The sequence below is a fragment of the Aquarana catesbeiana genome, linkage group LG04 (genome assembly GCF_042186555.1).
Source record: "Aquarana catesbeiana isolate 2022-GZ linkage group LG04, ASM4218655v1, whole genome shotgun sequence".
In the NCBI taxonomy this organism is placed as follows: Eukaryota; Metazoa; Chordata; class Amphibia; order Anura; family Ranidae; genus Aquarana; species Aquarana catesbeiana.
Genome location: NC_133327.1, coordinates 319,867,169 through 320,011,347, shown reverse-complemented (window position 1 = coordinate 320,011,347; position 144,179 = coordinate 319,867,169). Strand labels below are relative to the sequence as shown.

At 41.9% G+C, this 144,179-nt stretch overlaps 2 protein-coding genes across 3 annotated transcripts in view; one reads left to right on the top strand and one right to left on the bottom strand.

Moving 5' to 3' along the window:
• Positions 1-62,699: 62,699 nt before the first annotated feature.
• TTK (TTK protein kinase) lies at positions 62,700-133,747 on the bottom strand. 2 transcript variants are annotated; one of them, XM_073626851.1, is made up of 22 exons: positions 133,585-133,747; positions 131,636-131,810; positions 119,428-119,650; positions 113,207-113,313; positions 111,889-112,032; positions 111,687-111,801; positions 111,532-111,601; positions 111,345-111,439; positions 109,527-109,617; positions 108,297-108,423; positions 92,704-92,894; positions 89,593-89,726; positions 88,190-88,319; positions 87,169-87,261; positions 81,367-81,524; positions 81,130-81,281; positions 71,240-71,364; positions 70,963-71,043; positions 68,440-68,616; positions 64,950-65,046; positions 64,041-64,135; positions 62,700-63,614 (listed from the first exon to the last, which is right to left on the bottom strand). In XM_073626851.1, the coding sequence occupies exons 2-22, from the start codon at positions 131,790-131,792 to the stop codon at positions 63,522-63,524; spliced, it is 2,655 nt and encodes an 884-aa protein (XP_073482952.1). In that variant the 5' UTR covers positions 131,793-131,810; positions 133,585-133,747; the 3' UTR covers positions 62,700-63,521. The 2 variants fall into 2 exon arrangements, with proteins under 2 accessions (XP_073482952.1, XP_073482953.1); XM_073626852.1 differs by having other exon boundaries at positions 131,636-131,805.
• A 10,360-nt stretch (positions 133,748-144,107) lies between these two features.
• Positions 144,108-144,179, top strand: part of ELOVL4 (ELOVL fatty acid elongase 4) — a 46,460-nt gene continuing 46,388 nt past the window's right edge. The window contains exon 1 of the mRNA XM_073626850.1: positions 144,108-144,179. This exon is cut by the window's right edge and continues 209 nt beyond it. The gene's annotated coding sequence lies outside the window, so the exon portion shown is untranslated.

The following is a 144,179-nucleotide window of genomic DNA, read 5'->3' as shown; positions in this document are numbered from 1 at the left end:
TAGGGCGGGTGAGGGGCCGCAAACTGGGTGCATCACAACCCCGGGAATGAGACAAGGCCAGACCAGAGACCAACCTCTCATACCTATATAACAGTGAGTGGTAGAAAAACACATAATGGGGTAGTACAAGTAAAAGAGTGGAAAAGTATGCACTGAATTAAATCAGAATCAAAGTATGCATAAAATGGTCAGCAAATGTTTAGCTGATGAAAAAGGAAAAAACAAGAAAAAGATGCAGAAAGCTATGATAAAGCTATGATGGGTTCTGGAATATGGCTGGTCAGGTCACGGAAATGGGTGTTTTCCACCCTATATTTCATTATGCACATAAAGGGGGGTTGTGACCTGTCCATGCCAACATTATGAACGCTGACATGTCTCCATCCCAATCAGTAATACCAAAACCATCCATGAATAAACAGATGAGAATGGCTGGGGAGTGTAGCAGAAAATGTGGAGCAAAGGAGGGGAGTGGAGTGATGGTGAATGGTGAAGGGGATTGGGTGTTAATTACGCCCAGTGTCTCCTTGGTTATAGAATATTGATGTCCGGATTATACCTATATTGGATACAGGCCAACTTTATATGTGCCTGGCCAATTAATTAATATTTATGCGTTGACATGTCTCGTTAAAGTCCCGCTTTCTCTTTTCTCTTTTTGGTATTACTAATTGGGATGGAGACATGTCAGCGTTCATAATGTTGGCATGGACAGGTCACAACCCCCCTTTATGTGCATCTGAAAAAGGCACTTCGTGAGATCTAATAAGAACATTGTAATAAAGCCATCCGATAAGGGTGGCAATCTTGTCTTAATGGACATAAAACAATACGAACAAATGTGCTTTGACATTGTGCATAATACCAATTGGTATAGACCAGTTCCGAGATCTCATGTAAATTACTATATGAAGCTTTATAAAGACATTCTCGCCAAGGCACACTATAGAGATGTTATAGACTCAAATACACTTAAATTCTTGGATTCTACCAACCCGGTCACCCCAACGTTCTACGCACTACCCAAAGTGCACAAAAACTTACAGAACCCCCCAGGTCGACCAATAATTTGGGGCTGTGGGTCATTGACTGAGACAGCTAGTCAACTAGTGGACGAGTATCTATACCCCCATGTAAAGGGGCTGTTTTCATTTGTCAAGGACACTATTGAGTTATTGAAAACATTGGATGGGTTACAGCTGCCTCAAGGTTGTTGGTTAGTCGCGATCGACATAGAGGCCTTGTACAACTCCATACCTCACACTAGAGGTGTGGAAGTTGTGCGAGAGTTTTTGAACGAACGAGATCTTGATTCATGGAAGTACAACGAATTTGTCATTGAAATACTCAACTTTATACTTACACACAATATCTTCGTATTCAAAGGTTCCCACTACCTCCAGGTACAGGGCGTGGCTATGGGGGCGAAATGTGCCCCCTCCTACGCGAACCTGTATCTGGGGGGGTGGGAACGAGACCTCTTCTTTGATGAATCCAAATCAGACTTTATTGGCCAGATTGTATCATGGCATCGATACATAGATGACGTTTTTATGGTGTGGGCAGGATCAAGAGAACATCTATTAGAATTTACAAGTAAACACATACAATCTGAAGTTTACATATACATTCGATCAGTCAAGAATTACTTTCTTAGACGTAGAGATTTTCATCAATGAAATGGGAACACTCTGTTCCACACTATATAGGAAACCCTCAGCGGGAAACAGCTTACTGCATGCTAATAGCTCGCATCCCGAAAAGCTGATAAAAAGCATCCCTTTCAGTCAATTTTGAGACTGAAACGTAATTGTACACTAGATACAGACTTTCAAAAGGAGGCAAATTTGTTACGTGATCGCCTCCTAGCTAGGGGCTACAGTAGAACTTTAGAAAGTAGAAACCTTTAATAGAGTGAAAAACCAGAATAGACAACTACTACTGTATAAGCCCGGACGAGACAAAGCATCGACATTGACACGGGTGATTACAAAATTTAATAGACAACATGCCAAAGTGCGACATATCTATAATAAGCTCTGGTACTTATTGGCAGCTGACCAAAAGATCTCTAAGTTCGTCAAACCCCATCCAGAAATCACCTTCAAACGTTCTCATTCTTTGAGAGACACTCTAGTGAGCAGCCATCATAGTAATCAGACTATCTTTAAATCCAAGCCACCGGGTACCTACCCATGTGGTACGTGCAATTACTGCCCCTTTATTTTAGAGGGGAAAAATGTTACCCTCCCTAACAACAATATCTGGACTCCCAAACACAGAACCAATTGCCCATCGGTCGGTTCTGTATACCTAATGAAATGTCGTTGTGGGGCATTTTATGTGGGAAAAACAAAGCGCCCATTATTCTGCAGAATCAGGGACCATGTGTCCCTGATTTCCAAACATAAGATGGAAACACCAATAAGTCGTCATGTGGGGCTATACCACAATTTTGACCTCAAAGTTATTGGCTTTTTCAGTCTTGAACACCTTCCCGAACACGAACGGGGTGGGGATATTGATAACAAGCTCCTTCAATTGGAGACGAGATGGATCTATTCCCTACAGGCCACCCGGTCCACTGGCCTCAATGAGGGGATTAGTTACAAGCCTTTCTTGTGAACAACACCCCTCATCTGGACATGTTCACTTTTGTCTTGTTGAGATGATGTTCCCTAAATATGGATATCTATTTGGGTACACTGACCATAGGCTTGATTCCTTTTTACCATCTATCCTTTCATTTCTGAGTCACTCATCACCTTTGAACATCATGTGACTTTTAGGTGCATGTTATACAATGATCAGTTTCTGATGGGTTGTCCTGTCTAAGGTTGCCTTTTGTTACTTCGAATTTTGATTTAGAATAGGGAAAGTAATGCACACTGAGCTAGTTGTGATACTTTATACACTTTTATAATCATCTATATACAGATATAAACAATATGTGGAACATTGCAAATTAAATATTGTGATGCATAGTCATGACCACATCTAAGTTCGTTTTTTTTTTTTTCCCCCTCCTTTTGTCCCCTCATTTGCCACTTCCTTGGTCCAGTGCCATTAGATCCCCGTATGGACGCCCAAGGGTGTGGAGTGGTGCTGGTTAACTCCCCCTTTGAGGTGGTGCTACCCCGCTGCACGCCCGCCTTGAGGTATCTGTTTGTTCCATGGCGCTCCAGTTTAACTGTGACCATGTGCCATTATTTACCATCCGTCCAAGTTTTTCCATCCCTTTCGTCCAGCACTGTCCCCAATGTGGGTCATGGTGCTGCTTTAGGCCACCGGAAGCACTACATGCTTTCGGGTTCTGGCATCCGGTTTCCGGTCATTCAGTCCATGGATCTTGGACCTCCCTTTTGCGTCCGCTTGGCGCTGGTGCGGCGTGACGTCATGCGCTGCATTTTGGCGCCATGGGGAGGGATATTTAAATCCCACACATTTGATGTCTGCTTGGCAGCTTGGGAGCTCATGTTGAATACGGACGTCGGCACTAGGTAAACCCACAATGATAGATAGCTGGTTCAGTATTTTGCTGTGTATCCAACTCAGAATTAAGCACTGCTTTGGGTGCCTGTTTTTTCTTTTCCTTTTTTCTTAGATTACCACTAGCCATCTCCTTGCTCTGTTTGGAGCATAGGAGCGGACTATTTTTTGATGTTTTCCACCCTTGGGTTCCTTCCCAGCTGCAGCAGTAGGAATGTGATATAGCTCTTTACACAGCAGTGTGATATCTTTAAGGTGAGCAAACGCTCTTAAGGATTTAGAGACACACTATATATATATATTTCTTATATAGGATATTGATGCATGTGTATATACACATATATCGTTTCAGAAACCACAAATTAGCTGTGCTCTCTTTGGATTCTCTTATTGATGCATCTTTACATTTGGTATTGTGCCTTTTGTCCGCATGAGCTCCCAATATAAATATTTTGTTGTTTTTACTGGATAACGGTGAGTACGGTCCATTGTCTAGGTGGTGCTGTGGACTTATGCCCCTCTTATTCTTAATATATGTGTCTTTTTATTATCTATGATATATATTGCAGATATCGTTATCATTTTTCTTTCTTGGATGGCTTATTAACTACAAAAACATACATCCCTCCCTACGGGTGATCTGGCAACTTTTTTTGGACTGTAGAGGCAATGAATTTTGAGGGTTTCCCCTCCCTTCCTCCCCTATTCCCCGGACACCCCGGACCCTGCGGTCTCCCCAGAACTCATATTGAAGTATGGAGCTGACGTAGGGGTGGTGTCTGTGGTAGTTTGGGGACTTTGGAGGTGGTGGGCGAAAGGTTGGGGCAGGGTTGGGATTGGTGTGGGTTTGCTATGGGTTTTCTAAATGTTTTTTTTTTTTTTTCTTTGGCAGAGGAAATTAACAGGAGTTAAAAGGACTGCGCCCACAAACGGACAGTCTCTTAAGGATTTAAACATTTTAGTCACAACATCTTGAGGAAGATTTTGCAAAATAATGCAGCACAGACAATTAAATCAAAGGGAAACTAACAACCTACAAACAACACACACTGAGAACAACACACACACACCACACACGCAGAAGACACATGAAAAGTCTATGAAACACACAAAATGCAAGTTCACCCAGTGTAGAGACATTACTTCAAAGTGGGTACACCTGTTAAGGATGTTCTTAAATTACACATCATCCAGCATGCTACAAAATTACAGATGGGACAAACACCCCCCAGTCCAAGGGGGCAAACAAAGATCCTAACATGGGCAAAAGTTATACAGTATCTCACAAAAGTGAGTAGACCCCTCACATTTTTGTAAATATTTTATTATATCTATCTATGTGACAACACTGAAGAAATAAGACTTTGCTACAATGTAAAGTAGTGAGTGTACAGCTTGTATAACAGTAAATTTGCTGTCCCCTCAAAATAACTCAACACACAGCCATTAATGTATAACCGCTGGCAACAAAAGTGAGTACACCCCTAAGTGAAAATGTCCAAATTGGACCCAATTAGGCATTTTCTCTCCCCGATGTCATATGACTCGTTCATGTTACAAGGTCTCAGGTGTGAATGGGGTACAGGTGTGTTACATTTGGTGTTATCGCTCTCACTCTCTCATACTGGTCACTGGAAGTTCTACATGGCACCTCATGGCAAAGAACTCTCTGAGGATCTGAAAAAAAGAATTGTTGCTCTACATAAAGATGGCCTAGGCTATAAGAAGACTGCCAAGACCCTGAAACTGAGCTGCAGCACAGTGGCCAAGACCATACAGCGGTTTAACAGGACAGATTCCACTCAGAACAGGCCTCGCCATGGTCGACCAAGGAAGTTGCGTACACTTTGGGCCCAATTTGGACATTTTCACTTAGGGGTGTACTCAATTTTGTTGCCAGTGGTTTAGACATTATTGGCTGTGTGTTGAGTTATTTTGAGGGGACAGAAAATTTACACTAGTATACAAGCTGTACACTCTCTAATTTACATTGTAGCAAAGTGTCATTTCTTCAGTGGTGTCACATGAAAAGATATAATAAAATATTTACAAAAATGTGAGGGGTGTACTCACGTTTGTGAGATACTGTACAACAAATACCATTGCAGTCTATGGGAACTGACTTGTTAATTTTGCTAGTCCCCACTTGGCTGACATATTCTAGTTATTTGCCTTAAAATGGGTATGGGGGCCCAGGTCCCACCCTGAGGGACATATATCAATGTCACCAATTCGGACAACCCCAAAAACGTAAACAAGGAGAGGTGCCTTTAAAAATGCAAAATTGCTTAAATGCTAGTAACTTGGGGGGGGGGGGGGGCATACTCTGATTGTAAAGTTGTGCATCTGCAGCATGTATCTAAAACTCTGCTTCAAAGATGTACGGCTTTAGAGAAAACTTACAAATCTACATTGCAGCTGCAAGATTTTGATCCAAAACAAAAAATAGCCTGCCCCCCAATACATACAAGGTCATTTGAGTTTGTTAAGGTTTAAAATGAGAACCCCCATGTGAAAAATACCAACCCAAACTAAAAAAATATTGTGCCCCTCTCACACACTAACAAACCCCGAGCCAAACACACAGCAAGCCAGCCCATGAAAGGAGGGTGGATGCTTGGGGGCAGGAGGGGCTAGGGCACCCCAAAAGTCAACCACCTTGTTCCCATATTCAGGGGGACAAGGGCCTCTTCCACACAGACAGGGGGCTTTACGGAATGCGGAAAGCCCCTTTAAACTAGTGGGTACAAGGTGCTTTGTGGTTGGGCTGAGCCCAACATGCCCCAAAGGCAGCCAACTGTGTTGAGTGCATGTGGCCTTGTATGGTTCAGGAGGGGGTTGGGCGATCGCTCTTCTTGCCCCTTTCCTAGCTGACCCTGTTGTATGCTCTGAAAATGGATGTGGTTTGGATTGGTGAAGGCAGCTCACAGCCTTTTGAGAATGGAGTGGAGTGTGGAGTTCCCCTTTAAAAGCAAAAGTTAGCCCATGGAAATCCAAGGGGTTAGAGGGGACAGACGAGAGCATTGGAGAATGGAGTGTGGAGTTCCCCTTTTAAAAGTAAAAGTTGGCCCATGGAAATCCAAGGGATTAGAGGGGGGAGACAAGAGCATTGGAGAATGGAGTGTGGAGTTCCCCTTTAAACGCAAACGTTAGTCCATGGAAATCCAAGGGATTTGAGGGGGGAGACAAGAGCATTGGAGAATGGAGTGTGGAGTTACCCATTTAAAGCAAAAGCTAGCCCAAGGAAATCATATGCATTAGAGGGGGAAGGTTAAATGCCCTTTTAGGAGAATCTAGAGAAGCAAGAGTCTTTTTACATAATTTAACAAGGTGCATGTCACATGTTGGCAACGTAACATGCTAACATGACCTGTGTGCAAATCTCCTTAAAAAAATACAAACAGGTGAACCAGCGTAAAAAAAAAAAAAATTGTCAAGTTTAGAGGTGCAGTGAACAAACTCCATGTGAACGAGCGCAAAAACCGCTTGCGCATAAACACTGCTTACATTGATCTCACGCAGTTCTAAACATACTTGCAGGCACAGCAGGCTTTCTCTAAAAAAGTTACTTTCTCATTCTATTTTGGGCATATTTATTACTTGGGCAGTTGTTACTAAACTTCCTCACATCACCCCATAATATTGGCACCTTCATCTTCTGTCAATATTGAATTAGAGATGCCATGCACCATATCCATAGTGGCGCACAGATTACATTCTCCCGTGCGCTGAGATCACTATAGTAAATGGGGGATTTGCGCTCTGTTACAGGTGCACTATCTCGTAAATATGGAAATGTGCATTGCGCCTCGCCATGCGCCTCTACTGATGGTGCACAGCTTTCGCAAATCACCCCCATAGTTAAATAGCAAGCCAGTTTGAAAAAAGACACATGTCCACTGAGTTCAACAGACAAAATTAAAGATGGCAGCTACAGAACCTTAAAACCACAGCAGATCCGGAGGAAGGCAAAAATCCTTACAAAGAATGGTTCAGTTTGTTCCAGAAGGTAAAAAAAAAAAATCTTCCACATCCCCTAAGCCAATCAGATACTTCCAGGATCAACAATTTTCAGTGTTATTGTTTATGCCCTTTACCTACCACTCACTCATATGTGAAGAGATTAGAACAGGACCTATGTTCACAAAAAATCTGTGAGAAATGATCTGGTCAAGGGGCATGGTGTTCAGCATAGAATATTTTAATGGGGTCCAATTAAAGCTCGAATGAAATCGTATTGGGTAGCAGCAGGAATTTCAGCAGACAATTAAAGTGATTGTAAAGTCTTGCTTTTTTTTTCTCTAAAAATCACAAACATATTATACTTACCTGCCCTGTGCAGTGGATTTGCACAGAGCAGCCCCGATCCTCCTCTTCTTGGGTCCCTCTTCTGTGCTCTCGAGCAAAGTCACAGCTCCCTGAGTCCATTCAGACACGGAGCGCCCTCTCTCTTCTGATTGGCTAACTGACTTTGATTGACAGCAGCGGGAGCCAATGGTGCCGCTGCTGTGTCTCAGCCAATTAGGAGGGAGAGTCTCAGGAGGCCGAGACACTCGTGGGCATCGCTGGACATAGATGGGGCTCAGGTAAGCACTACGCTCATCTCCAACAGTATCCCACTAAGTTTTTCAACTTCATCAGGATGACTGTAGCCACATTCAACTACTTACTGGACCAGCTGCACCCACGGCTGCAGCGGAGACATACCAACATGAGAAGATGTGTACCTGCAGATGAACGTCTCCTAGTGACCTTGAGGTAAGAAGTCATTCATTTATCAAGTGTCAGGTTGCCTACCCCTGGTCTACTGTTTGTGTGTATACACAGTATGTATAGATAATAAATATTTGTATCCATTTATGTGCCAGTAGAATGTTGTTTTACTTAAAAAGCTAAAAAGTTGTTTCATTTTTTTCTAGGTTTCTTGCAACTGGCCAGTCCTATACCTCTTTAAACCATTATTTTTTACAGGGCATTTCAACTATTTCAGAGATAGTGCATGATACTTGCTTAGCCATATGGGAAGAGCTGTGTCCAGCAGTGATGCCATTACCAGATGGAAACGTGGTGAAGAATAGCAGAAGGGTTTTGGAATCAAGCAAACTTTTCAAATTGTATTGGAGCTCTTGATGGAAAGCATATCCGTATCCAAAAGCCTCCACGTTCCGGGTCTAGATTTCATAACTACAAGAAATATTTTTCATTGGTCCTCATGGCTATCTGTGATAGTAATTATAAATTTATTGCTGTGGACATTGGAGCATATGGCAGCAGTTTGGATTATAGAGTGTTCCGTGAGTCTGTAATGGGTCAAAGACTGTGAGAAGGGCGATTCAACATACCATTTGATCAGCCTCTGCCTGGAACTGAAGGACCAGACCTGCCTTTCATGCTTATTGCAGATGAGGCCTTCGCACTTTCGCAATATCTTCTTAGGCCGTATGCCAAACACCCTTGCAACTCAGTCTTGTGAATGCTGAGTTAGTAATTCAGGCCTGCTGCATTCTGCATAATATTGTCCGGGAGAAGGAAGGCATCCACGTTGAGGAAGAGGAACAGTTCCACCCGTACAGTACAGCAGAGTACGTGCAGGGAGATCCCACATTGCCATGCGTGAACAATTTGCCGACTACTTTCTATCTCCATCAGGAGAATATATATAAATAAAAAATAATATAATATAATAATAATATAATATATATAAATAATGCAGTGCAAATTTAAATGTATTAATTAATTAATTTGGTTATTAATTCGTTTTAGATTTTAGTTTTATTCTGCATAACCAGTTTAAAATAAATGTTTTTTCACTTAACTGTTTTTTTATTTGTCAAAGTATGAACAAAGCATAAAATATGCAACATTTTACAAAATTCGTAGTTTAACATAAAAACCAGGTTACAAATCCTGACAAAAAGAGGTGGGGGATGGGGAATAGGAAGTGGAATTTTGGGAAGAAGAACCAGAGCTGGTTTGGCTATTAGCTTGAGAAGCATCAGCAGAATTTGAGCTAGTGTTTAGGATATGTTCCCTGTGAGGAATGATCAGGAGAGGAAGCATAAGAGGCCTCTGGGTATTGTGCATTGAGCTGTATGCACGCACAGGCATCTGTGGATAGGATGGTAGATATGGCTGGGCAGGAAGACATAGGAACTCATAGGAATATTGAGGGTATGACCTCTGTGGGTGTTCATACTGGCTAATAGTGGGCAATGGCATTCCTGACTCGCCAGCTCTAATACATCCCCCCACATAATTAAATAGGATGCAGGAAGGACGCATTTGAGTTGTTTGGATCATAGAATGGATCTTTACTCTCCTGTCTTTTAAAGGAGGTCATCTCTCGTCCATGAAGGACTTCATGGCTTTGATTATCTTTGGATTTTTTCATTTTTTGCCACACCGCGAGGATCGTGATGCTGTTGGCCCGTAGAGAATAATATGCAGATTCAGAGATGCAATGATGCCTTGGTGTACATCAGATAAAGTATAGTAATCAATAGTATGCTTATATGTACGGATCTTTGCGAAGAGCTTGGACGTGCACTTGGACGTGCTGTGTCATCCACAGACTGGGACTGGCCTTCTCCCTCTTGTGTGGCTTGCTCACCTTCCTGCACTGCTTCTGTCTCATTATTGTCAGTGTTCTCCTCAAACTCTGAGACGTTTGGTGATGTACTACAATAAAAAGGAGGAACATTTGGTCACAAAACCTTACTATATGGAGACCTACTTTTTTCACTTTCTAGATGGAACATACAAATGTCATTTATGGTCTAACATCCATGACTTTCCTTAGGAAGGACATTTCAAAGTAGGCAGTTTTTTTATGCAAATCTCTGCGTAAAGGTCTCTCAGAGAACGCCACCTTGTGTTAATTTCGAATCCTGTAAACACACATTGAGAAAGAATTTGAGTAAAGATTTTGACATTTAGATTATGGAAACATGTGAGTAATGTACTGTTCTCTGTAGTCTCTCTGCAGCAGAGCCAAACCATGTGGCACTCTGCTTTGTATGTATTGTTATTTAACGTTTGTAGTAATGCATGTGAATCTTTGCATCAACCATGCCCAATGCTGAACATTTCATTTAAAAAAATGTTAGAGTGTTTGCAACATTTTTATAATAGAGGCAAAGAATACTGAAATAAAGTTTGCTAAGATGCTAAAAAAAACCCTGACGCCATTGAAAAATTTACAACCAACCCATAATCTAATGATTACATAAAAACACTGACAGGAGAGAAAGCTGCAGTTGGGCAACACTTACCACGTTGTTCACGCTGTTTGGGAGTCAGGGTGGAACAATTTGGTGTCACAAGCTTAAAGATTTCATCCCATAGTTGCTGTGTTCTTACTCTGTCACTGTGGTACCAACAGGCTTGAGTCCCACAAGCCTGGCCTTTCGTGCACCAGGTTTATAAGCTCCTCATTGGAGATATCTCTTGCCATGTTTCTCCTTGGGCATGTACTGGGGATGTACTTCCTGTTGTCCAACTACTGCCTGGATCATAGGTTGAGTTCACAGATAAACAAAAAAAAATATTTCTTTAAAACGGATCTTAACTGATCGGACATTGACGGACATTGTCCGTTAACGTCAGTTAATATCCGTTTTCACGGATCTGGACGTAGCCTTGTACGTAAAAAAAAAATCGGAAGTGGAGGTTAACCCATAGTAACGGATGGTCATCTGTATGCCCATAGGAATGCATTGTCGTCCGTTGACGGATGGAAAAAAAAACAGATTTTTGTTAAAAAGCATGCTAAAATTGCAACGCAGTAGTCAAATGCTTATGCTTTCCAGAACTTTTGTATTTGCGTGGCTCTAACTTGCATGTGCAATCACATTGACTGAAGCTATTAAAATGATGAAACACTTGCCATCCCTTAACACAGCTGTGTCATGCACAGTGCAGTTCATTGACACGGTGAATATGAGCTGCATTGTCCCATAACTACGTGTGTCCCACATGTGAGATGGATGATGGCTGCTTCTATTGAGCCTTTTCACAGAGGCATCTTCCTTGATGCCAATGTCTATTTAATATAAAACACCCTGAGCAAACATGGTGTGAGGAAGGCTGCAATAGTTGAAACAAGTTACCATTTCTGCACTGTATCTATGCTATATAACTAATAAAGATTAACAAGAGGAGTACCAAGTTGCCGTCTTTTTTCTAAAGTGAAACATGATAATTTCCCCTTGGCCTAGAAGTATGTATTCCAATTTGCCAATGCCTATAAATATTACGCTTTGCATTATTTAGGCCATTAAATTAATTTTATTGACACTTATTTCTTTTTCATTTTGCTGCTATGGAGAATGTATTTTTTATTTTTTTATTATTCATCATAGAAGTGCTTAGCTTACTTGTTGCAAAAGGTATTTTACTCAAAAAAATATGTATGTGTGCAGGTAATGGAATCTAGGAACTGGAGGATGATTGCAACAAAATGAAGAGCTTGAGGCCCCTTTCACACTGTCGGACCGTTCAGGTCCGCCTATCAGTTTTGTTGGCAGACCTGAACGGGCGCTCCATGCTAGTCTATTGAGTGACGGATGTCAGCGGTGACATCAATGGCATCCCTAGGGGGGGCCAGAGGGAGCCCTGACCCCCCCAACATTATGCTGTGCCCCACCATGTGCTCCCCAATTTAAATTTTTTTTTTTTTTTTTTTTACAAAAAGGCAATGTCTTTGTAGCGGATGCGCCGAATCTTACTTGGGCCACCGCTGGAGTAACACAGTCACTATTGAGAGGGAGAGCGTCCCCAGTCAGCTATTGCGGGTGATTCCTCCCCCCTCCCTCTGCTCGCTGACACTGCATAATGCGAGCGCTCACACAACCACGGCCGCCCGATCTGCTCCTTCCCCTGCATCCTCATTGGCAGGGAGAAGAGCGAGTTGCAGGAAGGACTCCACCAGGACTCTCAGTTACTGAAAAAACAGACTGATTTCTCCCGTCCTTAGGACAGGAGAACCAGCCTGTAAATTCCAAGAGATGCCAGACCAGCGCTGTCAATAGCAGGGGCAGGACAGCAAGTGGAGGCTGGGGAACTCCACAGTTGCAGAACACCAGGGCCCGGTGGCAAGACAACCTTTGCAACCCTGATAGTTCTCCCACTGCTTTGGACCCTTATATTTTCTTGGTATGCTGGTGACATATATCTCTTGTTTTCTGCCAACCTTGGGGGCCCCAATACAGTAGGAAGGGAGCTCACTGCAGAACATGTGAAAGGGCCCGTTGTGGGATCGTAGTAAAGGGCCCCAGGATATATATATATATATATATATATATATATATATATAATTGCATTTTATAGTTGCCCCCCTACTTTTGTCCCTGTCCCCCTATGTGCCCCCCTAAATATGAAAGCTGGAGACACCACTGGGTGACATGACCGCTGACATCTGACCCGGTCCGATCTGCTAAAATCAGACAGATGGAGATACGTTCGCATCCGTCCCTGGCGGATCGGATTGGGTGAGATCTGATGAAAACGGACATGCTGTCGTTTTCGTCCGATCTCTCCATAGCAACCAGCGGTGCTCGACAAGCCCCTCCCTGCTCAGTGAGCAGAGAGTGACCTGTCATCCACCGGCTCAACGGAGATCAACGGAGAGATCTCCCACTGAGCTGGCGGACAGAGGCTGACTCCGAGGCAGCGGATCCGCCTTGTGGGAATGAAGCCTTACAAAGAGTTGTTTGGATAGCTGCAACTTAATTGACAGCTTCTAGGAAAAAAAAGACCACAAAAGTGAGAGAGTTAGTGAAATGATTCAGTAAAGACTATGGGGTCATCACTTATCTTCTAGAATGCCAAGGAATTTCCTATATTCTAGGCACACTAATATGCAAATAGCAACTGTGAGATGTGTAAGAGGGCAGGATAAAGTGCCTTCAACTAGGAAGTTAATATCTGCATACTGTATAGCAAAGAAAACACAAGAATGCTGTACTAATTGTAATTGTATACTCTCCTTATCTACAAAGGCTCATTTTGTGACTATGGGTATGTTTAATACCCATGGAAAATATAGGGCAGATCCATAGCCTGACTGGGCTACTGTTTATGACAATAAAACACTGTCAAACTCTGCTGGGCAAGTTTCAGTGGGGAAGTAAAGGTAGTTTAAAAACTATTCATGTTTAGCGACCTGGCAACAAACACAGATGCTTGAGGGTGGTCAGTGCTTGAATATGCGACCAACCCCTTGGTCTATGGCTACCTTTAGTGATGGGATTGGGGAAGGCAGTATTCTAGTGGAGGTATACAGGAGCAAGTTATCCTGAGTGGCTAAATATGGTTACTATATGTATTCTCCATAATAACTGGCTTTGCATGATGACTGAAAGTCAGAAGACATTTGTTGCTGTTATATCTGTTTCCCATTGTCACACTACTTCATTATCTTCAGGCCATAAACAGCCAAATGACAGTGCATGATTAAGAGGTATTACGTTTCCTTTTAACTCAAGGTCTTGTGGTTTATTACCTTTAAGGTTAACACTAACCTTGTCATTTACTTATACTTTATCTTGGTAACACATGAAAGAAAGGCTAAGCATTTTTATAGCTGAGAAGGTTTGCAGGTTCAGTGCATGCATGCATTGTAGCAGTTTTTCTGAATAATATAGTGAACTGATATAATTATCCGCATCAGTCATGACTAAACTGGATAATTAAGCAGTGTTTCCACAATGCACAAAAGTAGGCTGTCACGGTCATGAGTCAAGCTTCGAGGCCAGCAGCTATAGCAGTGGAATAGCTTCCACAGAAACCAGCAGGATAAGTACACGAGCAAGTCCCTCGGTGGGTGATGCGGGCTCACCCAACACACAGGTACTAAGTACCTGTCTAAGTACTAGTCAGTCTTCCCCAGAGCTCCTGATGGTAGAGACTGGTTTTGCTGCATGCAAGTACCAGGTTGCTGTCCTCAGTATTATTGCCCCACAAGGAGCAGATGGGAGGAAGGGATCAAGCAGAAGCATAGCATAGTCTGAAAGTGCACCAAAAACACGGAACATAATAGAAATCTATGGGAAAGCCCAGCTAACCCACACAAAAATCATGGTGCAGCAGGGCAGTATAAAGCTACCCTGAGACAGAAATAATGGTAAGTATACTGTATGTATCTGTGGAGGGCTGCATCAAGTGGAACCTGTTGCTTTTCCCTGCATGGGTATGGTATAAAAAAAAAAACAGATTTGTTATACTATATGTTACCTAATGTAATGGGGACATGCTTAACTGACATTGGCAGCGGTAAACCATGCAAGAGACAGGGAAACCCAGGAACAGTCCAAACAGATTTACCCTGCACTTATACTTGGCAAAGCAGCAAAGTTTTCAGTGCAGGGGGGCTTTGTACAGCAAAGCCATAGCATGAAACAAACAAATCATCTGCTTGTATAAGCCAAGGAAGAGGGTTTTTTTTGGGACTTTAAATGAGGTTCCTCCTACATTGAGGCTGGGCATCTCCATCCCTATTCATTGAGAATAAAAAGAAAAAGGTTGGGACTTGCGTAGTCACCAGTGGGTATCGCATGAGTATCTCCAAATGATTCTAGTAGTGTTACTATTTTTTTTTAACAAATATAAGTTTATTCAAATAATGCACAAATGCAATGCAGATTTACAAAGGTATACAAATAAAAAATTAAACAGGTATGGACAACATTATAAAGCACAAAGTGCTCTTATACTAATATTAACAGGATTTCCCTCTGATTCAGCCTCAGGGGGTATCCTTGCCTGCAAAGACCCCAGTAGCATGAAGAGGAGGCAATAGGTGGGGGGAAGTAAGGATGGGGAAGAGGGGAGAAAATGAAGGGGGGAAGGAACGAACAGGATCAGGCAGCGGGGGAAACAAGACAAGGGAGATATGAGGGGGTGGGAAAGAGATGGGAGGGGGGAGGCGGGCCAACACTAAAACAAGGAGTAATATTCTTACATTACAACAGGACCATGAGCAATCCAAGTGGACGATACTTGGTCAAACTTCTTTGGACAGTTTATACTAACATAGGTTAATTTATACAGTGGCAAAACCGCATTACCACAGAGACCCAAGTAGCCCACGTGAGCAGAGAGGGCTGCTTCCATCATAGTAGGATCTCTCTCCGTGCATAATAAAGTGCATAAAACAGAAGTAGCTTCATGTGCCTAGGGGCCACAACTTCATCCATAATACCCAAAAGCAGCATGCTTGGATTAGGCTAGAGAAACCAGTCCTCCATGCCATTTAGGGTGTCCAGGACCAATTGCCAGTAAGGGCGGATAGCCAGACACTGCCAAACCATATGAAAAAAGGTTTCAGTAAAAGAGAGACATCAGGTACAGGTAGGACTAACCTGCGGGTAGATGGCTGCTAATCTTTGAGGGGTATAGTAAACTCTGTGGAGGAATTTCAACTGAATAAAGCGAATGAATATAGGAATTCAATATTCAACTGAATATAGCCGAAATAATGTCGGTAATATAAGAGCCTCTGCATTGCTCCAAGTCATCAGTAGAGAGCTTCTGGAAAGTCAGCTAACCATTTATTAAACTCCTTGTTAGAGGTACAACCATAGGATACCGATAACAGAAGGTAAAGAGAAGATAGAGGTATATCAATAAGTCTAGATGTCAACAGTTGCTCTACACTAAAAAAGGAGATAAAAATGGCACAAGGGCTCAACCTCTATTCATTAGTGATTGGGGCCAGGAGGAAAAGATTATAATGATAATATTAATTCCTCACAGCGGTCCCATAAGCCCTCACCACAGAAAATATCTTCATGAGAAGTCTGAGGTGTGTTCCTCTGAATTAACTGAGCATACAGAAAAAGAAGGGAAACCAAGAAGATTCCCAAAGCAATTCTTCAAAAAGGAACTGGCAAAATAATCAAAAAAATATTAAAATGTATTTATTACAAAAATTTGCTTAACTCTAATCAAAAATAGAAAATACCTCCACCAATTTCACTAAAATTAGACAACGTTGCCTAAAGACACAGATGGCCACCACACTCAGGCACTTGTTGGTTTGCCCGTTTGAGGGTGTCCTTGTGTACCCTGATTTGCCGCTCCCACTGGGAAAACATCATCCTCAACCACCTACTATTTGTGCTCTGGGAATCTACCAAAATCCTTTAAAAGTATAAAATGCCTTTATGCTTTCATCTGCTGAATATTGCCATGCAATTTTAGCCTTCCGCCTGAGGCGTGAGGGACTATCTATCCAAATATTGCTGTGCAACACTGTCTAGGAATATATGTTTTGATTACTTTGATCCATTTTTGCAAATATCTCCCCTGTCCCCATTTTTTCAGCCAGTGTTGAAATTAATCGCTATATTTATATACATCGATTTTTAACTATACTAAGATTTGCTACCTATGTACTCATTTATACACCCCCCTTTTTTTCAATAGAATGTTACCAGCATGCTTCCATCTAACCCCTGAAGAAGGAAATGAATACAGAGTCTTTTTAGCCTTTTGGCTTTTCTCTGTTTCCGAAACATGTTTGGACTTGTTGTGACCACCATATTCAATCGACTTCCAGTCTAGTAATGTGTGCTCTCAACATCCAAATAGCTGCTGATTTCTATTGTACATGTATTTCAATTTCATGATTTTAGATGTTTATTGTATATTCTATTCTATTTTGTATATATTTATCCAATAAAATTTGTATTTTTATATGCATCTTCTATGATTCTATTGCCAATATTCTGTCCACCCTTTTACCCACACCATCCCCTTGGGGCACCCCTTCCTTTTTTCTAACCATATTATAACAATGTTTATAGGCATGTTTTATCGGCATGTCTTGCGATTTTATTTGTGGCAATTTTCAAGCATAATCATTTACAATTGTTGTTTCTCTTATAGTATATTTTTACTTCATGCTACACTTCCAAAAAACTCCTGAGGAAGCTCGATGAGTGAAAGAATTGGTTGTACATGCTAAAAGAAATGATACGAGATTCTTGCAAATTTTTATTGCGATTTTAAAGAAATTGTTTAAATAAAATTTATATTTTTTTCTAAATTTTTTGTTTATTTCAATCCGTGGTACCTTAAAAGTCCTGCCTGCCCCTCTCTTTTCTTCTTTTATGTATAATTGGGATGTGGTACCAACTCCTGATCTCATGTCACCCAGCTCCTAAATATATATAATTCTAGATTAGTTAATTCACTGTTAATTCCTGTGTTGGTAAAGATAATAATGTTGTCAAGGCAATATGCTTATATTAAATGAATACCAAACACAGAATGGAGATCACATCCATAAGTCTATTAAACCAAAGCAGTATGCAATAATGGGAGCAGTTGGCTCCAGTAACGTTGAGTATACAGTTCCTGGTTTAATGATAAAAAAAAAGAGGAAGTCACTGGAGATGCAGCTTGGAGGGTAGCCTGGAGATGGTTATTAATAATTCCTTCACTGAGCTTATGTATCTAGTAGCTATTGAGGCTACAAGCAACATATGCAGGCGGGTTAGTAAATCTCTAGGGAGCAGGTGAGTATATGTGTGTATAGACTCCTCCTAGCCAGGAGGTGAAAAACGGTACAGCTCACCGCTCTCCCGATCACCACCTCAGCCAAGGCACTAGTGTAAAGCCAATGTTCTGCTTGCCGCTAGCTCAGGAAATGACCTCCGTCTGTCCCTCCAGATCACTTGGGTATGGCCGGTATCGGTGGAAGTCCTATTAGTTATTAGGAGCCTGCACTCGGCCCGGACACTCCAGCGGCTCTTTCAGATCTCCCGCAAATTACCGAGGGGAGTTAGTCAGCTGGTGGGTGGATCTGAGTCTTTGCTACAGGGAGCGTGATGGCGTCATGCTGTGTAACAAGTAATCGGCGCAAATAATGACAGCTGTATCCAAATTACAGTAATGTACAAGAATAAGTATCAAAAAATATATCATAGATAATACATGAGAAATGAGTCCGTGATGTAACACTGTAAGTGGGGTGGGGCAGGAGTAATGTGTAGAGTCCACATTCAAGGCAGCCTTCCAGTAAGGGTGAAAGCCATTATCCCAAGAATACTGCAAAACAAGGAGAAGGAGGCGCCTCTGGGTGCAGACGTTTAAAACAATTTATTAAAAAATAGCAACAGCTGATAATACACTCACATTTGTGTGGTCGATATTAAGCATAAAAATGTGTATGCTGGCGTTCACGGCGTGCCAGCTTAGGAAACGCGTCGCATATCGTGTGACGTCATCATCCCTCGACTGGATCGGCTGCCATCCAAGCCTCGCTCTGGTGCCTGTCTCCACTGCTCGGCCGAGTACATCCAGCGCCTTGAGACTGCCCAGACCCCTTACATCTACCAGCAGAGAAGAGATGACTCCACGGACCCCCTGGATTGACCTGGGACATTTTTATGCTTAATATCGACCACACAAATGTGAGTGTATTATCAGCTGTTGCTATTTTTTAATAAATTGTTTTAAACGTCTGCACCCAGAGGCGCCTCCTTCTCCTTTTTTTGTGATGGCGTCATGCGGACGTGTTTCACTCGTGACTCAAGTTTCTTCAGAGCATGCGCAGACTTCTGGTAAGTATCCTTATATAGCCTATGCACAGTGCAATAATTAACATCTTCGCTGGGACAAGCAGGTGTTCACTTCAGAATTAACAGCCATTCACGCGGGGAAACAACAACAATACTATAGCTGGCCGGTCAGGGAGTGCAGAGTGTTCTGACAATCACAGTAAAGGACACACAAGCAAAAAAGAAGACAAGCATAAAAATAAAAAACTGACACCGCTATAGAATTGTTGTTGTTTCCCCGTGTGAATGGCTGTTAATTCGGAAACGGACACCTGCTTGTCCCAGCGCAGATGTCAGTTATTGCACTACACATGGGCTATTTAAGGATACTGCGTATGCGCTGAAGAAATTCGGGTCATGAGTGAAACGCGTCATTTTGATGCCATCACGCTCCCTGTAGCGAGGACTCAGATCCACCCACCAGCTAACTAACTCTCCTCGGTAATTCGTGGGAGATCTGAAAGAGCCACTGGAGTGTCCGGGCCGAGTGCAGGCTCCTAATACCTAATAGGACTTCCATTGATACCGGCCATACCCAAGTGATCTGGAGGGACAGAGGGAGGTTATTTCCTGAGCTAGTGGCAAGTGGAGCATTGGCTTTACACTATTGCCTTGGCTGAGGTGGTGATCGGGAGAGGGGTGAGCTGTATTGTTTTTCACCTCCCGGCTGGGAGGAGTCTATACACACCTGCCTGCTTATAGCCTGAATAGCCACTAGATACATAAGCTCAGTGAAGGAATTGTTAATAACCATCTCCTGTCTACCTTACAAGCTGCATCTCCAGTGACTTCCTCTTTCTTTTTTGTCGTTAAACCAGGAACTGTATACTCAATGTTACTGGAGCCAACTGCTCCCATTATTGCATACTGCTTTGATTTAATAGACTTATGGATGTGATCTCTATTCTGTGTTTGGTATTCATTTAATATAAGCACATTGCCTTCACAACATTATTATCTTTACCAACACAGGAATTAACAGTGAATTAACTTATCTAGAATGAGATTAATGAGGGGTGTATGTCTGAGTGTGGTGGCCATCTGTGTCTTTAGGCAACATTGTCTAATTTTAGTGAAATTGGTGGAGGTATTTTCTATTTTTGATTAGTGTTAAGCGAATTTTTGTAATAAATACTTTATAATATTTTTCTGATTAATTTGCCGGTTCCTTTTTTAAGAATTGCTTTGGGAATCTTCTTGGTTTCCCTTCTTTTTCTAGTTGCTCTACACTGTCAGGTTCCAGATTAATTGACTCCTGGAGTTGGGCTTGGAGAGCATGTCTCAATTGATAATAACGAAAAGACATAGGCTGAGGCAAGGAAAACCTCTCCCATAATTCAGCAAAGGAAGAAATTTTCCCATCAGAGACAACATGCTTTAGGGCCACAACTCCCTTAGCCGTCCATAATTGGGGACCCTGAATCTGAGCTAGGTGTTGTAGTTGTGGGTTACCTCAGAGAGGTACATGAGAGGAGTAGGTAGCGTCTTTCCCATAAATACCCCTAGTTTGCACCCAAACCCTAATCGTTGTACGCATAGGACCAGTAACCAGTGGGCGGCCCTAGGACTGCGATAGACTAAATTTAGTCAACGCCGCCTATGAACCAAGAAGGGCAGCCTCCAACTGAACTACCAGATTTTGACTAGGCTGGCTGAACCACCAACGCATCGTAACAAGTACAGCCGCCTAATAGTACAACTGGAGGTTAAGCAAAGCCAGGCCTCCCTGAGTGAGAGGCAATTGAAGAGTGGACCTAGCCAGCCTAGGGATTTTACCCATAGTGTTACTATTTAATATACAGTTGTGCTCATAAGTTTACATACCCTGGCAGAATTTATGATTTCTTGGCCATTTTTCAGAGAATATGAATTAAAACACAAAAACTTTTCTTTCACTCATGGTTAGTGTTTGGCTGAAGCCATTTATTATCAATCAACTGTGTTTACTCTTTTTAAATCCATAATGGCAACAGAAACTACCCAAATGACCCTGATCAAAAGTTTACATTCCCCAGTTCTTAATACCCTTGTATTAATACCGTGTATTGCCCTCTTTAACATCAGTGGTTGTAGGCGGGTGTAAACGAGTACAAGTCCATTTGCACCCAACTGTCCATGAGAATGCAGACCTTCAGATCAGGTCTGCCTGAAAAACTGACAGGCGGACCTTATTGGGTCACCTATGTGAAAGGGGCCTAAGTGTCTGGATGCATTGGCTACTGCTTTTTTTGGGGTTTTGTTTGTCTTGTTCTGGATAAAAAGTGTAGAAGGTGCTGTCCACTGGCTGTGAACTCTTGTGCCGCTCTCTCTCCACCCTTGCGGAGGGCTGTTGGGGTACTGTTGAACTGTGTGTGTAGAGCAGTGCAGCTGCAGGATTTATATGACAGCTCAATGACAAAGCGAGTCGTGTGTATTTCCCCCCCGCTGCCGCTGCATTATGTTAGAGTTGGTTGAGTACAATTCCCCACTCAGCCCTGCTACCCCCCCCCCCCCCTTTTGGCAGCAGGATCTAATCTAATCAGGGGCAGATGTGGAGCAGATAAGGATCATAGGATATGTAGTCCTTAAAGGAGTACTGCTCAATACAAGTATATGGAGGCTATGGGCTGTAGAACTACAATACTCAGAATCCCCTGTACACTTGGGGAGGAAAGGATAGTTTTTCATGGGCAAACCACCAGGACCTCAGCGCAGTCTAAAGTTGGAGCGAGCGAGTGAGGACCTGCTACCATGGGTGTCTTCATCCATATACCCCAGAAGGCTGAGAGGCTTTCATGTGAGTGGGCATCTGGACCTATGTAAACCCAATGCAGAGTGTGCACATACCAGGCACTATGTGATTGAGTCACTGAGAGTAATGGGGCGTACACACGGTCGGACTTTTCGTCTACAAAAGTCCAACGGACGCCGACAGACTAAAGCTGGCTGGTAATCCGATCGTGTGTGGGCTTCTCCGGACTTTCAGCAGACTTTTTCAGCCTCAAATCCGATGGACTTTAGATTTGAAACATGCTTCAAATCTTTACGTCGTAACTACGACGGACCCTGAAATCCGCTCGTCTGTGTGCTAGTCCGACGGACAAAAACCCACGCTAGGGCAGCTATTGGCTACTGGCTATGAACTTCCTTATTTTAGTCCAGTGTACGTCATCACGTACGAATCCGTCGGACTTTTGTGTGGTCGTGTGTAGGCAAGTCCGTTCGTTAGAAAGTCTGCTGCAAGTCCGCCGAAAGTCCGCCGGAAGTCTGTCGGACAGGCTGTCGGACTTTTGTAGGCGAAAAGTCCGACCGTGTGTACGCGGCATTAGTCAGCCATATGGAACCTAGAGGGAGAAACATAAAAACATAGAAAAGTGACGGCAGAAAAGGATCTGAGTGGTCCATCAAATCTGGCATTTTTTTGGTTTTGTTTGTTAACTTTTTTGTTTGAGAAGGACCCTTTACCATGTGTGCCTACAGCCTGGCTGAGCCAGCAAGGAACAGATGGTGAGGTCTGGGAATTCAGGGGGAACCAACCGCCAAGTATCTGGGACCAGACCTGCTGGCTGCCAGGTGGGGTGGGCTGACCCATACATCTGAAACACCCGATACACACTGTCGATTCAGATAGAGACTGCTCCTACTTAGCAGCCAATCTGCCATTACTTACCTACACACTTAAAGAGGCAGTTTATGGCCACCACCTAAAGAAGAGCTCCACCAAAAGCCGGCCAATGTTAATTATTAGGGGCCAGCTACTTTTAGCCACATTAAAGGGGTACTCCTTACACCAGAAACACATATTCTCACCCGCTGCTGGGGTTATATACATAGTGTGCACACATGGACCCTTTTTCTTTTCTGAGTTAGTTTATGCCACTCTACAGACATCCATTATAGTGCCCTTAAGTGTATGTAAATATCTGTTTATTGATATATGCCTTGTTTAATTGCACTGTCATAATACATTCAATTAATCTACCACCAAGTTGCTTGTGGCTTAATTCCTGTGCATTATTATTGAATGGTAGCTTACTACCTCTTAAATCACACAACTGTAAATGGATTTTAGTCTACAACCAAGTGTGTCAGAGGAGATTGAGCAGTTAAGAGAGTCATGGCAGGACCCAGCATCACCAGCGGGGGTAAGTTCTACAAATTTATTTAAATTGAAAAGATGGATTAAACTTTAAGGACTGCTTTTTATCTAGATCCTCCTATGGGGGGTGTAATTGTTACACAGAGTGATCAGTGTCGGTAACTGTGCTATCTGACCACGTATAGAAACCAAAAAAATAAATGATTATGTAAAAGTGTCAATACATTAATACCACTACTTGCTGTGTAACTAGAGTTTATCCCACACCGATGAGCAATGTATGTGTACAATGGATACAGAATTCTCTAAGACAAGATTTCGACTTTCCCTACATAAATTTTAAATGAGGTGTCAGGGTACATTTTATTTTTGTACTTGTGGTTTGTCTGACCTGTGCTCTATGGTGGGTATGAAAAAGAATCACCCCCTTTAAAATAATCAATAATTAAAATGTTGTTTCTTTGGAGCCTGAAATGAAGGCAGACACAGTTTTTGTTTTATCCAGCTGTATTTACTCAGAATAACCTAACATCCAAGTGAAAGATGTAACACTTTCTGTTCTGATGGATGCTCTACTCCTTTTATATAAATAAAGAATTTGAAAAAAAGAAATATGTAACACCAACATGTCAGAAAAAAAAATCAAAAACAGAATCACCGAGTTGGAAAAGGGATCACCCCCTCCTAAAAATGACTTGTAAACTCACTCAGGTGTAGCTAATCACCTTCTCATTGACACACAATGCCATTTAGACTTTCAACTGTGATCAGCTGTAGTAAATTTTATTAGCTAAGCTTAAGAGCTTTCCTAAAGCATTTCAGTCCCTGGTAGTGCTACTGAAGTAAACAATTAACTATGGATGGCAAGGCACTGTCAAAAGATCTCTGGGATAAAGTTGTGGACAGGCACAAGTCAGGAGATGGATACAACAACAAAAAAAATGTAAAGGCTTTATCAATGCCTAGAAGCACGGTAAAGTCTATTATTAAGAAGCTGAAGGTAGTTGGTACAACACAGACCCTCCCTGGATCAGGATGTTGCTAAAAACTGGATGAAAAAGCCAGGAGGAAATTGGTCAGAGAGGCTAACCAAGAGGCCTACAGCAACTCTGAAGCAGTTGCAGGTATTTATAATAAAGAGTGGTCATTGTGTGCACGTGACAACAATATCACAAATTCTCCACAAATGTGTCTTGTATGGAAGGGTTGCAAGAAAAAAACACTCCTTAACTGCTTGCCGACCAGCCGCCGTCATTATACCTCGACAGGTCGGCACGATCCCATGAACCGTCGTAGCTGTACGTTGGTCCCTTTAACCGGGATAGCAGGCGCGCGCGCCGTTGAAGTTGCGCACCCGCTGCACTGCAGGGGTGCTGATGCGCGTGGCTGGTCGTCCCGCTGACCGCCGCCCATGCATGATTGCGGGCACGAGAAGCAGAAAAGAGATGTGTGTGTGTAGACACACACACATCCCTGTTCTGTGAGGAGAGGAGAGGCGGATCGTGAGTTCCTACTAGCTAGGAACTACAATCTCTCATTTCCTTCAGTCACTCCCACCCCCTACAGTTAGAACACACACTAGGGAACACAGTTAACCCCTTGATCGCCTCCTAGTGTTAATCCCTTCCCTTCCAACGACACTTACACTAATCAGTGCATTTTTATAGCACTGATCGCTGTATAGTTGCCAATGGTCCCAAAAATGTGTCAAAAGTGTCCGACCTGTCCGCCATAATGTCGCAGTCCCGCAGAAAAAAATCGCTGATCACCGCCATTACTAGTAAATTGTAAAAAATAATAATAAAAATGCCATAAATCTTTCCCCTATTTTGTAAACGCTATAACTTTTGCGCAAACCAATCAATGTACGCTTATTGCAGTTTTTAATACCGAAAATATGTAGAAGAATACATATCAGCCTAAACTGAGTAAAAAAAAATTTTTGTTTGGGTAAAGCATTGCACGACCGCGCAATTGTCAAAGTGACGCAGTGCCATATCGCAAAAAATTACCTGGTCATTGAGCAGCCAAATTTTCCAGGGTTGAAGTGGGTAAGAAAGGCCACATGCAGTCATGACTGAACTGTGCCAAAATTCACCTTGAATATTCTGAGGCCACACGGAAAAAGGTGTTACGGTCAGATGAGACTAAAATTGATTTATTTGGTCTCAACACCAAACAATATCCAATACAGCTCACCATCCAAATAACACCATTCCTACAGTAAAGCATGAAGTTGGTAATATCCTGTTAAGACAGTGCTTCTCTGCAGCAGGGACTGGAGCACTTGTCAGGATAGAAGGAAAAATGGATGGGGCAAAATACCATCAAATTATTGAAGAAAATCTGCTGCCCTCAGCCAGAAAGTTGTCAATGGAAAGAAGGTTTACCTTCCAAAATGACAATGACCCAAAGCACACAGCAAAAATGACCACACAGTGGTTGAAGGAGAAAAAGTTGAATGTCCTTGCATGGCCTAGTCAGAGCCCAGACTTAAACCCCATTGAAAATCTGTGAAATGACTTGAAGATTGCAGTCCACAAATGATCACCATCAAATTTAACTAAACTTGAGCAGGTTCTGCAAAATGGAGTGGGCAAATGTTGCAAAGTCTAGATGTGCAAAGTTAGTATCCCAACAGACTAAAGGCTGTAAAGCAAAAGGTGATTCAACAAAATACTGACACAAGGGGATGATCCTTTTTCCAACTCGGTGCTTCTGTTTTTGAAATGTTTTAATTTTTTTTCTGATATGTTGGTGTTATATCTTTCATTCGGATATTATTATAAGTTGCACTGAGTAAACACAGCTAGATAAAAGAAAAACTGTGTATGTCTTAATTTCAGGCTGCAAAGCAACAACATTTGAATATTTTAAAGGGTGGTGAACCTTTTCTATGCCCACTGTATATACTGCTTATTCATTGAACCCTATAGGCTAGTGGCTGGGCAGTTATAAGGAATATAATTTTTACATGTTCAACAATGATGATGCACAATGCCATGGGAGAACAATGGTATGAATTAACAAGCAATTAGTCCCTGGCAGTCTTTTTTTTAGCTTTTGAGCAGGCCATAAATTTCTTTAGTTAGCATGCAAACAGCCCTCTTTAGTTATTATGTGAGCAGTCCTCAACAGCCTTTATTTAGCATGATAGCAGCCCTTGACAGTCTTTATCTAGCACAAGAGCAGCCCACAACAGTCTTTATTTAGCATAAGAGCAGCTCTCAGCTTTGAGTGCCTTTAGCACATGGACACTGCTAAAAGCAAGGAAAGAAAATAAGCAGCTGACCTCATATTTCTGTAACACTAGAAATTTATGAGTTGGAAACTGTCCTTGTACTTGACAAAGAAGAACAACTTTTATCGCTATTTACCTTTCGGTGCCAGCCTGACACATAGTCACTGGGAACAACAAGAAGATAATACTGTCTATGCCTGACTCTTTATCATCAGTGGGATATGCAACAGCTGTCACAGTAAACACTAAAGATACTGTATCAAACCTTATGCAGCAAATAAAAGATAATACAACTGAATCATTGTTTATTTATTGTTATACCTTGGCACATAGCTCTGCCACTGGAAGGAAATGGGCAGTTTTGCAACCTCTATGAAATCTAGGATTATGATGACTATGAAACATATACTGAATGAATGCCTTTAGATAACAGAGAATAGCTGGCCATGCCTCAGGGCAGCAAATCTTCTGGAAATAGCAGAACGCTTTTCCTAAACTTGCAAGGTCAGTTCTGCCAACCTAGCAAGTGTATGTCAATATAGATGAAAGAAAGTGAATGACCATTGCCAGGGCAGGCCCAAGACATTGTGCTGCCTGGGTCCAAGAATGAAATGCTGCCCCCAAACCTCCCCAAAAAAATCACGCCCACCAAAAGGCCCCCACCTCCATTATTTAGTATCATGATAATTAAAACTAAAATTATATTTATCGGGAAGTCAGATTTAAATGCAACAGCACCTTTTCTATTTGCAAAATTATATGACATACCATTATGCTTAATTCCAAGGGGTGGGCTAGGGTAGCATAGGAGCAGGCTAGGGTAGTATATATACAGGCTAGGGTTGTATATGGACAGGCTAGGGTAGTATATGGAAAGGCTAGGGTAGTATATGGACAGGCTAGGGTAGTATATAGACAGGCTAGGGTAGTATATGGACAGGCTATGGTAGTATATGGACAGGCTAAGGCAGTATAGGGGCAGGCTAGGGTAGTATATAGACAGGCTAGGGTAGTATATAGACAGGCTAGGGTAGTATATGGACAGGCTAGGGTAGTATATAGACAGGCTAGGGTAGTATAGGGGCAGGCGGGGTGGCCGGGGGGCATTTGTCATCATGACACACAAAATTGCTGGAAAAAACATCTTGGTCGTCAATTTTCTGGGTAAATAGAAGAGGAGGATAGCCGACCGTGGTTCAATTTGCTGCTCCTCTCAAAGTGCTGCCTGGGTCCAATGGACCCACTGGGACCCATGGTAGGGCCGGCCCTGACCATTTCAGATGCAGCAGATCATACCTGTTCTGTTCAACTAACCTAATAGATAGTAGGCTGCCCCCATAGAACATATCCATATGATGGTTTAACGTCTTCCCGACCGCCCACCATCCTTATACGGTGACAGTATGGGACTCCTGCGTGAATCGGCGCAGCTGTACGGTGGCTCGCGCAGGCGCTGTATCTAGACCAGTTTATTACTATTATTTAGTGGCAGAGCAGAGGTACCCACACACCCCTTTATTGACCAAGAATAAACATCCAGTAACAGTGGTGGTTTCAAAGATACCACTATGAAGGTACTTGCCCAATAAGTGGATTCGCTCAGATCAGCAAACATATCATAATAATAATTATGTTAAGCATTTATATAGCACCATCAATATTTGCAGTGCTTTACATATTATTAACTTATATGCTTACAAAGAGCTTCTAATCTAAGCACCCTACCTCACATGTAATAACATACTAGGGTCAATTTAGACAGAAGCCAATTATCCAACAATTAGTATATAGGCTTACAGTGGCTCTTATAAGTATTCACTACCCTTGGACTTTGCCACAATTTTTAGAGTTACAACCTAAAATGACAATATATTTTATTAGTATTATATGTAATTGAATGACACAAAATAGTTTGCAATGTCAAAGTGAAAAATCATTATAGTTTTCTGAATTATTTTCAAATAAAATAATTGAAATGTAATGATGGTATTAATAATTACCTACAGTACACTGCCTAAAAAGCTATGGTATGACCTATTGTCATCAGGAGTCTTATGAGGAAGCACCACTTAGGGTTGAGGTATTAGTAAAGGTCCAATCTCTGAGCATCTGATGCACCATGAAATCCATTGATAAAATATAGGAAGATAATGACACACCTACAAGTCTACTTAGAAAATGCAATGCACCAAAAATCAGTGGCTGATTAAGGAGGTCATTATATAGAGAAGCAATCAATGGTGAAGGAGCTAGAGAGATCGTAGATGCTGTCTATGCCATGTGACAGCTACAACCTGGACACTCCAAGAAGCTGAACGTTATGATCTCAGCACAAAATGTTGTATGATGGCAAAAAGCCAACGCTGCTATTCGGCCTGAGAACACAGTTCCCATGGTGAAGATTGGCTGTGCCAAATACAAAGTAACTCTAGCAATAACCTGTTTCTGTTTGCAAGAGATCTGAGACTGCAGCTCCTGTTCACCTTCCAGCAGAACAGTAGGATAAAACCAAGAATCTGTACTTTTTGTCATGTTGCCAGGGGTCTCACTTCCTAATGTTATATGGGTGTTAACAGAGTTTGGTGAAATTTCAGGTCTCAAGGTTAACTCCTCTAAATTGGTGGACTTGAATGTTTCCGTATCCCCATGTATGTGGTCCGCGCTCCGCGATTCCTTCCCGTTCGAGTTGCGGACTGATTAGATTACATTCTGTATCTTGGTATATGTTTAACTTCCTGGATTGACCGTTTCTACTCAGTCAATTATCCCCTTTTTTATAAGAAATTGTTGGATGACCTGCATTGTTGGGAGATCTATGATTTATCCTGGATCGGGCAGATATATTCAGTTAAATTGACCCTGCTTTCTAGACTCCTCTATTATTTCCGATCGCTACTCATCGTGATTAATTATTCTGATTTCCATAAATTTCATTTGAAAGTGGTTCGGTACGTTTGAGAGGGTGGGGATTAAAAGCTTCTCTAAAAAGTTTTGTTTTTACCCAAATCTAAGGGTGGCCTTGGTCTGCCCCATTTGAAATTCTGCTATCAAGTTAGTGGTATACTCGCGGGGGGGAAAACCAGATTACATTCATATGGAAAGACAGCCTGTACGAGTTTTTAGGCTAGATTACCAAATGTGGCAACAACCAAAGCATCACCTGCCTGTTCCAAACCTTTTCAATTCATTGGCAAGCAGCTAGCAACAATCGCAAGAAAATTCAGTAGGCTGGTTGTATACAAGTTGATTGATCCATCAACTTAGTACATTCAGCCTGCCCATTAATGGTTTGAACCGTGTATTGCTGGCCTAAGAGTACTTGGTGTTCCTACAAATACAGCTCTTATCCTTATATTTCTTATGAGAGATTGTATGGCTAATGTGTTTTTTATAGCTGTTATAAAGTATGTGCTGGGTTACTGTAGCCATACTCCCAATGCAAACATTTTTCCTAGTATACCAAAATGTAGCAACTTAGTTATGCTGGTCTCCGCAGAATGCATTTTGGCAGTAATGTTAATACATGAAGTGTTTTTAGGATATAATGATGACAATTAGCAGATGAATCACCCAAATAAAAGTGGTGACTTTGCTTCTCCTAAGTCCTTCACAGTGAAAAGTGAGTGGGTCTAGGTTGTTAGACTCTAACATAACCAAGATTACGAAACAATGTTAGCAACTGCCAAGAGCTCTTTATGCAAGGTTTTCCAGAGCAGTGTCCTCTAGGTCCTCAGCACTTTACTTAGTAGAAATGTACTTTGGAATTAATAAATTGCTGAGCCACATTGGTAAAATGATATTAGAAGAAAAAATGTGTATATTGTACATGTGAAAAAACAACTCATCTTGCATTTATGTAAATTAAACTACCAATTGGTGGAAAAGAGAAAGTATATATATCAGTTAGTTTCTGAGTGTCACATGTAACCTATTGCGCAGTTCCTAAAATATTTTGCCACTGGCCCACCAGATTATGAAATACTAAGCCTATAGTGACTCAATATGACCAATGCGCTGTATGCGCTTGCATGATCCAACTGTCTTTAGAGGTCTTTTTCTAAAGATTGAAGCATAAACATGTATGTATGGTTGGCCCGGGTATGCATATTTATGCTCTGGAGCACTGAAGAAACATCTTCTATGCCAGCTTATCTCGAAGGATACAAATATTAGGTTTTCAAACTTGTCTAACTGACGGTTTCTCTAAAGTCAAATTACCAGCATATGCTGGTGCCACAGATATTACTAGATAATCCATCCAGTCCTGTGATTTACAGTCTTGCGAGTCAGTACAGGCAGACTGGTGATTTGACATTTCTCTACTACAGTTAAGAAGTATAGCAAGGTTACCTTTGCCCCCGCAGCTTGTGATTGGACAGTGAAGGAGCAGCAGTAGTCTGATTAGGTCATTAATTAGAATGGGTGCAATTGTTGATATTTCAATTTAATGCAGACACATCCTTTAAAGAGGAGTGGGCGGCCTTCAGGTGAGCGGGTTCTCAGTTTGTGTAGTTCTATATAGTGCAGGTTATATAATTAGAAACTCAGTTTTCAGTTAAAGACCACACTTTTCAGAGATGTCTACATGTGCTAGTGTTGCTTCATCAATTTCAGGTATGTACAGTAGTTAAATTTATTGTAGTAAAGCTCTCCAGGTAGACCAAAACGAATACTTCTGGAAGTGTCAGTCCTAGTCTGCTGGGTCCGCTAAACCAATAATTCTCAACCAGGGTGCTGCAGCAGCCCCGGGGGCCAATTGGTTTCTCCTGGGGTGCCAGAAGCATGAGATCAAGTTTGCCCTGGATCAGAGATGAATGAAAGGATTCTGTGATGGGGACTCTGATGTGATGGGGGAACTCTGTCATGAGGGTACTCTGATGAGCCAAACTTGGGTATGACCTGAAGGCTACAAATACTGCAAATTGGGAGATTGGTGACTCTTAACCACTACAATTCTGAACTAATCCTTTGCACACTGCTCTTAACAATAACACTATGGTCTATACCCAATTTATACAAATGCAGGACAGATGGAAATAATACATTCTGCTCCTCATTTTTGTTTCAGTATATATAAAAAAAATCACAGACCTGCAATGCAAGAAGGTAATTGTCTTATTTTTTTAACCTGTAGTAACCCCAGATAGCAGTTGTTATTGGCACTATACTGTTTATTTCTGTGCTATCAATTAATTACATATTTCTGCGATTACAAGATCCTGATTAACTTTTTTAATTTAAAGGAGAACTTTATTCTTCCTCCAAATATAATCAGTGAACAAAAACATACACTACGGCGCAAAAGTCTTAGGCAGGTGTGAACAAATGCTGTAAATTAAGAATGCTTTCAAAAATAGAAGTGTTAATAGTTTATTTTTTATCAATTAACAAACTGGAAAGTAAATGAACAGAAAATAAATCCAAATCAAATCAATATTTGGTGTGAACACCTTGTGCCTTCAAAACAGCATTAATTCTGCTAGGTACACTTGCACGCAGTTTTTGAAGGTACTAAGCAGATAGGTTGTTCCAAACATCTTGGAGAATTAACCACAGATCTTCTGTGAACGTAGGCTGCCTCAAATCCTTCTGTCTCTTCATGTAACCCCAGACAGACTTGATGTCGAGATTAGGGCCCTGTGGGGGCCAAACCATCACTTCCAGGACTCCTTGTTCTTCTTTACACTAAAGATAGTTCTTAATGACAGTGGTTGTATGTTTGGGGTTGTCGTCCTGCTTCAGAATAAATAATAATTTGGGACCAATCTCACTCCTCCCTGATGGTATGGCATGATGGGTAAGTATCTGACTGTATTTCTGAGCATTGAGGACACCATTGATCCTGACCAAATCTCTATCTCCATTTGCAGAAATGCAGTCCCAAACTTGCAGGAAACCTCCATCATGCCTCACTGTTGCCTGCAAACACTCATTATTGTACAACTCTCCAGCACAAACTGTCTCCTGCTACAGCTAAATATTTAAAATTTTGACTCATCAGTCCAGAGCACCTGCTCCTATTTTTCTACACCCCAGTTCCTATGTTCTTGTGCATAGTTGATTCGCTTAGCCTTGTTTTCATGTCAGAGATACGTCTTTTTTGACACATTTCTTCCACGAAGACTACTTCTGGCCAGGTCTCCGGACAGTAGATGGGTGTACCTGGGTCCCACTGGATTCTGCCAGTTTTGTGTTGATGATGATACTGTTGGACATCTTCTGATGTCAAAGGGACGTAAGCATGATATGTCTTTCATCTGTTGCATTAAGTTTCTTTGGCCAACCACTGTGTCTTCTGTACTCAACATTGCCCGTTTCTTTGTACTACTTCAAAAGATCTTGAGCAGCACATCTTGAAACCCCAGTCTGCTTTGAAATCTTTGAAAGAGACCTTGCTGATGCAGTATAACTATGGTGTGTCTTGTTGCTGTGCTCACTCTTGCCATGGTGTATGACTTTCCACAATAAACTGTCTTCCATTACCTCACATTGGTAGCGGAGTTTGGCTGTTCCTCATCAAATTTTAAGCCTCCTCAACAGCTGTTTCTGTTTCAGTCAATCACTGTTTTTGAACCTACATATGAAATTGATGATCATTATCACCCGCTTGGTAACATTGATTTACTGTTTCAATACAGGGCACTTTTACCCCCTCCCTGCCCAGGCCAATTTTCAGCTTTCAGCGCTGTCACACTTTGAATGACAATCGCGCGGCCATGCAACACTGTACCCAAATTAAATTTTTATCATTTTTTAACACAAATAGAGCTTTCTTTTGGTAGTATGTAATCACCACTGGGTTTTTTCATTTTTTGCTAAAAAAATGAAAAAAGACCAAAAAATTTGAAAAAGAAAGATTTTGTAAATAAGTAATTTTTCTCCTTCACTGATGTTCGCTGATGAGGCGGCACTTATGGACACTGATAAGGTGGCACTTATGGGCACCAATAGGACAGCATTGAAGAGCACCGATGAGGTGGCACTGATGAGGAGGCCGTAATATGCAGCGTTGATGGGCACTGATATGCAGCTCTGATGGGCGGCACTGATAGACAGCACTGACTGGCATTTCTGATGGGCACTGCTTGGCATCACTGCTGTGCATTGTTGGGGTTGCACAGATAATCAGGGCACTGTTGATCCATGCCCTGATTATCTGTACAGGTCTCCTCTGTGAGGAGATGCCGCTGACCGGTTCTCCTCTCCTCACACACTGTCAGCGTGAGGCGAGGAAAGCCGATAAATGGCACTTCCGTGTTTACATGTGATAGGCTGTGATTGGACACAGCCGATCAGATGGGTAAAGAGCGCGTCATCAGGTCTTTACACAGATCGTGTCCCCGTCACACGGCGTGCCCGTGATCGTTGCCTGGCAAACCCCTGCTGCCGTGCAAGCACGGTGAGACTGGGGCAACATCGTTCCAGAACGAGAGGGGATCTCGCCGTTGTTTGTCTATATGGCAAAAAAAAAAAAATGCCTGACTGTGTGCAAGTGTAAGAATTGATGCTGGTTTGAAGCCAAATATTGATTTGATTTAGATGTGTCTTCAGTTCATTTACTTTGCATTTTGTAAATTGATAAAAATAAACAATTAGCATATATATTTTGAAAGCATTCTTACTTTAAAGCATTTCTTCACACCTGCCTAAAACTTTTGCACACTACTACAGTATGTATACAGTAGGTTGGGGATGTGATACAGTTTTTAGTAAGTATATGCTGCTTCATATATTGGTCAAAGAAAACTATCGAGTTTTTTTATTTAATAAAAAAGTTTACTCTTAGGGCACTTTCACACTGAGGCGGTGGGGATGGTAGCGGTAAAGCGCCGCTAGTTTTAGTGGCGCTTTACCGCTGTTTAAGCGGCACTTTGCCGCCACTAGCGCTACGCTTTTAACCCCCCAAAGGGGATAAAAAGGTGTTAAAAGCACCAGCAAAGCGCAGCTCTCAAATTGCTTTGTACGTGCTTCGGCAGCACTGCCCATGCATCCCAAAGATGCTGCTTGCAGGACTTTTTTTTTTTACATCCCCTAAGCGCACCGCTCCAGTGTGAAAGCACTTGGGTTTTCACACTGGAGTGACAGGAGATGCGCTTTGCAGGCGCTATTTTTAGCGCTAAAACGCCTGTAAAGTGCCTCGGTGTGAAAGTGGCCTTAAAAGACTCTCACTGACTTTTATAGAGCTATTAAAAGAAAAAAGATTGCATCCCTCAGCTCTTGATTCTCAAACAACAGACATAAAGGTCTTTAGGATAATCCTACCATAGCTGTTTAGAGAGCTGTTTATATTCATCTGTATCTCTGGACAAAATCGACGCAGTACAGACCTTTAGATAATGATTGCTTCACTCTTGTGATATAAGCATAAGTCTTTCTCACTCACGTATTCATTTGATTTCCAAAAGCCCTTAACTTTTAATGCTAGAGGCCTTAACTCTCCCATTAAAAGAGCACAAGTTTTAAACTCATTGCATAAACAGAAAATTGAATTTCATATTGTTTCAATAAACACATTTTTGGTTGGATCATATCCCCAATATACAACACAAAAACTATCCAACATGGATTCATGATGCATTTCCGTACTCTAAATCACAAGGAGTTTCCATTGCAATCTATAAAACCTTACCCCATCAAATTGTATAAACTTGGAAAGGTGGAGATGGTAGATCTTTCATTTTGAAGAGCTTATTAAATGGGAAAATGTTTACAATTATCAATCTTTACTTGCCAAATTATGATCAAATTAAGAGGGGAATACAAGCTTTTTCGGAGGCAATGGAAAAAATAGAGGGAGTGGTAATTATCGGAGGGGAATTTCATTTTGTAATGGATTCAAAAATGGATACATCAACTAGAACACATAGGAATAGCAGTCAATTAAAGGAATTTAAACAATTATTAGAAAAATATCAAATGGTAGATATATGGGGGGTTCAACAGCAGACAGAGAAAAACTATTCATATTATTCGAATATACACAATATATATCACAGAATAGATTATTTTTTTGTCAGTCAAAAAGGGCTAATGATGACCCCTTCCTCTGACTTTTTGTGGTCAGATCATGCTCCAATATTTTTGGAACTGGCAATGACCCAATATAAGAAATCCCAAGGGTCTTGGAGATTAAATGATAACCTCCTTAAAGATGAAAAATGTGAAAAGGATGTTCAACAGACAATAAAAGAATTCTTGCAGATCCATGAAATAGATAATACATCACTCCCTATACAATGGGAAACATTGAAATGTGTATTGCAAGGATTGTTCATTAAACATGGAGCTAGAGTGAAAAGGGATAAAGAGCATAAAATAGCGCAACTAATGAGAGAAATTTCATTATTAGAAAATATGCACAAAATCTCAACCCAATGGATAGAATAAGATTAAATGATAAGCGTATCGAAATACAAACAAACAATGTTGAATGAACAATCCCTGCGAATAAGGGTTAAGGATAGTACCTGGTTCTGCCAATATGGGAGTAAACCAGGTAAGGTATTGGTGAGAAATCTAAAACAACAACAACAACCCTTGACCCCTATAATTAAAATTCAAAAGATGTTGGGGGAAATAACATATGATCCTGGGGGAATATCTAAAATATTCCATACATATTATTCCAAGCTTTATAATTTATCTGTACAGCAAGAAAGTAAAGGAAAGAAAGATAATCTAGAGGAAATACGGTAATATATGAGAGAAACAGCATTACCTTGCCTACCTAAAGAAACAATAGAAGAACTAGAAAAAGACATCTCAATAGAAGAAATACAGCAAGGTATATCCGCATTGGCTCTGGTCAAAAGCCCAGGCCCGGACAAATATACTTCAAGGTTCCATAAAAAATTTCAGGAGATACTCACTCCCATTTTAAGAAAGACATTTAACTCTATATCTGAAACCCAATTATTTACACCACAAAGTATGGAAGCCCGTATTGCACTGATCCCAAAACCAGAAAAGGACCACACATGGTGTGGTAATAATCGACCAATCTCCCTTACAAATATAGGCTTACGTCTATATTCTAAGATCATTACAAATAGAGTTACACCCATTTTACCTGCATATATTAATTTAGATCAAACTGGTTTTACAATGGGTAGGGAGGCAAGGGATAATACAATGAAAACATGTATATTAGTGGAATATGCCCAGAAAGGAGCTATTCCAGCATGCCTCCTATCGATCGATGCTGAGAAAGCATTTGATCGGTGGAATGGGGGTTCCTGAGGGAAGCTTTAATTCAACTTGGGATAGGACCTAGGATGCTATATAGGATCATGGCGCTGTATTCCAATCCTAGAGAAAAAATACGAATGAATGGGATACTCTCCGATTATGTAGAAATATCAAATGACACTCGACAAGGATGCCCTTTGTCTCCCTTATTGTATGTGATAGTTATGGAGCACTTGACTACAGCTATCCGAAAAAAAGAATGAGGAAGGATATCTGGTTAGAATGGATGGGGAGATGGCGAAGGTCTTCACGAGGGAATCGGGGGCTTCAGTAACCAAAACCGCAGTGTTTAACCTCATGACACATCACAGGAAGCACCTCCATGGTTAACAGAGGACAGAATTAAAGTTAGACTTGAGAAACTTAACATTAATAAATCACCGGGACCAGATGGCTTGCACCCGAAGGTACTTAGGGAACTCAGTCAAGTAATTGCCAGACCATTGTTTCTAATTTTTACTGACAGTCTACTGACTGGAATGGTACTAGCTGATTGGAGAAAAGCCAATGTAGCACCAATATTTAAAAAGGGCCCAAAATATATCCCTGGGAATTACAGACCAGTTAGCCTAACATCAACAGTATGTAAAATCTTGGAGGGGATGATAAGGGACTATATACAAGATTTTAGTAATGAGAACTGTACCATTAGCAGTAATCAGCATGGATTCATGAAAAATCATTCTTGCCAAACCAATCTACTAACCTTCTATGAGGAGGTGAGTTGCCAGCTAGATAAAGGAAGGACCGTAGACGTGGTGAATCTGGATTTTGCAAAAGCATTTGACACAGTTCCCCATAAACGTTTACTGTACAAAATAAGGTCCGTTGGCATGGACCATAGGGTGAGTACATGGATTGAAAACTGGCTACAATGGTGAGTTCAGAGGGTGGTGATAGATGGGGAGTACTCGGAATGGTCAGGGGTGGGTAGTGGAGTCCCCCAGGCTTCTGTGCTGGGACCAATCCTATTTAATTTGTTCATAAACGACCTGGAGGCAGGGCAATAACTTCTCCGCAGGATGTGGAAACCTTGCAAAAAGATCTGGACAAATTAATGGGGTGGGCAACTACGTGGCAAATGATGAGGTTCAATGTAGAAAAATATAAATGCAATCTTCTCACGGGGGGGGACCTCTGTGGGAATTTAGGATGGAAAAGGACCTGGGGGTCCTAGTAGATGATAGGCTCACAGTGGTCTGAACACACTTCAAAGCAGCAGTAGGTTTGACTGTGCGTGCCCTACTTTCTATATCCTATGCCTTGCTTACAGTGTCTTGCAACACTCAGTCACCACTGTAAGCTGCTTTCTCCACAAGACTCCTTCCACATCTGCCTTTCTCCTTATATCAGATTCAGTATATAGCAAGTGCAAAGCAAACACAGCTACTACCTGCATCTCCCCCTTACTGAATCCAGAACTTCGAGGAAAAAAATGTGAGGAAAAATCAGAGACTCCATCACCCCAAGTTTGTTCAAAAGAGAAGCACACCTAGCAAGCTCCCTTGCAACAGATACCTGGCCCAGGTAGGCAAGTTGCACATCCCCTCCTGCACACCAGAAACTTCTGCAGCCTTGCTTTTCCTAAACAGCTTATGCAGCATTTTCCCTAGCACAAGCAACTGAAAACAGGTCTGCTTCAGTTGAACTTTAGAGACACGAGGAAGATCCCAAAAACTTGCATATTTTATAACTAAGTTAACCAATAACTAACTCAATGTTCTTGGCGGGGGGGGCGTCCCGCCGCCAGAATCCCCCCCCCCATCAGCCAGCCAACCACATAAGCCAGCCCACCCCCCGCGTTCATTCCATCGCCGCTCCCCCTTTGCTCGATCAATATTAGTTCGCTAATGTCACACAACTGGGTGGGCTCCACCACCATTTTTGAAGCCAATTAAAGCCTCCAGCTCCAGTTATGTGCTTCTAAAAAAAAAAAAAACAACAAAAAAAAAACATTGGAATCCATGCATCAGGCACCCTGCATGTAGATTAGGGGCTGGACGCATGGATTAAGGGGGTGCCCATGCTGTCCTGTGTCCACAGCCAAAAGCAGGTGGCCTGGTTTGATGAATTACATTTTCTTTTACATCATGTGGGTGGCCAGGTGCACGTGTCATCTGGGGAAGAGTAGCCCATTTTCCCTTGTATGACACTCTACTAGACACCACTACTCCACCTATACCCGTCAGTTAATCATATGTCTCTCTCCACTGATGCTAGGTGATCCCAGTGCATGCTGGCTCGAGCCATCCTGCTGTTTTGAGGAGGCACCATCTATTTTCCCTATCTACATTATTCATCTGACTCTGCTCACTTCTGCCGGACTGGCATTCATCCTCTTAAATCATGTTTTTATCTTGTGACTGTTTTTTTCCACTGTACACTGTAAGTACTGTGGTTCTATCCACTCTGGCTCCGAGAGGATGCTCTGTATGCACAAATGTTGATATATGTTCTAATATGTTCTTCATTTTTGTAGACCACATTTACAACAATTACTAAACTATCCCTGAGGAAGGAGTTTAATGACTCTGAAACGTGTTGGATTGGTTGATGCATTTAATAATATGTAAACGATAATACAAGTTATTCTTGTTAGTACCGTGTGGTAAACTGTATTCTCCATTTTTATAATATGTCTATATGTCTTTATAGTATGTAAAGTTTAAATCGCACAATTTTTTAATACATTAATAAACATTGGATCCATTTAATACTAAATACATTTACACATTTGCACACTTTTTGAGCCTAAAAAGTCCCATTTCTAGGGGGGGTAATTTGGTCTTTTATAAAAGCCAGGTAATTGACAACTTTTTGCAATAGAAGCAAAAATACAGAAGACATGTACATAGGAGGACATCGCTGGAACAGTCAAATATGAATGTATACTAGTCTGGCAGCAAGGAAAATTAGTAGCTGCCAGGGTGGATATCAGGGGACAACTCTAGACAGAGATAAAGACACAAGAGTGTTGAGGGCAGGTCTGATACTCAACTAAGACTCAAGGAAAAGGGTCTGCAGGGTTCTTGCGCCTGTAGTTGCCATCATTTATAGAAAATGTATGCACTTTTACTGTAATTGGGTGCTCCCAGGCCATACTGTTAAGCAAAGCGCTATATTCATGGCAGAAAAGGTTATCTGAGCCAGGGGCAGAAAAGGTTATCTGAGCCAGGGGTGTGCAAGGGACAAACCATACAAATGTAACTGGGGGTGAGCAGAACACTCACAAGAGACAGACAGGAAGGCCTAGGGAAACTAAGGGTTAACGGAAAACAGGAGGCCAGTCAGATACATTGTTGAAAAAACAAAAAAGTGTAAAACTGTAAGGGCATACCCAGGAAATTAACAGCAAGTATGTTAAAGTGGTTCTAATTCACTGGTAATTGCGCAGTCATGCAAGACTGTACCCATATGCCCTGTACCCGGAAGAGGCCAGTGACATACAGGTACATCGCTGTGCCTGTAGGAGCCGCCCATCCACAGTACAATGCTGGCGGGCGGACCTAAAGAGGTTAATGTATTTTGTGCATTAAAGTAAAAATGTTTAGTAACAGTATTGCCCTCTCACCTCCCCCTTACTTGAGTCCTCACTCATTCCATCGCATCTGTAGTGGCTCTCTCCGCTCTCACAGGCAAACACCCCAATTTATACCTAGCTTTTAAAGGAAGGTGCCCATCTATAGGCCTGTGGGCTTTGCAGAGCACCAACAAAAAAGTTTTCCCAGCACACTTACCAGCTAACCAGCAAAAAATGAATTGCACTGTCAACAACACTGATGGCAACAATGCAGCATTCAAACTATGAAACTGTTGTTGCCCCAAAGCAGAAAGTGCCTTAACAAGGACCTTCATGGCAGGATAACCAGGTATTCTTATAATTAAAGCTGCAGATTTAAAATGGTTGAAAATTTCTTTAGAAATGACATTAACATGTTAAAGCCTAGCATGGGGCAGCTATATTTTAATATTTCAGATAGCTTAATATTTTGGTAGCTCACCTTTGTTGTGTTTATTTGTAAATGCTCTCTGCTCCTTCTCCTGACACACACACTAGTACCAGTGCTGTGCATTCACAACTCCTTTTCGCTTTGCCATTCATAAAGTACAGCCTATAATGACTCCGTGGCCAGCCAAAATAATAAAGTGCTTTGTGGATAGTCCTGGTCTATACCCTCCTAACCCCTTGATGCCTATGACAACAATAATTCTTTGCTAAATGGGTGCTCCTGCTTATCCCACCTAGGGCTACAGGTTAGAAGACCACCAGTGAAAAAAAAAAACGTATTCTGACCATCCAAAAGCTTCCACCGGGGCAAGAACACATCAATAATATGCTCTGGGCTTTTTGAGTTTCATAAATTGATAAATACATATTCAAGGAACATGCTGTTGTAGACTATGCAGTTACTTTTTAAAGTGTTACTATATCCAGGACCCTGCATTCACTATATCTGGTCTCTCACAGTACACAGAACATGAAAATGCAATTATTTTAGTAATTATAAGCTGCTAAATACCTTTTCTCATCAGCAGTATATAGCAGTCTTAGGACTTCTATCAGCATCTGGTTAAAGCTTGTAGGAGGAGTTTTAATTCTCCTCTGACTGTCCTATGAGGCTGCGTGACTCCTGACCCTCTGTCTGCACAGTGCTGATTGGCCCTGTGCCGATCACATGCACCCTCCCAAAAAAACAACAACTCTCTAGCAATTCACATCAAACTGAGCATGTACAGAGTGCCCCCAAAGCTCTGTATTATAGGGAGATGGATTGGGGACTTTGAAAGAAGGGGAGAATCGGAGAAGACAGGATCAAACAGCCTTTTTACAAAATGCGTAGGATTAACCCCTTAGGTTCCACAGTGAGTATACCAAACATGCTTCACTACATATGCAGTTTAGTAACACTTTAGGCGTAGTACACTTTTTTGAAGAATAGCCTATTTGTTACAATTTACAGGTTAGACATCGAACTGTAGGTGTGGTGTATGCAGTTCTTTTCAAAGTGTTGTTTTCTGATGGTCACATGTAATTTATTTTACTATAAGCACAGCCCTGGAATGAAAAGGTTATCCAGTGTCACACTGGCTCATCTTAAGGTTACTTTGTATCATACCCTCAAGTAACCTACTTCAACAGTAGGTTTCACATTGGCATGCCACTATCTGATTAGAAGATTAACACAAATCTTATGTTTTTCTTTTACATAAACTTAAAATTTGTGTGCCGACACATTGTAATTTCTAAATTTTAATGCACATTTCTTTAAAACATAATTGCAATCACCATAATTGGTCTTAAAATAGTTGCTGTCTATAGTATTTGGTACAGTTTTGGGTTAGGTTTACCTCCTACTGAACTGTTTAAAACACTGCTGTGATGTGTGAGTTCTGTAAGCAATAGCTTCTTTCAACATACTTAAAATGACTGACTATATGAAAAAAAAAAAAAAACTAAAATGCCATCTGCTGGCTGAGTAGAAGACAGCACAATATTAAAATACAATATTCATGTATTTTTCATTATTAATCGCCATTAATTATTTTTAGTTAGTTTCGCTCAGAGGTCCCCAACCCCCCGGGCCACACAGCAGGAAGTGAGCAGCGGGCAAGCAGGGCTTGATCTGTACATACCGCCATTTGTATTACCACCTAAGCTCCACCTCCTGTCAGTGGCATTAGAATCTCATAGAAGCACAAATCCGTACTCTAAACCAATGTTTCTCAACTCCAGTCCTCAAGTACCTCCAAAAAGGTCATGTTTTTAGGCCGTCCATTATTTTGCACAGATGACTTGATCAGTTTCACTGGCTTAGTAATTACCACAGCCATTTCCTGAAAACATGACCCGTTGGGGGTACTTGAGGACTGGAGTTGAGAAACATTGCTCTAAACCGCACATACGCAGGGTCGAGGTTGTACACTCCTATGAGAATCTAATGCAGTGGTTCTCAACTCCTGTCCTCAGGACCCACTAACAGGCCTGGTCTGCAAGATAACTGAAATACATCACAGGTGATATCATTTTCTGCTCAGTGATTGCAGTATTCTAGTCTGCATCTCCCCAAGGTAATACTTAAAATCTGGCCTGTTAGTGGGTCCTGAGGACAGGAGTTGAGAACTACTGGTCTAATGCCTAATGATCTGAGGTGGAGGTAGAGCTGAGGTGGTGATGGTAGCGCTGGGGAGTGGCTGCAAATACAGGTTTGATTGCAACACCACCCCTCCTTGAACGAAACCAGTCCCTGGTGACAAAAAGGTTGGGGACTGCTGGTTTAGGTAATCTTTCCTCATAGCTGAGCTCCTGCATGCCTCTTATTTTGTTTGTCCTCTGCACTCATTCCAGTTCCATAATATCCTTTTTGTGAACTGGTGCCCAAAACTGAACTGCATATTCCAGATAAGGTATTACTAATTCTTTGTACAGGGACAAATGTATGGCTCACTCTGAAGTCTTTACCACATTGAACCACTTCACGACCGTAGATTTACTGCAGCAGGGCGGCCACTCTATGCCAGATCACATACCTAATAGGTGACTCGACACTTCCGGGTCTGGAGCGTGCATGCACGCCACCGGCGGCCCGCTCTCGCTGTGATCCCATTAGGCGGGAGCCCAACGACGGGTACCGCAGACGCGATGTCCGCCAGCACCTGCCGATTGTTCAGGACCCAGGTAGAATGGTGATCTGCCTATGTAAACAGGGCAGACTGCCGTTCTGTCAGTAGGGAAGGCATTAATTCTGTGTTCCTGCAAAGCAGGGACACGGATTAATGCCTTCCCTTAGTAAAAGCACCTCAAATAGTACACAAGCACTGGCTAGGCACACAGTTAACCCTTTAACTACCCTTGATGTTAACCCCTATCCAGCCAGTGTCATTAGTACAGTGACAGTGCATATTTTTAGCACTGATCACTGTATTAGTGTCACTGGTCCCCAAAAAGTGTCAGTTAGTGTCTGATTTGGCCGCCGCAATATCGCAGTCCAGCTATAAGTCACTGATCACCACCATTACTATTAAAAAAAATAAAAACATCCCATAGTTTTTAGACATAGTTCCATAGTAGGTGAGGTTGAAAAAAGACACAAGTCCAGCCTATGTGTGTGATTATATGTCAGTATTACATTGTATATCCCTGTATGTTGCGGTCGTTCAAGTGCTTCTAAGTCTAACTTTTTGAAACTATCAATGCCCCCCACTGAAACCACCGCCTGTGGATAGGAATTCCACATCCTTGCCACTCTTACAGTAAAGAACCCTCTATGCAGTTTAAGGTTAAACCTCTTTTCTTCTAATTTTAATGAGTGGCCACGTCTTAAACTCCCTTCCGCAAAAAAGTTTTATCCCTATTTATCACCAGTACGGTATTTATAAATTGAAATCATATCCCCTCTCAAGCATCTTCTCCATAAGTTCAGTGCTCGCAACCTTTCTTCATAACTAATATCCTCCAGACCCTTTATTATCTTTGTTGCTCTTTTCTGTACTCGCTCCATTTCCAGTACATCCTTCCTGAGGACTGGTGCCCAGAACTGGACAGCATACTCCAGGAGAGTATGCTGTCCAGGGTGGCACAGTGGTGTAGTGGGTAGCACTCTTGCCTAGCAGTAAAAAGGGTCGCTGGTTCAAATCCCAACCACGACACTACCTGCCTGGAGTTTGCATTTTCTCCCTGTGCCTGCATGGGTTTCCTCCGGGTACTCTGATTCCTCCCACACTCCAAAGACGTGCTGGTAGGTTAATTCGCTCCTGACCAAAATTGGCCCTAGTATGTGAATGTGAGGACCGATGTGAGTGTGCGATGTATGTGTGGAGCACTGCATAAATTGATGGCGCTATATAGGTACCTTAAATAAATAATAATATAATAGATGAGCATCTTAACAAGACATGATGTACAGGGATAGGGACAATTGTAGACACATGCCCACACTCACTCAGGATGGACTGGTGTCTTTATTCAACCTTACTATGTAACTATATGTGAGGCTGGACCAGAGTCTTGTAGAGTGGGAGAATTATCGCTTTATCTCTGAAGTTAATACACTTTCTAATGCATGCCAATATTCTGCTTGCTTTGTTAGCAGCAGCTTGGCATTGCATGTCATTGCTGAGCCTATCATCTACTAGGACCCTTTTCCATCCTCGATTTCCCCAGAGGTTCTCCCCCTAGTGAGTACTGTAGATTGCATTCATATTTTTGCCACCCAAATGCATTAATTTACATTTTTCTACATTTAACCTCATTTGCCATGTAGTTGCCCACCCCATTAATTTGTTCAGATCTTCTTGCAAGGTTTCCACATCCTGCGGAGAAGTTATTGCCCTGCTTAGCTTAGTATCGTCCGCAAATACAGAGATTGAACTGTTTACCCCATCCTCCAGGTCGTTTATGAACAAATTAAATAGGATTGGTCCCAGCACTGAATCCTGGGGTACCCCACTTCCAGCCCCCAACCATTCCGAGTACTCCCCATTTATCACCACCCTTGGAACTCGCCCTTGTAGTCAGTTTTCAATCCATGTACTCACCCTATGGTCCACGCCAACAGACATTACTTTGCACAGTAAATTTTTATGGGGAACTCTGTCAAATGCTTTTTCAAAATCCAGATACACCACACCTACTGGCCTTCCTTTATCTAAATGGCAGCTCACCTCATAGAAGGTTAATAGATTGGTTTGGCAAGAATGATTCTTCATGAATCCATGCCGATTACTGCTAATGATACAGTTTTCATTACTAAAATCATGTATGTAGTCCCTTATCATCCTGTCAGGGCTGGCTCAGCCCTTCCTTCGCTGAGCTGGCCGCTCAGCTGTCGGCTAATTGCCAGCTCTCATCTCTTTGCACAGTTACCCAGCTGTTCCTGATCCTGCTCGTCTGACCTGCCTATTTAAAGCTGTCCGGCTGACTTCATCTCTGCCTTCGCCTTGGTCACATCTTAAGAAACCATTGCCTGCGTTCCTGTTTAAAGACTGGCTTTGCTGACATCCCTTCTGGCTCCTTTGCCTGCTTGCTGTTCCACTACTTGGATCCCTGACTTCTGGCCTGGCTGATTACCCAATCCGGTTACTGAACTCTGGCTATGCTTTGACTATGCTTACTCTATTTACCTTTTTATTTTTTATTAATAAACAAGTGTGATTTAACTGTACTTGTGTCTCGGTCTGATTCATGGTTTCTGATGCATCTCCTCCAAGAGCTTGCATACTATTGATGTAAGGTTAGCTGGTCTGTAATTCCCAGGGATGTATTTTGGCCCTTTTTTAAATATCGGTGCTACATTGTCTTTTCTCCAATTAGCTGGTACCATTCTAGTCAGTAGACTGTCGGAAAAAAATAGGAACAATGGTCTGGCAATTACTTGACTGAGTTCCCTAAGTACCCTTAGGTGCAAGCCATCTGGTCCCGGTGTTAGGTTTCCCAAGTCTGTTTCAAATTCTGTCCTCTGTTGGCCATGAGGGTGCTTCCTGTAATGTGTCATGAGGAAAAAACTGCAGTTTTGGTTACTGAAGCCCCCCCCCCGAATCCCTTGTGAAGACTGAGAAGAATAAATTCAATACCTTCACCATTCTCCTCGTCCTTTGTAAACAGATGTCCTTCCTCATTCTTTATGGGGCCAAAATGGCCTGTCCTCCCTTTTTTACTGTTTATATACTTAAAGAAATTCTTGGGATTTTTTTTGCTCTGCTCCGCTATGTGTCTTTTATGTTCTATCTTAGCCGCCCTAATTGCACCCTTACATTCCTTGGTGCATTCTTTGTAAAGTCTGAATGCTGATGATGAGAATCCCTCAGTTTTTTTATTTGTTTGAAGGCCTTCTCCTTTGCTTTTATATGCATTTTTACATTGCCGTTAAGGCATCCAGGACTTCCCAGGACCCATCTCTCCTCCGTGTTCTTTGTTCCTAAGATTTTATCACAATTTATATCTTCTAGCAAGGTTCGTAGTTTAGGGAAGTTGGCTATTTTAAAATTCAGAGTTTTTGTATTCCCCTTATGTTTCCTATTTGTGTAATTTATACTGAAGCCAATTGACCTGTGATCCGTGATCAGGTCTGTATTGTTGGTAATCAGTAAATCTAGTAACACTTTTTTTTCTAGTTGGTGCGTCTACCATCTGACCCATAAAATTGTCCTGCAAGACATTTAGGAACTGGCGAGCCTTAGACGAATGCGTGATGCACTTTCCCAAGCCTATTTCTGAATAATTAAAATCCCCCATTATGATAACACTTCCCATCATTGCTGCCAATCCAAATTGTGATAGGAGATCAGTCTCCCCCTCATCCCTCAGGTTAGGGGGCTTATAACATACTCCCAGTCTACATCCCTTTGGAGCTCTACCCATAAGGATTCCACCTCCTCCCTAGCTCCCTTTTTGATGTCATCTCTCTCATTCACTTGTACATTATTCCTGATATATAGGCATACCCCTCCCCCTTTTTTACCCTGTCTATCCCTGCAATAAAGGGAATACCCTTGAATGGTTGCGAGCCAATCACGAGAACTGTTGAACCAGGTCTCTGAAATATCCACAAAATCTAACTCCTCCTTGTACAACAGTATCTCTAGTTCACCCATCTTGTCCTCCAGGCTCCTGGCATTGGTGAACATGCCACGTAGTATAGACCGGTCGCATACTGTCAGCTTATCGGGTATTCCGAGATTGCAAATAGGACATGTGACTATACTTACCTCTGGTCTATCTGCTTTAGTCAACCTACCACTAGCGCCCCCAATACTACCTTCTGGAATATGTTCCACGCTAACTATCTCTACCTCTGGACTCTCCCCCCGTTGCCTAGTTTAAAAACCCCTCTAACTTTTCGACCATTTTCACTCCCAGCACAGATGCACTGTCCTCATTTAGGTGCAGTCAGGCCCTTTAATAGAACTGGTGACCGACTGAGAAGTCAGCCCAGTTCTCCAGGAACCCAAACCCCTCCTTACTACATCAGCTCCTCAGCCACTTGGTTTCTTCCCTAATCTCTCTCTGCCTTTCTGGTGTGGCTCGAGGCATCGGTAGTAATCCTGAGAATACTACCATGGAGGTCCTTTTCCTCAATTTGGGTCCTAAGTCCCTAAAATCGTTCTTTAGGACACTCCATTTGCCTCTGACTTTGTCATTTTTTTAAATCAGATTCTTTTTATTGATTTTTGAAACAAAAGAAGAGAAAAAACTCTTCCTTAAAACAAAAACGAGAATATACATCAAATTACATTGTCAAGGACATATTATTATCCAAACATACAGTCAATCGGCTTATGTTTCCTGCAATGTTATGGTATATATAGGCTTACAATCAACCTATGAAGATAAATCTTTACTTATTTATACCAATTTCAGCCTTAGCTCGTATTTTTTATGATTAGTGTGTCCTTTTAGTACTTTGTACCCCTCCTCTGCTCCCGGCCCTTCAACGGACAATCGGTCGGTGTAGAGGTACCTCCCTCCCCCCTAAACAGGGGGGGGGGTGATTTCTGCTTTCTTTCTTTAACCAATATATAATTAAAACCATATAACTTGTCACCGCAGAGTAAGACAACTTCTCATCAAAATTATTGTGTCATTTTGATCCATATTCTGAGTCTCTATAACATCATATTATCCTGTATCCATTCAATGTAGACAGCCTCCCTCCTCAAACCAGGGGGGTAGGCGTCTGCGTCCTGCCACCTAGTATTTTATTTTGGACCAATTAGAAGGGGGCTAAACCAGGTACCTCCAACCAAGGATCCCATATACCTGACTTTGTCATTAGTGCTGACGTGCACCATGACAGCCGGGTCTTCCCCAGCCCCTCCCAGTAATCTGTCCACCAGATCTGTGATGTGCCAAACCCGAGCGCCCGGTAGATATACGCTTATTGGGATTTTTTTTTTTTTACCAAAACTATGTAGCAGAATACATATTGGCCTAGATTGAAAAAAAAATCTAATTTCTTCATCAATTTTTTTTATTGGATGTGTTTTTATAGCAGAAAGTAAAAAATAATGACCTTAGACCATGCAGAGTATGAATCAATAAGCGCTACTCTCTGAATAGGGTCTTTTAGCCATAGAATAAATAAAACAAAAGCAGTGAGATCCTTGTACTACAGGTCATAAAGCACCACTTCCACCCTAGCAAGGATAAAATTGACCAACACAGTACAATGTACACAAACTCTGAGACTATCAGAGGCAGCAGTGCTTTCAATCTCTCACTGCAGATATGCAACTATAAGGCTGAAGGTATAGTGGCTGCTTAGGCATAGGAAGCAAACTGCTATTATTCATAAGACAAGGAAGAGGAAAAAAAAAAGTAGATGGTTCAAAGAACTGCCTATGCACAATTAACATTCCTAGATGTTCCCTATAACTTAGCAGATCCTCACTTGTTAATGACTAAGTGCATGATTGTAACTAGTGACAGTGAAACAAAAAGTAGATATGTATTCTAGTCTCTTGACATGAAACCCCTTTCTATGGGATTGTATAATTCATCCTATTTCTTAGTTTGGCTTCCATAAAAGAATTGAGGCCTTTAGTGAACCTGTCTTGAAGTAAAATTGAAATCTGATGAAGAGTACAGCTTAGCTGATGAACAAATTCCAGCCTGCACCAATTAAAAAACAAACAGACTTCAATCTCCAAAGGGTAGAATGGTGTATAGGACCTGGGACATGCAAAAAAGAATCAAATAAATATTGAACTGAGCAAATTCTCATTAGCTCTGAGAACCTTACCCAGGGACGGATTAACGTAGGGGCAATTGGAACTGCAGCACCAGGCCCCTAACTTAATACAGGCCCCAGGTTGCCCAGTTTCACGGTCACAGCTATTTGCTTTCACTTGTAAACACAGAAACCCGGCTTCTGGACCCAGCACTCTGTGTTTTATGCTGTCCTGAACCCAGCGCTCTGTGTATTACACACTGTAGTGATATATATATAGTGGGTAGATGATTAATTAGTAGTTATAATGATGATGTAAGTACTCTTCCGCAGCAACCCAATTCTTCCAGAGAGATGCACTTTACTGACTTCCAACACAGAACAAAGTCCAAAGTCCACAGATTACAAAAATCCAACAGAGTATATAATTCAGAGTCCCATTTTTCCTAGGTCTGCGCCTTCATAGTCATACACAGACAGGACTAAACTATAGACTGAATGCCATGTTATATTCACTAGACACTGAATGGCTGAGCAATTTGGTTGTCCGTCTCCATTCAGGCCTTTGATATGCTTTAGTCTTTCAGACAGACAACAACCCCCAGCCGTGAACAGCTGCAGTCAAAAACCGCCCCAATCTGCACTCCCGCATATCAACATCAACAAGTCACCTTTGATATGTGTAATTAGATTAGATCAACAGATACCACCTTAACACCCTTTTGAGTCCTGGAATGCCTACATTCCTAATCTGTATTCCTATATATTAACATCAACAAGTCCCCTTTGATATGTGTATTTAGATTAGATTAACAGATACCACCTGAACACCCTTTTGAGTCCTGGAATACCTACATTCCTAATCTGTATTCTTGCATATTAACATCAACAAGTCTCCCCTGATATATTAGCACCCCAGGAGGGAGCCTCCGCTAGGCCAACCCAAAACACTCCTTGATCCCATTGTTACCCCCTCAAGTCTAATTACCATCAATAAATACTTCTTCTATGGTCCTTTAAACAATGTACCCTTTGAAATGTTCAATTAGGTTAACAAGCCATACCTCACACACCTAGGTAGACTTGCATAAGATCAACATATCAAAGGGACATCAGCTGTTATATTAAAATTGAGTTGGCTTGGACAAATCGACCACTGTCAACTGAATTCTGGCCTGGTCAATATTGTGCTGTATGTGTACATACATATAATAATATAATGTCCCACATAAATCGGCGAACATATTACAACATATACCCCCACTTGGATCGGTTGGAATCAAAATCGATTCATAACCAAACTGCTCAGACATCCCTGGCTCTTAAAACTGAAGCCATCTCTATGCTTTCCTTCTTTCTCTGGATTGTTCTTCTACCACAACAATATAAACCAAACAAAAAACATATTAATATAAATTGAATAAACACAAAAATCACGGACAGAGTTTTCAATAGCGGGTGAGTAAAAGTATTATTGGGTATGCTCCACCAAGGCTCCTGAAACTCTTTAGCAATTTTATTAGAACTAATGAGGTTTTCCTTTACCAGTTCTTGTAATTCTATAATTTTCCTACTATCCCTCTTAAATAATGTATCCAATTCAACCGTAAGTGGTGGTATTTTCTTAAATAAAGGAGAACTCATAGAGTCCCAATTGCCAAGATCAGTTTGCTCAATGTCCATAGATACTTGATTCATCTGGATATTGGCTCGAATGTCTTCCTCCCCAATTGTTAGCAGTCCATCTGTGAGGCTCACACACCATCCTGTGATAGGGGCCCGGCCCTGAACTTGTTTCTGCCAAGTGAATGAGGGAACCCCCAATGCACAGACCCTTGAGCCTTTTCCATGAATGATTCTCTTCCAGGCCGGTTCAAATTTTTGCAATCGAACCAGGCAGTTTCCAGAGTGTGCAGCAGCACAGCCCTCTATGTACTCCAATCACTCAAAAGAACAGGAACAAAGCCAAGCCTGGGCATGTCTGGTACAGCAGTTGGGGTCCATGGTTTTCCACACTTGGTTATCCTCGACGACGAGTTTGCTTTCTGGTAGCAGTTGTTTCAGTATATTAGTCCCATTTCTCACCTCCACCTCACCAAGAACGATCATCTTGTATAAGGGTAAGGGTGTTGTTGACCATGTAGGGATGTCGACAGTCAGAGGTATTTCCTGCTTTCCGATGCGATCTCTATTACAAAGAGTATCCAGTCTCCTTACATTAGCAAGGGCAAAGTTCCTACAAGTAACACCACTGTCTTTGATAAGATTGAATAATAAAGTTGAGTTCATTATCCTTGTTTGGTTTCTTGAAGCCCTAGGCTCAGGTGTTTACTCAGCAAGTTTCTTATACAACAGACTATAGACTTGGATACATTATTGGTTTGAAGGGTTTTATTCAGTGCACTCACCGACATTTGAATGTTCTGCAAATCTGCAGCAATGGTGTGAATGGTCTGATTATCTATTTTCATTTCAGCTGGAGTGTTTAAATCCACTCTTCCCCCTTTAAGCAGTATCTGCTGTAATCCACCCACAAAATTATCTTCTCTCATATTTAGACTCTCTATGTCAACCCTATTCCAAATCGAACTACCCAAACTGAGGCCTGATATGATATCAGTTCCCAGATCCCTCTTTGAAACTTTCTTAAAATTAAGCCCTTATGTAGCATCCCAAAATAAGTTTATATGTGTTTGAAAGACCCTTTTTAAACCTTAATCCCATTGATTTTGGGCAACTCTCTGGAATGTTAAATGATGTAAAATTCAACAATAATGGTAATGATAAATATGAAACATCGTTATACACTAAATTTTGAGTCCGCTCAAGGAAAAGTCCATCTTCTGGCCACTGTAAAATTGTAGGACAGTCTCTAGAATTTGTGTCCATTATATGTAGGATTTTTGTATAGATTCCATCCTGCACATCATGAGGGCTACAGGATATAATACCCTCCTTAAATATTGTAAAATTCCTTTCTATCAGGCATTAATGGATTAAAGAGTTATAAATGAAGTTACAAATGTTGTGATGAGGTACAGATGTTTTGTTTTTCCCATTAACTAATTGTCTTTCAGATGGTAATGAGCACTAACGCTTCTCATGAGGAAAATCCATGGATGTCTTTAGTTGAGTGTTTGTCATTGTTTTATGGTGGTTGTCTTGTCATGTTGTTTTTGTGTGATAATGGCCAGAATTTTAATTTTTTTGTTATTGATTTTTTTAAAACATGTTTTGTATATTTTTGGTATTTGTTTAGTCACCCATTTTATTTTTGTTTGTTCAGGTGGAAAAATTATTGTTTTGTCCACCTGAAAGGGGGGTAATTGGCTATTCCGTCAATTAGCAGCTGAATAGATGGTCATGGGAATATGTCCTCCAGCTGAATAAATTTTGTTTAAGACAAGAGTTGTTGGTAGGAAGCCATTCTAGCCTCTGGTGTTCGTTTTTTTTTTTCTCTTTGTTTTAATGTTCATTCAGGTGGAAAAAGTTCCAAAAGGTTTAGCCTTTGTCCAGCTGAGAGGGGAGTTAGTGCATAGATCTGAAAGTACAGATAATGCATTGCCCTTTTAATGGTTAAAACTGAGAATTTTGAGAGTCATACCATGGGGATCCATTTTAGAGTGGGTTCAGCGTAAAGAGGTCATGGTTGTTTTTATAGCTTGGTCAGTGTTGCAGAAGCCAGGTATACCATGTTCCTTGGAAACCAGAAAATGTTGGTTTCTAAAAATCCAACAGAGTATATAATTCAGAGACCCATTTTTCCTAGGTCTGCGCCTTCATAGTCATACACAGACAGGACTAAACTATAGACTGAACGCCATGTTATATTCACTAGACACTGAATGGCTGAGCAATTTGATTGGCCGTCTCCATTCAGGCCTTTGATATGCTTTAGTCTTTCACACAAACAACAGCCCCCAGCCATGAACAGCTGCAGTCATAAACCTCCCCAATCTGCACTCCCGCATATCAACATCAACAAGTCCCCTTATGTGTAATTAGATGAGATTAACAGATACCACCTGAACACCCTTTTGAGTCCTGGAATGCCTACATTCCTAATCTGTATTCCTATATATTAACATCAACAAGTCCCTTTTGAAATGTGTAATTAGATTAACAGATACCACCTGAACACCCTTTTGAGTCCTGGAATACCTACATTCCTAATCTATATTCTTGCATATTAACATTCACAAGTTCCCCCTGATATATTAGCACCCCAGGAGGGAGCCTCCGCTAGGCCAACCCAAAACACTCCTTGATCCCATTGTTACCCCCTCAAGTCTAATTACCATTAATAAATACTTCTTCTATGGTCTTCTATGGTCCTTTAAACAATGTACCCTTTGAAATTACATTTGTTCAATTAGGTTAACAGGTCATACCTCACACACCTAGGTAGACTTGCATAAGATCAACATATCAAAGGGACATCAGCTGTTATATTAAAATTGAGTTGGCTTGGACAAAATCGACCATTGTCAACTGAATTCTGGCCTGGTCAATATTGTGCTGTATGTGTACATACATATAATAATATAATGTCCCACATAAAATCGGCGAACATATTACAACACACACTCCTGAACCCAGCTGTTCCTGCACCCATTCTAAGAAAAGCCCTGGGCCCATCTAGCCAAAAAAGAACAGGCCGTGCACGGAAAGCAATGGGTCGATGGGGAGAAATCTCCCCTGGCCTGACCAGTCCGGCATTCCGCACGCACCCCCTTGGCTGGGTGGTGGTGGAATTAATAATGGGCACAGACAGGCAGTCCTAATGGAAGCCTGGTTATTTGGCTTCGGTAGTGTTGTGTTAATGTCTGCATGGCTGTGCCCTTCAACCTCATCTCAAGGTGTGCCCTACCCGCCGATTCAGGGCTCTTATGGAAATAAAAAATTATATATCTGTGCTAAGTGATAGATGAATTCATCTATGTGAAAAATGTGTCAGTTAATGACCTGCAGCTAAGCACTATAACCCAGAAACAGGGCACAAAATAAAAATGCAAAAAATAAAGTGCAGCACTGGGTATAAACACAAGATGATCCTGTGCAAAAAAAAGCATATATGAAAGTAAATATATCACTGTATTTTTAAAGTACAATATGACTATAAACATTAAATAGCATATATTCAAATGCAGTGCACATATGATGAATTGTATTATATGCAACCAAAATATTTAGTTTTAGTGCGATCCCATGCAACAAATGAAAGATGATAAAGTTGCATAAAAAACACACAAAAGTGCAAATAATATGCAAATTGTAAAGTGCAACACTAAGTTTGGGCAAAAAGACTAAAAAATAGAACACAATAATAAATGTTTACTGCGACCATAATCTTAAGTAGCATGAATTCAAATAAAGTGCAACTATACAGGGCAAATGTGATGGATTGTGTTATATACAACAAAATTACATACATTTAGTGCAGTCCTATGCAACAATGTAGAAGGAAACCAAAGTCGCATAAAAAATGCATGAAAGTGCAAAACTATATGGATGAAAAAAATGTGTTCATAGGATGCTGAAATCCAATATGAGACTTCACAGTGCAGTATAAAACGTGAATTGAGTGCTCATCGCCAAGTTTTCCATCACCTCATTAAGATTAAAGACTTACCAGAAAGCCTGCAACCTCCCTTAATCAGGGAGGGGGGGGGGGGGTGGTCAAACAGCACTTTTAGTGAAATCCAAGATTTGGCGATGGAAGACTTCACCAATCCTCTCCAGAAAGATCCATGGACATCCACTCGAATCCCAATGATGTGAACAGCAGGAAAAAGATAAAAAGGCTCCAATGGTATAGAAAGTCTTCTCAAGATGTTTTATTAAAATACAGGAGTTGCAGTACAAAAACTCCAAAGCAAATATATAAAAATTGCGGTAATAGTCCTTGCAAGGAAAATGGACATACAGGTCTGTTTAAAATCCAATTGCGCATGTGCGGAACGTGTGTGCATAGCATCCCAGCGATCGTTTCGTCACATATATCAGGGGTACGCCCAAACGTCTGCACCTGCGCATTAAATACCTCACTGACAAAACGGGGAAGCGCTGCGACAGGTCACACAAAATGGTGTATGGGAGCTCCTTGGATGTGTTAACACCCCAGGTGAAAAGAATACTTAAAGCAGAGTTCCACCCAAAAAATGGAACTTCAGCTTTAAAGGAGGTGACCCCCGACATGCCACATTTGGCATGTCATTTTTTGGGGGGGGGTAGTTCCAGCTCCCACTTCCTCCCAGCGCACCGTGGCACCGGAAGGGAGATCACCTCTCCCCCCTCCCTCTCGGTAATCATCTGGGAAACGTTACAGGTCCCAGATGATTGCCCGGCCAGTCACGGCTCGTGCATGCGCAGTGGGTGCCCGGCTGTGAAGCCACAGCCGGGCGCCCACACTTACAATGCCGGCGCCACAGAGAGCAGGGGGAGACAAGTGGGGCTTCACTCCCCTGCATTGCTGGACCCTGGGACAGGTAAGTGTCCGATTATTAAAAGTCAGTAGCTGCAGTATTTGTAACTGCTCACTTAATTATTTTTTTTCTTGCAGAATTCTGCTTTAGCTAGAAGGATCTAGCGGAGAAGACCCAGCAAAAGAGCAAGAAGACCCAGCAAAAGAGCAAGAAGACAGCGGAGAAGACCCGACAGCAGACAGAGAAAGAAAAACCCGGAGAGGGCTAGAAGACCCAGAAGACCCAGAAGAGCCGGAGAGGGGGAGACGATATCGGAAAGCAATGACGAAGCTGCCTTAATAAATTAATTTAAAAACATGCGTACTGTGTTTTATTTTTGACACTTTTTTTTTTTTTTTTTTTAGGCGAATGGGTAGGGGTACAATGTACCCGATACTTATTCACATAGGGGAGACCCCCTTGTTAAAGGAGGCTTCCAGATTCCAATAAGCCCCCCACCCGCAGACCCTAACAACCAGCGGCCAGTGTTGTCAGGAAAAGGCCCTTGTCCTCATTAACATAGGGACAAGATGCTTTGGGGTGGGGGCGCAAGGCCCCCCTCTGGCCCAAAGCACCCACCCCCCCCATGTTGAGGGCATGCGGCCTGGTACAGTTCAGGAGGGGGGGTGCTCGCTCGTTCCCCACCCCCTTTCCTGATCTGCCGGGTTGCCTGCTCAGATAAGGGTCTGGTATAAATTTTAGGGGGGACCCCACGCTATTTTTTCACCGTGGGGGGTTCCCCTTAAAATCCATACCAGACTGAAGGGCCTAGTATGCTCTTGGAAGGGGGAACCCATGCAGTTTTGTTTTTTTTAACTTGACGTGGAGTTCCTCCTAAAGATTCATACCAAACACAAAGTGCATTTTGCTGTGCTTTTTGCGTTTTTTGTAACCTCGATTTTGCCGCATTTTGTGTTTTTTTTTTTTTCTTTTACATTCACTGTATATAGCTGGTTGCTAAGGAGCGGCTCGGGAATCCGGCTGTCGCATCCTTAACAACTGATTAGTTATCAGCAGTCAGCGGGCTTCCCCGCTGTATGCTTAAAAAAAATAAATAAATAATTGCCAGCTAAATACATTTACGGAAAAAAATGACACAGGGTTCCCCCCAAAGACAATACCAGCCCCTTCAGTCTGGTATGGATTTGGAGGAGACACCCTGATGCTACATTTTTTTTTTTTTAATTGGCGTCGGGTCCCCCCCCAAAAACCATACCAGACCCTTATCAGAGCATGCAGGCTGGCAGGTCTGGAAAAGGAGGGTACGAGCGAGCAGCACCCTCCCCCATCCTGAACCATAACAGACCGCATGCCCTCAACATGCAGGGTTCTGAGCCCCCCACTGCAAAGCACCTTGCCCCCATGTTGATAGGGGACAAGGGCCTCTTCCCGACAATCCTGGCCGGTTGTCAGGGTCTGCAGGCGGGGGAGCTTATTTGGATCTGGAAGCCCCCCCTTTAAGAAGGGGGCACCCAGATCCCGGACCCCCTCCCCTTTCTGAATGGGTATCAGGTACATCGTACCCCTACCCATTCACCCCAAAAAGCAGTGAAATGTAAAAAAAGTCCTTTATTAAAGAAATAGCTCTGAGCAGTCTTCTTCCTCACTGCCGGTTACCCACTAAAAACAAAAAAAGGACACTCTTGTCCTGAGGCAGTCTTCCTTCGTTGTGATGTCCCCCATTGTCTGACATCTTATATAGCCATGGGGCGTGGCCATCCAATAACATCACCCGGAGATCCCACCGCTTGCATGTGGTTTGGTATGGTTGGGGGGGCTCGCTTGCCCTCTCCCTTTCCTGACCTGCCAGGCTGCATGCTCGGATAAGGGTCTGCTATGGATGTTGGGGGGGGACCCCACACCATTTTTTAACAATTCACACTGTTTTTTGTGAAATTTTTAAGCCGGCAATTTTTTTTCTCTACAGGAGAAACCCGCTGACAGCTGATGACTCATCGGTTGTTATAGACATGGCGGTCTGCTTCCCGACCTGCTTCTTAGCAACCAGCTATATACAGTGAAAAAAAAAAATCACAAAATCGTGGTAAAAATGCAGTACTTGCGTTTTGGATGCAGGTCTATTACATGTAAAACGCTGCATTTTACTGGAAAAAAAAGTCCCTGGCCCTTTCCAAAAACGCAGAGACACAAAAATGCATTGATGTGAACAAGTTCCGTAGGAACCCACGTTAATAAAAATTCCCGGCATTTCTGCAAAAAGCATAAAATAAACGCATTAGTGTGAACCAAGCCTATGTCAAGACAGTACAAATATTCCCCAAATTATCCCTTTTTGGAAAGTAGACAGTCCAAGGTATTTAGTAAGAGGCATTGCAAGTTTTTTGAAGTTGCAATTTTTTCCCACAATTCTTTGGAAAATGTATTATTTTTTCACAAAAATGTCATATTAACAAGTTATTTCTCACACACAGCATATGCATACTTTCACCTACACCCCAAAACACATTCTGCCACCCTGTTCTAAATATGGCAATACCACATGTGTGAGACTTTTTCACAGCCTAACCACATAGAGAATAGCACCTTCAGCCATTATCCACTTTAAAACCAGGCCTCCTGACACTTTTTGTTTAAAGTAAAAAAAATCTGTATTTTTGCTAGAAAAATTATATAGAACCCCAAACATTATATATTTTTGTAGCAGAGGCCCTAGAGAATAAAATGGTGGGTTTTGCAAATTTTTATGAAATATTAGGGGATAAATAGGGAAAAACGGCGCTACCCGAAAGACCTGTTTGGCTCAGCCTATACAGGGAACGTTGTATAAACGTAATTTTATATATATCACAAGATTTCAACCCAATATGGGTGAAAGGGTGCTGTAATTAAATGGAAAAACAAAAAATGTTGCAGAGTCACACTCCATTAGCTAAAGTACATATGTGTGGGTCAGTATATAATCGCATACAGAGATAATCAGAAAAGACTCTGTATGTGCTAAAATATCATATGCTTTTCATAGGACAGTGTATTTTTACCCATCACAACACACATTCAGCACTTAGTACAAAATAAAGACATCTTGTTTATAGCGACAAAAATGCATGAAACATGCGTGGATCCACTTATGTTGGTTCCTATGGGTGAACCAAGTATATAGGCCAAGTGTTTACAGGTTGCTGCCTCCCTTAAACAGAGACACTCCCTAGGAATGTCCTGCAGATATAGGAAATATTAGGGGATAAATAGGGAAAAAACAGCACGACCCGAGAGACCTGTTTGGCTCAGCCTATACAGGGAACGTTGTATAAATGTAATTTTATATATATCACAAGATTTCAAACCAATATGGGTGAAAGGGTGCTGTAATTAAATGGAAAACGGAAAATGTTGCAGAGTCACACTCAATTGGCTAAAGTACATATGTGTGGGTCAGTATATAATCACATACAGAGATAATCAGAAAAGACTCTGTATGTGCTACAATATCATATGCTTTTCATAGGACAGTGTAGTTTTACCCATCACAACACACATTCAGCACTTAGTACAAAATAAAGACATCTAGTTTGTAGCGACAAAAATGCATGAAACATGCGTGGATCCACTTATGTTGGTTCCTATGGGGAAAAGGATTCTATATACAATATCGCAACAGTATCTCTATGTCTCAGTGCACATATAGTTCATATGTTGTAGCAATTGCACAAATGTGTAATAGTCTCATGTATTTCATGCGGCAATCAGACTTGATATTATCCCCAAAGTGACTTGGTGTGTACAGGGTAGGATGGTGACTTCTGTGATCCCCCTCAGATTGCTCACTCACCAGATGTCGAAACCCCTACAGGGGTATCAGGCCTGTAATGCTGCACGGGAGACTGCTACTGCTGCGATGCTTCAGATGGCTCCAATGATCATGTTGCAATTAGCCCTCATATCAGGGAAAGAAAAAGGCTTCCATAGTATAATATAGTCCCAAAAAGTATTTATTTAAAAAGTAGTATAAAAGACAAAAAATATAAAACAAAAATAAATATAAAAAAAAGGTTGCAAACATCCAACAGGTCCCGTTCGTTCACCCCCCCCTTGGCCACTGGGGAGGGATATCATTAAAAAGTGAGTTTCGTTGGTGTTTGGTTGTTCAGTCACTGAAACCCAAGCAGGTACAAGTGGGGGAAGTAGCGATCAGCTGGAGATGTATTCCTCCCACTGTGCTGCCAGGAAGTGATGTGTAGGCGCTGGTCCGTCGTGCGCGCTTCGTTCTCTAACGTCTTCAGTCCGCCAGAGATACTGTTGCGATATTGTATATAGAATCCTTTTCCCCATAGGAACCAACATAAGTGGATCCACGCATGTTTCATGCATTTTTGTCGCTACAAACTAGATGTCTTTATTTTGTACTAAGTGCTGAATGTGTGTTGTGATGGGTAAAACTACACTGTCCTATGAAAAGCATATGATATTGTAGCACATACAGAGTCTTTTCTGATTATCTCTGTATGCGATTATATACTGACCCACACATATGTACTTTAGCCAATTGAGTGTGACTCTGCAACATTTTCCGTTTTCCATTTAATTACAGCACCCTTTCACCCATATTGGTTTGAAATCTTGTGATATATATAAAATTACATTTATACAACGTTCCCTGTATAGGCTGAGCCAAACAGGTCTCTCGGGTAGCGCCGTTTTTTCCCTATTTATCCCCTAATATTTCCTATATCTGCAGGACATTCCTAGGGAGTTTCTCTGTTTAAGGGAGGCAGCAACCTGTAAACACTTGGCCTATATACTTGGTTCACCCATAGGAACCAACATAAGTGGATCCACGCATGTTTCATGCATTTTTGTCGCTATAAACAAGATGTCTTTATTTTGTACTAAATGCTGAATGTGTGTTGTGATGGGTAAAAATACACTGTCCTATGAAAAGCATATGATATTTTAGCACATACAGAGTCTTTTCTGATTATCTCTGTATGCGATTATATACTGACCCACACATATGTACTTTAGCTAATGGAGTGTGACTCTGCAACATTTTTTGTTTTTCCATTTAATTACAGCACCCTTTCACCCATATTGGGTTGAAATCTTGTGATATATATAAAATTACGTTTATACAACGTTCCCTGTATAGGCTGAGCCAAACAGGTCTTTCGGGTAGCGCCGTTTTTCCCTATTTATCCCCTAATATTTCATATTTCTGCAGGACATTCCTAGGGAGTGTCTCTGTTTAAGGGAGGCAGCAACCTGTAAACACTTGGCCTATATACTTGTCCTAAGCGCGATTTTTTTCAACTTCACTTATTGCAAATTTTTATGCCGCACAGTAGTATTTGCGCAGCATTTTTTTCCAAACAGTTTTTCACACCAATGAATAAATACGTTTTAATGAATTTCAATGCACACAGAGACCATACTCACATTTTTGGTAAAATACGGTGTTGAACCAGGTAAATGGATACCAAAACATATCGTGCTTTAAAATTGCACACACTTGTGAAATGGCACCAAACTTCGACATTTGAAAATATTCATAGCCAACGCTTTATAAACCTTTAGTGGTTACCAGTTTAGAGTTACACAGGTCTGGTGCTAAAATTATTGCTACTGTTCTGACCTTTGCAGCGATACCTCACGTGTGGTGCGATTGCTGTTAACGTACGCGTTCGCCTTTGCACGCGAGCACAGGGGGGGCGCTTTAAATGTTTTATTTCTTGGTGGGACACTGGTACACTGACAGATGTTGATGTTACAATGGTACACTATTGCAGATGTTTTGTGCACTGGTACAGATGTGATGGGGCACTGTGACAGATGTGTATAGGGACAGTGGTGCTTGGTGTACTGTTTGTGGGGGATCTGTGACGGCTCTCTGTAAAATCATCCTTACAAAGAGCTGTCACAGAGGCTGCAAACCCTCTCAGTGAGCTCAGGAGGGAGAACTGTCAGACATGCGTCTGTTTACATTGTGAAGGCTGTGATTGGACACAGCAGTCACGTGATCAGGGGGGCCAAGCACAGCACCCATATCCCTGATCTGTGCTTGGCTGTGTCCTGTGATCACAGCCATCGCAGAACAGGGAAAGGCCCACCTGGCCATTTATGAACAGTGGCCGGGTGGGAGGAGGTTTAAAAAAAAAAAAAAAATGTACCTTTACATTCACTTTAAAGTGACTGTAAGGCCTACACTTTTTTACTTTAGTTTTTATTAGAATAACATGCTTACTCGCTGTGTGCAATGGTTTTATCCCCCAGTGCTACATCTGAGAGCAGTGTTGCTGCTCTCTCTGCACAGGGGGAAACGGATTTTTGAAGGTTTTTACTTTAATGCATTAGGTAAAAATTCTTTAGAATAATAAGTAAAATAGCCCATCTTGAATATTTGTCAAGAGCATTGCCATGGCACATTTAGGGTGCATTGTGGTGTACTATGGTACCATCGCCCAGACGCAGGTCACGTTTCTTTCCCGTAGGGTACATTGTGGTGCGCTTTAGCGCACATGCACTCTGTCTCTCTAAATTAATGGCACCACAACACACCACTGCATGCTTGGTGGGTTGGCACACAATGACAACATTTATAAATTAAGTAAATAATAAAAAAAAAAAAAAAAAAAAAACCCACACCACTTAAATCTCATACAGAACACTATGTACAAACAAGGTGCATATCCTATATATTAAAAAAATAAAAATGATAGAATATATATATATATATATATATATATATATATATATATATATATATATATATATATATATATATATATATATATATATATATATATATATATATATAGATAGAGAGAGAGAGGAGAGAGAGAGATATACACACATATATATACACATACATACACACACACATATAGATATATATATCTATATATATAGATATCTATATCTATCTATCATGAGAGGTGGAGGTTCCCCATACCTGAATACAATAGATCTATCCGGGATACAGATCATCCAGACTAAGGGTTGCCAGGTCGCTCTACCTGTTCCTTTCACATCACCAGCACTTGAAACCCCAAAGAGCCAATTTCTATCTTCTACATATATATATTTTTTTATTGTGCTTTACAGGTCACAAAATTTATCTACAATCTTGACAGTTTACTCATACATCAACACAACATTCCTTGGATAGTTTTTTTTTTTTTTTTAAATATGGCATTGGTGAGGTTATTTAGAAAAGCATTAGAAATACATATATACACACACATATATTAAAGAGTAACATTTACAGAACATGGAAGTTATTTCACAGACTAAAAATCACATTTCACACAGGGATGTTGTTAATCTTTTGAGACCGATAACCTGTTTGAGAATTTTTGTGTACATTTTTATGGCTTCAAGTGGAAAGTAATGGTTTCAGCATGTACAGTAAATGCAGCAATATACAAAGTACAGAAACGTGGATTGATGAGAATTCTAATTAGAACCAAAAAAAAAAAAAAGTGTTCCAGGGAAAAATTTGGTTAAACGGGTTATAACTGAATTACCACAATCAACACATATTGCTGGATAACCTAGAGTGACACAGATGCCAAATTTATTCAGACCATTCGCACATCTACGCAGACTAGCCAATGTTTTTAATAGTGCTGGGTAATATGCATCAGTTTTTTTATGCATAAAGAAACACAGAATTTACATATACATTGTGCACATACATTTCTATTTACAAGCCAACAGTGGTATTGTTACTGGAAGACACAGTAGATGATTTTCTTTAATAATCTGGAGTAGTTACAAGGGTTTGGAGCTTTAAATGGCTCATTTTGGTGTTGCACTTTACTTGGTTGTCCACGTGTTCTGACTAGTCTCTTTGGCAGCTGGGCACAAATCAAGGCCCTTGTTGCTACTGCTATATTGTTCATACAAACTCTGCAAAACAAAAACAAAAATATATTTTATATATATATATATACACATACATATATATACATACACACACACACACACACACGTTGAAATGGTTTGTATTTAACTCACATGAAAAGAATTTACTAGCATACATAATCTCACATCTTAACTGTACTACACTAATATACAGATACCAAAAAGAAAAGGTTAAATACATTCAAAGAATCATCAGCTATAAAAGTTTATACCTACTATTTACATATACTCTAGGGGGAAAAAAAGCTGTATCAGTTTAGCTATTGGGAAAGCACGGGGCTATCCTGTACATAACAAGCAGACCTTGGCAAGTAAATCATCAATCTTCACAGTAAAGAGTACATAGGTGCACGGCAACAGCTTAATATTGTAGCTTCTAATGTTAAAGCTTTTTTTTTTTTTTTTTTTCACCTTAGCCGCTCTGGATATAGAATTTGGCGAATTCAGTGCAATGAGTTGTCCAAGAACTCGTTCCATCTCCTTTGCAGTATCGTTCCTTACTTGATCTATAACCAAGCAAAAACACAACTTTAAATTTATGAACTTCCCTACATAATCACGATCACACAAAATATCATGTCACTACCTGAAGAAGTGTGTCTGAAGTGTATTGAAAAGCATCCCATTAACCACTTGCCTACTGGGCACTTTTACCCCCTTCTGCCCAGGCCAATTTTCCAATTTTCAGCTTTTAGCACTGTCGCACTTTGAATGGCAATTGTGCAGTCATGCAGCACTGTACCCAAATGACATTTTTATTATACAAATAGCTTTCTTTGGTGGTATTTAATCACTGCTGGTTTTTTTTTCGTTTAGCAAAAAGGACCTTAGTTTAGTTTATAAAATTTTTGCCAACAGGTAATTTTTCCCCTTTACTGATGTGCCCTGATAGACTGCACTGATGGGCACAGTTGGGGCTTCACTGATATTTAGGACACTGATGATCAGTGATAACGGTGCAGATGTCCCCTTTCCACTAGTCGGTTAACAGCTCATTTCTCCTCGCGCTGTGACAGCGAGAGGAAAGAAATGCCAATAAACGGCAAGTGTGTTTGCCATTTGATCAGCTGTGTCCAATCACAGCTGATAATGATGCAAAGAGCCGCTGTGATTGGCTCTTTACCCCGATCTGTGATCAGCTGTGTCAAGAGGACACATCGATCACAGAGCTCGCTGTAGCGGGCGCTATCACGGAAGGACATCATATGACGCCCTCCCAAAACTGGCCGACCGCTATATTTTGCTATAGCGCGGTCGTTAAGTGGTTAAATTGTGAAGTTTTTAAACTTTTACCACCTTAATTTTGAAATAGAAACATACCTGTCTGAGGAGGAGGGTGAGGTTGTATATGAACGTATGGGTGCACCAACAGTTCAGCAACAGAAATCCTTTCCTTGGGATTTCTCACTAAACATTTCTAAAAAAATAAAATAAATAAATGTATTATTTTTAAGCAAAACAGAAAATAAAAGGATTATGGTGATATAAAGCTGTAATCTCATTACATTCTACAGTGTCGCTTTATAGCATAAAATATGGTAAAAGTGTCATCATACTTCTCGATCAAAAACGAGGCTAAAGTGGTTATATAGACTATGCAATACAGAAAAAAAACAAAACAAAACAAAAAACAAAACAATACAAAAAACAAAAAAAAAAAAAAGTGCAACCTTTCAGTAGCTAATTCCCCTCCCTAAATACTTACCTGAATCCTCCATCAATCCAGCAATGTGCCAGGCTGCAGGTCCCCTCTCCTCTTCTCCCCCTCACAGGCTTGGCTGAAAGCAGTAGGAGCCACTGGCTCATGCTGTTGTCAGCCAAATCCTGTCAAGAGGGTGTTTTGGAGCAGGTATTAAGATTATAGTAAAATAAAACAATTAACCACTTTAACACCCTTCACGACCAGGCCATTTTTTGGGATACGACACCGAATTATTTTAACTGACAGTTGCACGGTCATGCAGCACTGTAGCCAAAAAAATATTTATAATATAATGTGGAATTTGTTTTTTTTTTATACTAGTAATGGCAGTGATGAGTGAATTATAGCGGGACTGGAACCAGTGACACTAATACAGAGCTAAAAATACGCACTGTCACTGTACTGACATTGGCTGAGCTCAGGAACTGGCTCTAGAGAAAGTTGAATGAGCTGTAATCCTTGACACTAAAAGATCGATAATAACACTGGGAGCTGTGACTTGGCTCTGGTGCCCCCATAGCAAGCTGCTTGCTGTGAGGGCACTCAACAGGAGGGATGGGCCAGGAGAGCTGAAGAGGGACCCGAGAAGAGGAGGATCAAGGGCTGCTCTGTGCAAAACCACTGCCCAGAGCAGGTAAGTATGACAAGTTTTTTTTCTATAAAAATAAACACGTTTTTACAATCATTTTAACCATCTGGTGATAGAAGCCTTGGAGGCGGATTTTCCTGCTTTGTGATAACAAGGAAAGACTTCGAACATGAGGCATTTTAGACTGATTACTTCAAGTGGCTCAAAAGGAGGCTTTGTGAGCTGCAAACATTACAGATAAATTCCAGGGTGGAACAGCCAGCCAGACTTGCGCACTGTCGACTTCCAGATAATCCACAAAAACAGTTTAACTAGCAGATTGGTGGCTAAGAACTATTTCAAATATAGATAGAGCCAGCTCTATGCATTTGCAGGGTACTGGTCGATGAGGCCCAAGACCTATATTGTTTTCCAAACTTAAAGTGGTTGTAAAGGCTCAAGGTTTTTTACCTTCATGCATTCTAAGCACAAAGGTAACAAACCTTCAGTGTGCAGCTCCCCACTCATACTTACATAAACTTGAGCCAGTGATGTGCACAAGACCCAAGGCTCTACGGGTCTCGCTTGATTGGCTGAGATGCAGGAGCCAAAGGCTCCCGCTGCTGTCAATCACAGCAAGTGAGGCGGAAGCAGGGGGCAGGGCTGAGCCATGCTTTGTCTTATGGACGCAGAGCCGGCTCGGGAGTAAGCCATGCACTAGTGCCCCCACAGGCAGCTTGCTATAGGGGCAATCTGCAAGGAGGAGAGGCCCAGAGCGCCAGAGTGGGACCAGAGAAGAGGAGGATCAGGGGCGCTCTATACAAAACCGCTGCACAGACCAAGTATGACAGGTTCTTTTTTTTTTTAATAAATTGTTTTCCTTTACAATCACTTTAAGTAGATCTTCCTTGTTGCGGTCACCTACGCTTTGTTTACCTGGATTTTCTATAGTGTCCTGGGGTGTAGCACACATATGCTAGAAGAGGGGTGTCCAAACTTTTTTCAAAGAGGGCCAGATTTGATGAAGTAAACAAGCGTGAGGGCCGACCATTTTGCCTGACATTCTTTGAACCATTAAAATAGTGTTCGTGGGCGTGTTATTTGGAAAGTGTGTGTGTGTGTGTGTGTGTGTGTGTATTACATGCACACACACTGTTGTGGCCCCCAACGAATCCCCGAGCCCCACTCAGGGTTAAGGAGGAGCTTGGGCGTGTTATTTGGATATACCGTATTTATTGGCGTATAACAAGCACCTTCATTTTAAGAGGGAAGTTTCTGGGAAAAAAAAACGGAAGTTTTAAATAAAGAACTTTGAAGCAAAATAAGGGTCACAGTCCATCAATGCAGCCAGGACAGTGCTCATCAGCAGCCTCTCCATTGCCCATTAATGCAGTCTCACCATTGTAAATGAATGCAGCGTGCTCATCTGCAGCCTTGTCAGTGCCGGATTACCCAGCCATCAGTCACACACAGTCCCGCCTCCTGTGATAGACAGAACAGAACTGGGCCAGGATGTGGGACTGTATGTGACTGATCGCCGGGTACACAGGAGATCGCCGCTCTGTGTAAGCCAGCGGGACCCGCCCCCTCCTTCAACTCAGAGACAGCAGGAATCGGCGTATAACACACAATTTCCCTGATTTTCAGGGGGAAAAGTGCGTGTTATACACCAATATATACAGATATCTATATCTATCTATATCTATATATATTGTGGCCCCGCAGTGCTCTGGGATTCCTTGGGGGTCACAAAAGATATATAAAGCCAAATTACCAGTGGGGCCGTTTGAAACCGTAACACAGGCAGCAATTGGCCCGTGGGCCGGACTTTGGACATGCCCGTACTAGAATGAAGGCCCAAGTTAAAGGTCAGGGAATCTTAGACTAGCGTTTGTTCTTCCTGTCAAAGAAAAAACACATCTGTGTAGTCAGGAATTGATTTGCAGCAACTTCCTAGACTTAAATTTGCCACCGTTGTGATGTTGTCTGAGAAGACTAGCATATGCAAACCCCAATACCTGTTCCTGAAAGACCAGGACTGCTTTGCGGACTGCTTTGCAGATTGCTGTGCTTGCAAATGTTTAATGCAAAAGAGGTTTTCTTCCACTTCCTTGCAGGACGTGACTGTCCATGTGTGCCCCCCCACCCATTTGTTTTTAAATCTGCGGTAAGGCAGACACGGTTGGGGTAGATCAGTCTTACTTGCTTTAGGAGGATCCCTGAACTCCACTACTGTAGGGATACAATAATAACAACCTCAAGAAACACGTATATTCATTTGTACTGCTGACAACTCAATATATCTCATGTTCTGCATCATCAAAACTACCTGGCCATTTGGCAGAAAATACAATTTTCCCTCCAAAAAAAAAAATATCTATAGGTCTCTCTATCTATATCTTGATCTATGAACACAAAATGGTTATATACTTCGAAGACAAAAGCTAAAAGAAATAAAGCTGTCTATTAGAACAATGTCTGTAACACCAAAACACTTTCAAAAATCGGTCATAAAAAAACAAACAAACACACACACTTACTTTAAGAACATCCTGGAGGTGGTCCTCCGGTATATCAGGTATCTCTATTTCATAGCTTGGATCCAAGATTGTATGCAATTTAGTGAATTGATTAGTAATATGTTGGAATGGGGTCTTCCCGTAAGTCATACAATACAGTATGCAACCCAAAGACCACACATCACCCTTAGGACTAATCTAAAAGCAGAAATCAATAGTTAAAAACACTGTGGCTCAGAATATATATGCAAACATACAATGAACATAAAATGTTCACATAAGTTCAAAAGTTATTTCCAATATTTTTTAATCTGCAGTTTTCATTATAATAATACCAGACAATCATGCCATGAAGGTCTTTGCTTTAGCTTATCCTGTTATAGGGTGAAAAAGCTTTCTTCATGTCCCCAAATGTGCCCCTGCATTATCACAGTTTCATGGAGACTACAAGTTGCCAATTCAACACTCATTGGTACATCACCATCAGGAAACACTCCTTGAAAAATCCCATTAAGTCATAACCCAAAGTGAATACATGTAGACTATAAAATGCTGTAGGAGAAGGTGACTATTTTTTTTATTAAATAAAATAATAAAAGGTAGCAGCGCTCCTCTACTACAAAAGCACAGAAATCATTGGTGAGGTTGAAAAACTGGGATATGTAGGGAAGCATCCTTAATATCAACTGATGTCAGAAGTCTCCCTCATAAAGCAAAGCAATCACTGACCAGGAAGACTCCATCCTGAATTTTTAGCAACTTGTTAGGACCCTTAAGGTCTAGGGTAGGCCAGACGTCTGTCTTGGGAACTGTGAAATCTCCCCTCTACCAGCACAGGTACAAGGACCCCTTTGGGCAGTAGTGTTTCCAGGGCTGCGACGAAAAAAGTTTCAGGGATCTGAGCAGATAAAAGTGTGATGGTGAAAGCACAAATATTCCAGCTTGTATTCTGTTGTATTCAGTCATCGGAGATCTCCTGAACCCAAGTGGCAACAAAGGCCCTTAGCAGCCCTCCACCTGAGCGAGGGCGGTGTCTCTTCACTTAGAGAAGTATTTGCTTCAAGGACTAGGGAGCTTGAGACTCTAGTTCTTACAAAGCTGAGATGTGGGCTTCTATTTGAAACTGGAGGTTGGTTGCTTACAAAAGGAAATACTTTTGAACTCTAAGGGGTTTCTGGCTCCCAATCTGTAACCTTTGCCTCCTTCTCAAGAGGCAGGAGTACTTTTCCCCACAGTCAACTTCTGAAAGTAGGCATCCAAAGATGGTCTGAATAAGTATTCGCCCTCAAAGGGCTGCCTCTCAGTACGCTTAAAGCCATAGGATCATTCTTATATGAACAGATATAATGCCCACTCATGAAAGCTGCCATATAGAATCCTACAAGGCATCTATGGAGAAGCTCAGCGCTTTCTGAAAAATTTTCAGTAGCTGCTAAATGGCAGGATCTTTCAGATCAGGTTCTCAGGAACAAATACACTGCAGAATAGCTGCACAGTGGCTGCATCTGATAGATGTGTTCGGACAACATTTTTTCCCCTACCTCCTTCGATTTTCTTATGGAAGTAAGTCGGGTGGGAGGATGTACCATATCTCAAATTTTTAGCTGGTTCATTAGAAACCAGCCAAAATTTGCTTTGTGTAAGGCCAGCCTAAGCTCAACTGAGCAGGTGTGGGAGGGTTTACAATAGTGCAATATACATGCGACATAAAAAATTGCAACGGCTATAATGTTATTGAACAAGGTCTTTGATTTCAGGTAATCTTCAAGACTAAACATGCATTTTAATGTAATAATAATTTAAAAAAAAAAAGGAAGGGCAGGTTCTGACAGAGAAAGGATTACATCTTCTAAAGATGTGAATAGTTTTTTTTTTTTGTTTTTTTTATTTTCTTATAGTGTGTGTGTGTGTGTGTGTGTGTGTGTGTGTGTGTGTGTGTGTGTGTGTGTGTGTGTGTGTGTGTGTGTGTGTGTGTGTGTGTGTGTGTGTGTGTGTGTGTGTTTCTTTCCAGACCTATCAATTATGTCCAACCCATCTGATGAAATACATGGTTCTAGCATCTTTAAAGCCTAGTACACACTGCTAGTTTATTTTTCCATTCAACCCAATGGGCTGAATGAAAAAAAAAAAAAAAAAAAAAAACACAAAAAAACTGATAGCTCAGGTTGGAGCCGCTGTACTAACAATCTGATGTTGGTACAGCAATCTCCCCGGCTGTGCTATTGCGTTCTGACAGGGGGACACTGCTGCCGCCCCAACACTCTGGTCAGCAGACCTTTTTGGGTCATGTCTCTTCGACAAAATCCAAACGGCCAGCTTCTGTAAACCAGCTGCAGTACACACTGGCTGAATGACGGCCGGTTTCTAATGAACCGGCCGGTGCCCCCCAACATTCGGCCCGTGTGTACAGGCTTAAGTTTTTAATTGTAAGATAAAACTCACAAAACATTGATGGAGTCTCCAGATAGCAACAAGAGAAGAAGCCAAAACAACAAAAGGAATAGACATGTGACCAAGCATATAAAACCAGATATGACATTTTACCTTGGACCTTGGCCTTCCATTTTCCCCAAAAGAAGTGTTATCTTTGATAGCCTCAGGTGGCATATAATTGACTGTGCCAACCTAATATTAAAACAAGCAGAACATGTTTGTAATTACATATACTGAAGAGAAAGAGGAAAAAAAAGAAAAAGAAAAAAAGAAGGTGGTGAGGAATATAAAGATACACAAGGTATGTTAGGTAGATTGTCAGAAAACCACACACGGTTGCTCAAGGCAAAGAAGAAGAAAAGGCAGTACACTTTTCTGGGATATTTACCTGAGAATCTTTAACAATGCTAGTCACATCTGGCTGTATTTGGTTAGCAATTCCAAAGTCTATTAGTTTAAGCATGCCATCAACAATCAAAAAGTTTGCAGGCTTCAAGTCACTATGAACGATACCTAAGGAAAATAAAAACGCAATCCCAGAACACTTCAAAATTATTGATAAAAGGAAGTTTTATCTTTTTGTATTTTTACATATTTTAGTTCATTTTATTAACAAGGTAGGCACTTTACTTCTAAAATTGATACTTTAGTGCTCTAGATATGCCCTTATATTATTAAAGTCTAACACTCCCTTTTCTCCCCCCCCCCCCCTTCTCCTCCCTCTCCCCCCACAAGCCTCATACACACGGTACGATTGTTGGCAGGGGATTGTCTGTTGACAGACTGTTGTCCTAAAATCTTACTGTTAGTACGCTCCTTTTGACAACTGTTGTCCAATTTTCTGCCAACAAATGTTGGATGACAAGCTAGTAAGTTTTTGGTGGACAATGGTTTGACGTCAGATTTTCGTTTGGTCAGTACAAAAATCCGTCACACAAAAGTCAAATGTACAAACACGCATGCTCAAAATCAATGCTCACCAAACACGAAATTAGCAGAAGGGGCTCAAAGGGTAGCGCTCAAGAGCTGAAATTCCTCATTGTACGTTACTATGTTCGTGAGATCCTGGCACACACCCTTTTGACAAAAATCAGATGCTCGGTTGACCAACAATCGTACTGTGTGTACGAGGCTTAAGTTTTCATGTTCATTTTCCATCTTTCCCTTTTGAGCCTTTTTTTCTGTTTACTCTTGCCTTCTAACCTCTGATGTAATGTCTTCTTTGTGGTATTGTAAAATGTGTCTGTGTACATCAGCATCTGGGAGATATTAGTGCCTTACACTATTGCATCTTAATTCAGTCTAATGTAGTTGTGTTATGCTGATATCCTACTCGCTATGTTCCTAACAGACGATGCTACTTTCTTATTGGTTTTGTGGAACAGCCTATTCTTACTGTAAGAATATTTCAAAGCTGGATAGGTTTTATCCTTACTGGTGCACACAATAAAAACTTTAAATGAAGAAAAAAAAAAAAAGTGAAGGGGTCATTAATGCCATTGTATTGTGTTAACGCACCGCAACACTTTCGTATGTTGCAGTGCACTGTAATACACAAGCTGCAGGAAGGATTTTAGTTCTGTTGTGGTGCACAATGCAACAAATTAAAAAAAGTGGGCTGCCTTAACAAAAAGGTGCATTAACCTTTTTTCGCTACCAGGCCCTGCAATCAACTTTTAAATTTGGCTAGCTGGACCATCTTTGCAATTTTTCCATTGCTTGATTTTTCCCATACAGCTTTCAGAGTTTGTAAAAGACCCCCCCAGACCATATATTTTCTAAGAAAACATGGCCAGCAGAATAAAAAGAAAGTGCTACTGTTTAAGGAACCGCAATATTTGCGCAACTGTTTATCCAGTCAATATTTTCACTAAAAATACACTAAAATCATTAGTAGATTCATACATGGCAAAAATTTACTAAAATCCTGCTAAAGCCCTACCAAATATAGGAGTAAAAAAACTAAACTGTATTGAGTTAATAACAAATATTTGTACATTTTAAATGGCACCTTTTTTATGAAAAACAGTGAATAAAACCATTTACTCTAAAAAGCTGGAGATTTCCGATTTTTCTCTTACAGCTTTCAGAATTTGTAAAAGACCACACATTTTCTAAAAGCTTATGACCCGTGGAACAAAAAAGTGCTACTGATTTTTTGGACCCCGCATTGCGCAAATGTTCATAAAATAGCCATTAATACACCAAAACCATTACTATTGCACATAAACACAACTTAACTTACAAAATTCCTGCTAAATTGCTACTAAAGCATTGTTTACATGTGGCATACTAAAGCATATGCCCTTGGAGGATCATGTTTACCCACACAGGAATGCACAGGTGTTCCGTGCATCCCCGTGCAGGCAAACCCATTTAGTCAATTCGGGCTGCAATGGCTGCACAGGCATAGCCGCTACTTCCAAGCTGGCATCCGTAGGGGTGAGGGTGCACGATCCCCAACGCAGACCATGTAAGCTCAGGGGCATGAACCGGAACCTACATGGATGTCAAATTGGGAGCAACAGCTCTGTTATTGCAGTTGATACATCCCAAATGTCCTCAATGGGACTGCCTGCACAGGGATGCACAGAACACCTGTTCATCCTTATACAGTAAACACGGCCTTCCATGGGTGTAACACTGTGCATGTCCCGTGTGAACAAGGCCTTTAGGCCCCTTTTACACAATGTTAAATACCGTTAATATGGTATTTATATCGATATTCTGTAAATTATATTGATGAGGAAAGTTCCAAGAAAGTTCGTTCAGTTCTTGTGTAAAAACTCAAAAATTGAATAATAAAATAGCAAAATATTACAAGAACAATATCAAAATGTAGAATATAAAAATATCAATAATGTATTATATTCTTAAGATGAAGATTGAATCGTGTGTGTGTGTATACCAGCTTCCTCCAATGTCTGGTGGTGTCCGTCTCTGCAGCAAATTCTGCAGAACTGTCTTTTTGTTCCTAGTTTTTACTCCTAAAATCTGACCCGCACTTTATCTTTAAAAGGGCTGGTTAAAAGTTCCTCTGAGCATTATAGTCCTACATACTCTGAGACATAGCTTCCCTCTCACGCAAGGCTGATGCATTGACTTAAAACCATTAAACGTATACAATATAAGATTCCTTTAACACAAGATCAAATATATATATATATATATATATATATATATATATATATATATATATATATATATATATATATAATTCATTGAAAACCCAATGTTCTTATTAATATCTTGATCAAGAAATATTGTAGTATAAAAGAACTTATCCTAAAATCTTAACTAAAACACAAACTTTTGTTAATTGATGTATATTAGAATAGTAAACAAACCGGTTCCTCTCCTCCCCTCCTGTGTACTGATCGGTACACTGTGAATGGAGAGGGGGATGGATGGATGGCTGCAGCGCTGTGGGCTGGATGTGTAGGGCCCACAGTGCTGCACAGTGACATCCAGCCATCCATGCTCAGCCATCCCTCACTACTCTGCAATGCCCTGCAATGCTGTGCAATACTCTGCAGTGCCCCCGCAATACCCAGCCATACTCGGTGATACCCAGCCATACTCGGCCTCTGTATGTGGCCAGGCTGTGAAAGTCTCACACATGTGGTATCGCCGTACTCAGGAGGAGTAGGAGAATCTATTTTGGGGTGTCATTTTTGGTATGTACACGCTATGTGTTAGAAATATTGTATAAATGGACAACTTTGTGTAAAAAAAAAAAAAAAAAAAATTGCGTTTTAACCACTTCCCACCCGCTGGCTGTCATACAACGTCCTTGAATTTGTGCGGGGATATCTGAATGATGGGTGCAGCTACAGGCATCATTCAGATATCAGCTTTTTCAGCCAGCGATTCCCTACACCATGAGAATGACCATAGTGGCTGTTCCACTGCTTGATCATTCTTACGGGAGGTGAGAGGGGATGTCCCCCCCCCCTCCCGTCGCCCTCCGGTGCTTCTACCGACTCACCGCTACGATCAAAGCCAGGATCTTTTTTTTTTTTTTTTTTTTATTTCAGGCTTCCCAGCCTAGAGGTGAGATGTGGGGTCTTATTGACCCCGTATCTCACTGTAAAGAGGACCTGTCATGCCATATTCCTATTACAAGGGATGTTTACATTCCTTGTAATGGGAATAAAAGTGGTCAAAATTTTTTTTTTGGAAAAAAGCACCAAACTAAAATAAAGTAAAATGAACAATAAAAAAAAAAATTTTTTAAAGCGCCCCTGTCCCTGTGTGCTTGCATGCAGAAGTGAACGCATACGTAAGTCCCGCCCACATATGAAAACAGTGTTCAAACCACACATGTGAGGTATCGCTGCGATCGGTAGAGCGAGAGCAATAAATTTTGGCCCTAGACCTCCTCTGTAACTCAAAACATGTAACCAGTAAAAAATTTTAAAGCGTCGCCTATGGGGATTTTTGAGTAACGAAGTTTGGCGCCATTCCACAAGCGCGTGCAATTTTGAAAGGTGACCTGTTGGGTATCTATTTACTCTGCGTAACTTCATCTTTCACATTATACAAAAACATTGGGCTAACTTTACTGTTTTGGTTTTTTTAAAGCACAAAACTGTTTTTTTTCCAAAAAAAACGCGTTAAAAAAATTGCTGCGCAAATACCGTGCGAGATAAAAAGCTGCAATTACCACCATTGTATTCTCTAGGGTCTTTGCTAAAAAACATATATAATGTTTTGGGGTTCTATGTAATTTTCTAGCTAATAAATTATGATTTTTGCATGTAGGAGAGAAATGTCAGACTTGGCCTGGGCACTCCAGAACGCCTAAAGGTGCTCCGTGCATGTTGGGCCTCTGTATGTGGCCACGCTGTGTAAAAGTCTCACACATGTGTCACCGTCAGTAATAGCAGAATGTGTTTTGGGGTGTAATTTGTGGTATGCATATGCGGTGTGTGAGAAATAACCTGCTAATATGGCAATTCTGTAAAAAAAAAAAAAAAAAAAAAAAAAAAAAAAAAAAAAACTTGATTTTGCAAAGAATTGTGGGAAAAAATGACAACTTCAAAAAACTCACCATGCATCTTTCAAAATACCTTGGAATGTCTTCTTTCCAAAAAGGGGTCAATTGGGGGGGTATTTGTACTTTTCTGGCATGTTAGGGTCTCAAGAAATGAATCAGTACTTCAGGTGTGATCAATTTTCAGATATTGGCACCATAGCTTTTGGACTCTATAACTTTCGCAAAGACCAAATAATATCCACCGATTTGGGTTATTTTTACCAAAGATATGTAGCGGTATAAATTTTGGCCAAAATATATGAAGAAAAATTACTAATTTGCAAAATTTTATAACAGAAATGAAGAAAAATGCATTTTTTTTTTTTTTTTTTTTTACAGATTTTTCTGTTTTTTTTCTTTTAGAGCGCAAAAAATAAAGAACCTAGCGATGATTAAATACCACCAAAAGAAAGCTCTATTTGTGTGAAAAAAAGGACAAAAATTTCATATAGATACAGTGTTGCATGACTGAGTAATTGTCATTCAAAATGTGAGAGCACCAAAAGCTGAAAATTGGTCTGGTTATTAAGGGGGTTTAAGTGCCCAGTGGTCAAGTGGTTAAAGAAACTTTATAACACACGAGCAGACCGATCGGTCCGCCTGTCCATTTTTCAGGTCATTTTTTTTTTTTTTTAATAGGGGTGGGGAGGCACATCTTTGTTGAGATATCAGATGTCTAAACAGACAACTGATATTTTTTTTTGAGACAGGGGAAAGTTCTGAAGAAAGTCCATTTCTCTGTAGTCTAAGCTGCCCATTACATGGATGAATAAATGAATATAGACTCCTTTTTTTTTCATAAACTGACAAATAGTGAACACCGCTTTATGAGGTGTGGGCGGATGAAAATCAGGCTGGGAGGGTGTGATGAAGGAGATCGGAAAGAAGAGTGGGGGGGAGCGTTTTTGTTTTATTAAGAGGAAGGGGAGTATCAGGAGGTGGAGAAGCTGGAAACAGGGAAGCAGGGGGTCACATTTGAGGTGAATAACTCCAATCAGCGGATTGTAATCAGAGCTATAGGATTGTTCAGCAGAGTCTGCTGAACAATTATGCTATATGTCTATGGTCATTGAAGTGACCTGGCCAGCTTGAAGCAGTGCTGTAGATCCATACGCTGTACGACCTGTGAAATACTGGGAGAATAGAGCCTGGTCAGATGAGACCAAATTTTAACTCTTTGGATGCCATAATACACACCATGTTTGGAGGTCAAATGGCACTGAACATCACCCAAAAAACACCATACCAACAGTGTGGAGGTGGGAACACCATGGTGTGGAGCTGTTTTTCAGAATACAATACTGGCAAACTTCACATCACTGAAGGAAGAATGGAAAAAATGTACTAAGACATTCTTGATAAATATCTGCCGCCGTATACCAGGAAGATGAAGATGAAACGAGGGTGGACATTTCAGCAAGACAATGATCCCAAACACAGAGCCAAAGAAACTCTCAATCACCTGACATGAGTCCAATAGAAAATCTATGACAAAAACTAAAGATCAGAGCTCATAGAAGAGGCCCACGGAACCTTCAAGAGTTGAAGATGGTTTGTGTGGAAGAATGGGCCAAAATCACCCCTGAGCTAAGCATGAGACTAGTTTCTCCATACAGGAGGAGTCTTGAAGTTGTTATTACCAACAAAGGATTTTGTATAAAGTATTAAATACATTTCGGTTAGCATGTTCAATACTTTTTCCCTGTGTCATTCCATAACATACAACTTCATTTCTGAACTTATTTGTTTTGGTTTCTTTGTATGTATGGATTGCATGGGTTGTTACCAACATGTGGAGAAAACTGAATGTCAATAGCACCTTTAGAAATATATTTACCAAAAGTATAGCCTTTAGAACTGTTTTGAGGCTGTAGTACTACTTTAAACACTGCAACAATCCTCTACCACAAAAGCGACAAAATTCAACCAATTTCTAAAAAGGTTTTTAACCACTTACCAACCGGCCCATAGCCGAATGACGGCTGCAGGGCGGTTGGATAACTCTGGGTGGACGTACTATGACGTCCTCCCAGAATTCCCCTCTCGCGCGTCCCCTGGGGCGCGCACCCGAACACATCCGTGACCGCCGGGTCCAGGGGACCCGGCGCATCACGGATCCCGGTAAATGGCCGCTGATCGCGGCCGTTTACCATGTGATCGAGCCGTCAAATGACGGCGCAATCACATGTAAACAGACCGGCGTCATCTGATGACGCCGGTTCCTCTCCTCCCCTCCTGTGTACCGATCGGTACACAGTGAGCGGGGAGGGGGATGGATGGATGTCTGCAGCGCTGTGGGCTGTATGTGTAGTGCCCACAGCGCTGCACAGAGACATCCAGCCATCCATCCATGCTCAGCCATCCCTCACTACTAATGCTGTGCAATACTCTGCAATACCAGCACAATACTCTGCAATACTCTGCAATGCTGTGCAATGCTGTGCAATACTCTGCAATACCCCCACAATACTCTGCAATACCCCCACAATACCCCCACAATACTCTGCAATACCCCCACAATACCCCCACAATACTCTGCAATACCCCCACAATACCCCCACAATACTCTGCAATACCCCCACAATACCCCCACAATACTCTGCAATACCCCCACAATACCCCCACAATACTCTGCAATACCCCCACAATACTCTGCAATACCCCCACAATACCCCCACAATACTCTGCAATGCCCCCACAATACCCCCACAATACTCTGCAATGCCCCCACAATACTCTGCAATGTTGTGCAACACTCTGCAATACCCCCACAATACTCTGCAATGTTGTGCAACACTCTGCAATACCCCCACAATACTCTGCAATGCTGTGCAATAGCAATGCCCCCCGCCATACTCTGCAATGCCCCCCGCCATACTCTGCAATGCCCCCCGCCATACCCCGCAATACCCTGCCATACCCCGCCATACTCCGCAATACCCCGCCATACTCCGCAATACCCTGCCATACCCCGCCATGCTGAGCCATGCTCAGCTGTACTCGGCCTCTGTATGTGGCCAGGCTGTGGAAGTCTCACACATGGGGTATCGCCGTACTCAGGAGGAGTAGGAGAATCTATTTCGGGGTGTCATTTTTGGTATGTACATGTTATGTGGTAGAAATATTGTATAAATGGACAACTTTGTGTTAAAAAAAAAAAAAAAAAGCGTTTTAACCACTTCCCGCCCGCCGGCCGTCATACAATGTCCTTGACTTTGTGCGGAGATATCTGAATGATGGTTGCAGCTACAGGCATCATTCAGATATCAGCTTTTTCAGCCGGCGATTCCCTACACAATGAGAACAATCATAGCACTTGTTCCACTGCTTGATCGTTCTTACGGGAGGCGAGAGGGGACGTCCCCCCTTCCCGCCGCCTTGCGGTGCTTCTACCGACTCACCGCTACGATCGAAGCCAGGGCCAGGGTCTTTTTTTTTTTTTTTTTTTTTTTTTATTAATTTCAGGCTTCCCAGCCTAGAGGTGAGATGTGGGGTCTTATTGACCCCATATCTCACTGTAAAGAGGACCTGTCATGCCATATTCCTATTACAAGGATGTTTATATTCCTTGTAATAGGAATAAAAGTGGTCAAAAATTTTTTTTTTTTGGAAAAAAGCATCAAACTAAAATAAATAAAGTAAAATGAACAATAAAAAAAAAAAAAATTTTTTTAAAGCGCCCCTGTCCCTGTGTGCTCGCATGCAGAAGCGAACGCATACGTAAGTCCCGCCCACATATGAAAACGGTGTTCAAACCACACATGTGAGGTATCACTGCGATCGGTAGAGCGAGAGCAATAATTTTGGCCCTAGACCTCCTCTGTAACTCAAAACATGTAACCAGTAAAAAATTTTAAAACGTCGCCTATGGGGATTTTTGAGTAGCAAAGTTTGGCGCCATTCCACAAGCGCATGCAATTTTGAAGGGTGACATGTTGGGTATCTATTTACTCGGCGTAACTTCATCTTTCACATTATGCAAAAACATTGGGCTAACTTTACTATTTTGGTTTTTGTAAAGCACAAAACATTTTTTTTCCCAAAAAAAACGCGTTAAAAAAATTGCTGCGCAAATACCGTGCGAGATAAAAAGTTGCAACAACCGCCATTGTATTCTCTAGGGTCTTTGCTAAAAAAACATATATAATGTTTTGGGGTTCTAAGTAATTTTCTAGCTAATAAATGATGATTTTTACATGTAGGAGAGAAATGTCAGAATTGGCCTGGGTGCTCCAGAACGCCTGAAGGTGCTCCCCTGCATGTTGGGCCTCTGTATGTGGCCACGCTGTGTAAAAGTCTCACACATGTGGTATCGCCGTACTCGGGAGTAATAGCAGAATGTGTTTTGGGGTGTAATTTGTGGTATGCATATGCGGTCTGTGAGAAATACCCTGCTAATATGACAATTTTGTGGAAAAAAAAAAAAGTAAAAAAAAAAACCTTGATTTTGCAAAGAATTGTGGGAAAAAATGACAACTTCAAAAAACTCACCATGCATCTTTCTAAATACCTTGAATGTCTTCTTTCCAAAAAGGGGTCATTTGGGGGGTATTTGTACTTTTCTGGCATGTTAGGGTCTCAAGAAATTAGATAGGCCGTCAGTAATTCAGGTGTGATCAATTTTCAGATATGCGCACCATAGCTTTTGGACTCTATAACTTTCAAAAAGACCAAATAATATCCACCGATTTGGGTTATTTTTACCAAAGATATGTAGCGGTATAAATTTTGGCCAAAATATATGAAGAAAAATTACTAATTTGCAAAATATTATAACAGAAATGAAGTAAAATGTATTTTTTTACAGATTTTTCGGTCTTTTTTCTTTTACGGCGCAAAAAATAAAGAACCCAGCGGTGATTAAATACCACCAAAAGAAAAAGAAAAAAAGGACAAAAATTTCATAAAGATACAGTGTTGCATGACTGAGTAATTGTCATTCAAAATGTGAGAGCACCAAAAGCTGAAAATTGGTCTGGTTAGGAAGGGGGTTTAAGTGCCCAGTTGTCAAGTGGTTAAACAAAAATACTTACATATAAAGTTTCATTATCAATGACAGAGTGTCTTTTTGGGTCAAGATATCTAGACAAATGTGTCAAGAACACCCCCCCCCCCCCAAAAAAAAAAAAAACATTGGGAGTTAAGAGGTTAAAATGATAGATATTGATCTTACTTTATCCTAAATAACCATGTATGTAAAACAGACTAAGATGCTGTCAGCAACCAAAATGATCACCTACCATGCTGATGTATTGTGTGAACTGCTTCCAGCATGTTCTTCCAGTAACTCTTCCTCTCCCATGGGTTAAGAGTCTTCTTTTTTCTCAACCATGTATTTAGATCAATGCTGCCACATTCCATAACCATGTAGATGTGCTGCTTTGTGATTTCACTGCAGGAAAAAACAAGTTAGCTTTTTTGGGGTATTTCAAAAATAAAAGTAAAAAGCAAGAAAGGATTGCATATACCGCACTTACTAATCATACAGTCTGATTATTTTATCACTGTGTTGCTGAAGTTTATTTAAATGACAAATCTCATTTTGATAACTCTCAACAGTCTGTTTGTCAGCTTCCTTCAGGTCCACATACTTTATAGCATACAAATGTTTTTTCTCATCCATAACCTGAAAGACCTGTAAAAATAGCACAAAATGCAGATTAGACAGCAAAAAAAAAAATCCTTGAACACATTACTTAGTATATTAAAAAAAAATAAAATGGGATATTACTAATAAACCCATCTAGATCAGCAAAGAGAAACATCCTAAGACACTAGGCTTTGTATATGAAGTTACAATGTCCAACAAATGACAGAGCATTTCATGGTTACTAAACCCACAACAGTGAAATCAGTCTGTATATACAGTAAATGTTATACTTATAAACCTAAAGAGGTTAATCCTCCGCATTATGTAAAAAGGCTGTATGATCCTGTCTTCTCTGATCCTCCCCTTCTTTTGCGAGCCCCAATCCATCCACTGATAGAACAGAGCCTAGAGGGCTAGAGAGTTTTTTTTGGGGAGGGTGCATGTGACCAGCACAAGGCCAATAAGCACTGTTTAGACAAAGTCAGGGGTCATGCATTTTTAAAGGACAGTCAGAGGAGAAGGAAAACCCCTTCAAGCTTTAACCTGTGCTCAGCCGGACACTGCTATATACTGCGGACGTGAAAAGATATTTAGCAGTTTATATTTACGAAAATAAACTGCATTTCCATGTTCTGTGGCAGATCAGATATAGTGAATGCAGGGTCTGAGGTTTAGTAACACTTTAACCTAGTAAAGTACCAAGCTATGTTTACAAGTGCAAGATAATCTCTCCAAGTGGATATACTGCAAAAAAGATGTTTATGTGGATGCATTAATGAAAAGCATACAGACTGAGATCAGCTGTGTCCTTTCATGAACTTCAACGGTGGTAAACTAGAAATGTACTCCATCCAAAGAATACGTTCTGGATGCATTTATAGGCTAGCATAAAGACAAAATTAGATACAATAACCTATGAATGAATGACAGAACACAGATAACGATATTTATGAAAATACAAAAAAAAAAAAAAAGTAAATGAGGAAAGGGGGTGCTGAAATTAGAAAGCCTTCTGTGTGCAGCGGCCACCCTAATACTTACCTGAGAGGTCCCTCTAGATCCAGCAATGCTGCAGGAGTGTCTTGGCTGCCCGGGACTCCCGTTCTCATTGGGTGAGACAGCAGCGCGGCACCATTGGCTCCTGCTGCTCTTAGCCAGCCAATGAGGAGGGAAAGGGGGCGGGACGAGTCGCGGCTCCATGTCTGAAGGGACACAGGGAGCTGTGACCCGGCTCAGGTGCCCCCATAGCAAGCTGCAACAGGAGGGAGGGGCCAGGAGCACTGAAGAGGGACCAGAGAAGAGGAGGATCGAGGCTGCTCTGTGCAAAACCACTACACAGGGCTGGCAAGGATGACAACTTTTTTTTTTTTTTTTTAATAAAAACTTGAAATCACTGGGCTGGTACCTTCAGGTGACTGGACACTGGCAAAGCTTTTAAAAACATGCCCCTGTGCCCCTACTTTATAACTACCCGACTCTACAAGTCTTCAGTTTTGTAGCATGCAATGCAGAGTAACCAAGGAATAGAAGGGAGGGTGGCCTGTGTACCATATTCCAAGATACGGAATTTGCAGGTACATCAAAACTGCCATTATCTTAATCATACATTATAGCAGCCCTCAAAGTGTGGAGCAGGGGCAGACTGGGCCCTGTAAAAAAAAGGCTACACCGCTTCTGCCAGAAGTGATCAGCCAGGAAACTGTCAGGAGAGCCAGCTGAATCGCACAGAGAGGGGATCTCCCACTGTGACACAGCTTGTATATGAAATGCCGACTGCTGTCAAACAAAGTCCCGCCTCCTGGACCGGCTACTATGATAGACAGCACACTGGTCCAATGCCAGTGCAGGAGGTGGGACTTCGAAAGCGGCCGGCATTTCATATACAAGCTATGTCACAGCAAGATATCCCCGCTGTGTGATGCAGCCAGCAATCCTCCAAATTCCTCCCTGTGATCCCTGCGGCACTGATGGGCTTTATGTTAATATGTATTTCTGTAACTTACCGTAATTCTGCATAAAACATTTAACAGTGTCATTTCATGAAATATCTTACAAGGGCGTATTTAGGGGCAGGGCAGGGTAGGGGTTCAGTGGGGCAACTGGTGGCTAGTAGCTCAGGATTTGAAATTTTGAGCTCTGCAGTAGAGGACACAGGCTGGATATTCATAGACCCTGGGACATTTCCATGCAAAGAATAAGGCGGCTGGGCAACAAGGCAAAACATAATTGTGCAAACAGACCCAACAACAAGAGTCAACAGACCCAACAGACTGCTGCAGCAAGAACTTGGTGGTCAAAAAGTTGCATATGCAGAAGCTTGAAAGAAGTTGGAGAAGGTAGGAACTAAAAATTAGGTGACTGCCTTGAAAATCTGGGAAACAGAGGCTTGGCATCTAAATGCCAAGGAAAAATCTAGCAGATCTGGTGGAGTATACATGCAGGAGTGCTGGAGATCTCTTATCCTTTTGAGTGTAAGCTCTTAAGAGGAGTTGTCTTATCCACCTGGCAATATGGGATTTTGAAGTAAGATGTCCTTTGCAAGGCCCTGACAACAAGAAAGTGTCCATCTTGCCTACAGAAACCGTAGCTGACAGCTCGGACAACTTCTAAACAATGAAAAGGAATCTTTGGGGTGCTTAGGAGCAGGGCACAAACAAAAGGACCAAGTCTTCACTAAGGTGGACGTTACTTAGGTCTTGGGTGCAAGACTACTTGGTCTTTGTAAAGGATCAAGAATGTCTTCTTACAAGAGAAAGCCGCTAGTTCAGAGACACGTCTGACAGACATGTAGCCACTAAGACCACCACTTTACAGGAGAGATCATCCAAAGAATTCCGTGATGGATTCAAAGGGTGCTTTTCTTCAGGGCAAATTAAGATCCCAATGCAGTACAGGGAACTGTAAGGGTGATCTAACCTAAGAAACACCTTAAAGGCTTGCCCACCAGGGAACTTTTGACATTTCTCACATACATGCAAATATTTGGATTTTTGGGACCGAAAATTACTTGGAACCATAAAGACTATATATACAGCATTTTCTGAAAGCAAAGGCCCTAAAGAATAAAAATGGTTGCAGCAATTTTTAATGTTACATGATATTTGGGCAGTAGTTTATCAAACGCAAATTTTAAAAGGAAAAAAATTTCAATGCACACAAACAGTATAATACCCAATTTTGTGGTAAAATATAATAGAGGACAGTAAATAGATACTTAATACTCGCTTTGAAATTTTGCACGTCCATGGAATGTAGACAAACTATGGGACATTGTATTATCCATAGGCGATAATTTAAAAAAGCCTTTACAGGTTACCAGTTTAGCATACAGAGCGCTGTGCCACTCCCATACCTGGGGCCCATGAACCCAGAAGGAACACCGGGTAAAGATGGATGCCTTGGCAATGGTGACAGCGCACTGCTGGAGGGCTTTATTTGTAAAGGTACATTTGTCTTAATGTGCTAGTATGCGGCACATTATGGCATAAACCTGCAGGGAGGGCTGTTTTATTTTTTTGGTCAGTTTACTGCTGCTTTGAGCTTGTAAGATGAGCAGCCCAACCATTCTGTGTGACTTTGCAAGTAAAACAATCAATGTCAAACTGAGACCAGTCCCTTGTTAACATTTTGACATGCTAAATCACATGATTTAAGCAGTCACCTTCCTCAACTCTGAGCTATGCAGAGATCCTCTTTTTAATGAAATCTTATAAGGTTTCATGAGTGAAACAGGAAACAAGTATTTAATATTTTCAGTGCTAAGAAACAATAGCTAAAGCATGGAAATCTTTACCCCTTCACACAGTCAAAATCACAAGAAGCAATATATTTTTACAAAAAAACTTACATGAAGACTCAACTATCTCATCAGATAATCAAGACCAAATTATTAGCTAAATGGCAACCACAGACTGAATATACTTGCCCTGCCAATTTTGACTCCATGCTTTTACAACTCTAGTCTCTATAATGCAGATTGCTAAACATGCCGCCTTGATTTGGTGGTAAATGGTAATAGATCTCTTTTTTATTATCAAAACTGGCACAAAAAAAAAAAAAAAAAGAAAAGTAGAAAGATGAAAAATTCTTTAAATTAAGGTGTATGCTTTTTCAATGGCAAAAAATAATGCGCACCAACGAAAGCAATCCCTTCTCTGAACGACAAGGTGCCGGTCCAGTCTGTGGTCTGCACAATTATGTGAATATGTTTAAGCAAATCTTTTCGTAAAACACGTTAACCATGCTGCAGTCTGTGTATCATGGGATTGTGAAGTTTTGTATGGATTTTATTGAATAAAGCTTGTTTTCTTTTAAGTCTGGAGTGCAGTCGCTCTTCTGCACATAATTGTGCATTACTGCCAAGGAACTCAAAATAAATTCTCCTGCGTCTGACGATCACAGCAATACCACATATGTGTAGGTTTGTGCCTGTAGTATGATGCAGAAACAATAGTGCACATTTTGCTTTTTTTCTATCCTACCCAAATTGGACACTGACTGACAGCAATTTTACTTTTTTTTTTTTTTTTTTTTTAGCTCTGGCCCTAACCTAGATCAAAACCCTGATCTAGCCATTTTATCTTTTTCTTAAAAAATTTCCTCCATTCTAGAGTAGTGAAAATATAGGGGCGGGCTGTAGAATGACTGATAACTGACAGCCAGTCAGAAGCTAGGCTAGATGACTCCTATGGGTCTTGGTGCTCTCAATGAGAACAAGTCTCTGTACTAGAACTGCACTGTGCAGTGTGTTCACAAACAGGTATGCATACATGCACCCCACAAATAAAGACCCACTACTGTGAGGCTGCATATATGTGTGTGTGACTAGTTGTCGAGAAGGGGTTAAATATGGTAGCTCCAGAATACAATTTGCACAAGGCATACAAGTATTGTGGTATATATACAGGTCATATATTTTATTTTGTAAGTCAGTCACAAAGCAAGGTCATCTTTAAGGACAAGGCCTTAAAGGGGTTGTAAAGGTTCACTTTTTTTCGCCTTAATGCATCCTATACATTCGACAATGCCGCCCCCCCCCCCCCCCAGCCCCCCGTTTTACTTACCCGACCCCTCGAAAGTCCCGCACTCGCTCCTGACATCCTCTTCACCAGTCAGCCTGGCCGTTGATTGGCTAGAGTGGATGGATTGAAAGCAGCGCAGCCATTGGCTCGCGCTGCTGTCAATCACAAACCAATGACGCGGCGCGCCGGGGGGGGGGGGGGGGGTGGCAGGGCGGGGCCGAGTGATACAGTCGGCGGCTGGCTGTATCACGCGTGCCCGCAAGAACTAAACACCATGCGAGAGAGCTCGCATGAAGGTGTTTAGTTCTTGCGGGGAGGAGCTGAGACAGCCACCGAGGGACCCCAGAAGACCAGGTTCGGGGCCACTCTGTGCAAAACGAGCTGCACAGTGGAGGTAAGTATAACATGTTTGTTTTTTTTTGTTTTTTTTTATATAACACCTTTACAACCCCTTAAAGCCATAGTTTTTTTATTACCAGTCACTTTAGTTTAGAAGCATTCTTTTCTTATGGGCATATTTTAAAAGAATCTCCGTGTGAAATTTACTAAAAATGTTTTATTTCCTCCACAATCACCTGCTTTTATTCCCTAAAAATACTGAACAGGAAATACATTTCACATAGGAGATATATGTTAGACATGTTGCAGAACCATAAATCAGTGGTTACCTTGCTAGAGCCACCAGTACCGATTTGCTTTAAAACTGCATAAACTCTTCCTTTGACTACAATACAGTCATTAAATGCAATTGACGGAGTCATCTGAAGAAAGAAAAAAGGTACAGATTAGTTTATCGGCAACTAAGGTGCCCCCTCTTAACCACAAAACAACTCCAATATTCTAAAAAGGATCTCCTTTTCCTATTAAAAAAAACAAAAAACAAACTACTACTCACAAGTCTCATTTTCCAACAAGCTGGAATGGATTTAAATGATTAAAAAGCACTTCCTAGGTTTGTGCATGAACTGCATAGTGTCACCCAATTTTAGCACAAGGGAAGGGAGATGCAAGGGACCACAGATTGGGCAGTATACCTGGTTTGGCATGGGCTATCAGGAGATACTACCACTTTGCCTTAAATGGTTAGGCGACAATGTTTCCTAAAGTACAAGTTAACATTTTTTTTTTTTTTTTAAGGTGTAGGCAGGCCCAAGGGCCGCCATCTTGATTCTGGCAACTTCCCGATTTCTGAATTTGTGGGTTCACAATAAAGTACACCTATCATATAGGAGTGTGCAGTGAAATCATATTAAAGGAGGAGCCTGTACATTTATGTAAGACTGAAGATGGCCACAGATGGAGCGAAATTCTGCAGGTTCAGCAGGCACCGGGCAAATTTCAATCCATCTATGGCCGTACCCCCTAGAGAGAGTCAGGGGGGCTCCAGGTACTCTGGCACTTTTGAACGCAGGGGGCAGGAAGAAATGTTAATGCACAATATGTAAAACACTGCGTAATTGTTTGCGCAATATACAGCATATACCTGAAATAAATACAATCAGCTATAGTAGTCGGGAATTTTTTACATGCTGAAACTGCCACCGCCACAATAGTTATGATGGCAGCAGCAAAAGTGAAAATTTAGACCTTGCATGCAATGAAGCAATGTTTCTATCAATTAAGCAGAACAAAACTAGATCACAGAATACACACACAGATGTATGTGTACTATGAAGAGAAATACATTACCGGGAAAGCTGAAGGCTGCAGAATAGGATTGGCTGGAGTATGTGGGAGTTTATAACTGGGTAAGTTGTTACATGGAGTAGAAAGCATTGAAACGGGTCTCAGTGGGTCTTTCACAACCGGAGTTCTGAAACTAAACCATAAGAATGTTAAAACTTACAAAACCTACAACTTTTAAAAAATATTCTGGTATCCAAAGAGCACAAAACCAAATGTCATAATAATTACGCCACCCAAGTGAAACCTAAGGTGTTGCCAATATCCCTATAATTCAGAACCAATTGCAAAAAGGTACCCCCACGGTACATTGGGACTTTGTATTGATGTCGGTGGACGTAATAACTCCAACATTGGTATCAGAGGTCAGATTAATAACTCCCAGCATTGATGTCAGGGGATGCATCAACAACCACTAGCACAGGTGTCAGTATTATTCTCTCCCTCCCACACATTTGTGGTTAGTGGCATTGAAATGTATCCCCTCCCATGACCCCCAATGTGGGGGGAGGGGGTTAACGTTCACTGACATTACCAGAAATGCAGAAGGGGGTGGAGGGTTAAAATTTAACTGCAGGGATGGGGGGGGTTTAATAACAACTGCGCCCTCCCCCCCCCATAAAATGAAAAAAAAAAAAAAAAAAAAAAAAACACAACCCATAGAATCACCTATAATTTTATGACTGGGCCTAAAATATCAGTCTTATGTGCATAATCCTGCAGAGTATACTGAACAGTAGATAGTGATATTCACTCTCCAATACAAATAAGCACCTTAAATTGCATTCATGTGGAAATACAGGAGGGTAATTTGGACAGGAGCTATAGAGTATGTTTTTGGATTGTGGTAGAAAACCAGAGCAACGAGAAGGCACAAACATTGGATAAAAAGAAAATTTTAAACCCAAATATACATTATATAATGATAAAAGAATAAGAATTATTGCAATTTTGCCAAGCCCCATTAAGGCCTCCAACACTGGATGTTTTTGCAGCTGCTTCTAGGAGGTGTCAGGCATTCAGAAGCAGTGGAGTTTTGGCAGAAAAAACGCTTGACGCTGCTAAATGCATCTAAACGCACTTGAGCATTAATTCATTTCCATGGGCAGAATAAATTATTCTGGCCAACAAAATGAACACCTATGCTCTCATGTAAACATGCCTAAAAGCTTGTGAAAACTTTAGACACTTTTACAAGCCTCAGGGTTTTTTCTGCCAAAACATTGCTGCCAGGAGGAAAGGCTTCTAAGGAGTGTTTGCAAAACATCCAGTGTGCACGAGGCCTAATGTTTAGCAATGTGCAACTTACATGTTACAAATATTGGTAAAAATGTAAAAACTGAAACGTTCATGTTAACAAGTAGGCATATACATAACATTTTCAATTCAGAGTCTTTATTGGAAATTACCAGTTCATATAATCCTCCTGTGGTTTGGCAGGTGTCCTGCAGGTTAAAACAGGATCGCATTTAGATCCTGCCACTGGTGGGATTACCCTTCTGGCAGCTGGAAAAACACTGGGATCCATACTCTTTCGCTTGCCCTAAAACAAAAAATTGCTCAAATTAGCACATGACAGCAAAACCAGCAGAGAAAATGTAATATCAATGGCCAGTAAGGATTCAATAAAACTGGTAACAAAATGGAAATGCAATTTCAGACTTTAGGCCTCACGCTTGCTAGCAGTCCTGTGTTTAGCTTTTCTAAGCACAAGAGAAGCCACCTGGAAAGTATAGATTTGTATAATATGCTTCCCAGATCACTTTCCTGAGTTTAGATGTTTCTGCTTTAAAGCAGGTTTAGCCACATTTGGGTGTGTTTAAAATTCATTTACATGCATCCCAACACAGGTAAATGCACATTGTGAATGGTACTATATTTAAAAATCATTCCATGCATGTAGAAACATCCTCTAAATGCATATAAACGCAGGTTTTACCACATCAATGTGGCAGAGGCCTTAAAGAAGAAGGCCTGGGAAATACTTTATTATTTAAAATGTGCTGGTTTACAATTGGTTAAGTCCAAAGAGGTGTTTGCCACCACATGGACTTACCTCTTATTTACAACTAACAGTTTTACTAAGTGCCATGCTATAGCTAAACTCCCAGCGCTCTGACAGGAGAGATGCGGCTGCTGTGTGACTGTCTACCTTCCCTAATGGGGAACAATGGGGGTTATTTACAAAAGGAAAATCCACTACAAGCGCAAAGTGCACTAAAAGTGCACTTGGAAGTGTAGTCGCTGTAGATCTGAGGGGGACATGCAAGAAAAATAAAAAACAGCATTTAAGCTTGCACATGATTGGATGATAAAATCGGCAGAGCTTCCCCTAATTTCAGATCTACCCCTCAGATTTACAGAGACTGCACTTCCAATTGCACTTTCAGTGCAATTTCACTTATAGTGCAAAGTGGATTTGCCTTTCGTAAATAATCCCTATTGTGTAGCTAATATACAAACCGACATACAACTGCTCTAAATGCTTCTATACCATGTAATAATCTGGATTCCTTCAGGTCACCTCCAAAATGGTAAAAAAAGAACCCCCCCCCCCCCAGAGTTCTCCTCTCCCTTAACAGATGTAGGGTGGGCTCTGCTTAGGCAATTAGGTATGGAATTGTATCACACACACACACACAGGGTGGATAAAATAAAAAAAATTGCTTTTATTTAAATCAATTTTTTTTTGATCTTTATCAATTTATTAAAAAAAATGCTTTTAGAGTAAAAATCTATCTAAAGTTTTCTATTTAAGATACGTTAATAATTTAGTTTATTCAGCATGAAATGGAGCTTAGTTATGTAGCATGAGACAGTATATTCTGTAAAATTTAATATTATTGGTAAACTCATTCAATGAATCCAAGCTCTGCAAGCAGAGATAAAATGCACTGCATTGATGCATTCACACAGTTTCACAGTAACCATGAGATAAAAACAAAGTTCAGGAATATTCTTTTCCCCATTGTTAAGCAAATCTATGTACACTACAAATTGTATGATTGAAACGACTATCACTGTTTTACTAACCTGGCAGCTTATTCTAAATAGGAAACCATTTTTGTTTGCAAATATTAAAGATTCTAACTACCATCAAGAATGAGTCCTTACATTTAAAGAGCACCTGTCATTTCAAATCCATCACAGCAGCGCCTGTTAGCGTGCATCCACTCACCTGCTGCCACCACATCCCTCACCTTGTTGTGTCACTGCTGCATCACCAGCCATCCCATTAAAGGGAATGGGACTGTCTGTGAGTCAACAGCAGGTCAGAGGTGGAGCCACTGTGGGACAGAGATGACAGCTGCTCTTTAAAAAATATGATTAAATTAACTTTTTACTAGTGATTTAAATCGACTTGATTTAAATCAAATCCACCCTGTTCACACATAAAACAGAGGGGACCCGATCTTAAGACTCAATAGATATTTATGTTTCAATGCAACTGTCTGTGCCGTACGCACTGAATAGGTTTTAGAACTATATCAACCTATACATTTGTGGAAATTTTACTATACAGTTTTTTTTTCAGAATATCTGCATATATAAGCCCAGTGTAAAATAACCAGGGTATGCAAGGAGATTGGAGAATATAAGCTGTTTAACGCCTTGCTGAACCAGCCGCCATCATTTTACTGCAGCAGGTCGGCACAATCCCGCGAACAGACGTTGCTATACGTCGGCTCGCGGGATCGGAATAACAGGCGCGCACGCTGCACAGCAGGGGTCCCGATGCTCATGGCCGCCGGTCGCCATGACCGCCGGCCACGAGCGATCGCGAGCACGAGACACAGAACAGAGACGAGTGTGTGTAAACACACACTTCCCTGTTCTGAGAGGAGTGACAGCTAGGAACCACGATCCATCACTTCCTCTAGTCAGTCCCCTACCCCTTCAGTTAGAAACACGTAGCAGGGAACACAGTTAACCCCTTGATCGCCCCCTAGTGTTAACCCCTTCCCTGCCAGTGACATTTTTACAGTAATCAGTGCATTTTTATAGCACTGATCGCTGTATAAATACCAATGGTCCCAAAAAATGTGTCCGATATGTCCGCCATAATGTCGCAGTTCTGATTAAAAATCGTAGATCGCCGCCATTACTAGTAAAAAAAAAAAAAATATATAATAAAAATGCTATAAATCTATCCCCTATTTTGCAGACGCTATAACTTTTGCGCAAACCAATCAATATACGCTTGTAATTTTTTTTACCAAAAATATGTAGAAGAATACATATCGGCCTAAACTGAGAAAAAAAATTAGCTTTTTAAAATAAATAAATAAATAAATAAATGGGGATATTATAGCAACGTGTACAAAATATTGCGCTTTTTTCAAAACTGTCGCTCTGTTTATAGTGCACAAAACTTTGTTTGGGTGCAACATCAAACGACTCGCAAAAAAAACGTTTGCGACGAATCGCAAAAAATGGTCCAGTCAATCAGCAGCCAAATCTTCTGGGGCTGAAGTGGTTAATTTGTACTTGAATAAAGATTTGTGTACAGTACTACTCACATCTCCTTGAAAAATATCATTTGGTATCTCACGAATTTTCCACTTCCATTCCATTTCAGAATTGTTGGGTTTTTGAGGATCAAGCTGCTTTGCATCCATTTTGCTGTCACTTTGGGGCACTGGTTCTTGTTGTTTATTACACTGTGGGTTGTATGGTTCTGTAGTAGAATCTGTCTCATCCATATCTACATCTATAAAACATAATAAAAAAAAAAAAAAAAAAGTGTAAGATGGATTATATGAGGTCCATGCATTAAAATCAGCACACAGGCAGAAAGGTACAGTACATCTTTTGGCCTCTTGCACAGGGACTTAAAAAATAAATAAATAAAAACCCACCACACTCCTTTTGCACCCATAAAGCTTCTCTTTTATGGGTCTGAATACAGGTGCACGGTCATCTAGGGGACACAAAGCTGCGCAAAGATCCACAATTCATGGAGATATATACCGTATTTATCGGCGTATAACACGCACCGGCGTATAACACGCACCCCAATTTAGGAGGGAATTTTAAGGAAAAAAAACGTTTAGGAGGGAAGTTGAAGGGAAAAAAACTTACATTTAAATGCCCTTCATTGCAGCCTTGTCAGTGCAGCCTTCCCCAGTGCAGCCTTCCCCAGTGCAGCCTGGGATCCCCTGTCCCTGCTTCCAGGGCTTCAAAATCGCGGTCCGCGATTTGAAAATGGCGCCGCCGAAGTACACAGAGCCGGTCCTCGGCTCTTTCCGGCGGCTCTCGTTTACTTTCGGCTCCACTCGTAGTCCCGAGCGGAGCTATCCGAGTAGGTTCGGATAGCTCCGCTCGGGACTACGAGTGGAGCCGAAAGTAAACGAGAGCCGCCGGAAAGAGCCGAGGACCGGCTCTGTGTACTTCGGCGGCGCCATTTTCAAATCGCGGACCGCGATTTTGAAAATGTGACAGCTCGGGATCGGCGGATAACACGCACCTGCGACTTTCCCCTGATTTTAAGGGGAAAAAAGTGCGTGTTATACGCCGATAAATACGGTATATTAGGGCTACAACAAACGATTATTTTCATAATCGATTAGTTGGCCGATTGTTTCGATTAATTGGATAATAACCTCAGAGTGTGGTGTATAATTTAGTTAATATGTAAAGTTTAAAATAAAGCAATTTATTCTTACATATAATCTCTATGCAGTGGTAAATATAAATAACCAGCTAGATGGCTAGGGAGCAAAATCTCTAATCCACTGAGAACAGACAGAAGAGATATACTGTATATACCAGTGATGGCGAACCTTGTTACTTCAGATGTTTTGGAACTACATTTCCCATGATGCTCCAGTACACTGCAGAGTGCATGAGCATCTTAGGAAATGTAGTTCCAAAACATCTGGGGTGCCAATGTTCTCCATCACTGGTACATACTAATAGAGGTTGAATCTGGTAAATATCAGACTCAGATCAGACTGTTTGGTGGATTTTCAGAGAGAACTAATATATTATGTATGACAGACTACCTTTTCATAGGCAGGTGGCTTGATAAAAGCTACCTGCACCTGCTGTCATTTATGCGGGCCATACAAAAACCATGTCTTCCTTCTAAAAAAGTAATTTTAAGAACCTTTGTTCAATTTTCTAATCATTAGTGGGGTCAAATCGGCGCTAGTTTGACTACAGTGACGGGAAAATTAGAAGAAGCAGAATCAAAAAAACTTCTTGGTGAAAGGAATGTTCAGACAGCGTATGCAGTTTTTATTTTAAAACTGAAACATTCTTTCATTCAGCGAATGTACAAAGATTTTTCGTAATGAATATTCTCGTCCGAAAAGCGATGTGTATGGCCAGCATAAGGCTCGGTTCACACCTATGCAGTTTGTGTTTGATCTGTTTCTGCTGTGCGTTTTGCATTTTTTATGCTTTCTTTTGGCCAATTTGATGTTGGGCAGATTAAAAAATGCAAGTCACGGCAACAACGCACTACATGCTTTTCTGCAGCTTATCCATTGAAGTCTATTAAACCAAAAAAAAAAAAAAAGCACCGTTTTGCGTTGAAAAAAGTCCTTGACCTTTTCCAAATACGCAGAGGCTGAAAAAAGCAGACGTGAACGTGTCGCATAGGAAACCATGTTAAATGAACCGTAGTGCATTGCTGCAAAAAGCACCAAAGAATGCATAGGTGTGAACAAGGCCTAAGACATTTAGTAGCTGCAGCATGTTTTATTTTGTATCACCTGTCATAAGTGGGTTTAAAAAAAAAAAAAAAAAAAAAAAAAAAAACTAAAATGAGCTCTTTTAGAGCCAGATGCAGTTCTGTGCGCTTTTTTTCTGTACTAAAAATGCATGCACAGTGTTTTCCATGTATTCCAATGGCTCTAATTCACACCATGCAGTTAATGGTATGAAATAGAGCCATTGGGATACATGGAAAACACTGTGTATGCATTTTGTGCAGAAAAAAAGCACACGGTACTGAACTGCGTCTGGTGCAAACTAGCACTTATAGTACAAAAAGAGCAGATATTCGCTACAAGGGGTTCATTTATACGGTGAAACACATACAGAAGTAGGATATATGGGCATTTTAACTAGGAGTTGGAGATGAAGCTATATGAAGGGTGGAAGGGAGGTAGAAATCTTATATTAAAAGTAGTACTAAAAGCTGAGACTTTTTCATGGATATAATCATTTTAACCACTTCAGCCCCGGAAGAATTTACCCCCTTCCTGACCAGAGCACTTTTTGCGATTCGGCACTGTCGCTTTAACTGACAATTGCGCAGTCGTACGACGTGGCTCCGAAACAAAATCGAAGTCCTTTTTTTCCCACAAATAGAGCTTTCTTTTGGTGGTATTTGATCATCTCTGCAATTTTTATTTTTTGCGCTATAAACAAAATAAGAGCGACAATTTTTTTTTTTTTTTTTTTTTTTCAAAAAACGCATTATTTTTTACATTTTGCTTTAATAAATATCCCCAAAAATATATAAAAAAAACACATTTTTTTTCCTCATTTAAGGCCGATACGTATTCATCTACATATTTTTTTTTTTTTACCGAAATCGCAATAAGCGTTTATTGATTTGTTTGCGCAAAAGTTATAGCGTTTACAAAATAGGGGATAGATATATGGCATTTTCATTAATAATTTTTTTTTTTTACTAATAATGGCGGCGATCGGTGATTTTTATTGTGACTGCGACGTTATGGCGGACATTTTTGACACATTTTTGGGACCATTGTCATTTATACAGCAATCATTGCTATAAAAATGCATTGATTCCTGTATAAATGACACTGGCAGTGAAGGGGTTAACCACTAGGGGGCGGGGAGGGCTTAAATCAGTACTAGGGAGTGTTCTCTAACTGTAGGGGGGAGGGGCTGTGTGTGTCACTACACTGATCTCGGCTCCGATGACAGGGAGCAGAGATCCAGTGACACTGTCACTAGGCAGAACGGGGAGATGCTGTTTACATCAGCATCTCCCCGTTCGTCCTCTCCGTGAGGCGTTCGCTGGTATCCCTGCGGCGATCGAGTCCGCGGGACCCGTGACCTGACTCACGGAGCTCGCGGCAGGTGCGCTCGCACACGGCAGCAAATTCAAAGTAACGTACGGGTACGTTACTTTGCGCAGCCGTGCCATTCTGCCGACGTAAATGTACAGGAGCCGGTCGGGAATCGGTTAAACATAATGCACAATACTGGTAAAAAGTTTACTTTATATGTAATTGTAATTCCTTATATTACCTCCAGTCTATCAGCCTCCACCTTCTCTGGGTTCAGATGCTGATCTTCCCTGCAGAGACTTTAAATCAGAGTTCCAACGACATAACACACCGTATTTATTGGCTTAAAATAGGGGGAAAATCGTGTGTGCGTGTTATACGTCGATATAGGCTGCCACCGAGAGGAAGGAGGAGACGAGCGCCGTCGAAATAGACAGAGCCGGATCTCCTGTGTACTCGGCTCTGCTCGCAGTCATGCTCAGTTCCGCCCCCTGGATGGCTCCTAGCACTGACGTCCCGGCATTGGACCGGCGTTATGTCCAGCATAGGATCCGGGCCAAGGGGCGGAACTGGGCGTGATGCCAAGCACACAGGAGATCCGGCTCTGTCTAGTTCAGCAAGGCTGCAGATGAGCACTGATCAGGCTGCAGTGAGGAGCAAGGCTACAGATGGGCACTGATCAAGCTGCAGTGAGGAGCAAGGCTGCAGATGGGCACTGATCAAGCTGCAGTGAGGAGCAAGGCTACAGATGGGCACTGATCAAGCTGCAGTGAGGAGCAAGGCTACAGATGGGCACTGATCAAGCTGCAGTGAGGAGCAAGGCTGCAGATGGGCACTGATCAAGCTGCAGTGAGGAGCAAGGCTGCAGATGGGCACTGATCAGGCTGCAGTGAGGAGCAAGGCTACAGATGGGCACTGACCAGGCTACAGTGAGGAGCAAGGCTGCAGATGGGCACTGATCAGGCTGCAGTGAGGAGCAAGGCTGCAGATGGGCACTGATCAAGCTGCAGTGAGCAGCAAGGCTGCAGATGGGCACTGATCAGGCTGCAGTGAGGAGCAAGGCTGCAGATGGGCACTGATCAAGCTGCAGTGAGGAGCAAGGCTGCAGATGGGCACTGATCAGGCTGCAGTGAGGAGCAAGGCTACAGATGGGCACTGACCAGGCTACAGTGAGGAGCAAGGCTGCAGATGGGCACTGATCAGGCTGCAGTGAGGAGCAAGGCTGCAGATGGGCACTGATCAAGCTGCAGTGAGCAGCAAGGCTGCAGATGGGCACTGATCAAGCTGCAGTGAGGAGCAAAGCTGCAGATGGGCACTGATCAAGCTGCAGTGAGGAGCAAGGCTACAGATGGGCACTGACCAGGCTACAGTGAGGAGCAAGGCTGCAGATGGGCACTGATCAGGCTGCAGTGAGGAGCAAGGCTGCAGATGGGCACTGATCAAGCTGCAGTGAGCAGCAAGGCTGCAGATGGGCACTGATCAGGCTGCAGTGAGGAGCAAGGCTGCAGATGGGCACTGATCAAGCTGCAGTGAGGAGCAAGGCTGCAGATGGGCACTGATCAGGCTGCAGTGAGGAGCAAGGCTGCAGATGGGCACTGATCAAGCTGCAGTGGGGAGCAAGGCTACAGATGGGCACTGACCAGGCTACAGTGAGGAGCAAGGCTGCAGATGGGCACTGATCAAGCTGCAGTGGGGAGCAAGGCTGCACATGGGCACTGATCAGGATGCATTGATGCTCACTGACCATTATTTTGATTCAAAGTGGTTTATTTAAAAAAAAAAAAAAGTTTTTTTCCCTGATACTCAATGCCGTGGATGTTATCTCGGCTTGCAGAGCTTGGATTAAATTAGTTTACCAACAATGCAAATATTGCAGAATATACAGCCTCATGCTATATAACTAAACTGCATTTCATGCTGAATAAACTAAATTATCAATGTATCTCAAATAGAAAACGACAGATAGACCGGTAGATTTTTACTCCGAAAGCATTTTAGCAAAAAAATCTCATTTTAAAAAAAAAAAAAATCATTGATATTTATCCACCCTGTGTACTTTGAGATACAACTTCAAGTCTAATGAAGCAAACTGTCTCCTCAGATACAATGTAAAACAAATGGAAGAAAACACCTCCTGTAAATGTCAGAAGGCCACAAGGCTGTCAGATGGATTTGAATGCATTGTTTTTATATACAGTATGTGCAAGAGCCACAGACTTGAACTGTAAATGTTTATGACCAGGGCACTTATCCTCTGAGCTACCACCTCTGAAAAAACGATCAGAGGCCAAAAAAACATCCCCCTAATCCAATGAAGCGCTAGCATCGACTGAAACAGAACAGGTACAGCCTGGAAACATCAACTGATCAAACTGCAAAACCAAGGGGTGTGTGGAAAAAGGCCTCCCTTAAAGCTGAACTCCGGCCAAAAAATTATTTTCCATGTCCTTGTTGCTGATCTCCTACCTTCACCAAGTTTGCCATACATGTTCTTCTGAGCTCTGCAGTTCCTCTGTAATAGGCTGCTGAACTTGCTGAAAAACTGTTATTGCCTGCTGACATCCTGTTTGTAAGAGCGCTGGCTTCTATCCCTCTCCTAAGCTCAGCCAGCGGTCTGACACGCCCTGTTGTAGTCCTCTGAAAACGACCAGGGAGGAAGCAGACGTGTTGTGGGCGGAAGGGGTCCCACAGCGCCCGGTCTGTGCGGCCAATGGAGGAGGTGTCCTTTTCTCTCCTTCCTCCTGCCAGTTGCCGCCCCTCCACTTTGTCCACGCCGCACTGCTCCCCCCCCCCCCCCCGCCTGCTAATCTTCATGCAGAGCAGGGATTATCATCAATAATTACTTGTATGACACAGCGGGGATCTCCCACTGTGTCAGGTATTGTTAGGAAAAACACTGATCTCCTCCCTCTCCCCCCGCCCACGGTTATAGTAACAGTACGCTTGTCAATCATAACAGCAGGGGTCATCAGCGATCTGTGTTCTCACATACAATACCTGACACAGCGAGAGATCCCCACTGTGTCATACAAGTGATTTCTGATAATCATCCCGGCTTTACACTGGTGGTCCCTGACAAGCGGCACTGGTGGTCCCTGACAAGCGGCACTGGTTTGCATTTATATTAAATGCATTAAATAATTGAAAATGTATTCAATGCAATATAATATTAATATGCAGTTTTATTAAAATGCTTTACTTTTATAAGACTGTAACCTATCATACCGTGTGTTATGTATGGCTTGCTGCCTGCAGAATGAAGGGTGTGATTTATGTTTAAGTTGGCGAGTTCACATTTACATGTACAAGCCTAGTGTACTGCCCACATTCACTCCCATCCCAAAGATTCATGGGAAATGTAGGCTGATTACAGTTCGAGAGAGAGAAGAGGATATGCTGCAATCACTGTTCTAACAGATCCTCCATGCCAGAAAAGATGATGCATTTTTTGAATCACAAAGCTGACTTCCTGAAAACTCAGTTGTATCTCTTAAATGGTAAGAAATTTCACAAATGTGATAACTGTTTAGTGGGGTGTGGGTGTGTGTGGGTGTGTACTAATGGAGGATTTTTTGAAAATCCCAGAGTTCTGCTTTAAACAGGACAGATCAGATCCCTTGAAGAAAATAAATAAAAATCTGCTTTATTCCTGCCAAAGGGAACCTGGTATCAGGAAAACAAGATGCCCTGCTGGCCATCAGTCCTGAAAGACTGGAACTTGCTCTGGAGAGCCCAATTTACTGAGGCAAGTACATAACCCAAACAGTCTAAACCAAAAAAGTTCTCCTCAATTGGGCAAAAATACTATTGTGACAGTAGTATAGTTCCTTAAAAGGGGAGACTTCAGAGGCATTCCGTCATAATACCCACATATGATGGCCTCACCATATTTGCTCCCGGCCAGGGTTCATGGCATCCTTGGAAAAAAAACAAAACAAAAACAGATATGAGCCTCCCATGACGCCAAGAGGCTACCAGTAAAGAAGATATGGAACCCTGGGGACTGCCCCTACAGGGAATATGAGGCTTACAGTCTAGTCTGGGTGGGAGGAGACTTACCCAAGGCTGAATTCCACAAAGTAAAGGGAACCACCTGCTCCTGTGAGCTAAAAAGGAAAATGTGGCCAAGGATCAAAGGGAAGCATAAAGAGGAGAACAGTCTAGTAAGAAAAGGATACCCCAATATTCTATGCAAGGGAGAGGAGTATCCACCTTCCAGCAAAAAGGGGCATCATGACTGTGTAGTAAAGAACCATGTTCGGTGCTAATACCACAACACTGAGTTTGATGAAAGCAAGATCCTCCTTGACGTTACATAGATTGGTAAAAAAAATATATAATGTTCTGGCCTAGTGTAGAATCCCTAGTAGCCAGTGTAATTCTGAAGAGAGGAAGGTTAGGCAAATCAGATGCTCTTTGGGTATGGCAACAGTTCCAGGCCTCTGTGCCAACAACAGACCCATGCAAAATCAAAGTTCAGACGCTTGTAACAAAGCATCCGACACTCAAAGACAGGGTCTACTCTAAGAGTGGAACAATCCTCAAAGTGGTTCTAAAGGCTAGACCTTTACCTTTACTCCTAGGTAGATCCAGCACTGTACTAGTCTGCAGTGTTGCTGGTCTCTCTCTCTCTCTCTCTCTCTTCCTTCACAAGCTTTGACAGCAGTGGGATCCATTGGCTCCTGCTGCTGTCAATCAAATCATAAGAGGACAGAAGAGAAGCCAAGAGCGCAGGCGGGGGACCCCAGAAGAGGAGATTTGCCAGCTGCTCTGTGCAATACCATTGCACAGAGTAGGCAAGTATAACATGTTTATTATTTTATAATAAGAATTTAGAACACCATTTACAATCACTTTAAAGTGATAGAGATGAAACAAATCCTTCTACACAAGTTGTACTGATTCATCTGCAACCTTCTCTACCTCAGTTTAAAGAACAGAATTTACACAGCTTGTCTGACCTTCAGCAGGCAGGGTTATCCTGTTACACACTGCACAGCTCAGAGAGGAGAGCTCTGTTTATAGTGGAGGGAAGAGTCACAACCCCCCTCCACAAAGCACACAAGGAAACATGCACAGTTGAGGCCAACTATTTCAGGCCATGTGCTGGAGCTTCCCTCCCTTGTCCCCTTCCATCTCTTGGAGTCCAGAAAACCATTCAGTAGCAAGTCAAGCAAATAGAGGAATTAGACAACACAACACTCAATGCTTTGGAATGAGGCAAGTGCACATTACAGAAGGGCATTTTTTGTTCGATATTCATGGAAAAGGTTTACAAAACACTTTAATAAGGAATCTCATTCTAACCCTGTTAAAAGAGACCATCAGCTGATAAAATGCCCTATAAAAGTGGGGGCTGAGCCCAATAATTCAAAAGGTGTGGCCCCATTTCTTTCAAACTGTTCACAAAACAGGTAAGGTGAGGCAGGAGTATAATAACTCCAGCATTCGATGTATGAGAATTACTTTAGGAGTATTGAATGCCTCATGGCTGGCTAGTTTGCATGCTGCCTTTCCCAACAGGAAGGAGAGGCTGAAAACCAAGGCTTTATATACTGACCTGACGGTGCCTCAACAACCATCGGTCCAGGAACAGGTAACCTGGAACCCCACCAGAGATGGTCATAGCCCCCTGTGCCCAGCCTGTGTATTGGTCCCGGGAAGGTCCAAGGTAAATAAAAGTAGGGGATGACATAGCAGTGCTCTTAGGACTTCTGCTGGCAATATTTGCAAAGGTTTAGGCAACTTAGTCAACAAAGTATGAGTGACTGAAGAAAATCCAAATAGGGTCTCGGAGCAACCAGAAGCTAAGGTTATTCCAATGAAGACCAGGCAACAGGATCCATAAATACTGCATGGACACCCCAGAAACATAAATATGGACTGGGGGAACCCAAGGTGGTAGGACTGCTCCCTGACTGCATTACTGAGCAAATATGTCGCACCTAGATTTTTTTTTTTTTTTTTTTAAAGATATGTTTCTATGGATTTTTGTCAGCAAAGCATGTGCAACATATACAAGAATCTGAATAGTCTTTCACTTCTCATTGTATCAGGGTGACTATACATTTTCCAATGCAAGTACAAAAGTCATAATAGCTATATTTTAAAAACCAATAGCAAATGTAGGGTTAAGTCAGAGTCCTGGATCCTGGGTAAAAAGTGTATGGGTAGATGGTGTTTTGTGTTTTTTTCCAGAGGTCATAAGTTTGTATAGTGGTAGAAAATTATTAATCAGTTTAGAAATTTATAGGTGTCCAATATTGTCGAACAAGCAGCTTTTAGTATGGGAAATGTTGTTGAGTCCCAGGGCTGAGGAAATAAAGTCACTGGCTTTTATAGTCAAAAGTCCCATAAACAATAAAGAGAAAATGGCAACAGTTTCTCCATATCCCCTGAAATCACACGGTCAATAAACGAAGACCCATTTGATAAAGTTTAGCAGGTGTGTATTGGGCATGATGGAATAATTTTAGTCGCATCACTGTCCCTTGAGGAAACCAATGAGTCTTTGTATAGGTCTTCAAATTTGAATCCAGTCTTGGCTAGTAATTTGGAGTGTTGGTGAAAAACAAACCCAAACATTTTGATAATATTAAAAGCAAACATATTGAAGCTTGCCAATTCTTAGATGGGATGGCTGCATTTGTTTTCCATTTTAAGTTTTTATTTTCATCTGGTGATTCAGCCAGTAAGTGTTTTTCAAAAGAACAAGCTCTTTCAAATCAGTTACAGGGTTGAGACAAACCATCTAACATTGGCAGGGGTTCTTACAATGGTCAGATTTTATGTAAAACCTTTATCCTGAAAGAAAAAAATAACTGTTTGCAGTCGCTGCTTATAAAGTGTTAACTGGTGTTTGGTTACAATTTGCTCGATGTACTAGCAAATTTTATATACATTATCATTCCCCTCCCCCAGACTGACAATGTTGCTGCTCCAAATGCTCTAATACAGGAGTTGTGTTACTGGCCAGACCACCATATGATTATAGGTAAACTGCAATATATGACATTTGTGGTTTTGGCTTTAAAACTGTTTTAAGCTGGGCCAGTTGATATCTGACCCTCAAATTAGTAGTAGGGGTGGAATAGTGAGTAGAGACCAGTTTGATGGTGTCTGGTGGTATTAGAAGTTGTGCACAGGGGGTGATAGGTACAGGGTTATTATATGTTCTACATTGTATTCGAAGTGCATGGCGAAGTTGATAATGATGGAATAGTTATTTAGAGAGGGTAATGTTTTGTAGCCAGGAGAATTACTTCACTTCTAGTGAGGAGCATATAAAACAAAGAAAAAAGTAAAGTTGCGCTACTATAAACAAAAAAATATATAGGTGATAGCAGCCAGCATCAACAGTGTAGCAAACCGTGCAATGAAATACAAATAGATATAAATGCAGCGCTAAGTGATACAGAAAACGGGGTGACAACATATCACCCTAAACGTATTGTAAAGTTACTGATGGTTTGATTATATACCAAAACGAGTAAAGTGAAAAAACAATCTCCAATAACTAGAAAAGGTGTCCATAATGAAGTAAAAGTTCATCAATAAATGGAACGCATTTATGCCCCAGTTGAAGGACCATTGTCTGAAACATGCCAGGTTGCTGAGCCGTTTGTGCCCTGTCACCACGCGATTTTATATACCCATTTGTGATCACTGCTATTACTCACCAGACCAGGTGTTTGTATATGCTTTTTTTCCTGGCGTTTTTTAAAATAAACCTTTTATACTTGATTCATGCACTAAGTGGAGATCTTTTCCTTTCTCCATATGATCTGATATCCTGTGTGGTGGAGTCTGCATGCTCCAGCTGTCTGCTCTCCGTGAATGTGAGCTCATCCATGTGGTGGGGATCCAAGCATCACCTTCCATCTATAGTTGCTCCAGATGATTGGAACGCATCTTCACACCACCATTGCCTTCTATCAAGCACCCTCAGGATTGATTGATCCAAAAGCCTGATTGACATACCGCCGTATGGCGAGTGTGTCCACCCTTTCTGGTAAGCGTATGCATTTCTTCTGCCATTACAATCTGTGTGTGGACCCTGAATACATGAAGACCACTGTTTAGTTTACCTATTGGTTGAAAGGCACCATCCGCATATATCCCTTTTTTTCCTATGAAAAATATTGCGTTCCATTTATTGATGAACTTTTACTTCATTATGGACACCTTTTCTAGTTATTGGAGATTGTTTTTTAACTTTACTTGTTTTGGTATATAATCACAACCATGAGTAACTTTACAATACGTTTAGGGTGATATGTTGTCACCCAGTTTTCTGTATCACTTAGCGTTGCATTTATATCTATTTGCATATAAAAAATACAAAATTTCACATCTTTCTTAGGATGCGATACAGGAATCCATCACTGCACAACGCACTGGACACCCACCACGAGGGGTAAAGCACTTTCTCATTAAGCACAATAGTAGGTGCCACAAACAACAATCCTGCATGCCAAGCAAATGAGAGAAAAGAGAAGGAGAGCACCCACTGATTGGCTGGTGTCTGCAGATCATGGCCCAACCTGGAGGGGAATACTTCCAGTGTGGTTGTTCACAGCCACAAGTGTGCAAAGTTACCGGAATCCCTCCTTCATAGTCCACTGACAAACTTCTGGCTTTGAATTCCCATAATGCCATGTAGGCAGCAAATAAGCTTCTCCCATGAAGTGCAGCACAAGTTCCATCCGCCAAGTGGAGATTACAGCTATCCTACCTGGCCCCAGCTTTTGGCACAGGCAAGAGGGCCTTGTGAGCTGGAGATGGGCATCGTTTGTGACCATTTGGCCTCCTAGGTGATTCCCTTAGTGTCTGGCCTGGCACACCTTACATCCCTGGTGATCTAGTGCTGTGCTGAGTCAGTTTCCAGTTTCTGTGCTGAGTCAGTAACAAGGACAGAATGAGTTGTCCCACCAAAATTATGTCAGCACCTGCCAAACATTCCCAGAACTGGCCTCTATCATGCTTCCGCCAATGACCTGCCCCCGTCACAATGGCAAGGTTGCTAGCCCTAACCCATAAGCGCAAGCCCCTGCTGGCGGAAACTGACTCAGCACAGCACTAGATCAGCAGGGATGTAAGGTGTGCCAGGCCGACACAAAGGGAATCACCTAGGAGGCCAAATAGTCACAAACGATGCATCACCATCTCCAGCTCACAAAGCCCTCTTGCCCGTGCCAAAAGCTGGGGCCAGGTAGAAGAATTCCCAGGCATTTACCATAAATCAGGGGTAGAAAGACAAGGCGCAAAAAAAACAAAAAAAGGGAGCTTGCAGGTATTGCAGGACACAAGAACCAAGGGGTGAATTCAATTTTAACCTCTTTGTGATCATTTCCTGGCGGTGGACAGAGCCCAACTCATGTGCCTGTCCTTGAGGATGACTTGGCCATATGCATAAATTCAAACACTGGCAGCTAAGAGGATGAAGAAAAAAAAAAAAAAAAGTTACATGCATGTGCGTTTACGTGAGGTCTTCATGGAAGACCACCTACATTTTCTATTCAAGATCTTTCAACCATCAAGATCCTGTGTATAAACATCACTAAAATGGTTACAAAACATGTACAAGAGGCCTTAAAAGTATTTCTAAAGCCAAAGTGTTTTTTGGATGGAGTAGGGAATAGTTAAAAACAACCCTATAAAAGTTTTTTTTCTCGCACATGTCCTATTTGAGTTTTTCCCTGGATTTCTTGCCCTGAAAAACACAAGTAGTCAGAGGTAGTCTCTCCAAAGTGAAGTGTAATGCCCCTCTTATACATTTATCACCAGGACATGGGTTGGCACTGAAAAGTTTCTTCTCTATCCCTGTTCTAATAGCATCGCTACACATTATATATACACACATATATATGTCTATCTACACACTATATATAATATAGATATACACATACATACATGCACTCACCAGCCATTTTTTTATTAGGTACACTTGTTTAATTACTTGGTGACACAAATTGCTAATCAGCCAATTACATGGCAGCAACTCAATGCATTTAGGGATCTAGGCATGGTGAAGATGACTTGCTGAAGTTTAAACTGAGCATCAGAACGGGGAAAAAAATGGGATTTAAGTGACTTTGAACGTGGCATGGTTGTTGGTGCCAGACGGGCTTGTCTGAGCATTTCAAAATCTGCCGATCTACTGGGATTTGCACGCACAATCATCTCTAGGATTTTCAGAGAAAAAGATCCAAAAAAGATCTATTTGGTCCGAAAAAGAGAAAAGAGCCAGCGAGCGGCAGTTGTGTGGATGAAAATGCCCTAATTCAGAGGAGAATGGGCAGACTGGTTTGAGATGATAGAAAGGCAACGGTAACTTAAATAACCACTCGTTACAACCAAGGTATGCAGAATGCCATCTCTGAACACACAACACATCCAACCTTGAAGCAGATGACCACACCAGGTGCCACTCCTGTAAAGTTAAGAACAGGCTCACCAAAATTGAACAGAAGATTAGAAAAACTTTGCCTGGTCTGACGAGTCTCAATTTCAGCTGCGACATTCAGATGGTAGGGTCAGAATTTGGTGTAAAACATGAAAGCATGGATCCATCCTGCCTTGCATCAACGGTTCAGGCTGGTGGTGGCGTAATGGTGTGGGGGATATTTTCTTTTTTTTATGCGTTTATCTTTATTTCAGGAAGAGAAAGGAAACAACTTCCGTAGACACATACATAACCAAAATACCAATATTCCACTTTACAGGCCAATCGTCCCACAACGTAACAATTAGAGTTTAACTATCCCACCTCATAGTCAATAATATTATCTTAATCTATTAGTCAAGATAGAATCCCCCGCCTTGGTCAGGGTCCCCTGAACCTACCCCCATGCTTGCCCTCTGAGAGTATCCATCACTTAAAGTGTCTAACCTTCTCCTCCCTCCCCCTTTTTTCTGTCTTCCCTTTTCCTCTCCCTACCTGTTTTCTTGGCACACTTTGGGCCCCTTAGTACCAATTGAACATTATTTAAACGCTACGGCCAACCTTGAGTATTGTTGCAGACCATGTCCATCCCTATGTAACTACAGTGTACCCATCTTCTGATGGCCAATTCCAGCAGGATAATGTACCATGTCACAAAGTTGAAATCATCTCAACCTGGTTTCTTGAACATGACAGAGTTCACTGTACAGCAATGGCCTCCACAGTCACCAGATACCAATTCAATAAAGCACCTTTGGGATGTGGTGGAACAGGAGATTAGCATCATGGATTTGCAGCCGACAAATCTGCAGCAACAGCGTGAGGCAATCATGTCAATATGGACCAAAATCTGAGAAAATGTTTCCAACACCTTGTTGAATCTATGCCACAAACAATTAAGGCAGTTCTGAAGGCAAAAAAAGGGTGTCCAACCTGGTACTAGCAAGGTGTACCTAAATAAAAAGTGGCCAGAGAGTGTATATGGCCTGTTAGGAAGTGGTTAAACTATACTAATAGCTGCAAATGCAGCCATAATCTTGGTAACTTTACTGGACAGCGATCCCACAGGTAGCTCTACAGCCGACCAATCACTTTTATGGCACCAAAAGTCTTGTGTGCAAATATAGTTCTCTCACTCTACATCTATATGCGCAACTGCCATTTTATTTCCCAGGGACTTGGCTTTTAGAAAACAAACATTTGGGAGTTTTAATTAATCTTCTAGCAAAAAACCTGTGTGAAAAGTTACAAAACTGAGTCAGTCATTGACCTTAAGAAAAGAAAAAGGCAATGCACAAGAAGACAGAACTCCCGATCTGCCAACCAGGTAGCAGGTCAGGGACTTAGAAATTACTAGAATCGGTCAGGCCACATGTACTGAAGCAGGTTTACTTTGCCTTATATAAAACAAGGTCAGCTCTGGTATTATTAGTATATTCAGTGACCAAACTGAATTTGCTGTAGTACACAGAGGGAACAAAGCAGATAGCTAAGGAATGCATAAAAAAAGGGGGATGCAGTCAGAGAACTACATTTTGGTCATTCAAACACTGAGCAGGAAGTTGGTTCACGGTTTCCAAAGTACTAGACTATGTACGAGCTCCTTATAACAAAAAGGATCCGCAAAATTTAACAGAAGAGGTTTAATGCTCATGTATGCAAGATATGAAGATCATACCTTTACCTTCATCTTTTCTGACCGTGATGCTGCTGTCTGTTCTAATGATTACTGATGAAGCAGTCTTCATCTCTACACTGTCCCCATTGAGCTGATGTTGAATTGCCAGACTTCCAATGTTGATTGACTAGGAGAAAAAAAACATTTCAATAAAACTGCATTCAAGTTTTTCCGTAAAAGACCCTGCAACCAAGGCAACTAAAACAACTTTAGGTCTAGTAAGCAGTCTGACTATTTAAAAGGGAGGAGTACAGCAAAGCGAATAATCTTCCCAAAAATAATTTTAGTGTAAGCCATAATCAGCCATAATCAACTCTCTCAGAAGCCCTTGTAAAACACAGGAAGCTGCATCTAGCACTGCTCAGCTTCCATTCCACCAAGGGTGCCAATTTGTCAGAGAGATCACTTAGGATCATGATAAAGGGCAAGTATATTCTTTTGTAGCGATACACTTTCTGACAGGGCTGCTTTAAAGCAGACCTTCACCCTAAAGGGCATGTTGTGTCACCCTGCCTCCTGTTTCCCCAGCCAACTTTGCATGTGCAGGGTTCCACGTGCAAAGACTGCTCACAGGGAAGTCCGAAACCTTCTTTGCATATGCATGGATAATCACCCGTGTAGATATGCCAACAGGTTCTGCCAGAAACAAAAGGCTGGGCAGAGCCCATAGGTACATCTGGGCATGCACCTTAATGGTGGCAGCTGAGGGGAGGGTGCAGCCACCTGGGAGGACCACTGAAGTACTGCTTTAAGTCTATTTAAGCATTAAAAAAACGTTTTGTTTTGCTTTCTTTAGCATATGGTATAAGATGATCAGTTCTTGCGCATTTCCTGTGCTGTCAATACACCTACAAAAGAAAAAACCCACACAGCATGCCAACATTTCCCCTTGTACACAACGGCATGAGATTTTTGCAATAACAAATGTTACAGGTTTGATAAGATGTTGTAATCTTCGTTTCCTTAGCTTTTAGGTTGAAAACAGAACTCATGTGATAAAATATTAATCTGGGAATTTAAATTGAGAAAAAACACACACACACACACACACACACACACACACACACACACACACAAAAGAAACCAAAAAACAGAAAGGTTCTTAAAAAATGGTAAAAAGGGTCATATTGCAGGGAACCAATCAATACAGAGATGTAATCATTAGATATCACAACATGGCAAAGCTAGCAAAGATTGACAATGTCACATGCAGCATGCATAGCTTCTAACCTGGTTTTTGGAAGACTGTAGGTCCTCATCTACACATCTGGACTTAGACAAAGAAGGTAGGACAGGCACATGCATAGAACCAACGGGTTGCCTTGGGGGGAAAAAATAAAAAAAATAAGAGAAAGAGGAGTACATTATTAAAAGGGTCACTCTGCTTTAAAGTTCTATGCTGTTTTGGGTAACTAGACCCACTTCAGAACCACCCCCGTAGCACGCAACTACAATATAACTATCAGTCAGTGGTCAAAGTCAGAAGCTGTAATCGAAGTGTGCCAGTAAAGTAAACCGAAAATTACTAAACTCTCGGGAGTGCCGATTTTAGTGCAATCTTCTGCAGAAGATTACTTATGATTGGAGCAGCATAGTCATCACGATAGATGGGCAAGCTGCGTCTTGTTTAAATGGGTACGACTTACTTATTCTTTAGCAGTAGCATTACTTTAAGCAACCTAAATGCAAGTCAAAAACATGCAAGTATATTGCATTTGAGCTAGTCCTGAGTCTGAGAAACAAGTGATTCTCCAACACTACGTACACCAGGACCCCTTTCACACTGGGGCCACGGCCGTGCTAGCTCTAAAGCGGCGCTCATTTTAGTAGGGGTTTAGCACTGTTTAAGCCCAAAGAAGGGGTTAAAAAGCGCCAGTTTTGTGACGCTTCGGAAGCGCTGCCCATTCATTTTAATGGGCAGGGCGGTTTAAGAGTGCTTAATACAGCGCTCCTACATCGCCCCAAAGATGCTGCTTGCAGGACTTTTCCTAACGTTCCGCAAGCGCACCACCCCAGTTTTTAAAGTCAAACTAAAATGAATGGGAGGTGGTTTTCAGGCACTTTACAGGTGCTAATTCTAGCTCTAAAATGCCTGAAAACCACCTCAGTGTGAAAAGGGTCTTAGACTAGAACTAGACGAGGGTGCGCTTCCCTAGGCACCAAAAGGCCACTTAACTAAAACTGAATCTTTATTGTAATCCATAAAAAGTATGTAAATGACCATAACAGGTATACCTATAGGATGAGGTCAATGCCATTAGATATACAAATCAATGTTCTATCTCTATGTGGCAATATTAACATCTTCCAAGCTTAAATGGTGAAAACTTCTCTTCTCTCTATATACGTATAGACAATATGAGGGTTATAATTTCCTCCTGTATTCAGTATAAAGGCTCCAGGCTGTATTAGAGGATTTGTATATTAAAAGGTCTACTCACCAACACCACCTGGTATCAAGATATGGGGGTATATCTGTCTATTGGCCACATATAAAAATGAGATGAACAGAAAAAGAGAAGGCATGATAGTAAATACTGTCTTACTGAAGATACGGGCCCTATGAAATTGTCTATCTCTCAGATATGCAATACGGGTACACTAATCCATGTGGACACAAATAACTGATGGACGAGCCCCATATATCTCCATATCCACAATAAAGATTTGCTCTTAATCAAGACTACATTGACACAAGATCTCACTCCACAAAAAAGAAAAATGGAGGGGTTAAATTTGGTAGATGTTAATATTACCACAGGAGATAGAACGTTAATTTTTAAAACTAATGGCATTCACCTCATCCTATAGGTATACTTGTTATTGTCATTTACATAATCTTTATTGTAAATCATAAAAAGTACATTTTAGTTAAGTGGCCTTTTGGTGCATAGGGAAGCGCACTCTCTTCTAGTTCTAGTCTAATTTTGCCACAGTTAAGTATTATCAATATCACAGGCTTTTGTATATAAACAATGTACACTTGCAGATTTGAACTCCCTTATTTAAGGATATCTTATCCAAGTATGTTTGTCAACAAATTCCTACCTTTCAACACTTGAGATGGGGAGCACACTACGATTTGTTGTTCCAGCATTTGGGGAAGTTACAGACTGTACAGATACCCTTCCAAACTGACATGTCTAGCAGGTTACAAACAAAAACAAATCTCAATTAAATACATTAAATACTTGGTAGAGGAACCTTCTGGGGATGTCAACATATTACAAATTACCTTAATAGGCATATTCGCTAAAGGTTTTCGTTGCATCTCTCCACATTCTTCAGGTGAACTAATTTTTTCCCTATGAAAATGAAGCAATAAAACAGGTCATGTAGAAAACACACATATAGATATAGAGAGATCTCTATCATTATCTCTCTGCTTACCCAAATAAAAATCTCATGTTTACAGAAAGCTCGTCTGAGCTTTCACTTCTGGTTTTCCTTGGTCTCCCAAAGCCACAGCTTGGAACATTTTCTCCATTATGTTGATGCAAAGACACTGCACAAGAAAAAAAAAAACAATATGAAAATTAAGGTGACTAGTAAAGGCCAATCCAACAATGGTTTCAACTAGACAAATACTAACCAGATAAATTTTCTTTATCTTCCTCCGATATCAGTTGAGGTTTCCTTAATTGCAGGTTCTTTGTTGCCAACTCAATCATCTCAGCTGGAACAGCTCCACATTCCTTACCTCTCAGAAGAATTTGCTTGCTTTTTTTAAAGTTTCCTAAAAAAAAAAAAAAAAAAAAACACAACAAAAAAACAAACAAATTATAATACACATAATGGGGGGGGGGGGGGGGGGGGGAGGGTCAGAAGCTCAGAAGAGGGACCAGAGAAGAGGAGGATCGGAGCTGCTCTGTGCAACTCCGCTGCAACAGAGCAGGTAAGTATATCACGTTTGTTATTTAAAAAAAAAAAAAAACACACAAACAACACACACGAGACTTTAGTATTACTTTAAATACCTAAGTTACATTTTGGTTAGAGCCTTTGGACTGCATGAATAAATGTCAGCAAGTATGCGATGGACATGATCCAACAGACGCCAGTTCATTGTCTAAGCAATCCTAATAATTTATCTAAGCATACCCGAAGCCAGAAACATTCTACCCCCCCCCCCCCCCCCAATCACCCATTAAAGGGCACAGCTTGATAATGGACTATGATTTAGCAACCTTGTGTTATACTGCTGCCTACAGGAGAAACAGACACAGGGCACATAGAAACTGAAGGCCAGCCCCTCAAAGAGCTCTGCCAAAGTTCAGTGACCTCACATTAGAAAAAAAAGCATATCCCTCTATAGCAGGGATATGCAATTAGCGGACCTCCAGCTGTTGCAGAACTACAAGTCCCATGAGGCATAGCAAGACTGACAGCCACAAGCATGACACCCAGAGGCATGATGGGACTTGTAGTTCTGCAACAGCTGGAGGTCCAATAATTGCATATCCCTGCTCTATAGTGTGTACTTGTCTCAACCCAGAGCACTAAGCGTCATTTCTCTCTACTGCCTCTTTCCGCATGAATAATTTCTGACAAGTTTTCCTGACATTGAGAGGAAAAAAAAAAAGTGGCGGGGAAGGAAGCTCCAGCATACAGCCTAGTATGATACACACTCGTATACATTGTGTGCATGCACAGTTCCCTTATCCTTCGATATGTATTAAGATGAGCGAATGGTAGATGTTGTACTGGCAAAGAGAAAAACTTTAAAGCCCCAATTGGGCTACTAGGTTTATGTAGAGTATAGAACTATGAATGTTGCCTTATTGTGCAAATGCAATTCCTTATAAATAGAAATATAACATTTTAGAAGTTAATCCGATACTTTTTACCATCAATTAAGAGATTTATATAAAAACAAAAAACAATTTTGTTTAATTATTATTAAAAATTACCTCCTGAAAGCTCAAACTGAGCAAAAGCAACATATACAAAAGCAAATGTTTTGCAGTTTAATCTTGCAATTTGGAACTGATCACGTGCCTCATCTGGATCCAGAATACTAAAATAGAAAAGTGGAGAATTAAACTTAGAACTACTAGCTGCTGAAAAATAGTATAATGTAAACATGATTAAATATTTATGGAACAAAACCAATTTTTTTGCAAAGTTTAAAGTGATTGTAAGCCTCTGACATGATATATGAACAAAGCATATCCCTCTATACTGTTTGCTTGTCTCAATCCAGAGCACTAAGTCATTTCTGTCTACGGTCTCCTTCCTCTGCTATCTGCATGAGTCACTTCTGACAGGTCTTCCTGACACCAAGAGAAAAATAGGTGACAGGGGAGGGAGCTTCAGCACATAGCCTGTAATGAACAGAGCTGAGACTTTCATTGTGTGATCCTTCCAATCAGCTCTCAGAGATCCCCTCATTAAACTGGATGTAAACCCAATTCATGAAATTTGAGCTGGGCACATATCTGCAGTGTTTTGTTATCGCTCTTCAATGCACTATTTCTTGTAGCCGTCTCCTGCTCCGTTCTTCTGTTATCGGCCTGATAACTCCCAACAAGTTCTCTGTCACATATGATAAAAGCTGGGTATATGTGAGGGTTTACATCCACTAAGGTCTGCAGAGTAATTTTAGCTCCCCACCCCCTGTTTTTTGAAAGCCGACAAGCTATATGAATTCTGCATTTTGAATGGATGGCTGTATAGAAGGGCTGCAGATAAGCAGGTACAACTTATGGAGGAGGACTTATTTAATCTCTGTGTATCACCTGAGGCTAGTCACTTCACTAGGTATATGTAAGGGTTTATTACCACTTAAAAATTCGTTGACCAATTCTTGATGTTTCAAGCAGAATGGTTTAGAACAGAACTCCACCCAAAATATCCTCTGGCAACTTGGCTTTTCAGACAATCTTCCATTATCACCTGCTTTTAGTATGCTTGCAACTTGATGCATAAATAGGCTTCCTCTCTACTCGCAGCCACACAGAATAGCAGGAGAGCAAAAGCATTGCAAGTATACTGTATGTGTGTATGGGCAGAGCAGCAGTTAAAAGAGAAGCATGGGGTTTTTGAAGATTTATACTTACCTAGGTGGATGCAGCATCGGTTTTTATTAAAGGCGTGTGCATGGAGCGGGTCTCTACCTTTAATGTTTTTGGGAACATGCATTTCTGAACACTTATCGTGGGCAATCGACGTTAAAGCAATTTGTAAGAAATCGCAACAGCGTTTATATTTTTTGCGACTCCTTAGGAAGAATGGCTGGGAAGGAAGGTACTAGAGACCTTCTATCGCTCTGCCATTGAGAGTACATTAACGTATTGTATTCTAGTTTGGTATCCTAGTTATACGCAGGCAGATAAAAATGCTCTAGAGAGTGGTTCGAACAGTGCAGAAAATTGTAGGGTGTGAACTTACTTCTCTAGAAGAAATATATGGGACTTGCTGCCTTTGTAGAGCAGGAAAAATAGTGAGACCAGACTCATCCTGGTTGTCATTTCTTTGAATTATTGCCATCTAGGAGACGTTTTAGGGTGATTAAAACAAATACATTTAAAAGGGGTTGTAAAGGTTTTTTTTTTTTTTTTAAATAACAAACATGTTATACTTACCCCCACTGTGCAGCTCGTTTTGCACAGAGTGGCCCCGAACCTGGTCTTCTGGGGTCCCTCGGCGGCTGTCTCAGCTCCTTCCTGACAAGAACTAAACATCTTCATGCGAGCTCTCTCGCATGGTGTTTAGTTCTTGCGGGTGCGCTCCCGTGATACAGCCGGGGTCTATAGCAGCCGACTGTATCACTTGGCCCCGCCCCCCGGCACGCCGCGTCATTGGATGTGATTGACAGCAGCGTGAGCCAATGGCTGCGCTGCTTTCAAATCATCCACTCTAGCCAATCAACGACCAGGCTGAGCGGCGAAGAGGATGTCGGGAGCGAGCGCGGGACTTTCGAGGGGTCAGGTAAGTAAAACGGGGGGCTGAGGGGGGGGAGGGCCAGCATTGTCGGATGTTTTTTTCACCTTAATGCATAAGATGCATTAAGGTGAAAAAACGTGAACCTTTAAAACCCCTTTAAAGAGAGCTTTTTTCAGGGCTATTAAGGCTATCGATGCAGGAATGAAATGAAAGAGGTCAGTCTTATTTTATTGTATTGTTTAGTTTTTAATATGGAGGACACTTTTTATACTTTTATATATATATTTTTTTGGTATAATTAAATCCCGTGTGGTAAATGCATGGTTGATAATTGTGATGTATGAATAATGTAGAGCGTAGAAATGTAATTTTATTGTGAATTTGTTTTCTACAATGACAATAAAATCTTATCTATTCAATGCTGCATCTGTCCCCCGCTGGCTCCAACATTGAGAACCGAGGGATCTAACACCGCAAATCATTCAGTTCTCACATTCTCACAGCTACCCGAGCAGAGAGCTAGTGACTGTCAAGTGGGAGCACTGGCTCTGGCTCTCAGCGGCTCACTAAGATGCAGAGCCGGGAGCCAGTCCAGGCATGTGGGTAGATCCCGACCCCAGTGTCACGATCTTGCCCAAGTCTGACCCGGCTCTGACGTCAGACAGAGGACTTCAGCTTGCTGTCTGCTGAAAATGGGTCACAGGAGTGCAGAACAAACTTTGGCTGTACTTATACTTTAAGTGAACCTGTTTTACTCTTGCACTTCTGTATTACAAACAGTTAAGCAAAAATGTTTGGGATTACCTGTAGGATCCTCCGAGTACATAACAAACACATCAGTGGATTTCATATTCATGATTATTTGGGATGTCCCAAACCCCTGACATGAGGGGTGGGCAACAAAGCAACAAGGTCAAACACCTAAACCCAAAAACCCAAAATGGGGGGGACCCCACTACAAAGCCACCTGCAAGATTTTCTGCCCACAGAGGCATGAACATCTATAATGTATGGCGATACACCTAGATGGAGGTCAATTTTTTGCCTTGGAGGGTAGGATTTACAAAGTCAGAAAGTCTCCTATCCCTCAGCATTTGGGCTTCAAAAGCCAAACCATCAAAGCAGAATAGATTGAAATTTGGGACAGCAAACCTGGCACAACAGGTGAGAAAAAAAGCTGCAGTGGAGGGAAGGATATATCGGGGGAAACTGATCATAAGGGGTCGCCATGGCTTCCACCACAAACACCTGAGGATCCCCAATACAAACCAGTCCACTTTGATAATGAATCAAGATCTCGACTAATACACATCTGGGACCCCCCATTGCAGACAAACCTCTGTAAATACCTCCGGGTAAAGGGCCAATTCTCACAGATTCAACTGCCATATTTACATGCTGGGAAATGTGCACAGCAGAGAGCCCAAATGCGAAATCGAGACAAGAGCAGGTCTGCTTCCTCTTGAGCAGCGCAGCTACCTGTCCCTCCTTGATGGTTGATGTACAGCATGCCATAATTTTGACAGGGAGACCCCCCCCCCCCCAAGGTGGACAGACCAGTGTTGGAGAGACAGCTGAATCTCCAAAAGTTTAAGTATGTTGATCAGCTACTTCCACTCCTCTCACGACTACGTTCCATGAACTGAGAGGGTTCTCCAGAATATATCCCCAGCACAAAAGGCTGGCCAGCAGTCATTAAGACTTTCCAAGTCATCAGAAGGAAGGATTTTTCAATATCCAGCATCTGTATGTATATCCACCATTCCAAAGCTGACATGGCCTTGGGAGTAGCATGCATTTGTAAATCCAAAGACTTCTGTTTGTACCATACCAACAGGATAATGAACTGAAAAAGTCCTGGAGTGGAACTGGGCAGGGGGACCGTCTTCCCCAGCACCTTCACACAGGCCCAAATCAAGGGACTTCCCAGTGACCCCGCCCAGGATCAAAGAGAGAAGCAATACAGACATTGAGTTAGAACCAAAGCTCCTTTTTCGTGCCAATTATCAGAAGTCTGAGGCACTGAATCTATCTGTGCCAGCCTCAAAGACTACCCTTCTCCGGACTGTTTTTCTCTTCAAATGGGCCGCCTCTCATAAAATACCTGGGCATCTCTTTACCCAGTAAGGTGGAAAAGAACTTCCCTCTTAATGTTCCTCCATTGCTGGCGGCTATCAAAAAGGACCCCAGGTTGTGGCAGAATGGCCTATTCTCTTGGTTCGGTCGGTACAGCATTGTAAAGATGAACATAGTGCAATAGCAGTGCAAAGTGGATTTGCCTTTCTTAAATAACCCCCTTTGTCTTGACTGCTCTACTTCTTTTAGGCACTCCGATTCGTATGCCAAGTCCCTTTCTTCAGTCGGTCGATCATTTTTTTTTACGAAAAAAAATTTGGGCCCAGAAGCCGAAATTGGAGGGGGGGTTTCGGCATGGCTCTTCTGGACGCAAATCGTTATCTCTTGGCCTGCCATCTCACTAAAGTTTTGGATTGGTGCCGCCACGGGTCTCAAACAATGGGTACAGATATAACGGACCCTTTCTGGTATCCCGTTGGAGTCGGTGCAGTGGTGTCACATGGACTCCTACACTCGGGATCAGGCTCATCCTTCATAGGGGGAGACATGTCGGCTCAGCTCTAAGGCATTTGGGAAATTTGCTATTGCCCCAAGCCCGTCACCGCTCACTTCCATAGTTGAGGATCCGGCTTTCAGCCCTGGCCTAAGGGACCCCAAATTTCAAGATTTGAAAGCTGCGAGGCTGTTTCAGGCCCGGCACTATATAGTGACTGGCCGATGGGTCACTTGACAGTAAATCATGGATGACCTGTCGTTTGGGGGATTGTCTTTTTGGCATAAATTACAGCTGACCCACTTTCTGGGCTCCTTACCCCCACCAGATGTCTTGAAAAGAAGCCTTACTATGTTCGAGCTCCTCTGTGTGGAGCAATCTCCATTGCGCCACGCAAACCCTCAGACTTGCAGCATGTTGGCAACCCCGCCGCCAGATTTCAAAACTTCCCTATATTGCCAAATGGGAACGAGATTTAGGGCTGACTTTTACAGACAAACAGGTAGAGAGAATTTTCCTATGCTCTTACAACACTTCAATCTGCGCAAAGCACTAGGAATCTGGGTTTAAAGTGCTGACTCTATGGTACCATACACCGGCAAAACTTCATAAGATGTTCTCTCAAAGCTCAGACCTTTCCTGGGAGATGCAGAGAGGATACTGGCTTTCTTCTTGAAATCAATGAGATGGAAGACCTGAGGGCCACGGAAATGGGCCTCTGGGAAAAATTCATTAAATTTGTTTACTTCGATGAGTTGAAGACTTTATTGAATTAAATCCTCTTCCTTGGCGAGTGTTCTGGGAAGCATACTGGTCTCTGTGTCAAAACAATCTCCACCTCGGCTATGGGTCTGGTGACCCCCCCCCCGGACTGCAGCCTTTTCAGGGAAAAACACTTTTGTGGATCTGAGGATACCCTTGAGTACAAAGCATGGAGGAGAAAAGCAACAACACTCCAGCTTGTAACCGCTGGACACCACACTGTGGACCCAGTTCTCTGACTTGAGTACAGGAGGCCACAAAGGATAAGATAAGATTTCCCCACATCTCCACAAGTGGGGCATGCCTTCAATATGGTGAGGACTTTACTCTGGAGCCAGAGAACTTGCAAGTAGAGTTCTTCTCACAGAACTGGGATGCAGGCTTGTTTAGAGTTTGAGGCCTGCTGCTTCTGAAGAAGTCACCAGTTTCCGACCTGTCACATTAACCGTCTTTAGGAGTAAGAGTGAGAATTTCCTACAGTTACGTACTGCATGAAGGCATCCAGAGATTGTCTAAACATGCGTCCACCCTCAAGAGGAAGCCTTCTGATGTGTTTCTTGCAGAGACATTCCACCAACCACTTGATCCATAGGATACCTCTTACGTGGACAGATAGTGCCCAACCAAGGAAAGCCGCCAAATCCATCCACAGATCTTGCTCGATTAGCATGACAACTCTGAAGTTAAAAGTGACTTCCAGATTAATCACAGGAGGAAACCGAGGAAAGATAGCTCCTCGATCTTCTCTGTAGCTTGCCATCGTGGAACATACATGGCAAAAAAAAAAAAAAAACAACACACACACACACACACACCAGGCGTTAAGACCCTCCTTTACTCTATCCCAAGTTTTCTCCTGAGACAATTGCAAAATGACAGCACAGCTTTTTCAGAATAGTAAACAGTAATACTTACGCTTTCAGCTCTGCAAATCGTACCAAGATTTTTGCATAACTCTCATTGTGGCTGTGATCTTCTGCAGGAAGTGATCCAACAGCATGACTGTAATTATCAAGCAGTCTATTGAGCAGTACATGGTCACTCTGTGGAAGGCCTGTGTTTTCTAACTTTAAAAGAGAAGCTAGCCATTCTTCCGGGGTCTTCGGGTTCAGAAAAGAATTAAAAACTCCAGAATGTTCTGAAAAAAAAAAAAAAGAAGGGGGGAGGAAGGGAAAGTGTTAGGTATTAAAAATAAATGAAAGTAACCAAGAAATCAGCACCTCAAAAACACAACTAAAATGTTGAAGTTATAGTTTTTACCCTAAACATACGGTAATCCAATTAATTAAAATACACTTTAGAACACCCACTTCAACTCCAGGCTGTTCCCTTATCAACGCATGGAAAAAGCACCAGAAAAACACAATTTTTTCCTTATTCCTTATTTCCTGGCTACCCTGCAAACTCCAAGCAGCAGCATTAAAATAAAACATATCTAACAGTTTTTATTACAGCTTATCAGGTTGCCACCTTTCGACATACTTATGGCTTTCTACATAATGTCTTATATTGTGTACCTTAATTTCTCCATTCCCTATTAAAGTAAATGGTGTATGATGAATGAGTCTGCAAACACGTTTTTGTGCATCACCTTGGTGGCTGCATGTACCTACCCCACTCCCTGTTTAAAGTGTATCTGCCAGCTGTGCACACATGCTACAGTGGAAATATCAAAGTACAAGCACCTCCCTTCAAACATCTTTGGGCTCCCAGAGGCTCTCCTGAAGTTGCCTAAAGTGGTTGTAAACCTCAGACATAAAATATGACCAAAAGCATATCCCTCTATAGTATGCGTTTGTCTCAATTAAGAGCACCAGGTGTCACTTCTGTCTGCAGTTTTGTTGCTTTGCCATAAGCATGTATCACTTCTGACAAGTTTTCCTGACACCAAGAGGGGAAAAAAAACAAAAAAAAAAACAAAACCTCCAGCTGACTGACCGCTTCAGCTCTGTTCCTGTGCGTTGTGTGAAAGGGCACAGGTGTAGAGAAGGTTGGACAGCAAATAAACAGGTACAACTTATGGAGGATTGGTTTCATCTGTGTATAACCTGAGGCCAGTCACTTCACTGGGTATATGTAAGGGCTTACAACCATGTAACAGTATTTAAAGTAGAACTATACGCAAAACTTTTATTTTAATTTTGGATAAAGTACAGGAGGGTTATAACCCCTATAAAGTCGTCCCCCCCCCCTATCTTTATCCCATTGGGGAGATTTATCTTCACTTCCTGTTCCATAGCCAAACAGGAAGTGAGGAAATCTCAGCACATTAAAAAGGTAACTCCTTGGTGACCGCCAGGTCACCAGAACTAGTGTCCCAATTGGAAGATTTCCCCTCTGACTTTTCTGGGGAAAACCCAAAATTTGGGATTTTCTTTTAATTTAAAATGATAATGGTACACAGAGCAAATAGAGAGGGCGAATCTCCCTAATGGGGGAATAGACAGCAATAGAAACTGACAGGGGTTCCAAATTATCCCCACTATCCAAAACTAAAAAATAAAAGTTTTGTCTTTAGTTATACTTTAAGATACCTGCATTTTATACTGGTTGTCAAAGTCTACAGTACTTGTTAAATTTTTTTTTTTTTTTAAATATAAGAAAGGATTGACAAATTGAGTACATAAAAAAGGATGGTGGTACAATATTCAAGTCGCAATAAAGCTAAACATAATCGATATATGAACAGGATGCATACATAATACAAAAATGTAACGAGTAGAGCAACGAATAAACCAAAACAAGTATTACATTGAAAGCATTATAAAATTCCATCAGAAGGAAAAAAGTAAGCCACTATTGGTTCATTTTGCAAAAGCAGTAATAAGGAGATCTACAGTCAGGTCCATAAATATTGGGACATTGACACAATTCTAATCTTTTTGGCTCTATACACCACCACAATGGATTTGAAATGAAACGAACAAGATGTGCTTTAACTGCAGACTTTCAGCTTTAAAGCCGAAGTCTGGCGAAAAATTTTTTTTTAGATGTCAGCAGCTGCAAATACTGCAGCTGCTGACTTTTAAAATAAGGTCACTCGCCTGTCCCGGGGTCCAGCGATGTCGGGGTCCAGCGATGTCGGCACCCGAGACTGAACAGTCCCTCGGTCCTCGGGTGCTGCCGCCGCCATTCTCAGTGAGGGAATCAGGAAGTGAAGCGTTGCGGCTTCACTTCCCAGTTCCCTACTGCGCATGCACGAGTCGTGCTGCATGTTCTCAATGGTCCCCGCTATCTCCCGGGACCGGTGTCTTTCCCAGGAGACAGCGGGGGAGTGCGGGAGGGGGCGTGACTTCCGCGGGAGTCTATTCCCGGAAGTGGGTGCAGATATCTGTATTGTTCTTCACCAGGGAAAGAATTCTTCGGTCATCCACCACAGTTGTTTTCCGTGGTCTTCCGGGTCCTTTGGTGTTGCTGAGCTCACCGATGCATTCTTTTTAAGGATGTTCCGAACAGTTGATTTGGCCACACCTAAAGTTTTTGCTATCTCTCTGATGGGTTAGTTTTTCAGCCTAATGATGGCTTGCTTCACTGATAGTGAGAGTTCTTATGATCTCATATTGAGAGTTGACAGCAACAGATTCCAAATGCAAATAGCACACTTGAAATTAACTCTGGATCTTTTATCTGCTCCTTGTAAATGGGATAATGAGGGAATAAACACACACCTGCCAATGGAACAGCTGAGCAGCCAATTGTCCCATTACTTTTGGTCCCTTAAAAAGTGGAAAGCACATATACAAACTGTTGTAATTCCTACACCGTTCACCTGATTTGGATGTAAATACCCTCAAATTACAGCTGAAATTCTGCAGTTAAAGAACATCTTGTTCATTTCACTTCAAATACATTGTGGTGGTGTATAGAGCCAAAAAGATTAGAATTGTGTCGATGTCCCAATATTTATGGACCTGACTGTATCTAATAGGTACAGTGTCTTGCAAAAGTATTCACCCCCCTTGGCATTTTTCATGTTTTGTTGCCTCACAACCTGGAATTAAGATGGATTGTTTGAGGATTTGCATTATTTAGTTTACAGAACATGCCCACAACTTTGAAGATATTTTTTTTTTTGTGAAGCAAACAAATAGGACAAAATAAAAAAAGTCAATGTGCAGAACTATTCACCCACCTAAAGTCAATACTTTGTAGAGCCACCTTATGCGGTTATCACAGCTCCAAGTTGCTTTGGATAAGTCTCCATGAGCTTGCCACATCTTACTATTGGGATTTTTGCTCATTCCTCCTTGCTCAAGCTCCTTCAAGTTGGATGGTTTGCGCTTGTGAACAGCAAACTTTAAGTCTAACCACAGGTTCTCTATTTGATCGAGCTCTGGACCTTGACCGGGCCATTTCAACACATTTACATGTTTCCCCATAAACCACTCAAGTGTTTCTTTAGCAGTGTGTTTGGGGTCATTGTCCTGCTGGAAGGTGAACCTCCATCCTAGCCTCAAATCACAGAGTGGTATAGGTTTTGCTCAAGAATATCCCTGTATTTAGCACCATCCATCTTTCCCTCAACTCTGACCAGTTTCCCAGTCCCGACTGCTGAAAAACATCCCCACAGCATGATGCTGCTACCACATTTCACTGTGGTGTTCTTTGGGTGACGTGTTGGGTTTTCACCAGATATAATGTTTTCTTTGATGGTCAAAAAGTTCAATTTTAGTCTCACCAGACCAGAGCACCTTCCTCCATACATTTTGGGAGTCTCCCACATGCCATTTTGTTTTTTGCTGAAAGTAATGGCTTTCTTCTGGCCACTCTGCCATAAAGCCCAACTCTATGGCGTGTACAGCTTATTGTCGTCCTATGTACAGATACTCCAGTCTCTGCTGTGGAACTCTGCAGCTCCTCCAGGGTTACCTTAGGTCTCTGTGCTGCCTCTTTGATTAATGCCCTCCTTGCCCGGTCCATGAGTTTTGGTGTGCGGCCGTCTCTTGGCAGGTTTGCTGTTATATAGTTACATATGCCATGTTCTTTTCATTTGGTTATGATAGATTTGATGGTGCTCCTAGGGATATAACCTAACTTGTACTTCTCAATAACATTGTCCCTTACTTGTTTGGAGAGTTCCTTGGTCTTCATGGCAGTGTTTGATTAGTGGTGCCTCTTGCTTAGGTGTTACAGCCTCTGGTGCCTTTCAAAAAGGCGTGTATATGTAATGACAGATCATGTGACACTTAGATTGCACACAAGTGGAATTCATTTCACTAATTATGTGACTTCTGAAGGTAATTGGTTGCGCCAGAGCTTTTTTATGGGCTTCATAACAAAGGGGGTCAGAATACATACACACGTCACTTATCAATTTTTTATTTCTGAAAAATAGTTTTATGTATATATTTTTACTTCACCAACTTAGAATATTGTGTTCTGATCCATCACATAAAATTCAGATTAAAAAAACAAAACACTGAACTAAAGGCTTTGATGTAACAAAATAGGTAAAAAGCCAAGGGGGTTGAATACTTTTGCAAGGAACTGTATATATTAAAAACAGAAGAGATAATCTGTTTAAAAGTATCACACAACATGAAAAGGTAGGAAGTAGGAAAAAAAAAAGGAAGAAGGGGGGGGGGGGGGGGTCAGGGGTTCAGAAGTGGTGATGCGATCACAAACGAATAGAAAGGATAGTCAAGGCAAATTGTGTAAAAAATTACCAAGGCAAGAATAGCGTGTCAAAGTCTGGGGGATAAACAATGCTTAAGCCAAGGAAGCCAGAGTTTCTCAAATTGACCGATTCAATCTCTTTTGATTGCTTCCATTTTAGCACGAATAAGAGCTTTAGTTCTGTGTATGGTTTCAGCTATATATAAATATTGGAGTTGTCCATGCCTTAGCAATGGTTTGTTTTGCGGCTGTTAGGAGCCAAAAAAGAAGGTGAAATTGATTCTGTGTGATCCCATCAGGTTTCAGGTTTAATAGGGCTGTAGCAGGATTGGACTGTATTAGGTGTATCAAAGATTTTGGAGGCCAAGTCAAAAACTGCCTTCCAGAATTTTTGGGCAATTAGGCAATCCTACCAAATATGAAGTTGAGTGCAAGACTTTGAACAGCCACCAAAACAAGCTCCAGGGTAATCAGAAGCATATTTCGATATTCTACCAGGGATCAAATACCAACAGCTTAGCACCTTAAAGTTAGCTTCCATAGCAACAACATTAGAAGAAGCAGACTTAGTGGCGGACCATATGCTAGACAATTCAATAGCATTAAATGAGCGATTAAGGTCTAGTTCCCATTTGGAGACATATGTGGGAGGACCAGTGTTAGAACTAGCTAAAATTTGCTTATAGAGAAACAAAACAATTCCTCCAGCATGAGGGTCAGAAATACATATGGATTCAAATCGCGACATCTGAAATAGTTGGGAGTTGGAATTGAGATAAGGTTGGAAAAAAAATGTAATTTGTAAATATCAGAACAGTTCCAATTGAGGAAGGCCAAACGTATCACACAAAGTGGGAAAAGAATGTATGGAGGAGGCAGATACCAAATTATATAGACAAGATAAAATAGATATATTCCATGCTTTGAACAAATTAGGAGTGATACAGGCAGAGTAAAAAGCAGGATTTTTAACAAAAGAAAGGAGCGGTAAATGAGGAGATTGAAGGCCAAGAGAAGTTTTGAATGTGTTCCAGATGGATAAAGAATGTTTTGTGATAGGATTGCAAATAAAACTACGATCAGTTGGTCTTAACCATAACATGTTGGATACTGAAATAGGGTCACAGTCAATAGACTCAATTGTTACCCATAAAAGGAATTTCTTTGATTACATGGTATTTTGGTAAATGTGCAAGGTGTGCAGCATGATAGTAAGCAGAAATATTTGGAAGACCTAAACCTCCGCAGCATTGTGGGAGAGAGTGTTAGGGGGTTCAAGGTTTTGTTTTACCCCAGATAAAAGGAGATAATTCTGTGCTGTGTAAACCGTAAAAAATGGAGATGGGAAAAACTCTAAAAAGATCATCTTAATTATATAAAGTTTACCTCACCAGGATAGAGGACCATTGTGATAACTCAGTAACCTGTTAGTAATGGAGGGCTGTTAGCTGAGTAGAAGTCAGTTATCTTTGGAGCGAGTTGTATTTCTAGGTATGGAAGTCTATGAGGTGTCCGAGAAGGAAGTGAATCTTTAGCAAGCTGAAGGAGGCAAGGAAATGAGTGCAGTCGATTTGATAGTTAACGGTTAAACCCGAAATATGTGCAAAACGGTTTAGAACAGAGAGGAGACAACAAGAAGAGTAAGATGTGATCTGCAAAAAGACACTTTATGATGACATGCAGCTAATTCAATGGGCCAAGGGTTCAATGAAGAGTGCAAATACGATTTAAAATCAGCATATTTGATAAATGCATTCGGCTTGTCGTATAAGGATGAAATCCGCTTTTAAAAAAAAAACGGTCCAAACCCTCATTTTTGAAGAATATATTGTAAGTATGGCCATGAGACAGTGTTGAATGCATTTCTTATATTGAGCGATAAACACGCAGGTAGACATCTGGATTTATTGACATGGGTGAGTAAAGAAGCACTACGAATATTCTCACTTACTTGGCGCGAGGGGATTAACCCAACTTGATCTCGATGAACAAGTTTGCATATTACTTGATTCAAGCGGGTCGCAAGTATTTTAGCTAAAAAGTTTAATGTGAATATTAAGAAGCAAAATTAGGCTGGTAAATTCAAGTCCAAGAGGTTGTATCAGATTTAGATTTGGGAAGCATGGAAAATATGGCCATTAAAGGATTCTGAACGAAAAGAGTGTCCCCTCAACATAGTATTGAAGGCCTCAGTTAGGATAGGAGATCAGAAAATGTCTTGTAGTAGGAAGCAGAAAATCCACGGGCCACATTTATTACATTTTAAAGCCTTAATAGCGGAGATGACTTCTATTGCACAGATGGGACACTCGAGTCGTTCACGGTGGGTTTGTGAGAGTGTTGGAAGAGTAACTGGTGAAAAAAGGGAATCCGCAGCAGCATGGTCAAAATTATGGTTGGGCGAATATAATTTAGCAAGATTTGAGCAGAATGTGTGTAAAATTTTGACAGGGTTACTTGTGTATGAATCACGGTTTAGTTTGAGTTGCACAGATGTCCTAGGTTTATGCAGTGAGTGTAAGGTTCGAGCTAATAGGGTTATCCGGTTTGTTTGCTTTGAGGTAATAGAGCTGTTGTGATTTACATATTCATTTATCTGCAGTCAGTGAGAAACAGGTCGAATTCTAAGCGGGCTCTATCAAGCTTAGCTTTAGTAGAAGGGGGAGGGAGAATTTTGGAATGCATCATGACACCGATTGAAGTAATTTTCTAATTTTTGGTGGAGGAGCTTACGCTCGTGTTTCAGAAATGATGCTTGCCGGATAAGCGTACCTCGAATTACAGCTTTATGGGCTTCCCAAAGAGTGAGAGGGGAAATATCTGCAGAAGTGTTAATGAGATTGGCTAGATATTAAACGTGCTCTCAATGACTATGAGATGGGTGAGTTAGAATGGAATCATTAATGCATCAAGACGAATCCTGGGATCTCGGGAGAGGAGATGGTAATACAAACTGCACTATGATCGGACCAAGTAAAGGGCATAATAACTGATGATAGGAAGATACGATCAATCCTAGAAAACGATTTGTGTGGATGGGAGTAATGTGTAAAGTGTTTACGAGCTGGATTAAGCTCAAGCCAAGAGTCTAACATGTTCTGCTTAGAGATAAGTTGCTGAAATAAAAGCTTAGGGGAACAGGAGGAGGGAGAAGAGGGAGATTTATCTAAGAACAGAAAAACTTGTTTTGAGTCTCCACATAATATCACTGTACCTAACTTGTGTGAATCAATTACATGAAAAAGATGGGAAATAGATCATGGATGTTTATTAGGAGCAAAATACAATACAATGGTTACAGCAACATCAGAAATGTGCCCAATAAGAATGAGGTAGCAGCCCTCAGGATCTTTAATTTCAGATGAAAGTACAAATGGGGTTGTGCAGTGAATAGCTATAAAGAACACCTTGTTTAGTAGCTGCCTCGGCTGTATATACCTGTAGATAAGAGGACCTGAAAAACTTAGGAGTAGATTGTTCAGTAAAATGGGTCTCCTGTAGGCAAAGAATGTGGATTTTAGCTGCAGCAAATTAATGGAATGCTTTAGTACGTTTGTGGTATATTAGGACCTTGGACATTTTAGGGTCAAAATGTTTAACCACTTCAGCCCCAAAAGATTTGGCTGCTCAGTGACCAGGCCATTTTTTTGTGATACGGCACTGCGTCGCTTTAAATGACAATTGCGCGGTCGTGCAACGCAGTAACAAAATTGACGTCCTTTTTTCCCCCCACAAAATAGAGCTTTCTTTTGGTGGTATTTAATCGCCTCTGCGGTTTTTATTTTTTGCGCTATAAACAAAAGAAGAGCGGCAATTTTGAAAAAAAAAAACAATATCTTTTACTTTTTGCTATAATAAATAGCCCACTTTTTTTTTTAATAAAAACACTTTTTCCTCAGTTTAGGCCGATATGTATTCTACACATTTGTTAAAAAAAAAAAAAAAAATATCGCAATAAAGGTATATTGATTGGTTTACGCAAAAGTTATAGCGTCTACAAAATAGGGGATAGATTTGTCATATTTATTTAATTTTTTTTTTTTTTTTACTAGTAATGGCGGTGACCTGCGATTTTTAATCAGGACTGCGATATTGCGGCAAACACTTGACACATTTTTGGGACCATTGACAATTATACAGCAATCAGTGCTATAAAAATTCACTGATTACTGTATAAATGTCACTGGCAGGGAAGGGGTTAAAACTAGGGGCAATCAAGGGGTTAACTGTGTTCCCTAGGCATGTTCTAACTGAAGCGGAGAGATGGGACTGTCTAGGAGGAGAGAGAAAGATCGTGTTCATACTTAGTATGAACACATAATCTGTCTCTGCTCCCCTGAGAGAACGGGATCTGTGTATTTACACACAGATCCCGGTTCTCGCTCTATCACTAGCAATCGCGGGAGCCCGGCGGTCATCGCGCCCGCCAGGCACTCGCATCAGGTCTGTGCACAAGCTGCAGGCGCGCGCCCCTAGTGGCCAAAAGGGGAAGCGACGTAAGGTAATGTCCTTTCGCCCAGCCGTGCCATTCTGTAGTACAACTGCGGCGGCTGGTCGGCAAGTGGTTAAGGGCGCCATATTGGTAATATAAGGAGGTGTATAATAAAAAGTTCTGACAGTAGGACCGCATACAATTTTATAGGGGCTAGGAAAAAGGAAAGGCTGTAAGAAAAGTAAAGGAAGTGGCTCTCGAGCAGATATTACTATGATTTGTAAAATAAAGAGCCAATAGCTCAACAGAACAGCGTACAGGGGGAGCGACAAGCGGTCCACCAGAGACCAAAGAGCTACCGTTAGAAGCCCACATAATAAGCATGTAAAAGGTATGTGCTCTCACACCCTCTAGTGGAAGAAAATAGGCATGACCACATTACTCAAAAGAAGATATCCAGAAGTAAACTTAAAGTTCCTTAGGATTCTTCACTTAGCTTTTCCCCGCCGCAGGATTCTGCTGGTAACCAGACAGACCCAACCTTCACCCATCACGGCGGGCTATGTTTAAAAAAAAAACCTTCAAGGACCGGGTTCCTTTTTATTGGGGTCCACTCCCTTGGACCTGTATAGCACCCTGCCAGAAAACTTTATGGTAATAAATGCATGACCAAAGTACTGGATCCCAGGGTTCAGCCCACCAAGGAGAGGCGTTGCAGGCAAAACCTCGTTCTTCCTTTACGAGGCCCGGTTACCATCCACTTTGGCCTCAGTGGCACTTTTGATGGATCCAGTCTGCAAAAAAAGGCTGTTTTGATCCAGCAAGGATCCTTCCAGGGGAGCACTTCATAGCACATCTTTAACCGTGACCAACACCTTAAACACTGAAAAACTGAGGTACTCCCTCTATGGGAGGGGTTATATAGGGAGGCAACTTCCTGTCTTGGGTGTGCCAGTGTCCATCACCTAAGGTGGCCTATAACCCACATATTAATTACTATGCTGCTCTGTGTCCCGTGATGTATGATAAAGAAATATTTTTTACTTTCTACTATTATTACAGTATCTCACAAAAGTGAGTACACCCCTCACATTTTTGTAAATATTTTATTACATCTTTTCATGTGACAACACAAATGACACTTTGCTACAATGTAAAGTAGTGAGTGTACAGCTTGTATAACAGTGTAAAGTTGCTGTCCCTTCAAAATAACTCACACAGCCATTAAAGAGGAAGTAAACCCTCCTGCAAATTAAAAATATGCCCTGCAAGATAAAGGCATAATGAGCTAGTATGCATAGCATACTAGCTCATTATGAATTACTTACCCGAGAACAAAGCCCCCGCAGCCGTCCTCGTCTCCCCCTCAGGCCGCCGACATGTCGCCCGGGGCTTGCTTCTGGGTATCACGGCTCCGGCGCTGTGATTGGCCAGATTGATGATGTCACTCCCGCGCATGCACGTGGTAGCCGCCGCAAACGGCACAGTACAACTGAAGCAACGGCACGTACGTGCCATTGCTTCAGTTGGCTTAAGTGCACATGTGCCGCATGACATCGGCACATGCAAATACAGGGATATCTCCTAAACCGTGCAGGTTTTAGGAGATATCCAGTGCAGCTACAGGCAAGCCTAATTATAGGCTTGCCTGTAGTTTAAAGTGGTTGTAAATGGTTTACAACCATAGTAATCACTAAGTGGGTATATAGGTACCTTCAGGTGATGGACACTGGTATGCCCAATACAGGAAGTTCACTCCCTATATAACCCATCCTCCTTCCAAAACACCTCAGCTTTTGTAGCAAAGCAATATACCTAAACCCCAAAAAGAGGGGAGGGACCTCTGTGTCCCATGATGTACTCTAAGAAAAGGAAAGGATTTTACAGGTAAGCTGTTATAAAAATCCTATTTTCTTTATTGTACATCATGGGACACAGAGCACCATAGTAATCACTATGTGGGACGTCCCATAGCAATGCTATTTAAGGGGAGGGAGAGACAACCCGTAGGGCACCCCTAGACTTGAGGACCTATACTGCTGCCTGCAGTACACTGCGCTCAAAGGCGATATCCTCATGCCTTCTTACATCCACCTGATAAAACTTGGTGAATGTATGTACTGAAGACCAGGTTGCGGCCTTACAGATCTGAGCCACGAAGGCCTGGTGAAAATGGGGATGAAATATCCCGCCCTCCTTGTGTTTAGCCGATTAGTGCGCTGTCAGATAAAAAGTTGCATCCTAGTGCCTGTACAAAAAAAAAAACACAGGAATTCTACCCATTTTAACAGTGTCTCCCAGTGATAAGATAACTCCAGGCTCTCATTTCCCCCAATCTGATAGAGATAGATAGATAATGTAACGAGCCCCTACCCACATTCTAAAAATAAGCCAACTCTGTAAAGCAAAAATTGCTATGCATGACTTTTTTGAAGTAATCTGGTCCTCTAGTGGCAGATGCTGTGTGCAGAAGACAGCCGACAGTTGCTGTGAAATGCCTGGAAAGTGATGTCACCCATAGAATTACTATGGAGCATCCGTTGTTGGCTGCCTCTTCTGCACACACCTACACAGCCAGTGACAGCTCAGCATGGGACCAGACCAAGCGGCTGCAGAAAGGGTATGTATAGGGTATAGAGTATGTATAGGCTTGTGAGTAGATTTGGAGAAAGAAAGGATAGTAAAGTTTCTCTTTATGTGAAGTTGTTCTTTAAAGTGGTTGTCCTTGTTTGCTTAAGCTTTGCAACATATTAAAAAGCACCATCCACTACAACACTGCAGGTAATCAGTTCTAAAGCAAAGAGGCACAGCATGCCTTTGTAATCTGAGCAGTATGTTTATCTATGCACCTTTTGAACACATAACATTCAGCAAATGTGCTAGGGATGGATTTAAATCCCCGTGATGATCATGTACAGTATAAGGTAAAGCTATACTAGCAAAAATCAAATGGCAGCTGTATTTTTATGTTCTATATACTTAAAAACAAAACAAGAAATAAAGAAAAAAAAAATACACACGGGGAGGAAAGATACTGACCCCCCTTAGTTTAACTAAAAAGCACCCGATTCTTACCTGTTGTATCAGCTGATGACTTTGTAAAGATCAATTCACCTGTCCAATTATCTTCGCTGCTGTACTTCAAAGCATCTTCAGTTTTCTTAAGTTTTTTAACTCTGTCCAGAATTGATGCAATTTTCAGCTTCCTCTCACTTATATCTTCATCAACCATTTTGTGATCAATTCTAGACTGGACAAAGATGACATGTTACAAAAAAAAAACAAAAAAAAAACACCCACAACCGACAGATCAGGAAGGAGCCACTGTACTAACAATCCAATATTAGTACAGTGATCTTCCCTGCTGCGCTATTGTGTTCTGACAGGGGGGCGGCCCCACACCAGAACTCTCAGGTCAGCACTCTCAGCCATTGGCTGAGAGCGTTGATTGGGAGCCAATCAGCAGACCCTTTTTGGTCATGCCCATTTGACAAAAGCTGGCCAAACTACCTGCTTCTGTCGGACTGACTTCAGTACACACAGGTCGAATATGGCCGGTTTCTATTGAACCAGCCAATGCTGCCCGACATTCGGACCGTGTGTACTAGGCTTAAAGTGGAGTTCCACCCAAAAGTGGAACTTCCACTCATTGTACTGCTTCTCCCCTCCGATGCCAAATTTGGCCCCTTTCGGGGCAGGGGGTCTTTCACAGGTATGCTGTCCCCACTTCCAGGAGCCTCAGCCGCAGGTATTGACGTCACTGCTGGTCTCCCTCCTCCTACCCCAACCGCCGGGCCAGTAGGAGAGAGGAGCAGCGCATTTGCAGTAGGGTTCCCAGCATGAAGCCGTAAGGCTACACTGCTGGATTCCTCTACTCGCAATGGAGGCGGCAGCACCTGACAGCTGATGGAAACATCAGCTGTGGTGCCGACATCGTTGGACTCCAGGACAGGCAAGTGTCCTATCATTAAATGTCAGCAGCTGCACGTGCAGCTGCTGGCTGTTAATTTTTGCGGCGGTGGGCGGATCTCCGCTTTAATACTGTGATCAGTGCTAATATACACTGTACTAAGATTTCTAACTGGAAAAGGGGTTAACATTTAGAGGCAATCAAAAGTTTAACTGTGCGCCTAACAATGTTTACTGTGTGTAGTATGTGCCGTTTTCATTAAGCAAGCTGTCAGTTTTTACTCCCTGCTTTGCAGAAAAAAAAATGGCACATCACCTTTGTCTGTAGAGAGTCCCGTGTTGTTTACCTTCTGTCAATAAATCATTGGCCGGGACACGCTGATCGGCTTGTGCTGTAGCAATTGGCAGCACAACCAGCGCAGCGGACCCCTGTACCCGCCCTCTACCCGAAAGAGCCGGATCGTGTACGTGATCTGGTACAGTGGACCGGCACTGCCGCAGTATATCTACGTTTGGCGCTCACCAAGTGGGTATGCAGGTGCTGTCTGGGTTACCGTTTACATGAACACGGTGCATGGCACAATATACCCTATAGATTGCTAGGACCCAGGCGGCTCCAATAGATTACATTTGCATGGCACGCATGTAAACATTAGCGCACAGGAAATTATGCTCCATACGCATGTCCTGGGATGCAGAAAGCATGGGACCACACAATACAGTGCTGCTGTCTACACAGACAAATCAATGACAGAGTATTGTACACCTCTGGGCATGAGGCCTTATATGAATCCACCCCATAGGGACAGACAGCAAAACCCTGATAGATGTTCTAACACTATATATATATATTTTACACACTTTTATGTCTGCGTTTCAGATTGAGGTGCCATGTACAGGTATATGTCTTGAGAGCCATAGACATGGAGACTTGATGTAGACAGAAGTTGTGTGTGAGAGGAGAGCCTGGATGTCTTTCCACTCCTAATAAGAATAACACAGGCCGGAGTCCCCCTACTCCTCCTTTGTGTATGTGGAGCTGAGCTGTCCTGTAACGTCAATGATGACAGTTCCCACGCCCTCTGTTTCAGGAGCACCCCGGCTTCATCACACACCTGACAGTCCCGGCCGCCGTTCCTGCTCTCTTCCCGCCAGGCGCCACCGGTAACGGACTACACTCCTCTCTTCTCCGGTACACACACTTCCCACCCCAGCCCCGTAACAACACGAGAAGCTGCAAGTTTGAAATGTGCACATCCGCAATGCCGAGTCTTGATTGGCTCTTGAAGAAAGGCGGAAAAGGAATTGCCTCGAAGTCTCCTGATTCATCCGCCGCCATTTTACTTCTGGGCAACGCATTTTTTTGTAATCATTCACTTGTTATTATTCTCAATAGCGAATTATCTAAACATTTATTTTCACACTTATCTCGGCATTATGATAACGTTGTAAAACACAGAGATTACTGCATTACGGAATATGTTGACATTGTTATGCAAATATTTGTGCACAGATCTTCTCTGAAAGTAAAACACATTTACAGGGAACAGTATAAGAATTGCATATGCAATTTTATATGTTCCCTCCGGGCACTCTCCAATTTTTTTGGATTCAAAACATCTTCTGACGCAGAAGCTGCTGTATGCTATAGATCAAGTTTCCATAAAGAAGCAAACGCAGAGATGTCTTCTTCAGCTTGGTGCATGTGCACTGCAACCCCATAGGCTGGAATTGGTTTCTGCTTCTCCTGCCACTTTACAGGTTGACAGGATTAAATTACAGTCTATGGGGTCAAGTTATAACTAGGGTTGCCACCAGACCCTTACGACCTGTGCGATACACACTCCTAACCTCTGCACTTTCTGCGCAATACACCCCTTACTCCTGCTTTCTGTGCATTACACACTCCTGGTCCCTGCTCTCCCAAACCGCTTCTTTCTGTGAGTCATGCACTCCTGACCCCTGTACTCTGTGAGTTATGCATTCCTGACTGTGAGATATGCACTCCTGACCCCTGTACTCTGTGAGTTATGCACTCCTGACCCCTGTACTCTGTGAGTTATGCACTCCTGACCCCTGTACTCTGTGAGTTATGCACTCCTGACTCCTGTACTCTGTGAGTTATGCACTCCTGACCCCTGTGCTATGTGAGTTATGCATTCCTGACCCCTGTACTCTGTGAGTTATGCATTCCTGACCCCTGTACTCTGTGAGTTATGCATTCCTGACCCCTGTGCTATGTGAGTTATGCATTCCTGACCCATGTTCCCTGTGAGTTATGCACTCCTCTCCCTTGTACTCTGTGAGTTATGCATTCCTGACCCCTGTACCCTGTGAGTTATGCACTCCTGACCCCTGTACTCTGTGAGTTATATATTCCTGACCCCTGTACTCTGTGAGTTATGCACTCCTCTCCCCTGTACTCTGTGAGTTATGCATTCCTGACCCCTGTACTCTGTGAGTTATGCACTCCTGACCCCTGTACTCTGTGAGTTATGTACTCCTGTACTCTGTGAGTTATGCACTCCTGACCCCTGTACTCTGTGAGTTATGCATTCCTGACCCCTGTGCTCTGTGAGTTATGCATTCCTGACCCGTGTTCCCTGTGAGTTATGCATTCCTGACCCCTGTGCTCTGTGAGTTATGCATTCCTGACCCATGTTCCCTGTGAGATATGCACTCCTGACCCCTGTACCCTGTGAGTTATGCACTCCTGACTCCTGTACTCTGTGAGTTATGCATTCCTGACTGTGAGTTATGCACTCCTGACCCCTGTACTCTGTGAGTTATGCATTCCTGACCCCTGTACTCTGTGAGTTATGCACTCCTCTCCCCTGTACTCTGTGAGTTATGCATTCCTGACCCCTGTACCCTGTGAGTTATGCACTCCTGACCCCTGTACTCTGTGAGTTATGCACCCCCGACCCCTGTACTCTGTGAGTTATGCACTCCTGACCCCTGTACTCTGTGAGTTATGCACTCCTGACCCCTGTACTCTGTGAGTTATGCACTCCTGACTCCTGTACTCTGTGAGTTATGGATTCCTGACTGTGAGTTATGCACTCCTGACCCCTGTACTCTGTGAGTTATGCACTCCTCTCCCTTGTACTCTGTGAGTTATGCATTCCTGACCCCTGTACCCTGTGAGTTATGCACTCCTGACCCCTGTACTCTGTGAGTTATATATTCCTGACCCCTGTACTCTGTGAGTTATGCACTCCTCTCCCCTGTACTCTGTGAGTTATGCATTCCTGACCCCTGTACTCTGTGAGTTATGCACTCCTGACCCCTGTACTCTGTGAGTTATGTACTCCTGTACTCTGTGAGTTATGCACTCCTGACCCCTGTACTCTGTGAGTTATGCATTCCTGACCCCTGTGCTCTGTGAGTTATGCATTCCTGACCCGTGTTCCCTGTGAGTTATGCATTCCTGACCCCTGTGCTCTGTGAGTTATGCATTCCTGACCCATGTTCCCTGTGAGTTATGCACTCCTGACCCCTGTACCCTGTGAGTTATGCATTCCTGACTGTGAGTTATGCACTCCTGACCCCTGTACTCTGTGAGTTATGCATTCCTGACCCCTGTACTCTGTGAGTTATGCACTCCTCTCCCCTGTACTCTGTGAGTTATGCACCCCCGACCCCTGTACTCTGTGAGTTATGCACTCCTGACCCCTGTACTCTGTGAGTTATGCACTCCTGACCCCTGTACTCTGTGAGTTATGCACTCCTGACCCCTGTACTCTGTGAGTTATGCACTCCTGACCCCTATACCCTGTGAGTTATGCACTCCTGACCCCTGTACTCTGTGAGTTATCCACTCCTGACTCCTGTACCCTGTGAGTTATGCATTCCTGACCCCTGTACCCTGTGAGTTATGTACCCCTCATCCCTGTACCCTGTGAGTTATTGACTCCTGACTCCTGTATTCTGTGAACTCCTGACCCCTGTTTTATGTGAGTTATGCACTCCTGACCCATGTAGTCTGTGAACTCCTGACCCCTGTATTCTGTGAATTATGCACTCCTGACCCCTGCACTCTGTGCATTACACACTTCTGACCTCTTCACTCTGTGAGTTATGCACGCCTGACCGCTCTACTTTGTGTTTTTTGCACTCCTAACTTAGGGCAAACTAAAATCAAGTTTTATTTAACCATACCCTTTAAGCTGCTCTCACTGTGCAGATTGATCACACCCAATGTTTGGCAGGGTGCACAACATAATTAGCCCCTCTCTGCTCCCTGTCATTTATTTTGCCAAACAAAAGTGACAACCCTTGTAACAGGGCTCATGTGGAAAGTAGAGAAGAACATCTTAGCTCTCGTGTTTTAATAGAAACCTGATCGTTGGGTTGCCAGGCAGCATGTAGCAGCTCCTGCACAATTAGCCCCTGTTCACACTGGTGCAACTTAAATAGGCATCTTTGCATGAAGTCACATAGATTTTAACCGAGTCACATCTGACATGCGACTTTGAAATTGTGCGATTTCAAGTAAAGTCGCACTATTTCAAAGCCGCATTCAATGTGAACCTAAACTCAGGTAGATAGTTGGCATAGATGCCTACTGTCCCTGATTTCCTTCACCTAGGTTCTCTGCCCTGAAGATGCTGTGTTCCGGACTACATCCCGAGATCACAGCATCAACCTAAGGGCTCTTTCACACAAATTGGGGTTTGCTTCAATCAGCAAGGGATGGGTGAGCAGATTGTCTCCCTGCTGAATTGGAGCTGAAAAGGACAGACACCATTTTTTTTTTTTTTTTCATCCGTGCCCGTTGAGTATGTGTCCAGCAGACATGGACGTCCTGATGTAAACGGAATCCAGCGATTTACATTAGGCTACCCCCGATCCCTCACATTTAGCTCAAGAAAAACTGAAAAGCTTGCAGTCCATTTCTTCTTTTTTTTTTCCCCAGAACTGGACAGACTCAGTAAAACTGACAGGTAGACCTGATCAGAAAGCCAGTGTGAAAAGGCCCCTATATGAGTTCCTGAGCATACAGTACCTAGTGTAGCCAGGTGCTCATTGGCTAGAGTGCTCAGGTTCTCCAATTCCTCCTTCTCACTGCTGTGTGCAGAGCGACACGGCTGCGGGCTGTGTCTGCTTGCCCACTCCTCCTCCTGGTAGTGGCAGCGATACACAGGGGAGGAGAACAAGGAGTGCAGCTCAAACAAACTGCAACTGCCCCAACCTATAACTGGCCTTAACACCAAGGAGCACATGAAAGAGCGATGCATGGCAAACAAAAACAAAGAAAAATTCCCAGCTCAACTTACCAGCCATCCTGCAAACAACTGAATTGTCCTGGCCAATAGTTCATGTTAAAAACAAGGGTTTAGTTAGCACACATTTGCAAATACCTGTACATGCGTAAGCTGCAAAGGTCACAAAAAGGCACCCCAGTATTATCTGCAGTCCTAGCTCTATACATTAGAGTACAGCTGCCCTTCCCCCCCTCCCTAAATTACACCACAGCTGCAGGGGGTGCTGGGAACTGCTGTCAGGAAGATGATTTGGGGCTTCAAACTACAGGAGCCACAAGGATGCCTTGATAAGGGATTAAAGCAGTGGAGGTATCCCAGATTTTGAGCTAGAGGTCTGGGCAGAGTAGTACTGGGACCCAGAGTGTGCAGACCCTTGGTTTGTGGAGTCTGTGCCTAGCATCAGGAAGACTGACCCTGTGTACAGAGCAGAGTACAAGGATTGAGCCACTGAAGGGTCTTTTGGTTGTGCAGGAGCAGGACCAGAGCAGTGCAGATCCATAGGTGGAATGCCTACACTTGAGTGCTTTGATTGAGCCTTCGGATGATCGGAGTCCCCCCAAGAAAATCCAGATATGAGCTGATCATTGGATAGCGGGACCATTGTTGCTGTATTGTTGGAACTGGTGAAAGGGCATTGCTGCCATTATTCTACCACTGCTAGCAGAGACTGAGAATATAGAGACTAGCCATTTAACTAGCAAACCTACCAACTGCATTCTGTACCTGTACGTATGAGCACCACAGAAAGGACTGGGTCCCAACGTTAGCTGGCAGAAGAGTTAGGACAAAGGACTTTGCTCTCAGATAGCTGTTCCATAAGAATTTTTCTTGTCGTCCAGAGTTAAATGTATCTCTTTAGGGAGGTCTGGGTCTTAATGTAGCAATTCGTACAGAGTGCACTCTAAGCAGTATAGCCTACTGTTCACAGGAAAGTTATTACAGTGTTGATCACCATAGTCGTTACTGTTATTTATGCCATTGTGCGTTGCTGATTTATAGATTATCAGGTATAGAACTCAATTCTAACCAGCTATAACTTAGTGATTTTTGCAGAAAAAATGTGCATTTATTATTTTTTTCTGCAGGACCCTGGAAAGCATTGCACCTGTGATCAGTGGATAAGAGGAACAACGTCTGGCTTCTGCAGACAAGTCCTACAGCTTTCAGGCTGAACCTCCAAACGGGCTGTCTTTTATATTGCAGGGCTTATGAATAAACTTCAAGGGGAGTCTGGCAGCCATGTTGTTTTTGAATTGTGACAGCCGGAGCAGGGAGAAAATCCCCAGCCTACTATCCCACTGAGGGGTGGATTGGGGAGAGAGGTGGCAGTAGCTGGAACAAGTTACATGTTCCATCCTAAATACAGATGTAACATGAAACATGTTCCAGAAGGTGAACTTATCCTTTAAGTGATACCCTTTATTGGGTAATGTAAAGCAGAAATTTGAGTAAAAAATGTTTTCTGGGATATGGGTTCAGTAACATTACTTACCTATAATGAAATGTATCCTGCTTCCTGCTGCTTGCTCCTTAGTGTAGAAATGTTCGCTGTAGTGATGACAGGTCTTCGTGCTGATGTTTTGGCTCTCCAGGGTTAACCTTCTCAGGCTCTAACATTGCAGCACATTGAAGAAGTCCCAACAACTGGCTAGCTCTATCTGTCCTTTCCACAATTCAGAAAAGTCCTTATATTGTTTTCCCATAATGCAACATGTTCTGTGAATAGGGGAGAGGTGGATGAATGATAGGATCCCCTCCTTCATTCACAGATCATGGTGTCACTACAAAGAAAAATGCTACTGTGTCAGTGGGAGGAAAAAATGCTGCTGCTTTAGTGGTGTTAGTGTAAGGATGACTCCCCTCTGGCATCTTTGTCAGTGTGAACAAGGAGGGGAGCTCTTAGTTTGGGGGGAGGGGGGCTGAAGGGCTCTGAGTGAGTCAGAATGGCTATGGGGCTTTGAGGGGAGAGGAGAGCTCTGGGGCTTGTTGTTCCCTCTACCCTCTGTGTCAATGATGGCGAACCTTGGCACCCCAGATATTTTGGAACTACATTTCCCATGATGCTCATGCACTCTGCAGTGTAGTTGAGCATCATGGGAAATGTAGTTTCAAAATATCTGGGGTGCCAAGGTTCGCCATCACTGATCTGTGTACTTACAGGTAAACCTCCCTCTCAGTGTGGCTCCTGCCCAGGAATGAAAGCAACTTCCCTTACCATATCTAGTCATAGTGATATGTCACCATTATTCATCTTTTAGAGGTACTGCAGGTGAGTAGTTGTTGACTTTTATATGTTCTTACTGGGTTATTTTAATATTCACGTATCTCTACATTTAGATTCATGGGTAAGTACTGTATATAAGATCACAAATGATGCAAACATATAGAATGTGCTTGGAAAAGGGATATAAATATATATCTCAATCACACATATATTTTTCCATACACTTATCTTTTTTTTTTTGGTGAGGAATTTGTTCCAGTTCCAATTTCCTTTGCAAAGTCATCCTCCGTTTTTATTTCCTTCATGAATATTTTGGTGTTTTATATCATTCTTGTACATATAACATATTTTGTGATGTTCATTTACTCATATTGTTTTAATATTACATTTATATATTTTATTGTATATATAAAATTGTGGTTATTTTATCCTTTATTTTATATATTGTTTGTTTATTTTACTTTTTTTGACTGTTCTGATTTTGATGTACATAGGTTGTTACTTCCCACTTTTTTTTGTTTACTTACCATGTTTAGATTTATTTTTGACTATGTTATCATTTTTAGATGAGCAGCTTTTATGTTTTTCAACCAGTTAGCAGACAAATGCTTAATCCCCAGGCTCTGGCTAGTGTACATAATTTCCAGGTCCTATATAGGCTTCTCTTACAGTCACTCCACTTGTGTTTGGCAATTTAGAGGGGACCATATAAAAGTCCACCAAGCACCCCTCGCTTCTCCCGATGAAGCTGCTTGGACAGGGAAATGTATATAGCCTCTGGTCACCAGTCCCCATGATAATGTTCATCATTTTGCATTGACCCAGGAAATACCACCTCCTTGTTTACTTACAGGTTTGTCACACACACAGCAATGGGGTTTGGTTTCAGGGGTCAGGTTTACTAGATGTACACTATATTACCAAATGTATTGGGACACCTGCCTTTACACGCACATGAACTTTAATGGCATCCCAGTCATGGTCTGTAGGGTTCAATATTGAGTTGGCCCACCCTATGCAGCTATAACAGCTTCAACTCTTCTGGGAAGGCTGTCCACAAGGTTTAGGAGTGTGTCTATGGAAGTGTTTGGCCATTCTTCCAGAAGCGCATTTGTGAGGTTAGGCACTGATGTGGATGAGATACCTTAAGAGTCCCCTTCACTGGAACTAAGGGGCCAGGCCCAACCCCTGAAAAACAACCCCAAACCATAATCCCCCCTCCACCAAATGATTTGGACCAGTGCACAAAGCAAGGCCCATAAAGACTTAGATGAGCGAGTTTGGGGTGGGGGAACTAACCTCAGCCCAATAGAACACCTTTGGGATGAATTTGAGTGGAGACTACGAGCCAGCTCGTCCACATCAGTGCCTGACCTCACAAATGCACTTCTGGAAGAATGGTCAAACATTCCCATGGACACACTCCTAAACCTTGTGGACAGCCTTCCCAGAAGGGTTGAAGCTGTTATAGCTGCAAAGGGTGGGTCAACTCAATATTGAACCCTATGGATTAAGACTGGGATGCCATTAAAGTTAATGTAAAGGCAGGCGTCACAATACTTTTGGTAATATAGAATTGGATTTGCAAACTGATTGTCGGGTGTCATTAACTTAACATACACTCTGCAATCGCTTCGCATAAACGGTGCTCTCAACAGAATTGTCAATCCAACAAATGCATAGTTGCCAACAGTCCTGATTTGCCTGGGACATTTGCGGAATTCAGACCCATGTCCCGGTCTGAGCCTGTCCTGGGCAGAAACCTGGAAAATAGGCTTTGTCCCTGGCAGGGGCAGACTGGGCCAGGGGGTCTGATCCTCCATAAAAAAGCCTATGCGGTGTGAGCATTGTTGGCAAAAAGGTGTCCCCCCGGGCTACCCACATAGTAAGCTGGGTGGGCTGGGAATCGGGACTGGGTGTCAGGAAAGGTTTCACTTGCTGGTGGCACTGCCAGTTTTTTGGGCCGCAGTACTGATGTCCACCAGCGGGTGTCTCCTAGCAATCTGGAGCCGACATCATCTCCTGCAATCAGGCGTCACCTGAGACTGATTGCAGGAGAAGTGTATTTATACCCGGCAAGCACTCACACACTTGCCTTGGTATTGTCCTTGAGCCCTGACATATACCTGTGATCCTGTGATCCTGAACCTGTATTGGAACAGGTTCCTGTCCCTCCTGTGATCCTGTACCCCTGCAGCCTGATCCCTTCCACCTTCTCCCTGTCCTGTCTTGCTCCTTGCCCCCATCTGCTGATCTCCCTTATATGGCCCTGGCCTGGCTACAATTACGATTCTGGTATTCCCTGTCTGCTGTATACACTAGTTTAGATTGTTGTTCTTTGTGGGTCACTGGTTGTTGATTTGTTTTACACTGTTTGGTATTGGAGGTGCGTTTATATATGTGTTCACTTATCTTAATAAACTACATTACTTTTTCACCTTACATACGTTTTGGTTCACTCTGTTGCAGGCCACACAGTTCTGGTCACACCTGTTTATGACACTGGGTTACATAGTTACATAGTTAGATAATAGGTGAGGTTGAAAAAAGACACAAGTCCATCAAGTCCAACCTATGTGTGTGATTATATGTTGTGGTCGTTCAGGTGCTTATCTAATAGTTTTTTCAAACTATTGATGCTCCCCGCTGAATCCACCACCTGTTGAAGGGAATTCCACATCTCTGCCGCTCTTACAGTAAAGAACCCTCTATGCAGTCTAAGGTTAAACCTCTTTTCTTCTAATCTTAATGAGTGGCCACATGTCTTATTAAACTCTCTTCCACGGAAAAGTTTTATTCCTATTGTGGGCAGGCCTGGATTTACTCCCTTTGCCACCCCAAGGCTGGGCCCTTCAATGCCGCCCCCCCCCCCCCCCCCCCCCACACACACACACACCACCAGAAAGAGCCCTCAGACATAATATGGTCAAAGACTGCAGACATGATACAAGAGATGGTCAGAGACTGCAATCATAGTACAGGAGTATGAACAGCGATCTGTCATCTCCCCTAGACAGTCCCCTCCCCCTTCAGTTAGAACACAGAGAGGGAACACAGTTAACCCCTTGATTGCCCCCAAGTGTTAATCCCTTCCCTGCCATTGACATTTACACAGTAATCAGTGCATTTTTATAGCACTGATCGCTGTATAATTGTCAATGGTCCCAAAAAATGTGTCAAAAGTGTTCAATGTGTCCACCATAATGTTGCAGTCCCAATAAAAATCGCAGATCACCGCCATTACTAGTAAAAAAAAAAAATAATAATAAAAATGCAATAAATCTATCCTCTATTTTGTAGACGCTATAAACTTTTGCGCAAACCAATCAATATACGCTTATTGTGATTTTTATTACCAAAAATATGTAGAAGAAAAAATTGTTTTTTTTTTTTTTAAAAATGGGGTTATTTATTATAGCAAAAAGTACAAAATATTGTGTTTTTTCAAAATTGTCGCTCTTTTTTTGTTTATAGTGCAGAAAAAAACCACAGAGGCGATCAAATACCACCAAAAGAAAGCTCTATTTGTGGTGGGAAAAGGACGTCAATTTTGTTTGGGTGCAATGTCGCATGACTGTGCAATTGTCAGTTAAAGCGACGCAGTGCCGTATTGCAAAAAATGGCCTGGTCATTCAGCAGCCAAATCTTCAGGGGCTGAAGTGGTTAATAAAAAGTTTGTAAACAAAAGACAATTAAAAAAATAAATAAAAAAAAAAATTTTTTTTTTTTTAATTTTTGGTATTTTCTCATATATATATATATATATATATATATATTCAAAAAAATGATATAAATGTAATTTGTGTACAGTGTCGCATGACCACACAATTGCCACTTAAAGCGGCACAGTGCTGAATAGCAAAAAATACCCTGGTCATGAAGGGGGGTAAAACCTTCTGGAAGACAAGTGGTTAAATAGAATAAGCCTTTACTAGGAATTAGGAGTGAAATGAAGGCAGCCTGGCTAAGCTGATGAACAATGTCCTCCTTCCTATGGAAGTATTGTCTTCTGAGCACTGCAGCAAACATCACATCCCACCCCCCTTCTCTATACCCCTCCATGATGAGCCCATAGCCCCTTCATTAACATACCAGACACGCCCACACACCAACCATTGGCTGCTGTAGTGACTGGGAGGTTGAGCACCGAATGCGGCTGTAACCTGGGTAACCGCGTCACGTGTGCGCGCCGAGCTGTCATTTGGAGGAGAGGTGGCGC

Bases quoted from the DNA above. Each gene is read 5' to 3' on its own strand.
- TTK (XM_073626851.1), bottom strand. From the start codon at position 131,792: ATGGTTGATGAAGATATAAGTGAGAGGAAGCTGAAAATTGCATCAATT. The intron at 81,282-81,366 runs GTAAGTGCGGTA...TTTTTCCTGCAG, and splicing joins ATAATCAGACTGTATGATTA to TGAAATCACAAAGCAGCACA. The intron at 71,044-71,239 runs GTAAATATCCCA...TTTTAATATTAG, and splicing joins GCATTGTTAAAGATTCTCAG to GTTGGCACAGTCAATTATAT.